At 40.1% G+C, this 144,179-nt stretch overlaps 1 protein-coding gene across 3 annotated transcripts; it reads right to left on the bottom strand.

Moving 5' to 3' along the window:
- Nucleotides 1-48,310: 48,310 nt before the first annotated feature.
- Nucleotides 48,311-135,066, bottom strand: GALNT1 (polypeptide N-acetylgalactosaminyltransferase 1). Of its 3 annotated transcripts, none has more exons than XM_063399016.1 (13): nt 134,742-135,066; nt 109,691-109,865; nt 93,073-93,303; nt 85,485-85,659; nt 71,970-72,136; nt 65,575-65,782; nt 63,914-64,084; nt 62,361-62,478; nt 61,229-61,409; nt 54,000-54,139; nt 52,934-53,032; nt 52,015-52,149; nt 48,311-49,680 (listed from the first exon to the last, which is right to left on the bottom strand). In XM_063399016.1, exons 3-13 carry the CDS (start codon nt 93,209-93,211, stop codon nt 49,534-49,536), a joined length of 1,680 nt encoding a protein of 559 aa, XP_063255086.1. In that variant the 5' UTR covers nt 93,212-93,303; nt 109,691-109,865; nt 134,742-135,066; the 3' UTR covers nt 48,311-49,533. The 3 variants fall into 3 exon arrangements, with proteins under 3 accessions (XP_063255086.1, XP_063255104.1, XP_063255095.1); XM_063399034.1 differs by having other exon boundaries at nt 109,691-109,860; XM_063399025.1 differs by lacking the exon at nt 134,742-135,066 and adding an exon at nt 133,360-133,504.
- Between the last annotated feature and the right edge of the window lie 9,113 nt (nt 135,067-144,179).

The raw sequence follows: 144,179 nt of genomic DNA, 5'->3' as shown, positions 1-144,179 counted from the left end.
GCTCTGATTTCAGCACAGCTGAGACCTGCACATACCATTCACCTCTCCCTGAGGTGTCACGCTGTCTGTGGGGATGATCCAGAGGTACAGAGGCAGGTAAGGCTCTTGCTTGATGTATCCAGAGAAGCTGTGGGCAAGACTCTCTAATGAAGAGAATCCCCTTCAGAGCTGCACAGGCGGGTGTAGGCAATCTCCAAATGGAAGCCTCTCAGCTTGTCCTCATCCTTAAATAGATGGTTCCTCTCTAAATTATTCTGTCAGTCTCCATTACTTGTTTTAGTGTCATCCCTATTTCATGTGGGGTGGTTTCTGTTTCTAAAGGAAGCCCAGTGGCTCACCCAGAAGTGACCCCAAATCAGAGCTATGATTCCCAGTGTACTGGGATTGCTTTAGCTTTAAGAAAAGAATATGGTCTTTCCAAAGACGTCTGGGAAGCAATTGAGCTTTTCCAATGAAGGTTTCTTTCAATAATCAAGAGAGAGAGAGAGGAAAGAAACTTTAAGCACTCCCAGTTCAGCTATCATCTGCTACCCACTTACATTGCCAGGACAAGCTGTAGATCAAAACCTGCTGAAGGGTTTCTGACAAACTGACAGGAATTTCATAAACCTCCTGATTACCCTGAGAAGCAGGGGCACTGATCCACATCTTGTAGCTGGGGCTGGTTGTCCTGTGCTCCCCCTCCTCCTTGCCCTACCCCCATTCCACCCAGCCGTGTCTCCGCTGCAGACCCCTGTGAAGGTCACGCGTGTAACAGCAACTCGCCTGAGGATGAAACGCTGTACCAGGAAAGGGCAGGTACCAGCAGACCACAGCAATCCAGAAACATCATCAAAGCTCAGTTCATCTGAAATGGCAGCTTCTCTGATGATAATTTGCTTTACCTCTGTTTACTCTGGCATGACACAAAAGTAATTTTAGATAGATGGCAGCAACAAGCAGTTTTTCTATAAAGAACGAGATATGCACCATTCTAAAGTAAAGATGGATGAGAGAGGACAGAGGCCTTGAGAGAGGTACACACTGGAGGGGCTACAGAGGAGTGCTGGCAGGGGGTGATGACACAAGGGACACAGACTGGGCCTGGAGAACCCACACCTATAAACATCTCACCAACAGCCAGTTAAAGAAGTAAAGACCGGGGGCTGGAGAAGACTCATTCTAGGGGTAAGGAAGGGAACAATACAAAGGATCTAACGCACTGTCTTGGTTTGGAAAGACAGGTATCTGTCAGGGAAAACTGGAGTTTCCCTTGGAATGGAGAATGTAAAACCCCCTCCCTCCGAATTATTACAATTTTGCAATTAGAATCTTTCAGGCAAAAATATGGGAATAGGAGTAACAGTTCTTTACTAGGAATATTAAAATGCAAATACAGTAATAAAAAAAAAAAACCAAGCAAGCAAACAAACGAAAGTCCTAGAAAACCCTGACAGAGTCAGGAATACGACCTGACACCCTGTTGGTCAGCGTGTTGGAAGCAGTCCAGATAAGTCCTCCTGGAGTAACATATGTGGTTCTGTTGGAGTAGAGATGATCCTCTAGACAGGTTCAGTGGCTGTGATATGAGTCTGGTCTTCCTCTGAGAATCCAGTGGAAAAGAGGATCCCTGGGGTTCCTCTGTCCCCATTTTTATCTGGGTAGGGGATGTTTGGCTCCTCCCACTGGGTGGTCCATCTCACAGTGGGATGGTGTAATGTGTCATGTCCCTGGTTGTGGAGTTGCTGGTCTGCAGGATGGAACGGGACTCCTTCGGGCTGCGGAGTCCCCAGCTGATACCGCAGAGACAGCTGCTGCAGTTACTTGCAGAGATATTTCTCTTGGCTCAGTGGCTGAGGGCAGCAACACCTGGACCATGTGTTGTTCAAGTCCTGGCTTGTCCAGACCCAGAACGGCGGCTGTAGAAGCAGACTCTCAGGGAGCCGGGAAAAGGAGAACGCCTTCCCTGATGTTTACCTGCCCAAGAAACTGGACGAGACAAAGGAGAAGCCAGACTGTGGGGTTTTTTAGTCCAGAGTTTATTTGAACCCCAGCATGGGCTCTGAAGCAGTGAAATAGCCCCCACAGACCCAGACCATGAGGTGTGCAGTCTCTTTTATTTGGGGAGGAGTGGGAGCAAGGGATAAGAAACCCACCAATGAGGGGACAGGGGAGGAGACAATTTAGGTAGAGGGACATTCAGGTGGGCCAGTGTTCTTCTAGGGAGGGGAACTTCCTTTGTTTTTTCTCCTATCATTTGATGCCCCTCTCTGGAACTTCCCTGAGGGGGTAAAACCCCTTTTGTTGATGGACATGTCTCTGGAGAGGGAATGTAGAAAGTTCTGGGGGTCTAGGGAGAGGGAAAAGGGAGGACTGACCCAAACCTGGGAGGAGGGATGCCCGGGGTAAAAACATTAACAGGAATGAACTCTCACATCATAAAACACATTGCAACAACTGGAGAGCCTTAATGGCTCATTAACAGAAGGTATCCCCCAGAGGGGTGGAGGAAGTTGGTAAAAGATAAGAAACACTGCCCCACCTGGTTTGAACAGCTGGCCCATTAACAAAGGCATCCACCCTCCTCCCCCCTGGAGTTACAAGAGATAAAGAAAGAAAGAAAAAAAATCTCCTAACTGCTTTCTACAGATGAAATAGAATACACTTTTTGTTACATAACCCAAGACACATACATAAAAAGCAACATCTATAGTAAGTTTTAGCATAACATGGAGCTACAGACAATGAGAAATGAGCAAGGTCTAAAAGAGAGTTAGAGTCAAAATGGCAAACCAAAGGTGGCAGAGGGAGAAAAAGGGAAGGAAAAAGCAGTGAGGAAGAAACCGTTGGCACCACTTTCCTCCCTGCAAAGGGCACTGGGCAAACAAAGGTTTTCTTTCTTTCATGATTTACAGCATCAAAACTTGGCGTCCAAATATTATGTAAGCTAAAAACATTGAAATTTTCTTGGAAAAAATACAAATGTAAAAATCCTTAGACTCCTGAGTATTCTCAAATTTTGCCAAATTTGACCTGAAATCACAAAACAGATTTGACTGAACTGAGACAGAAAGTTGAAAATAAATACCCAGTGACAAACACTTCAAATTTTAGTCAAAGCCAGGGATAAGACAACAGGAGGGATAGGAGGCAAGAGTTAAAATATCTGCAGCACTTTGGAGGTTTGGGATTGGGAGTGGAATTGATGAAGATTTTTTCTTTGTTTTGAGAAAGTAGAGCCTTTTTTTACTAGCTGAGGAATCTTATGGGTTTATCTAGAGCATTTACTATCCGACAGCCTTACACAGACTGCTCTGAACACTGTCTACAGGACATTTTTAAGGGAATAATGAATGAAAAAAAATCACTGATAAATACACAGATTAATTACCGGTCAAATGAATACACTATTAAACACAGAAAACATACCTGGCTCTGCAAAATAAATATTTGGAGAGTATTTGGGGGAACTAACACACACACAGACTTGTCCTTCATCCTTTCGTAGTCAAACCCAAGAGGCTGGGGCCATCACAAGCCCCCTGAAGGGGCTCTGTGCACCTTTAGCCTGGCTGAGGATATCCATGCCTACATTGGATGTGATATCTTGGGCAGACTGAAATGTTTCCCAACCTCATTGGGAGGGTGTGCAGGAAATAAAGCCACACAGCAGGTTTGTAGTAACATGGGAATTCAAATGTCCTATCAAAAGTCCATCCACGGACCTAGAATCTTATCTTTCCTCTCTCAGTGGTGCACATAAAATGGATTTCAGGCAAGGAGAGTCTCTAGAAACACACAGCCTTGGGAGGCACTGAAATCCTTAATGAGAGTGAGCCCAGCATCACTCTTGGAGCGATCCCACTGCAGTTTGTTTACTCAGAGGTATTTACCGCCAGCCCCAGGTCTTTGCACACCAGTTGCTGCTGCTCCTTCAGGCGGTTAGTCACTTGCCTGCTCTCCAAATACTATTTATTACCAACTTGTTCCCAAGGTGATTCAATTAAGAAGTCAGAGAAACAGCCACATTGCTCACAAAGCAGTAAAGAATTTCTTTTACGGTATAGTTTGTCATGTGTTCTTTCTCCTGTATGTAAAGGGAATAATAGGATGCAATAAACTGCACTAGGCAATAAACATCTGTTACAGTTATTTAAATGCCTCATACTGGCTTCATTGTTTAATTGCCTGCAAAGAAAGCAATTTAATGCCCTTATATATTTTTTCCCCTGCCAGAAACACTGTCCTTTAAACATAAGATAAAACATTTTAAAATGCAAACATTTCTTATGAGCCTGCATTTTAAGTGCCATGCTGTAAAGCATATCCTGGCTCCAGGTTTCCTGCATTTAGCACCACTCCCCTCTGCAGGTGCACACAATTCCATGGCCTTGAAAAGAACAGTAGTGAGGTGGTGGTGAATGGCCAGCATCATTTCCTTATCACCCCTCATTCCCTGCGCGGGAAATAAAGAGAAATTATGTATCATTGCAACAAACCACAGCTGGACAAGGGTAATGCATGCCAAGAAAACTACACAAAATAAACACAAACTCCAACCAAATCTCCCAGGACTGAATGGGAGAACTGCTTGATGCAAAGCAAAAATAAAATAATAAAATAATCAATGCCAGTACTCAGTACTGACTTGACAGACATAGAGTTCAGCAAAGACATGCCAGTGCAACCCTTGGATGCCACGGAGGCTTCAAAACCTGGGGGAGAGCAGGGCTGGCAACTGAAGCTTCATCTCTGAAACTGTCAGCTGATATTTGTTGTGAGGGGCTCTGCAGGTCCAAAGGCAGTGAGGGGAGGCTCAAGTGCCAGTTGGATAAACTGGTGTTGGATAAACCTGCAGGAAACTCATGACACTGGCCCACATGTCCTGTCCCAGAGAGCACAGGGGTGACAGAGAGATGGATGTAGGAAGGAGATGAGTGTCAGTAAGAGAAGTGGATTATTTTGTTTACTGAGCTGCATAAAATAAGATGTGTGCTTTTAATGTGATGTAAAGCTTATGTTATGGAAGTTATTACCATGCCATTACAAACACAACTACATCTGAAAAGCTACCTATTAAAGCAGAAACTCAGTGACTAAGAAATGTAAGAGGTAAAACCACCCACACAGCTTCCTTACTTCGGCTTCAAGTTAAAATACAGTCTTTAATTATGTGATTGTAGATGAGGTTTTTATACAAAGCCCGTCTTCCTCAGTGAGCTGCTAAATATTTTTATTTATTTCTGCTCTGCTACTATAATACACATCCCTTATCCTTATTTACTTTACATCATCTAAATCCTGCCTCAGGAAAAAAATTGTGCTTTCCTTTCAATTATTCCCACTGCAGCATCTTGTACTCCACAATCCTAAGAAGTCCTTGTAGCTGGTTTAGGATATCTAAGAATTACTTCCCTCAGTTTACCAACAGAGGACTAAGATATTGGAAAATTTAAGTATAGGCCTATCAATATCACCAGCAAATTTTCAATAATGAAACTGAGACCCCCATTTTCAAGAGTATTGAGCTTTCTTATAGCTCAGCAACCAGACAAAGGTCCCAGCAAATGCCTCTGCAGTTACCTCTTCTTAGAAAAAACCCTTCTAAACTGCTGTATGTCTTACCTTAGTCATAGAGAAAATGAGAACAATGCACTTTGTGTTTCTGTTTATGGGAGAGAGACAAAGTTTGTGGCTGAGCAAGCTGTAGAATCTAGCTCTCCACAAAGGCGTCAAGCATCCCCTCTGAGACCATTTTATGTCTTTCTACAGCATCCTGCCTCATTCATTATGCATTTGCAGCCTTCTCCAGCAAGCAAAGCCAGAGCTATCCGGACAGAAAGTGCTTTCACTACACAGTCCTGATTCTTTTCATTAGTTTCTTCTGTGCTTCTTCTGGGCACCTGTGTGCAGAAAAAAATAACAGAACATGATATTTTAATTAAAGTCTAATTACTGTGCATACAAAGGGCCAAGTTACAGTTATATTATATTTCTCTGACCTGACTCCCAGGAGCCCAAAACATTCTTCCCATCCTCATTTGTGCACAGGTAGGAGGAGATCCTTGGGCTTTTAAAAAGAGTCACCCAGAGTGTAGATATGCAGAAAAGAATTGGAACATGCAGGACCCCTCTGCCTGCACGAAGCTGCTGTAAACAGAAAGCATTTTGTGCTGGAGCTAAGGGGGCACTTCCCACACTTTGACAATGAATACCTGGTGTTTCTGGTACCAGCCAGATGTTGGCAGTGGATTTCGGATACTTTTGCCATCAAGCACATGAGTCCAGGCAATAGATACCCCCATGTTAAGAAAAGAAGGCATATGCTCGCATACATGTGTAAATATATGCAAATATATGCAATGGTAGTTTTCAAGTGCATTAAAAAACTGCAGTGTAGGCAGGATGGCTGTGTCTGAAGCTACTAAATGAGCAATCCATGGTTGTGGGGCTGCTGTGAGCTTCTCCCCAGGTTCAGCACTGTTGTAGCTCTCACTGTTCACACACACGGCTCCAGTCCCTGCAGAAAACCTGCTCTTCAGCCAGCAACATGTTGCCTTGGTTTCTATATTGGGAACACTTCAGAAGAGAAGGGGGCTATCTGGAATATGCCAAGGGAAAAAACGCTGGACAAATATTCTGCTTTGCTTGACTTTTTAAACAACTTTTAACCTTAAATATATTAACTGGAAAACTAAAAAACAAACAAACAAACAAACAAAAAATTCAGAATTTTCGCAAAATAAAAAAGCAACCAAATATCCTAGCTGATCTGTGAACAGCACACATCATCAAACTTTCTTTCCCATGGATTTGTGACATATCTCATAAAGTTTCTTCTCCTTCTAGGAGCTGTTACTGCTCCTACCTGTTCTCATTTGCCTTTGATAGCACTAAGAAAATGAAACATCTGTGACAGCCAATGTGAAAACACCTGTTGGCCAGCAATCACACACTGAGCGCTGCTGGAAGCTTCTTGATTTTTTTTCATTTGTTGGTCCCAGACTGTCAACAGAGACTTTGCTATCCGGGGAATTTGATGGCCATTTCAAATGAGACTGAAACCAGAAAGGACAGACACTCAGGGACATGTATCACACAAGGCCTGGGAGAACTGGCCAGACAGGTTCCCCAAACCATTCCTTTGGTTCAATACCACATGTGGGTATCTACTCCTCATATGTGGGGAGATGCTGATATTGCAACTTGATATTGCATAATTAATGTAATATAAAATTAGTAAGCCCAGGTTATTTTCCCTGCCTTCTTCTCCATAAGCTTAGCTCAGAACAACATGCCTGAGAAAGAAGACCCATAATGCTGGATTTGTGCTGTATTTGGAACTCCTATTTAAGGCAACAGACCATTTTCAGTAAGGCCATCCTCAAACATTTCAGACAGACTTGGCACAAGCCCATTTATGGAGCCACACTTAAATATGCACAAAGGACATAGCATTGTTGCCTGGCCTGGCTGCCTTTGCATCTCTCCTAGGCATCACAATCAGCTTCTCTGCTTAATGGACCTAGAGCTTTTTATTCCATCCTTAGGAACTCTTGAGCTTTCAAGGGGAACAGACTAGATCAGCTCCCTGCTCATTGCAGGACCTTGGCAGCCATGCAAGAGCTGTAATCAGAGCTTGTCTGTTTGTGTAGTCAATACCCCAAGAGAAGACATTAAGGACAGATTCAAATCAGAGGGAAAATAACTTGTCAACTGAAGCAAACTCTCTGAAAGATACTGCTTTCAAAAACACAAAGGAATTACTGCTGTGCTCCCCATCTGGTAGAAACTATGAATCAATAGATATTCAATTTTCCCTAAAAAGGGGAAGAGAGAGGTTTCCAGTATGGACATGTCTATTATTTCATCAGCCATTCTGTTTGCACATTCCAGACAGAAACTTGGCCAGAGAAGTCTGGGAGCTCTGGGTGCTGTCAGTTTTGTGAAAGTGCATTTAGGCAAGAAAATAAAAATCAACAAGAAAAATCAACAAAGCAACAATAACAAAAAACCACTGACAAAGCAGGATCCTAGTCAGCTAATTAAAGCAACTTGCCATGTTTAGAATAGCTGCAGCCCCCAAAATGAGCAAAACCTCACTCAGACAGAGAGAGGCTCTAGACCAAATGTTGTTTTTCTCTCCCATCTGTTAAAAATAAAACCTGCAGAATGGCATGCCAGTTTATCAAAGCCCATCCCACTGGAATATTAATCAGTGCATTGTATTTGATATTTATCTGCCTATAAACATTCCTTAATATTTTTTCCTGCCTTTATGCATTTTCTGCTGTTGGAAGTACTCTTTTTCTGCAGTCTCACCACCTACTTGCAAAAATTATCTGTGCTATGGTGAGTAAACACAGAGCTTTATAGCTTTGAGCAATATGGTCTCTGCTCCTAGATGGAATAGAGTTGAAGTTTCATTGATGTGGTTTAACTGACCATGAAGAGAGGCGAGGAATGGTAAAAAAAAACCAAAAAAACCAACAAAACAACAGAGCAGACCACATCATACTGTGTAGACAGCAAAACAGCTTCGTCTAGATATTCATTGGAAGGATAGGGGAATGAAAACAGAGCGGGATGTATCCTGCTGGAAGACAGATGAAATGGGAATGTGGAGAAGGGAAAAGAAAGATGAGGAGAAAAATTTAGGGTCAGTGCAGTGGCAGCACCCAGAGGTAGAAGTGAGCTTGAGGTTTTGGTAGCAGAAGGGGTCTTTGAGGGTGCCAGAGGGGAACAAAGTGCTCAGGAAAAACAGCTGCCAGCTAAGCAAAAAATAGAGGTTGGTTCAATTCAAGCTGGAACATAAGTAACATTGGTAACATAACAGCACAAGGGACAGAAAGTGAGCAACAGATTGTAGAAACTCAGTAGGAAAAGCAAAACCTCCCAGTGCAGTTCAGCAATGGGTGCAAAAAGAGGAGCCATTTATTTTTGGTGTGACGAAGTTCAGCACCAAGGAGACCAGCACAGTTATCTGCAGCCACAAGAGGGAATGGCAGAGAAATGTGGAGACACCAGGTTACTCTATGTTCAGCCTGCTCCATGAAGCCCTGATGAGGAAGAAAACAAGCAGTGAGAGAGAACAGAGTAGAGAGGAATCCAAGCTGGAAGGATGTCAGTACTCGGGCAGCACAGCCAAGATGGGATTTGTGATTCCCACCAGGATCCCCACCAGGTCAGCACTAACCCACACAAAGGTGCTTTGCTTCAAAACACAGCACCCTCCACCTGCGGAGTCTTTTATTGCCAGTTTCCCCACCACATGATCACCCCCTCTAATGTTCTTTTAATTCACATGCTAACCATTGTATCAAGAACAAGCCACAGTTACAGCAAGGATCTAACTGCACACAAATAACACTCTACTGGGACCATGCACCTCGTGCCCTGGATGCTCACTTCCCTCCCACAGGGGTGCTACCAACAGAAAACCCTGACACACTGACCCGAAGAGGGTGACCCATCTTTGGTCATCAGCTACTCCCTGGAACAGTTCCGGGGTTTTTATTTATATAAATCTCACACTGAATGAACAAACAGACAGACAGAGCAGCTTCCTCTGGGCCCAGCAGCTCATTCAGCCCAGGTCTCTCCCACTGCCTGTAGTGATGCAGGCACCTGGGATATCTGTCACCTCCCTCACCTGCTGGCCACGCTGCTTTGGATGCAGCCCAGGACATGTCTGGCTTCCTGGGCTGAGGGCACATTGCTGGCCTCCTATCCACCAGCACCCCCAAGTCCTTCTGGGCAGGCTGCTCTTCCCCTGTTAAATCCCCAGCCTGTGCTGATACTGGGAATTTCACTGACCCAGGTGCAGCACCTTGAACTTGATCTTGTTAAACCTCCTGAGATTCCCGTGCACCCAGTTCTTATGCCTATCTAGGTCCCTCTGGATGCCATCCCATCCTTCAGATGTGACAACTGCACCACTCAGCTTAGTGTGACCTGCAAGTTTGTTGAGGGTGCCCTTGATCCCTCTATGCCATTAATGAAGATATTAAATGACACTGGTCCCAATACAGACCACTGAAGTACACCACTCATAGTGCATATAGCAGCCTTCCCATCCCATCAATATCAACAAGAATGTATTCAAGAGACCTGCTTCAAACAAACGTGTCAAGATTCCTCTGCCAAGCAAACATTAATGAAAAAAGTGTCTTGTACATGAAAGACACGAAAGACTTTTACAGAAGCAAAAGTCTTCAGGGATCTCCCTCCTTCCTGTACCTCCACTACACCAAGGAGGATCAAAGAGCTGTGGATTTTCATAGCCAGATGGAAAGAAATTTGGTTAACACCTAGGTTAGAAATAAGGTGATGTTTGATCAGCTCAGACTAGTCTCATGTCAGAAACACAGCAGCAGCAATTTTAATAGAAAGCACTAGATGGGAGTAAAACATCAAGCAAAGTCTGATTGAGGAGCAGCAGGAAGGTTTTTACAGACAGGGCGAGTAAGCAGGAGGTGCTGCTGTGAAGATGTGTCTTATTCTGATGCAGCACCAGAGTGGTCCAAGTTAAAATAAATGCGTCTGGAAGTGCTGTAATAAAGTTTGGTGCACAGACAAATAAGCAGAACTTCCCTGACATGATGCAGAGACCTGGCCATCTGTCCAACACAGAGTTGCTGCAATTAGAGGGAAATAGAGGAGCTACTTCACAGACTAAACTATTTCCTTCCTTAGGTAAGGGTCTAGCTGCTGGTGGGTGGTGCGTGTTCTCAAATGCAGGGGGTATCTGTCATTCAGCTGGCAGTGGAAATTTATGAGCAGAAGTCACACACCTTGGTCAGGGGGCTAGAAACTCAGAAATATGGGAATTTTGCAGGTTTTGCTTTAAAGAAAGAAACCACATTTGCAAGCCAGAGAGATGTCCACACACTTGCAGCACATTAGCAATGCAGCTTCCTCCTCCTCTAAGCCCATTACCAGAGGCAAGCAATGCTTTCTTTACCTTTCAGAAAAGACTAATTGAATTTTTTTTTTCACGGATCCTCTTGATTCCCATTTGCACAGAAAAGGATGAGCTCATCTCCCAGATATGTAAATGGTGTTTGCAACTCTCTCCCTCTCTTTCCCCTTCCCTTGCTGATGGCCTTCAGGAGGAAGCTGTGTTTCCCCAGAGCATGCAGCCATTCTGAGGATACGAGGAGTTGTCACATACCATAGCCATCAGTACATTCAAAATCATGCACCTGGGCTGACCACAGCATGTGTTGGCAGGGAGACATTATTTCTGCTTTGATTTTTATTTTACCCCTACCTGGGAAAAAACCCAAAACCCACAAAAAACTTCAGGGCTGTTGATGTGACTTTAGAGTTGATGAGAAATACCCAGGACACCTTTGTCAAATAAATCTCCCATGTCACAGTACTGTAGCACTTCTCTGCATGCAGAGACTCTTGTCTGAGCACTGAAGTCAACCACAAATGAAGCCCCCCACTGTCTGAGCCCCGTGCAGTTCGGGGCAATAAGGCAAGAGGTCCTGTGGGTATTTCAGATTCCTCACCATGTTCCTCACCAGTTCAGTGCAGAAGGTCTCTTCTCTGGGTTGTAGGTTAAGCAGGACCTCCCATCCACTCTCCAGATGGACCCGACCTGATGAAAGGCTCCCAGGTCCCACCACTACAATGTGCAGCACTCTTCCACCACTTCAGAAACAGCCAGCCCTCGTCATTTCCAGAGAGGAGACACAACTGCATTTCAGATCCCTGTGGGAAAAAAAGGGGACTGATGAGAGGCACCTACAATAAGGAGAGAGAAAAACAAGTTGGGGGACACTGTTATGACTCCACTATGCACTAACTCCTCCTCTCTTTCCCCCTGATTCAGACTAGGACCCCTGAGGCTTTAGGAAAAGCCCAGCATCAGGGAAGGATAGGAACAGGGCCTATTCATGGCCAAGTCAGGAAAAGGCTTTTGCAGGAATAAGCTGAGGCACAACATCAGTGCCCTCATGGACAGTTTGTAGCTGTTCCATGGTGCAGGCAGGGTGGAAGGGGGGAAGCTCTCCAGCCACACCACAATGCCTCCCACAGTGAAATGAATGCCAGATCATCCTCCAAGGAAGGACAGAACACCACACTGCCTCCACACCTTCATCTCCAGGTACCTGGAGCCATGTGGGTGCCAAGGCTGGGGCCCTGGGGTATTCCATGCTGTTGGGAGTATTGAGGTCATGGAAGGTTACTCCTTCCTTCTTGCTGCCTTTGCTGCTTCTCTTTCCTCTCTCCATCTGCACATTCCCATCACTTCATCTCCTTCTCTATGCTCACATTTCTCTTTCCTTCTTGCAACTTGTCTCTTTCCCTGTAACTTATCCTCTGCAGTGACAGCCTTTGGCTGGCCTGTCCATGCCGTGGCTCCTGGGGAGGGCATCGTGCCACACTCCAGCACAGAAGCCCAGCAAGTTGTTAGATCCTCCCTTGCCTGCAGCTCTGCACCTGCAGCACTGACAGTGTGGTCTCCTCTCCCACTGCTGAAACAAAACCAGAACCCACTTTGCCTGAGAGCCAGCAGCTGCTTTGCCCACAGGTCCTGCAGGATTGATGACAAGGACCACGTCCAACACCCACTGAAGGGCAGTTTTGCTACTCTTTTCCTACTCTCATGAGTAAGCAACGGGCACATCAAGCAGAGAACAATCTGTCATTGAGAGGTAACATTGGACTAAGCAGTTTGGGGAGAGGAATACAGCATTAACTCACAGGAGACAGAATTAAACCAACTGCAATTAAATAAGCTTTCCACATCAAAATGACATAGTCAAAATGACATACATCAAACAGGACTAATTTGTTTTTATTTAATTGGGACCAGCCTTTCCCAAAGACAAGGGCTGATAGGTAATTCTGTTTGTTTAGTCAAAGGCTAGTTGTATTCCATTGGTATTACCTATTTATTTAATTTCTCTGTGCACAAATGATGGGACACACTAGCACAAAACAGTGACACTAAAAGCTGCATCCATTAACCGATGTTTGGCGTGGAAAGCAAAAGCTCTACCACGGATCTTGCATCATCATATAACATAGGAAATAGAGAGGAAATGGCCTTTTCAATTCTCCAAAGCAGGCAATTTGACAATTCTTAGCAGTCTTATCTTGTGCAGAGATTAGAACTAGGCAAATAAATTAAAGCAGTGTAATCAATGAATGCATTCCTTTTTCCTGTCTGTGAAGAGGGGAGGGAGGGTGGAGTAACATCAGGCAGTCAGGTTAATGAATGTGTTCACAGGCCAGAATTACTAAATGAGTATTTGTGCACACACACATACACTGAGCTATTGATTACTCATAACCCTATTTGCAAAGAAAACTCCTCTGAATAGTTTGCAGTTCTGATTAGACATTGGAACTGTGAGTTTGTCTGTAGGGAGTGCAATTAAAAATATCTGTACCAGCCTAACTTACCAAGTTTATTGATTTAACTGCACCAGGATAAAAACTTCTCAGCTGCAGGATATTGCTTTGCATTACAGGTTGGAGCTTGTACCATTACACCACGTTAGCTGAACACAGGCAACATTGTTCTACCTGTGATCTGCCTGAATGACCCAGCTCCAGGGGTGACTTGAGAGCCTAGCAAAAAACACCGGAAGATTGATCTCAGCTACCAGATCAAACATTGCAGTCAAAAATGTTTATAAGTATAAATATTATTCCAAATATAAGGTGCTAGGAGCATTTCTAGATCAGAGACTCAGGGCTTAATGTTTTCTGCACTTCTCCAGGCTGCCTCAGAGTCAGAGTCTACAGTATTTTCTCATCAGGAAGCTGAGAGAAACACACAGAGCTGCCCCACCTCCAAGCACATTGTAAAGCAGGGGAGTTTGAGGGTCAGACTGCTCCAGAAGCAAAGGCAGTACCCACCCCAAAAATGCACACAGTAATCCAGATGGACAGCAAACAGATTTATTGTGATAGCTGAGCTATCTGATCTGGCTAGCCTGTGTGCTATCCCTTAGGGAGGGTAGATTATCTCCTCTCTAATCTCCTCTTCCCTTTCCCTAACCTGCAGACTGCTACCTGCAAACACACACTGTTTGGTCTAGCCTTAAACTGTTAGCTGTTCGCCTCAGGGCCCTACCTTCTATTTGCTCACAAAGCCCCTGGCACATTTTGTCATGGCATAAAGAAGAGGAGAACCCATTTGATTTGCTCCTCGGCAGCTGCAGCTTCCTCAGGTTCCCTCTTTGTTTGGGAATAATAGCGCTTTTCATACCTTGGATAAATACGGCCAATCCTCTTACAATATTACCCCCATGTCTGCACATTCACTTCAGCTGTTTGTGCTGGGATGCTTCCAGCTATTTTCAGTGCCTTTCTGTGGGCATTCAAAGGCAGGGCTTTGTCTCCTACAGCAAGATGCCCGGTGTAATGCCAAGTGGTGACCAACTGCACCACTCTGGGAAGTGGCAGCTTTTTGGAGTGCCAGACAGAGCAGGGGGCAGGAAGAGGCACCATAAGACAAATGCAGGCCCATTTCTCTTCCTCCAAGTGCCCCACTGCAGAAGATGGGGAAAAAGCTGCTGAAAGATCCATCCTTTCACTCCCTATTTTCAGGTCTCCTTCTCCAAGGTACCAGCTAAGTGAAGGCACCCAGATGACAAAAGGCAGCCTGCTGCATCCACCATCAGTCCCGTGCTGCTCTCCACCATCCCCAGGGCCCAGCCTCTGCAGGTGAAATCTGCTGGCCTGGGCACTCCCACCACCACATCAGGCTTTTCAACAAGAATATGAAGTAGCTGGATTTGCTACCAGGGCTGTGGGAAGCTTCAATTCACAAGTGCAAGTGCTGCCATTCAATTTGTAATAATTTCCAATGCATTACTAGAGGGAGCCATTACAGTAGCACTGAAAACCGAACAGTTTCTGTCCCCAGCACATATCATGCACAAGAACAAAACCATCAGGAACTGTTTGGTCATGCTCCAATTTTTCTTTCTTCACTTTGCATTGCAGTTAAACATAGCTGAAAACCACTTTATCCTGATACAAGCTTTTCAGAACATTGTGGTAACATCAAGAGCTACTTGCTGGTATTTGCCAAGCCCTCAATTGCATTGCCATGCAGCCAGCTAGAAAAGAGTCCCACAGAAGGGTAATATTTGATGGTATAACTTTGTATAGCATAACAGAGAAAAAATAAAAACCAACAGTGCTTTTCAAGTGAGTTAATAGCATTTTATAATGTTGGTTGGGTTTTTTTTTAATGGGAAGAAAAAAAGCAGGAATAAAGTAAAAAGAGAAATCAAAAGCACACCACAGTGTGCAAACCTCCTCATTCAGTCACTCCAAAGCAGCAAGAACAGCTCATATTTGTGTGAGTTGGAAAGTAAAGTCTGCCAAACCCTTTCCCAGGAAATTATTTCAGGGAACACTACCGAATTCAGAATAGCAGCAGCACTGTTATTTAACTTAAACCTGGAGCTCATATTTTAGTTTGATTTTGCCCTTTGTGTCTCAGATCCACCAAAAAGCAGCCATCCCTGGAAGGGGAAGGGGCAGTGCTTGATAACACACTAGAGAGCCCTGGGGAAACCTTTGGTCAAAGATTCACAGGCAAAGCTCTGCCTCTGGAAGAAGAGCTTTAAAATACCATTAGAGCTTTTCTAGAGCAGACAGTCTGATTAATAAGGTCTTATCCAAAAGAATGTTAGCTATTAGACCTGTTAATAACAGAGACCAAAGATAAAAGCACAAATACACCTGAAATGTGCCTCTGTGAGATCCTTAAGTGAGGGGAAAAAAACAATTGAGAGCTGTATGGCTGAGGGAGATACAAGACCTGCTCCTGCTCAGACTGGAAAACAACACTTACTCTCTGTAGCAGGAATAAGAATAGGCCACAAATCTTCCTCATTGCTTCATGCATCCTCCTGAATGGGAAAGAAAGCAGGGAGAAACATGCAAATACCAAACACTTCTGCTGAGAGGTTGCATGAAGCTGGCTCTTGGTGCTGAGCTGCCCTATTGCTTTCTTTTTGCAGTAGCAGCTTCCCCAAATAAATTATGGCTCGGGGCCTTTTAAACCTAATTGGTTCTTCAGCACCATTTGACTGGGCTTCACTCTTTGGGAGTAAAGTGCCCACAGTAATGAGAGCCCCAAAACACCTCCTGTCACCACTCCACCCTCCTTCTGTGCTAGAGGGGCACATGGGGCCCAGGGACCCCTGCCCAGCCACCCTCTGGCACAGCAGCTGGTAACTACTGCTTGGGCTGACCAAGGGCTCTCTACCAGCCTTGCCCCAAGGCTGCACAGACACTCACTTGCCTGTGGACCTGTGCTTGCACTTGTGTTTTACTCTAACTCTTCCAACACAGCCTGAGGGGGGGCAGAGTTGCCTTTAGAGATGATGGTTCACTGACTAGAAATAGCACCAGACAAAAAATCATCCAAAAAACCTAACCAAACTTCAAAAAACCCAAATATGCATTCAAAGACAAAACAAGAAGATATTGACCAGAAATCTAAAATCTTACTATCAGACCTCATTTTCTGATATTCAGAAAGCAAAAGAGTGAATTGACTTTTTTTTCCTCCTTTTGAAGCTGGCAAGTGTCTCCCAGCTCTGCAGAGAAGACATGAAGGTGAGGAAAAAATGCAACAGGGATTAACATTTTGTTGTTTTCTTGTGATGCTCCAAGGCAGGATTTTTCTTATGCTTACTGTACATGAAGCATTATTAAAAAAAAAGTCAGGAAATTTCCATCAAAATCACCACAATTTACAGATAAAAATCAGCACATCTGTTTCATCAGGCCCTTAAGAATATTTGCCTGAAGGGTTTCCTATCAAATCATGACAGATGCATAACAACATTACTAAAAATGTAGTATCTATTACTAATGCATTTAATGTATGTAATATTATGTGAATAACATTATACTGCATCTATTATCAGACAGCTGTCTTACTGCAGTGTCTTGTATCACCCCTTTTTCTCCATATAGCCCCAGCAAGGAAAGCATGCAAAACCTACAAACTCTTTTTAAAGCTCCTGGCTGCAGAAGATCTGAGATGAGAAGAAGAACCCTGAGGCCACTGAGAATTTCTGTCTAATCAAAATCAGAGTGCTCTTCTTGTCTTTTTAGATGGGTAACTTCTCCACCGTGCTGTCATCTTCTCCTTTCAGGAGAAAAGAGGATTTTTTTCACTTGGGTAAACCTCAAAGCAAATCTTGTCCTAGTCCTCCTCCCCTCTCCAGGCCTGCAGTGGGTGCAAAGGCCCACAGGGTCCTTATGTTTCTACAAGCAGCAGGTGGTTTCCTGGTGTTTCCAGAGAAAAACTTCCACTAAATTAAAGAGAGAGGAACTGCAGGTCATCCAAAGGCCAGTTCTTCTGCGAGTGCTGAGGAGAACATCAAGAGGCCCAGAGAACCCAACCCAGTGGTGCTCTTTGCCTGTGATGGATAATGATGAGGAAGAAGAAAGGGCTGAAGTGCTTTCAAGATGTCTTATTCTCAGAAAAAAATGGCAGACAGGGAATTTAGAAGGAAAAAGTGAATACTAGTTAACAAGAGCAGAAGTTGTGGTCAACAATCCCGATATTTTTACATACATTTCAAATTTTAGGAAAAAACCTCTAACATTAGAACTTGAAAATCATCATGGGCAGCCAGGAGAGCTCAGAGATGTGGGCAATCTGGTCTGCAGATCACCATCTTCAAAAAAGAAGAAATTCAAGCCTAATTCTGAACCCTGCCAGGATACAGAGCATGTTTCCCTGCTCTGGCATGGCTGCTATTTTCCAGGGACAGGATCCGAGCTGGTTGCTGCACTCATTTCCTCAGTAGTTATTTTCTTGGAACTCAGCATAGTACTTCTTCCTTTTTTTTCCCTGCCAATAGAAAAACATGTGATGTTATTTAACGTGACATGCCAGCTTTCCCATCATTTTAATTTCTTTCAAGAAGAACCCCACATGGAAATACACAATGCTACACAATAGCGTGCCAAAAGGTCTGAGTGGAGAGCAGAGAACTCTTTCAGAGTGTGTCTAAGAGGGTGACATGCAATGCAGCTTTTTTTCTTCATTTCCTTTTCTTTCCCCCTCTTTTCAGAGCTTCCAGTCAAGTGACATTTTGTTTGATATTCACATCATTTCCCAATTACAGTTCTTCTCAAATTCTTGTGAACAGCTGAATAACTCCTGGTGTGGCTTTGTTACAGCTCATTTCACTGCATTAGCTTCCACTACCTCTCCTCTTCAGAGGCTGAACCTGGAGATGCAGTTCAAATCTCCCCCTCGCATCACTCCCTCTCCACTTTCACTTTTACTGAAGCACGTCTCTCTTATCTCGACTTCCATTTCACAACATTTCTATTATGACCTGGTTTAGTGTAATTCTCCCAGTGTATGATAGCTAAAAGAAAGGTTAAAAGGTATCCCAGTGATATAATTGCCCCAGCAGCTCAGCACTACTTACCTGAGGCATTCCTGAGCAGGCAGGGAACTCACGGATGAGGAGGATCAAGAGCTGTAACATGACTCTTATGTTCAAGACTCTCCAGCACACTTTCACAGTTGAAGGAGAGCAGTACATTCAGGGTAGGATATTCAGAAGCAATAAAATAAAGGAGCAATCCAGTTTTTATGCCTTTGAAAAGATAGATGCTTGTTGAACCTCTCTCTTGCAAATATTTGTATTCACCGACAACTTCACAGATATAACACAGCCCGTTGAAAGCCACTGACAGGGCTCTCTCAGGTTAGATTGTTCACATGGGGAAGAATTTTTTCTCCAGGCACAGCAGTATAAAGTCTGGCCCAGAGGCCACCCTGAATGGATGGAGCAGTCCTGGCCCTGCAGACCAAGTGCTTAGCAGTCTGGTTTCTCTGATTTCCCTCTCCCCATATTAAAACAGCTGTGCAAAAGCAGGGTGGAAAATGACACTCTCAGGGAGACCATGATCATTAGTGAGTTCACCTGCACTTATAAAATGGATTCTGGTGGTAGCCAGCCACAAGTCTGAGGGGTTTCTTTTGCTGCACATATGTTACTTGATCACACAAACCTAGGGCTAAACTAAGGTTCTTTTGCTCTGCGTAGATACAAAGGAGAAAATTCCAACCAAATATTCTCAAGAGGTAAAAACACAAAAAAGGTTTTTTTATGGCAAACGATAGAAAATTAATGAACATTGGCAAAAGAGTAAATACAACATAACATCATTTATCACAGCATAGACTTAGCCCATTGAACACAGAAAACCTTTGAAGCTGTTTGATGCTACGTTTCATGAGAAGAGAATTAGAAGAAGAAAGGGAGAAAAACAAAAAGACAGAAAAGATATAAAAAAACAGACACATAGCTACCAAGTCCTGTGTTGCAGCAATCTAAAACTCCAAGATGAAGGTAAGGTTAAAGGACAATGTGCTTGCCTCATGGTCAGGCCTCTCAAAGCCTTGGCCCATCCTGGGCCTTCTTCCCAGGAGGGATTTCTCATCTCTCAGCTTCTTGGGGACTGGGGTAGGTGACACTGGGGCTGCTACCAGTGTCCCATGATTGACAGACACTGTGGGGCTGGGGGGTCTGGGGCAGGGCACCACCTCACCAGAGCAAGGCCTGACTCACCTCCTGCCACTCATTCCAAGCCCCCAAGGTGTCTCAAAACAGATCACCTTTTCCAGTCTCTGACAATATGCAGATCACTTTTGCATGCTGTGACATAATGGATGCTCAGTGGGGCTGGAGGGGAGCTTCCCACAACACATCAGATTTATTTAAAATGGCTTAATGCCTAGAAAGAGACTAAAGAAGCACTTCAGTGCACCTACCAGTGTGTGCACTTTGGGGATTTGTTTTTTTTTTTTCATGAACAGATTGCAGGTAGAGCTTAGGCTGCTGCTGAGGCTCAGTAGAAAAAGAACCAGGATGGGGAATCAGGAGCCTTCCACTGGTATCTCAGCCACGCTGTTGATGTTATGCATTGAAGCGTATTGCAGTGACCCCATGCAAAGAGAATCCTGCATCCACAGGCTGGTCTCAGCACTGAAGTTAACATCATTTTTTTTCACCCTTCCCTTCCTCCCTTCTTATGCTCAGGGAAGAAATTCCTCCTCCACCCAGAACCCATTTGCAGCTCACACCTGCGTTGAGAGGTTGAGATGTCCTTCCTTCCCCAGCCCAGAAGCCATGCAAAGATTACCTTGAGGTCACCTTTTCAGCAAGAGGCATATTTCTGAGAACATTCCTGACCGCAGAGTACCCACCATGCTCTGCTTCTGCTGCACTGAGCCAAGAGTCTATAGATTTCCTGCTCTTAAAATACATTAACGTAATAAAAGTCAGAGTTACACAGCCTGGTGTTTGTGATTTACAGTTCTGGGCCAAACACAACAATGTAAGAAATAAGAACGTCCTGTGGCAACTCAAACAATCCAAGACTGTCAGTGCAGGGAGGTGAACTTGTTACCTGCACTGAGCTATCGTGTCCGTTACTGGCAAAACAAAAGTGACAGAGAAACATCTGCAGTACCTTTTCTCTGCTTTTCCAGTGAGTACATCAGCATTGCTAATGACTGGCCTTGGCAGCTGTCCTGTCTAATTAGCAGCTGTGCTCTGACATGATCATCTAATATTAATACCACTGGAAACCCTTGTTACATTCAGTTTATCATGATGTCATAGCTGGCTTCTTGTCTGTCTTCTCCATGTCTGCATGGTTAACCCAGACCTATATCCCTCCCTGCTTCCAGACCGAGTGGGCATTCTCAGACCCTCCTTGCTGAAGATGGTTTTAAAGAAAAACATCACAGGACAAGGAAATCACTGTATTAGACATTTGGTTTTTGCACTACAACCAGCTTTAATCTGTCCAGAGGCTCTTTCTTTCCATATCCACATCAGTAATTACCCTTTGTGCACAAGCATAACCCCGGTGACCAACTAATGAGGCTGAATTTTAATTTTAAGATGTGTTCTGACAAGAAGAAAAGTGGTGTTCCTGGCACTGACTGAAAAACTTCTGTGAAGGGAAGCACTTCAGCACTGTACTTGTAGCATCCATGAGGAGTAACCCTGAGACAAGACCTTTGCCTTTCAAGCCTATGTATCAACAGCAGAGACATGCTTTTCTGATGGCTTCAACAAGCAAAAAGGGAGAACGGTAATTTAAAATGCATTTAAATGAATTACCCTAATGACATTTCTGAAGCGAGACCAAAGACCAGTCCAATTCAGGAGAAAACTGTACTATGTGTTAGGGGCTCTCAAAAACACGAGGAGAAGATGCATGGGAGCTCCAGCTCAGGGTCTGCAGGCCCTTCTGAGGGCAATGTAGGTTCTGAATGTCACATTGAGAGCACAAAAAATCAAGGTATTGTGTTGATCTCCAGGTCAAATTTGTGGCAAACAATGGGAGTTGTTTTTTTCTTGCTAGCACACTTCATCAGCCAGACACCCAAAGGATCACATCTGCAGGGATGGTGGAGGGGGGAGCTGGATCTTGCCTTTGAAAAAGAGATGTTTCGGCTTCCACTTGGTACCACCTTCTAGAAAATGGGCCCTGTTTCCACAAAGATGGAGAGAAACTGGACATTTTCCCTAAGATAGTCAGCTTGCTGTTGTTACCTACGAGCTGCTTTTTTTCGCCCCCTCTTGCCAGACCCCTGGGGAGATGAGCCCCAATTCCTTCAGCCTCGCCACCTCAGCCCCTCTTCATCTTGCTGGCAACAGCTGCTGTGGCACTGCTTCAGAAACCAGGTGCTTCCAGGGGGTGCAAACTGCATGACCCCACTCTGTATAAAAGGGTCACATTAGTCATGGAGAGTGCTTCCAGGAAGGCTAATGAAAGGAAATGGACCCAGGCACTGATGCTCTGCATACTAAGTATCTCTTACTGCAAGGATCTTCTCTGCTCTTCAATTAAATAATGTTCAAAGGAAGTATTGGTCACGAACCTTTTCCACTATCATCCTTAATAGCTGGTAAAACAGTTACTTTGACCCCTTGATGATGTTGCATGACCACAAAAGCAGTGGGAGAGGGAATGCTGTCATGAGGCTCAGTAAGTGGTGCACACAAGGTGGAAGTTTTCTCACAGACATCTGCTTTGAGACCCTTAGCTCCCACCCACCCCCAGCTGCCCTCTGGTACCTCCATGATATTCACCTGCCAGAAAATCAGCAATGGTTCTAGTAAAGAGAACCTAACTTGGGAGCCAAATTTTTGATCATGCCACTAATGTATACAGGTGTCATCTTCACAGGAGGGCAAACCCAAGTCCTGAGCTATCACACACAAATTATGGCACAAGTCTAATATAAATTTTAAAATTGCCCTTTCAGCATATCATTAAACACAGCAACAAATCTGAATCTGGATTTAATTACCCCCATCTTAAAAGAGAATAAGTGAACACTGAATGATTCTATACTGAGGGTCCTTCAAAAATCACAAATAGAGCTACTGTATCTGGAGTTTACATATGCATGCATACAATGTCGAGCTCATCATCAACAGGAAGACTTTTCCAACTCTTCTGCAAGTTTTCCTTTTTCTTTTCACTAGCATTTTGTTTTCCTTTTTCTCTTCAGTCCAAATAGCAAGAGATAGGGTAATTACATTTTTGAGTATTTACACTATTTTGGAGTTTTTAAATGGATTAAGGAATGTCAGAATATACGTGCCACAAGCAAGGAACAGCTGAGCACTAGGGCTAAATATGATCAAAGGGCATATATGCATCTGGATGTTCTTCCTCTGTTTTTTTTTGCTTGTCCAGTAAGTACTAGGATCTGTGTCCATAATATAAACAATATAGAGCACAAGAATGATGGAGAGCAAAGTGGGAAAGACAAACAGACGTTGTTTTATATAAAACCTCACATTTGATCTTGTCTCAGAAAACATAATAATGGTTCAGAAAACAAAAGGTAGAGGATTTCCATAGCATTAAACACTACTTGCTGAAGTGTGGTACTTATACAAAAAAGTCTCTGCCTCATAGCAAAAGAGAACTAAAATATGAAACTGGTAGAATCTGGGAAATTCAAGCAGCCAAGCAAGGGTGTCTGTTGTGTAAAACTCAAATAGACTTAAATAAACACAAGTCTGCTGGGTCTCCAGCCAGTACACAGCAGCAGCTTGGAGCTCCAGCACTTCCCCAAGTGTGTAATAGGGCACTCCAGGCTCCTACCATCATTCTCTCTCTCTTTCTCACGACGGCTGGTGATCTTCCATGCATCTATGAGAGGATATCAAAATGCTTTTAACCTTATCACCTGCTGAAGTAGCTTCAGAAGTTAAAAAAAAAAGGTGGGGGTTTTTTTTTTGGTTTTGTTTTTTTTTTACTCCCAGTGAGGTATGATTTTCTTTAAGATTCTGATTTCAGGAGAGCAGCTGTAGTGCAAGATGAGGATGATTGATTATTTTCTTGCAGAGCAAGCAAGAGCCCTAAACCTCTCTGGAATTACTTTAGACCCCATCACTGGTGTTTCCTGTTAATTTCAGTCAAGCAGATTTTTTCAGGTGAATGATCTTATTGCTTCTGGGTACATTTTCTCAGGACTGGCAAATCCAGACCTTTTTGAGAAAACTTGCCAAACCAAAGCACTCACTCCCAGCTGGTTGCTTGCTCCCTTGGGATGCACATGTATACCTCCTGTCAAGAAAGCCATTCTCAGTCCACCTGCAAAAGAGGAATTGTTATTTTCTCATTTGAATGTTGAAGAGACACCAGGTGAGACAATAAACCGTGCCAGATGGAGAGTTCAAGACAGCCCAGTCCCCTTTACAGGACTCCAAACCCCGTCAGTTTTTTGTCTCTTTCAGCATACAAGTCCCAGCTGTGAATCATTTGCTGCTGACAGAAGATAGACCAGTGACAAGGGGGCCAGACACCAGGTGGGATCAGTCACTTCATCCCTTCCCCAAGCCCAGGGGACTCTGACCAAGACCAAGGTGGTCCCAGCATGTCTGGAGAGGGAGAGTAGATTCCCCTCTGAAATTTGGGGCTCTCACTGATCCCCATCCCCCAAAGCAGCAGGCTGAGGGAAGCATCTCTCCCCCCACCCCAGCACTGCAGGCATCTCTTCTGCTGCTATGCAGACCACCAGTCCCTCGTATTAGCCCAAGACATGAAACATCAAATGAGATCATAAAAAGCAGCGGTGTGTGTGGAGCACAGCTAAAGGTCACTGCTGCATGTGAATTCACTTTTAAAAATAATTAATTGAAAACAGCCTGACATTTACCCTGCAAAGGGATTTTTCAAAGTTTGCTTGCTGAACCCTGATGTTCACAGGCTGCAGTGTTTACTGTTGAGGGAGCAGAGGACCATTGTTATTCTACAGCAAATAAAAGAAAATGGATCAAATTCAAGTCTGAATGAAAGAGGAAAAAAGAAAACCCTACAGGCAAAACTTGCATAGGATTCACTCAGCTTTGCTCTTTCTCCCTGCTTTGTTTCGTGGGACTGGTGAATACCATTAAGGCTGAACAAATATTTCCAACGCAAAAAGTAATTTCCACTTGCACATAGCATCTTTCCTCAGGGCTGAAGTTTCATACACACCTTTTCCTACCTCAGAAATATTTGTATTAATAGTATTTGGAGGAATGAGAGTCTGAATAATGGCTAGGAAGGGACTTCTCTTAGGATATAGTGGAAGGAGAAATAAAAGAAAGGAAACTGTGTTCTCCCTACATCTTTTTAACTGATAGCTCAGTTGCAGTGTCTAATCCCTGTGTTTCACAGATGGGCTGGGTGGCATGATCAGCATTAGCAGTGAGGGGGCCAACAGTTTAAACCCATTCATTTTATGTGCTTGGCTTCTGTGTGTCCATGGGCCATCAGTTTCCTTCTGAATACACATGCCCTTAAAGTCCTGGAAGGAACAAGTCACAGACTCACCATAGATGACATTGCACACCCAAAAGCAATTGGGGATTGTTCACCAAATGCCTGTCCCACACAATGTTCATGAAGCATTTTGTCTCACAGGGAAACTAAAATGTGAATTTTCATTGTGGTCTTGGACTAGACTCTGCTTCATTTTCAAAGCATCCGAAATTTGAATGGAGAGCATCTCATCCTCTAAACAGCTTTCTGTCTATTAAAAAAAATATACTACCAGGTCATTGCTCCAGTCCCACAGCAACTTAGTTTTTTACTAACCTCTGGTGTGAACCCTTGCCTAGTGCTGTTTGAAAATCTACGTACAACCCCCTCCTGGACTCTGCTTATGGACAGGCTTAGTGACACCACCACCAGGAGGTTGCAATAGGGCCCAGGAGGCTGCACTGGTAGAGCTGCCCTTCAAAATAGCCGTGCTGCTTCCCACAGGCTGTGTTTGTGTCTACCTGTCCAGTGCTCCTGTGCTTTACTATAATTTTTATCATCTTGCTGCTGTTTGGAGTCAAACTCACTGCCCTGTGGTTGCCCTTTAAAGCTTCATTTAGAAAGGGAGTTTGCAACTGGGCATTTCGACATGCCTCTAAAGAAATGAGCTCTTTAGGTGCTGTGATACTGACTTTAGGTGTCTGAGTCTGGTGTCTGTATGTTCTTCTATCCACAGCCAAGCCTGTGATTCTCACCATTACAGCAACTGCAAACAAAAGCTTGATTCTTCTTTACATATCACAAGTCTTGCCTAATCACCTGCCATTTATTAAGACAAAATTTAAAGTAAATCACTCATACACTGGCACATTGTAGCACCTGGCATTAGAATGTGTAGCAACAGAATATATCTCCAAAATCTCCAACGTTGGTCCACAATATCAACCAAACATTTTTCTTTAAACAGTAAATGTTTTCTAACATATTTGCAATAGCTAGTTTTTGTTTGATTTATCCCAATCACAACCAGCTTTCTGAGGACTCATTAATACACACAGCATCACGCTGCAGACTGTGTGCAATGCAGAGATACTGAAGCCAGACTTTCAGCTCTGCTGTTGTAGAGACACTAGGGAAAGTAAGAAAGCTGGCTGCTGTGTCAGGGTGGTCCCTGCAGTCACACAAGACCAACTGGGTAATTTACCTCATTAGTTTACTGCTAGGTCTGAAATTAATGGTGCGGCCATAACAGCCCAAGCTTAAGAAGCAGGTACATTTGCAGATTTACTGCAAGTGCATTTAGGTCAATTATTTTAAAAATCATTTTAATTTCCAGAAGGTACATTATGAAGCCAGTTAATCTTAGGGCTGGCAGCTAGGTGTGCCTTGGGACCTCTTGTAGTTCTTGGCTCTGGATCCCAGCTTTCTCTGTCTCCTGGACGGGGTTATTTACGCTTGACCTCTGTGACAAACCCAGGTGTGGTACCCAACCATCAGTGTTCCTCAAGCACAGCTGATGCACAGACTCAACTGGCATGTTTGTCAACACTCAGAACTGACATTTTGCAATTCCTTTATCCACACACTTTCATCAGCAGTTTCTCCTGTTTACAGACTCTGATCCACACGCCATCCTGAACTTTATCAGCTCAGGAGAGCTGAGCAGGCAGAAAGATGGCAGGTCAGATTTGATGTCAAGGAAAGCAAGGAAATACACCTAAAGAAAAATTGCTTACCTGTGCCTACAGGATGTGAAGTTGGAAAAAGGCAGTTACAACTGAGATAAGAAATCTTGGGGTGATCATTGACAGCTGTCAGCTTCCAACTCCCCAACTTCTCATCAGAGAGAAGGAAAACACGTTCAGCATCATCACTCAGGGTAACAAGAACAAGACAGAAAGGAACATTTTCTCACCACATAAGGAGTTATCAGCCTATATCCTGAAAATGATTGGGTCCCTGCACCTCAAGAAGGACATAGTGAAGTTAAAGAAAGTACAAAGAAGGATAGCTAATGTGATTAAGGAGACAGTGCAATTGCCCTAAATATAGATTGTAAGAGACTAGGACTCTTCAACTTGCAAAGGAAAAAGCTGGGGGATATCATACAGTGCAATATCAATATCTTGACATAATTTGAGAGCTGGTGGCCATGCTGACCACCAAACCATTGTTCACCAAATCCCATACTGCAGGACTTAGATGACACTCAAGGAAACTCTCTGGAAACTAGCCTAAAAAGCGAAAAGATTATTCTTTACATAGAACATAGTGAGTTTCTGTGACTTGCTGCCATGGGAAATTACGGATGTTAATAGTATTAGCCAGATAAAAAAAAGTAATTAAACACATTTACAGACAATATGTAAATGATAAATGATCTGAAAGGACTGGGCAAAGATTTGTTTTGCATAATTTTTACAATGGAGATTTGGATAATGGAGAACTACAAAGAGCATGGACCAATACCAGAGGAAGTACTTACACAGTCTTCTTAAACAGCCCCTCCTGTTCCCATTAAAATCTATCAATTTTGCAGTCATCTTTAAATGAGGCTGCTGTGCCACAGAAGCAGCAAAAGCTCCCACATACCATGAAAGCAGTGTGTTGGTAATGCAGTAGCTAAAGGCTGTGATGGATTAAAATCTGCTTGGTAAGGAGGTTCACTCTTTAGGCCTCAAAGACTTCAGAGAACTTCTACAGTTTTGACTGGATAATCTAGTTCCATCATACATGGCACAGAGTGGAACTCATCAGATCTTGAGAAAAATCTGAATGCAAACCTTACCACGTGCTGCCTGCCAAAATACAAAGAATATTCTCTTATTATTCACAGTGCATTTCATCCTAATTGAATAATGTGGAGCCAAAATTATTTCTGTCAACATCCTAGAAAGACAGCATCTTGACCTTCATATTTTAGGATAGAGACAAGGAAAATAACACATCAAAGAGGCATCAACAAACTGAGATTCAATTCAATGGGCCATATCAAGGTTTAACTGAGCTTTTTGTTTTCTTGATTTAGGGAACTGTTTGGGAGACCAGGATAGAGACACTCTCAAGAACAATATTCCCTCTTATAAGTATCTGCAAAATATTTTCTAAGCTCTCTGCCTTTATATCACATATTTTTAGACAGCAGGAAATCCAGTCTACAATAAAAACCCTTGCATATTCAACTCTTCCAGCAAAACCTTGTTCATCTGTTTTACATTGAGTCTGTAACCGAGAATGAACAAAACTGAAGGAAGGAGCTGTTTGCAATGGTTTATTAAATCTCTCCTATGCCAGTTCTCAGTTGGAAGGGTAATTCTAGCCACAGTAAAGAACTTAAACCATGCCCTGTATGTCTGCTGATAACATCAAAGATAACAATGAGAGAAACATTGACTCTTGCAAGTACTGGAAGGCAGAAGCCCCAGGTTACTGATGGGAAAAGGAATGTCTGGCACTAAGAAAACACTAACACTGCTGGTAAAACCTTCAAGAGCTTCTTTAACTCCATACCCAAGGATCATGCTACATTACACTCTGCTCACTGAGGTGTCTCAGACTCCTGGTAGGCAGCTCAGTCTTCTATAATTCAGATAGGTGAATTGGAAACTAGTGGCTTTTGTTTTGCTATCCCAGGGACTGTGAGGGTTGCAGAAATTTTCTAGGTGTGATTTATGTATGCCAACCTACAATTTGCTACCAACATATATCAGTAAGGAATTTTGAGGAGAGGCTGGCAAGAAAGCACACAAGCATTAAATCTCAAGAGTCAGAGCTAGAATTACACACATAATCCATTTACAAAGCCTGTTACTCATTGCAACATAAGTAATCACCCTGTGATTCTGTTAAATTGACTGGTGTGTCCTAGCTAATGTCTTGCACCTTCAGGTCTCTTTAGATTCCTATAGATCAACTTCAGTGTAGAGAGTCAGAGATAACAACAGTTACTCTTCAGCCATCTAAAAGAGTAATCACAGGGACTGCCTACACATAAAATTGTATTGATACTTCATTCCAGAAGCACTAACCTTTCACCAAGATACAGACACCTTTTACTCCATATCAACTTATGACTTTTGGGGGGTGGGGAGGGTGGAGGTGGGAGGGGGAGACACAAAACCAGCAAAAAACCCCACAAACAAACAAACAACCCCCCACCAAGTCTGTTTGTTTCATTCCAACAAACAGTAATTTTTTTCATAAGTAATGATTACCTAAAACCCACTGCACCTCCTTACCACTATGGTGTATTCATGTGGGAACAATATCATCATTCCCCTTTAAAGAATTACACAAATTCTCCTTTACTCAGCAGCCAAGATATTTTCTGAGGAATTTCTTAGGAGATGAATGAGGGAACAGGTCAAAACAGGCTGGTGCCCAGTGCCATCCCAGATAAACCCTGGAAAATACTTACCTAGAAACCTAGATAGAAAGGATCTGTTAATATCATCACAGTTTTTTGATGTGGTTGTGCAGTGCAACATCCTGACAGCTCACTTGCTCTTTCAAAGCCTCAGCAGCAGTCAGGCTGAGCCACAACTTTCTTCTCCTTTGATCCACAGATTTTTTAGGCAGTGAGGGGTGGGGGTGAAAGAGTGTGAATTGCTAAATTAAAATAGAGAGTTACATCTGTGATAACAGACACTTTCCATCCACAAGCCAATGATATTTTCATCATTTTACTTCCTTAAACAGATTAGCTCTGCTTAACAACATTTTTATAAGCCTCTGTTGTAATACCAGCTCCTCCCAGATTTTTTTGGTTATTCCTCTCCACGTAGACTACAAAAATATGAGTCATGTCTGGTGCTTGCTTCTAACCTTTGCACCTTTCTTCATGAGAGAAGAGATTCCTTCATGCCCTTGGAGGTGCCCAGCAGAAACTCTGGAGCGCGTCTCCTTCTACCATGAAACTGAGCAAACTTCAAACTTTATGAAATTTTCTGCCTATCCACCACACCAGAGCAGTTAGGTGTAAGATATGCAATTCTGTCCACATGAGCCCAGGGCACTATCTCTTCCTGATACCTGTGTTTCCACAGATTAGGTGTCCCTATTAGACACCACTTACAAGATAGGGGCATAAATGGAGAAAGGAGGAGGCTCTTCCTCTGATCCAAAAAAAGGGGAGGGCAGGAAGCAAGGGACTTGCACACACACAAGTCAACACTGCTCCTGATCTCTGGAGCTTTTTTTTTGTCTTTGTTTTTAACAACAGGTACTCACTAGAATACAGACATGAAGGATGCACAGTGTCACTGCTTCTCTGTGATCTCCTGTGCTCTGCCACCACCCACAACTTCTGGAGAAATGGGATTGCTCCAAACTAAGTTCTGAACTACTTCAAACAACAAACAAACAACATAGCCTCTATGGACTAATTCCACCTGTATATGACAACTGTCAATTTTATCCATAGACTTGAGTACAATATTGGCTGCTGCAGAAATCTGTGTGATACGCAGATATTATGTTACTTCCAGTGTGCTGCACATTATTGGTTCAGAAGAAACAAACTTAAAATCCATCTGGTTTAAACAAAACTGAACTACAAGCACTATACGTACTCCTGATATGTCTGCTTTTTATTTTTTCCCTATTCCTACAGGAACTTTTTCCCAGTTTGCTAAGCTTCCTGTCCCCTTTTATGCCTCTTGCCCTCTGAAAGACTTGTGCTAATACTTGGCAGGTGATACAAACACGCACTTCCAGCCAAGTGAAAGAGCACTCAGGCAGGGTGAAGAATTTGCAAACTGCAGATTAAGGCCTGAGAGAGCAGAACATATAGTAAAATGGAAAAAGAAACTACTATTTTTGTTTCTCCACCTATAAGTTATTGTTGCCAACATTCAAAGAATAAAAATCAGATTAGTGGAGGTTGCTTGGGGGGGCTGGACTATAGCTAAACAGAAATGTGGGCTGATGAGCACAGCCAGCCATCCATCCATCCATCCATCCATCCATCCATCCATCCATCCATCCATCCATCCATCCATCCATCCCTGCATGAAGCAGACAATGTGCATTTGAGACAGCCACCTGCTTCACCAGCTGACAGGCTTTGACTTCTACATCTGAACTTTGCATTGGTAGAGGCAATGTAATCCAAACTATGCTTTTATAATACATCGGCACTTTCAAAAAACTATGGCTTTTTGTGAATGTTGTTATTATTCAAACCCCATTCCATCTCTGGAGACTTTCATTCAATGTGAAACCAGAGCTGATTTTCAACCAATTTCATTCTCTTCATGTGAGGCCAGTATGCCTTATCTAGTCAAAAGCAGCTCTACCTCCAGGATTAGACACCTGATTTCATTAAGACTTCGGCAAGCTTTTAATTAAGGATCTTTCCTCTTTACACACCTCTGCAATCACACAGTATTGAAGACACCAGGTGATTTTCTCATTTTAATTTTGTCCCCAATGGGTTTCAGTTCAGCTGGAATTCTTTCTGCTGAGCCCTGGCAACAACCCCTGAATCAGAGCGGTGTGGTGCACTCGCCTCTGGCATGAAACCAGAAGGAACTGCAGCTCCAGGGCTTCAGGGCACAGTAAGGAGGACAGAACCATTCAGGTCCAGTGCCTATCTCCAGGATACAGTGTGTTTTCTGAGGTTGTGATGCTGATGTAATCAGTCAAGAAGGGCAGCAAAGGGAAGGTGTGATTTCCATTCAAAGCAGTAAATATCTGAATTTAAGCATGTAGAAAAAGAGAAGAAACACTGGGAAGCTAATAGCAAACCAAACTTGATTTAAGCCAGGATTTTGCTTTTCTGATTTTTTAAAGAATAGTTTATAATCCAGAGAAAGTTATAACACCATTCCTCACTCCCCATCTTTTCTATAGGAACAGAGAAAACAAAAAAGTTTTCTGAGGTCCAAGACAAGCAAAGAGTTAAGCCTGCTGGCCATACCTCTGCCCTCTCTTCATGGTACTCCCACTTCCTGACTATATTCCACCATCATTATATCCACCAACAAATCAGTTGCAACAAATCAGGTGGCAGCTGCAAAAGCCAGAGTGTGGAGAAGCAGAGCAAGGCAGAAAGAAGGGTAATAGAGCACAGAGATGCCTTGAAACCTTTACTGACAGGGACTACCCAGAGAGATTGCCAGGAGACCATATTTATCCCTTGGTAAGGCAATTCCTTTACTGCAAGCTGCACACAACCTGAAGTGCAGCTCAGGGTATACAAACAGGGCTTCAATGCTGCAAATAAGGGTGTTCGTCTAGTGAGTCTTATTGTTGTTAGTCCCTAGAGAACCCAAGAAGTTCCTTCACCTTTTTTTCACCTCAGCGTCCCTATGCAAAATACAGGAGCACCTTCCTCTCCAAAGACTGATGGTCTTTCACAGCTCCCCACTGATATCACACTGTCCTAACCCAAACTTGGAGAAATGAAGTTCCTGCCTTGTATTCCTCAGGTATGATAACCCCAAATTTATGAATCTCTTATTTCTTGAAAAGACATCAGATATGACTGGACAGACAAAAAAACCCTAATCAAGTTTGGTGAATAAAGACACTCCTGGAGAAAAAAGTCTGTGATGGGTGAGTTTCAGCTGCTGAAAGAGAGAGGCTGATGGGCAAAAGATCCCAGCCCCCAAGCAGAGGCTCTTTTCTGCCTGCCCTGGCTGCTGCCCTGGTGCCCAGCTGGAGCCTGCAGCACCCAGTGTGGGTCACAGCTGGGCCAGCGACCCACAGAGGACAGCTGGCTCTTCAAAACAATGCACCTCGCTTTGCCAAACACATAAAATGTCACTGCTAAACTCCACAGATGAACCAAATACACACAGGGCCTTGATTAACAGCCAATTAGCAAAGTAAATGACAAAGAGATTATACTCAATCTGCTTTCTTGCCTGTGTGTGCAACAGCAATTGAACACAAAGGTGCCCATTTAATGACATCAACACACACAAGTGGACTAACAAAGACTGCACTTAAACAGGTCCAGACACAGCAGTTTGCTTGTTGGATATATTTCATTTTGCAGGCCATTTATCAATACCCTAAAAATAACTTCACCTACCAGCACACAATTCTCATCAATAAGTATGGACAGTGACTCAATTGTATTTTTCTACTGTAAAATATTGTCCACAGACCATAACCCCTCTGTAAAATACCCCACCAAAACCACCATGTAGCCATATACTAATTAATATACTATCACTATTTTTACATGTATATAGGCATATATAATATGCATAGAGACTTATACTAACAAAGAGGTCCTACAGATATTTTCTGCTGTAACTACTTGTTACACTTCATTGCATACAAAAATGGTTTTGGTGCTTGCAGAATAAATACTGTTCCCACCATGTTCCTCTCAAAGAGCAGCAGCTGAATCCATGCACGTACAGTGTCCAGAAGGCAGGCGTGGGTCCACAAGCAGGTGGTTTGGCTGCTAGGGGCCTGATGTGAGCAAGGGCTCCATCAGGCAGAAATGGATTTTCAGCCACTCGTATGCCCTGGGACCAAGCTCACCGGACACCGCAGCCGTGTGTCCAAGCACTTTCTGCCCTGTGCAGTTCTTAAACATCAGGCCCTAAGAAAAACTGATGGAAAGAATAGTTTGGCTTTACACACACCTGGAAGACTGGAGGAGTTGAATGTTATGGTATTGAGTACATAGAGACCCACTGGAATGGAAATATTTAGGCAGCAAATGAGGTGAAAACTTGCTAGCAGCAATGAAGAGGAGCTCGGTCATTTGGCAAAGTGATGTGGTACCCTCAGCAACTGCCAGATGAGACAGGCAGAGGAAGGTAATAAGGAGGGTCTGGGATGAAATGAGAAAACAATGCAGTTTGGAGTTTGTGACAGATCCAGGGATGATCTTGACCAGCCTCTCTGACACTGTCAGTGCCTGAAAAGGAATCAGATTGCAGTGGGAGCCCAAAGCAGCAGCCCTAGGGGAGACCTGTACTTACCCCTGGATAAATCAATTTAGTTTCTGGAGATTGCACACAACCTGCAGCGCAGACTCTGACGCTGCAGTCAGGACTGTCTGTCTCCGAAATCCTGGAGCAGGAAGCCATGCAGAGCTGAAAACCAGTCAAGCAAGCTGTGCTAATCTCCACAGGTCAAGACAATATTACTACACGGAGTGGGGGCAGAAAAAAGACATACAATGGATTGCTTCATTTTTGGCAAACACACAGTGGGCAGAAAAGATAACCTCAAGCACTGCTGGCTAAGGGGAACTGACAATCTGTCCACAGCCTGCTGCAAAGCACTCTGAAAAGCAAACGACAGTATTAACTTTCAACTGGACACCATTACACAATTACAAGTCAGTTGCCAGATACAACAGTATTAAATAGAATAAGAAGTGCCAAGCTCTGAAAATTTGTCGGGGAGTCAGGGTTTATTGTGAAGAGTCTGTCCTAGGAAAGGAAACTTGATGCTGATGATTGAACCACCATCAATATTAATGAAGAAGAGAATATTTGTACAGTGCTCAGGAAAATAGTACCTTACCTTTACAAGATAAAAGATGCAAATACCTTCTCATTGCTGCAGCAAGAAAAATTTCCACTGTTTAAATATATAAACCCTGAAGATCCAGTTAGGACAACACAAAATTCCATCTTACAAAGTTTCAGCCTCCAAATACTTTCCTTCTAGAATGAACGCTTCATCTGATTAAAATATAAGGAAGCACAAAAATTAAGAGAAAAGAAAAAGCCAATGCAAACACAAACCAAGGCAAGTTTCGTAACATGGGAGCTGTATTAAATAATGAAGCAGCAACTGATAGTAGATGTGAAGCTAAAGTGTGTTTAGGACAGATCTAAATTTAGAGTGGATCTACAGTATAACAGATTTCTGGTAAAAAGGGTGTTTTAATGTTCGTAAGAGGGTCGCTGTGATTCTGAAAGCTGGTATGAGAGCAGTTGGCTTTTTATGGATATATAAGAGATAGAGAAATCTTCACAGAAAGTTCTACCAAAACCTTTGGTTCTAGGTCCCACCTCCACTTTCTGCAACACAAACCTCCATCCTCTGGGGACACCAGGGACTTCAGACAGCAGGTATCCCACCAGCTGGCCACTGAGAGGAGCGCAGCCACCCTCAGCTTCAGGGCAGGAGGATGCCAAGAGAGGATGAGGACAGAACTCCTGCTCCCCCGAAAGGCCTCCAGCAAAAACCAAAGCAGATTAAAAAAGTGCCTTGAGAGTGCTACAATAAACAGATAAGGCTGTTTCAGTTGCAAGCCCACGCAGACACCTGAAGCAACTCGCAAATTATGTGAACACCAATAGTAAAACCAGGTGCAGTCTTGGGAGCCCGTATTGTGTCCCAGCAGCCTGCAAAATTTGGTTTAGCTGGGGAAGGATGGATGTGTTGTGGGGATAACCTCCCTCAGGAGCCTACCTACCATCCTTCAAAGCCCCAAGATAACAATTTTGTTTACACTTCACCTTCATATTGTGCAATGTTTTCTTCCTTGTAAGAAGAGTCAGGAGATAAGGCAAGGAGGGAGAAAAGAGCCGGCTAAAACATCCTGCCTACTCGGAGGCAGCACTGACACCCTGCCTGCCAAACCCCTCATGCAAAACCATCTGCAGTGTGATGGAAACACTGCCTGACAGAGCTCGGGAGGCTCGCAGGGAGCAAACTGCTGGTATCAGCACAATGCAGATAAATGAAGGAAAAGTGCACTGGAAGTGCTGCTTAAACAGAGGAACAATAATGCAAGTTTATTTGGTAGCTGGGGGTCAGGCTTTCACTGAAGTTTGCTATGCTATGGGTGGCTTCTAAGAATGAAATACCCCAAATACTACTGTAATACCTCTCTTTTTCTTTTGTGACAGAACTAGAAGCATTAAAAAAAAAACAAACAGAAATACATGCAAATAAGAACACAGCTATTGCACTCTGGATTATTTCCATACAAAGCCTGAATTTCAAACAGATGATGACCATTGTGTGATATGAACAAGAGTAAAAAATACTGAGTAATGGTCTCTGAAATGTAATTATTTTAAACAACCTACTTAAAACCATAGCCAGCACACTAAATCCACATGTTCACAGTTAAGAAAGTGGAAGCACAAAGAAGAAACACTTGTGCTACTTGCGTGGCCCTGAATGCACTAGAGGCACTAGAGGCTGATGGCACAGCCACATGCTCAGCGCCTTCCCCCTCACTGCTCTGTTTTGAACTCTGCTTGGGATCCAAACTCAGCTCAGGAACTTCCTGCAAATGCCTGAGCTAAGTTTAAAAAAAAGTCAAACTTGCCATCAGAAACAGTTTCTCCATCTTAAGTCTTCAGCACATGGCACAGTTGCAGAGGATGACATTTATAGCCCAGAGAAGCTTTTCTGGTAGAGTTGTGCATCAGGAAACTAGTCCTGTTGTGTCACAGTAGAAAAGCAAAGTCCTTTTCAGAGGTTTTTCTTTAACATTCACTTACAGGTTCAGAGCAGCACTGTTATTTCGAAGTCAAAAGCAGGCCACGACATTTTATTGAAATCCTCTCCTCTTTCTTCTCAGCATTCTCAGTTTATTGGAAATAATTGAAAACTTACTTGCCTACTTCAGCTGAGTGATATTAAAGTTCAAGTCAATTCTAGGCCTATTCTTGAAGTATAGTAAACTATAAGCACAGAAAGGAAAATTCCCAGGAATAATCAGCAGTTCTGTCAAACTTTGTCATAGCTGGCCTATGACATTATTTTCATTCTTAAAATCAGGGTGAAAATGACATAAGATTCTGCAAATTTCCTATTTGGTTTTAAAACAAACAATATGGAGAGTTAAAGCTCAATACTTGTACTCACCCTGGTCTCCAGGACTGAAGTTCAGCCCTATGTAGCTAAGCTGAAAACCAAAGAAGATTTGGGGTTTTTAAATCACAGGAAATTCTTGCATTCCTAACCCTCAACTGAAAACAAAAACAAAAAACCAACCAACCAAACAAAAATACTCTCCCACCCCCCCAATAACAACAACAAAAAAACCCCAACAAAAATAATAACAAGGAGAAAAATTATCATAGATACTTTCAATTTACTTACCCAGTCAAGCGCAGGAGAGAACATTTATCAGCAGTGCAAATTAAAAACTGAAGCCACCTCTGCTCTTCAAATTAGGGCAAAGCAAAAACTACAAACCTAACAAAAATCATGCATAACTGTAGGGATAATTTTAACCTTTGTGCAAAATGTGGTGCCAATGGCAGGTTGGGTTTACACAGGCAACTGCAAATATTTCAGTGACAGCTAGAAAGCTGCTTGATATAAGCATGCAAGATTTGCTTTCTCATTCTTTGTATTCCTCAGCTTTTGGAAAGGCCCCAAAGTAGACTGCTTTGGACAGGTGTAATTCCATTCTTTCCCCTGCATTTTAGGCCAGCTATGACAAAGTTTGACAGGACTGCTGATTATTACTGCTAACCCTATAAGTTCTTAAAATTTCAGATCACAGAATTTACAGCACTATTAGGCCCAGAAAAGAGGTTTTCATTTCTTTCCTATGATTTAGCAGCTGCCTATGGCCTTGCAGAGTTGTGCTCATAGTAACTGATGCTCCTGGCTTTCAGAAGAAATAAAGAGGATGCCAAAAAATGGTCCAATACAAACATCTAAAATCTGTTTAAAACAATTGTTTAATGGTTTCCTCTAAGACTTAATCCCTTGCTGCTACACAAAAGTTTTGCTTGCAGTGCCCAGTTGTTTTCGGAAAGGTTTTCATTGCACAGAGGGAAAAAAAAAAAAAAAAAAAAAGAAGAGAAAAAAAGAAAAAAAAAAGAAAAAAAAGACTGAACATCTTGGGAGAAACTCAAAATTCAGCTCAAGAGTGAGAAGGTTGCTTTAGAAAGAGATGTGGTTTTGGTTGGTCAGCATTACATGATTTTAAGTCAGCTTTTCATAGGTACTTCTCGCTCGACAAAAGCCTTGCTGATGGTCGACAGCCTCTGTCCAGATCCCTGGCACCCTTCACAGCACAAAAGCAAAGAAGCAGCTGTTGGGTTTCTGGTTTTTACACCTTTAAAACCTTGTCAAAAACCAGAGTGGAATTTTTATGCCATGTGGAACCAATCCTGGTACCAACCAATTTTGCCTTTCCATGGATTTAATCTGCCACTTTGAAAAGGGCTGTGCCTTACAGATAGGTGGAATGAAATCCATTCATGCCAGGAGCATGAAGTCAAGGGATCCGAGGCTCTGAGTGTCACTTGATGAAGGTGGCAAGGACAGCAGGGGCTGAGTGGCCAATGGCAGCCACAGCAGCCCACGCTTTAGCTGTGCCTGCCACAGAGATTCAGTCAGAGAGGAGGTCAAATGAGGCCATGGATATCGATCCTCAGGGCTCAGACTCCAGACACAAAATACTTTTCCAACAGGAAGGGAAAGCAAAGAGGAAATAAAGTTTGTGAGATATACGCTGTGTAGGGAAGGTTGTGAAGTTTGATGCAGTGTTTTGTACCTGGTTTAAGTTCAGAAAGAAAAGGTGGGTTGTTGCTCTGATTTGGTGAGGGAAAAGCCACATGAAGAGACTGAGTGGAAATGGCAGGAGGCACAATTGCAGGAATAATTACCACCCAGGAAAGCACAGAACAACCTAAGAGCAGCAACACACCACACCTGCCTGTCTCCTGCTTTGCTCGAGCATTACCTCAGAAGTAACCACAGAGTTAAATTTTTGGCCTTCAGGAAAATGGGCAAGGGGAAAAACAAAGTGAGCATACATGGTGCAGTGCTAACAAAAGGAGAATAGATCCCCAAAAATGCACAAGTGAGCTCATTTAGCTGTCATCATCAGAATATTTTGCCAATTCTTTGGCAAAATTGTGTGTTATGTATTCTTTCTTAAGGGTAAAGATTTCAAAACACTCAGCTATCTCAACACCAGAAGCATTGTTGAGTTGTTTTTTTTTTAAATTTGCTTTATGTATTATTTTTTTCCTGTGAACTAGATACTCATGCTGAGAGTTGCAGAATCCTGACTAACAGGGTTTTCCACACAATTCACCAGAGACATTTAAGCCTAAACACATTATCTTAAGACTTTCTGCTTCCCCATACCTGCAACCTCCCTTTCCATGAAAAGGGAATCTAACAACATCCTTTGAATGTTAAGCAAGGCTTCCTTTTCTTTAAAAATAACCCTATTCTATACATGTACAGGAAAAGGGACAGGAAGAGGAGCACAATCTTTTCAATGAGATGAGAAGGATGGCATTTGGGGGTTATCCCTTTTGAGAATGAAAACTGGACAGGGTATGGAGCAACTGCACTGTTGTGTTTCACTGTTGTGCCCTGTTACGAAAATTCCAGTGCTGGAGCTGGTGCTGCTTTGACCCTTAGGAATACAGTGCCCCAGCCTCAGCATGCCCACCTCCTTCAGGATATCCAGAAATCCCTCCTGTGAGGCAGACACAAGTGATGCCATGCGAGTGACAAGGAGTCAGGATGAGAAAATCTTCAGAGGGAGCCTCTTCAACTCACAATGTTTCATGTTCGTTTCCAGTTGTCATCACATTTTAATCGACCTCTTATCTTGTCTCTTAATAACCTGTCTCTGTGGCTACCACAAAACTGGGGAGTCCAGGTCTCTGGGCTGTGCTCTGCAGCCCAAAGCAGAAGTTCCCTGTGCATCTGGTATAGAACATGTCACTGAGCTGCTAATTCCTCATAGAGGGGACAGGCATCAATAACCTGTCTGTAAGAAGCACGTGAGCTTGAGCCCAGCCACTTGTGTCAGAGAAAAGATTGTTAAAATAATGGTTTAAGTTTGTCTCAAACTTGTGAAGACATCTTTTTTTCCACTAGGTATCAAATACACTTTTTGGTTCTCCTAACTTTAAGAAAAATAATTTGTTTTTTCCTAGGACTCAGCTATATGTATCTATTGTAAGTTACTTAAACCAACAGAATGATCCCTGGGAAAGCACAGCTTGCCCCTGTGCTGACCCAAAACATTTCTCATTTGCAGTGGTTGCAGAGACAGCAAAAACTGGTTAAGAAGATACAGCAACTTGGACTTTAAAAGAGAAAATTCCTGCTTTCAGTAAGTAGGGAAGCATTAGACATTAATCTTTCAGGAAATCAGATTAGCACTGAAGTTCATTGAGGTTTTTTTTTACTACCCCCATAACTGCCAAAACTTGAAACACAGTATTGCAACTAGCAGGGCTGCCACTTCTTTCTGTTGTTTTTTTCTTCCATTTTGGTGTGCCAGTGAGAAACAAATCTGTTCCTACCCCATTACCTTTTAATCTGAACACTATCAGGTAGAATATGAGGTACTACTTACACTCTCCTTCATTATATACAGCTGTATTAAATCTATTTTAGCTAGTTAACATTCCTAGTCCAGGCACGTCCTAAAAAAATTGAGCTGAACTTTACAGTCATCAAGCTACATCCACAGGATGCAGGAACAATCACTTCATTAGCCTTTTGCAACAGCTTAGCTTTCAATAAGCTTCATGCTCTGAATAATCAAGACAGTCAGAAGTCAAAGCTCACTTCATCAGTTGAAAAAAAAAACATACAGAAGTTTGCATACACTGAGATTACCTCTAACTGAGTTTCTTCAAGCTGCAGTTTGCATCTTGGTTGCACATATACCACAATTCTTTCTTTCTAGTATCCATGGTGGGAAACTTTTCCTCTCCTCCTATTTGAGGTACAATTGTGCCTAGAACAATCGAAGTTCCTTCTTAGCCACAAATTGTAAGGATTCTCACAGAATGGGAGAGAGGAAAATGAGCAAAGACATGTGGATTAATTCCACTTGTGGGTTTTAAACCACTCTATTTTCAAAGTAAGTATGTATAAAACCACCTATGGTGCTAATGTGAAATCCCAGCACATGGACAGGTGCTTGTCAGGGGTCATTTCTCACAAACACCTCACTGACACGTCAGCCCTGTGCCCTCACATCACCTCCTTGAGAAGGGGCAGGAAGAACATGATAAAAACCCAGAGATAACATAACTGCAGTGAAGAACTCCACAAAGGTGGAGGACACTGAGGTGGCTGGTCCCCAGCTTTGACAGCTAATATTACAGACAACATCAGGTGGGCTAATGAAACTAAAGAACTTCACACCATTAACTAAAGCAGAACTGTCTATGGCAATACTTTGAAGTACAGCCTTTGTGGTGTGGGGTTTAATGAAAAAAAACCAGGTACCTTTATGTAACAATTAGAGTGGATGGACCTCAGATGACCACAGGAAAAAAATTACGATAAACTATCTCACTACACATCTCAAAAAAAGCTCGGGTAAAGGTTGGGGCAGAGCAGGGGAGTTGTCATCTCTAAGTGCTATTACCTTCACTGTGTTTCTGGTAGAATTTGTCCTCCTGATGTCTCCAGACAAGTTCCATCAGAGGATGCATAGGACTCATGTAACTTCCATATGGAGATGCAATACCATGGAATGTTAGGACATCAAAATGTGACAATATACAAAAAACCCAAACCCCACAAAATGAAAATTCTTTACATTAATGATGTCTGCAATACAGGACAAACCACAGCCTCCTCCAGTTCCTACTGCTCTAACCAGCAATATTAAGGACTGTTAGTGTAACCCACTAAAAATCATAAATATCTATAAGCAGTACAATTGTTTCTGCTGTTGAGAGAGTATTTTGCAGGGCAGAAGAGATGTTTGATCCCAAGAGTTGGCTCACATCCATGCCTGGGATAAAACACTGGAGAACTCTGGCACAGTGCTCCACAGTTCTCCAAAAAGAGGCCTGGGAGAGGGGACAACAGCAGTAAACAGCTTTGGGAGAGTGATAAAGGCATTCCCACTAACGCCAGACTCCCCACCAAACCACACTGCCATCATTACTATGGCTCTAGTTCTGTCATCTCTTTGAAAAATGAAGGAACCTTGTACATCAGCCTTTCCTGTCCTACAGCCAGAATCACATCTAATGGATGTCTTTTTAAATTTCCCATGCATCACTGACAGGATGAGAACAATTATTGGTCTTGTTGATGTCCAAGTCAAACACACAATCAACGGGCAGACTCAACCCCATGTCTGGAAGAAAGTCCATTTCATATTCCTCTAACATTTCCCACACCAGATGCAGTGACTTGAACCAGAATATTCAGAGTATGCAGCAAATGAGTCAGAAGCAAATCTGAGGCTCAGAGCACCAAGACAGCAGTGTCAACTGCATCTACACCAAAACACAGGGCCTGCTGTGTTGTGGAGGTTACACCAGCTGGTTATGTCACGCTGTCAGCTGCACCATGCCAAAGGCATCGCCTGTTTACTGTCCAGAATAATCTGACCTGTCCATGATGCCCACACTGCACAGTGGTAGCACCGCGCTGGCAGAGGCAGAGTGCTCTCAGGCTGCCAAACCCAACCGCAGAGCAGAGCAGGCGTGCTGAACCCCAGTGACCCGCGAGCCCTAAAATGCCAACTCCTGAGCATTATTGAAGAGTCATCTCCAGTTACTGGCCTGGAAAAGGCAAAAACCCTTTTCTATGCTGACCATGTGCTGAGGGGTGGCGGCGGGAATTTTGGGAACCTGAAGAAAACAATTTAATAATGTCAGTGATCATTTAAGATCACTCCAGATTTGTCACAAATCTGAGCTCAGGAACCAGCGGAGTTAATGGATTATACTTAAATGGCTTCTGAAGCCTGCATAAGGCTGGAAGAGCATTGATTCAATTGGACAGAAGTGTCCAGGAACAAAGCATATCTTAGGAGACTGATCTCTACCTATTCTACCACTCTGCCCAGGAGACACAGCCCTGGCAAGCCCATAGCCTAAAAAAACCCCAGACCTCATGGATCTGGTTTCTGCAAAAGCCATGACTCAGAAGATACAATTTCCTCCATGTTACATTCTAGCACTGTTGCATAGGGCTGATAAGCATTTTTTCAAAGCAAAAGTACAAGGCAGAAATGTGGAAATGGCACATGGTGCCTCGTGGCAGCCCAGAGCAGTGGAAAGAACTGAAAACAAAGAAGTGTTTCCTCACACCAGGGACCTGACTGAGCAGGGTTGAGGTGGCACTGACCAATTTCTGTACCAAACAGGACAGGCTAAGAATGGCTACAACATTTAACAAAGTTGTGCAACAGCCTCTTAATATAGATTGGATGTACATTCTCCTGCTGCCGGGTTCAACTTCAGCTCTAATTGAAGTGGTTTAATGTGCTTTGTCTGAACTACTTTACATAAATATGCTCACATGCACAATCTGTAATTGAATAATTCTCTGTTTTCATTCAGTAATTCACATTCAAGATCACAAAAAAACAAGCCAGATCAATATAATGATTGGCTTTGACTACAAAGGGTAATTCTGAGAGGTACTACATTCAAGCATGCCCCAAGTATGGGTAATACAGTCAGTTCCTGTGGTTTTCAGCATCTGGGAATGTGAGAGAGGATTTTGGGGTTTGAGATTTGTTTCCAGTTCATTCACCATGAAAGTACAGCCACATTTAAATGGAACTATATGTGCAACTTGATCTCATTGCCTCAAGCATACATTTCTTTCATCATTTCACAGAGGGAGAAGTTCTTTACTCTGGGTAATGGAAATGACACTTTCCACTCCCAGCACTTCCCTGACTCAAAAGAGTACAGGAGAAAGCACAAGGAAAGGGTCATTGCCATTCAACAAGCCATCACTTACAGCATTACAGTGATCATCTCTAGTGACAGCTGTTATATCCCAAGATCCTGGAATACTTACAACCAGAACTGGTCATTTCAGCTGTGTCTATCTAACTGGCATGGACTGAAAATGCTGTTTTGCTAATCTGGTTAGCTACCTGAAAACATTTTCTGACCAAAAAAGTCCCCTAGAGACTCTGATACCCTGATTAATCAATTCATGAACATCAAAACCAGGAGAGAAAACAGCAGCTAGAAAATTCTTCCTGTTTTCACTGAACTTGAAACAAGGTTTTTGCTCTGAAACAATCCAAATCTCCTCATCGGGCAGCCAAGACAGCTACAGAACATACTCTCAAGTTCTTTGGTCTGAATACTTCCAATGCTGAAGCTGCCACAGCAATAAAGGCTGGGCTTCTTTCCCACTTCCTGTGGACTGGACAGGGACCCAACAGTTTTTCTTGGACCATTTCACAGGATAGGTGCCTCTCTTTGCCAAAGCTAAGTTTGTAGTAAAGGCATATTTCTAGAATTTAGAGGAAGTAAAGGTGAAGTCTCTTGTAACACTGGTTTAACCTCTGTTCTGTTGCAGTTCACTCTCACTATATGAGCTATACAGAGCCAACTGGTTATAGTCCCAGAAGCAAGAAAATGACAGAGCAGACAGTATCTGCAAAGTAAGGATTTATGTTTAACTTTGAAATGCACAGTGAAAGGCACAGTGAAAGGCACAGAAAAGTTTCAGGAAAGGAAATTTTGACTAGGTACTGGTGGGGAGGTGGGGGATTCTTCACCACAAGAGGTGTCAGAAGGTTGTATCCTTCAAGATATGGAGGAGCTCACTGGGTGAGGTCCTGAGCAATTTGATCTAACTTTGAAGTCAGCCCTGCTTTTGCAAAGGTTTAGACCAGATCACCTGCCAAGGTCTGTTCCAACCTAAGAGAAAAGCAAAAGTGGAAACGTTTGAAATGTGTGACTGAATCAGCATCATTAAGTACTGAGGAAGAAGTCCCAAATTCTTTAAGATAGCAAAACAACCAACTCAAGGTGACTAAACAGCACACATAGAAAAAAAGCAAATATCTTTAAATTCGACTTAATGCAAAATCGAACAAAGAATTACTTCTATACTCCAGTACAATAAGATAAATATTCCAAAAATATTTATCCACTGAAGATCACTTCCTGAAAACATTTACCTAATGCACTATTGGAATGCCTAACGAATAACAGAAATAATGCACATGTCTAAGGCAATATATATGTATTCATCACTATCCTAAAAACCATAACCCAACCTTTGGGGGGAAAAAAGATTCAGAGACAGGTGATGAAAATGAGACAACACTTAACAAGAGGTGACGCCAAAAGGCTTTTCTGAAGAATATAATTATGAAAATTCATTGTTATATAAAAATATAACAATGAAATACATCAGAATTATCAGAAATCCAAATGACAGCCATCCACTGAAAGAAAGAAAGAAGATGCATTTAAAACTGAAGGAAGTTCTGTGTGTCTTACTATTTACTCCAGGGGCAAGGACACCAGTCATGATTGTTTCAGAGGCAGGTTTACTGTCTATGCCCTGAACCAGTGCTATGACAATTACTTGGTTTGTTGTCAGAAGTAGCAGTTTGCTTTCATCTCAGAATTCAATTCTAAAATGGAGCAGCATCACCAAGCTGAATGGCCTGGCAAAGTAAGGATCAGCTGACAATGCACAAAATGCAAGCAAAGTGCAACAAAAACATCCTCCAAGATTCATAAAGAAAATAAGTGAACAATGTAGTGAATTAGCTTTCATCTCAATGTCATAACTCCTAGCCTCTAGATAACGTATTAGTTATGTGCCAGTTTTGTTTTCTGCACTAGAAACTTACTACATAAAAGTATTATTCAAAAGTACCAAACACCATGCTCACCAGCTTCACATATCACAACTATGCTTATCTAAACAATTCTCAGTCATCAGTGATTAGAGTATGATGCAAACCTGAGAACTATTTACTTTAAAGTGACTGTAAGAAACGCTGTAAGAGAACGGAGAGCAAATAGCACTCTGACACTGCAAGTTTTAAACTTTGCACGTTCCTCTCTTACCCTAAATCTCTACTGTATACAATTTAATTCAGATACAAGGCTCCTAGAGCTACCAAAATTTATTCTGTAGCAAGTGTTTTCCTACATTTCTTCATTTGAAAGCATGAAGGAACAGTTAACATAGTGAAGGAAAGCTTCGAGTTACTAATTCTTAGTTAATCTTGTGAAGCACATTTGCATCTCCTTACTTACCTTGACGGGGAAATACAGCAGACTAAATCTGCCAGTGTTTTGCTCATCTCTCTGAATGTGCTATATTACTTGAACAAATATAAGCAAGAATTAAAAAGGATCATCTTAATTTTGTTTCTAACTTGTAACATAGATCCTCTCTTTTGCTTGCAGTCCATATCTCAGATGAGAACCATTGCTGTGATAAAATGAAAAGCAACTGCCAAGCCCCTTTGAATGGAACTACCACGAAAACAACGCTACTAAAACACAACTTAATACTGATAAAACAAACTGATGTTTGAGACAACAGTCAGTCATATGTACACACAGATAACTTTTGCAGCTTTCAGCATCTGAGGAGACTCAAGATGACCTCATCAGACCCGGCACAGGGTAGTTATCTAAAGTTTGTATCGTAATGTGTAATTTACTTCAGCTCAGTTAAAAGGCACTGGTGTTTCTCAACAAATGTCTTCAGAAAGGCAAATGAAAAGAGATGGAGAACAGAACACTGCCTTTAGAACATGCATAGGAAGTTTATGCTAAATACACTGAGCACAGGACAGAAAAAGGACAAGAGAGCTTATCAATTCTCTTCAAAATATAGCTACTGGGTTTTTTCACTACTATGCAACTATTTGCTGTCAAGGTCAAATAAGACAGAAGTGGTCTTTTTTTTCCCCTCCTATATGTGATTTGAACAGCAATAAACGCTGAGGAACTAAAGTGGGATTTCTACTGGAAAAATATTGATACATCTCGTAACACCAGTGTGCTACACCATAAGGAAAAGGCAATGCTTTGGGTTTTTTTTTCAGAACAGGTTAAATAAAAACACATACAGAGATTCTTAAAATTCTCTCTGAAGACTCAAGTACCAGAGAACAGACTAGATGGAAAGGAATTAAGCATGTCTGTAACTGACAGAGCCAGCTAGTATTCCTACTCAAAGCTGGTATACAGAAGCCCTATGCCTGTCAGTGGAGGACCACTGCTGGGTGGCTACAGCTGGAGCAGAGCTCTAAGGAAGATCACTTTCAGCAGGGAGCTCTGGTGACATGAGCTTCTGTGGCAAGAGAAGCTTGAAGATAACTGTGTGGGAAGCTGTTCTGTGGCCGTTTGAAAAGCGCTTGATGTGACAGAATATTTGAAATGCACCCTGGTGCAGGGATTTTTTGTAGAAGTCCTGTGTGGTCCACCAACACAGCAGAGCTGCTGGGCACATGCCGTGGGGACACGGACTGCACAGCCCACTGCCCCTAACCAGCCCCAGTTCCCCACCATGGGCTGAGGGGTTTGCAGCCAAACACCTCGGGGCTGCAGCCTCTCCTGGGTCTGCTGCTTGCCCTCCCCATGCTCAGCAGGTAAGAACTGGCAATGCATAGGCTGGAAATCTGACTGCTCCTTCAGCTTGCTGACAATTTGATACATGCATTTTAAGTTGTGCAATTATTTGTACTGCAGTTTTATGTGACCAACATGTAAAATGATTTGTTGAACTAGGAAGGGTAGGATCCCAGTAACACTGAGGTCTGCATATAAGTTTAGTTACCTCCCAAGCCATGGCACTTCAGTTTAGTAAACAGGATATCACAGCAGAGATCACAAGAGTTGAGAATACAAAGTGAAAATGTGTTTTGTGTGTTCAGTGATGTGCTGTGTGCATATAAAATCTGAAACAAATTAGGAAATTTTTAAAACTTACAGGACTTTCACACTGCATTTCTGATGCGCCTGTTTCTCATTCCATGAAAGCTTACCCAACTCTGATTTAGAGCCTCTTCGCTGGAAATGTTTTTAAAAGGATGTTTTATGTATGGGAGATTGTTGCTGAAGTAAAAGATACCACATTCTTAGGCACCACCATGCACACATGCTCTAAAAATTGCTAGTTTGCTAAGACTGAAAAAAAAAAAAAAAAAGACACCGTCACCCACCTTGTCCTCTTCATGGACCATAACAAAGGAATAAGTCCTCTCACATTTCTCAGGTAACCATGAAGATGGACTTTTTCCTTTTGTTTTCTTTAGTCATCTTGGCACACTTCAATATATTTCTTATAAATTACTTTCATAAATCCACTTCAATCTCATAAGATTTGCACGGCTATCCAAACCAAGGGTTCAATAAAAGATAGTTAGATATTTTGATATTTCATCTAATATTAAACCCACATCATCTCATCCTATGTATTTTTAAACTAGCAGTGTAATGCAATTTGTTAACCTTTCCCCTGCTTTCTCTATGAAAACTCTTGGGTAATGCTGCAGAAATAAGGGAGATAACACTGACAACAGTAACTTGGGATAATAAATCTAAAATGGCCTTAACAGCCAAATATAATTTCACACAACTTTTGCATGAGTCTAGGTTTAATTTGCTTTACAGGACAGTTGGCCAAACAATGACATTTATCATAAAAATATCCTCTCCATTAAACAAATCTCATTTTTCTTTCCAAAAGAAGATTCAGTGTATACTCTGAGCATTCAGTGGCTCGTTTTCAAGATCAGCCCACACAGATTTTTCTTAACAAAACAAAGCAATTCAGTTAAAAAATGTAGACCAATGTAATGACACGGTCATATTGCTTTTGGCTATGTTAACTTTAGAAACCATGCCAATTTTACTATTTTTCTTTAGGTTTTATTAGAAAAAAGCAGCAGATCAACATTACAATTCAGAGTCTAATCTAAATATGCACTTGACAATGAAGCACATCTGAATATGAAGTGAAAAAGGATTCCAGAAAACCTTCAGTTTTGCCAGTCTTCTTCTACCCAAATCATATACCTTTTCTTCTGGCTTCTGATGACTGAAATCAAACAAGGAACCAAAGATTTATTGCTATGAAAACAAAATTGTAGTACAGTAGTACAAGTCTTGGGCGCTAAAGCATACTGAAGTTAACTTAATTTCAAAATGTACTTAAATCTTTTGTTTGGCCATGAAAGTCCATAAGCTGACTGACCCAAGTGTAAATTGAAATGGCAGGTCTGGAAAAAAAAAGTTAGACAGCATGTTAACCTCCAGTTTTCAGACAATAATAAAAAGATACAATTCCAACAGCCAAGAAATTAAAATTAAAAGAAAAGTGGATCTGACATTCAAGAGCTCAGTTTATTCTTATGCTCATTTTGTTTGCACCCAAAATAATTTTAGACTCACCAGGAAAAAAGAAGTATTTATGGACTATCACACAACTGAAAAAGAGAAACAATTGCCTTTTGACTTGGTTATTTTCTCCCACTGAGGTATAAAATCTACATATAAATTTGATACTTCACTATAACAAATTGTACTTTTCATAGTTCTGATTTAGTTTCATTAAACCCTGTTTACTTTTTGCTTTTAAACCACAGACTTCTTATGTCATGATACCGAATCTGGTTTCCAGCTCTCTCTCTCATTTATTTGTGGACCTATATTTAGTAGTCTGGTTACCACTGCTAACCAGGAAAAAAAGAATTCTTGAAACTTTCTTCATTACAACAGCACTTTCAGCAGAGGTTACTGATGTGCAAGCGAACTAAAACGATATGCAGCTCTTCAGAGAGACTATTTCATTGATTATGCTTCCACTGTCCAAAGGTTCTCTAAATTATTTGCTGGAAGAAACTCTTTCGCTCTTGTAAACATCAGTGGGCACAGTTTCACTGCCATGTGTGGTAGTTTCACATCCTCATACAGGAAGGCTGGTTCACAGATACTGAGAAGCTGCAGGAGTTCTAACAGCTGAGGAACTGTGGATTCTGCCGAGCAGAAGTTTCTTCTGTTGCTACTTAACAGCGTAGCCAAAGTATCAGCCGAGGTAGCCCAGTCATTCTTTGCTTTTCTTCAGGACCTCTCAGAATATTTCTGGAAGGGTGACGTTGCGCAGCAGCCACTGCTGGGAGCGGCTGCCGGTGCAGTCTCTGATGCTGGGTACCTGGCTGTCCTCTTCAGTGGCTTTGTCCAGGCACTGGTTACTGTTCACATGCAACAGGGTCAATTTCTTGAAGACAAAATAAAAGAGAAATTAGCTTTATAAAAATCAACATCCATAATGTAAGCAAAAAATTTCTAGTTGGCATCAAAACTTTTCCATAGGTAGGAACTAGAAAAGAGCCCGTGGTTACTGACTGCAGATCCCATCCTAAAAAACTGGTGTATATATATATATGCTATATGGCACTGTAGACACTAAAAGCAGTGTTTTATGAAAAACAAAACCGTCTTAACTTGTGAATCATATTATTTGTCAAGCAACATCCACCATACTTTAAATAGGGCTATACAGCTACAGATCTTTGAAGAGTTAGAAATTACAGGTTGGTAAGATATACAACTTAGTTATTATAATAGCTTTTTATCAGATCAGAACGAACACACTGAATACATTTCCAAAAGTACTTTTTTTTTCCTCAGCTAGGGACACAATACTGACCTTACGCTGTGTTCTTTCAGCATTTTTTGGGCTCTTGTAAAAAAGTATGCTCTTTCATGAAAAGTATGTGCAATTTCACACAAGCACATATCTTTTGCAATACCTACTAATCTCACTTAGGAATCTTTGGTAAACCACTCCATCTACACCTCAGCACTATCCTCATGGAGGAGAGATCCTCAGAAGCTGCATTTCCTGCCACTGTTCTATGGATACTCCTCAGTGCACCACCTCGCCTATGGTACCACAGGCATTTCTCCCTGTATTTCTTCTCTCTTTCAGCAGCTCAGCCAGGACACTGGAATGATTGAACAGTCATGGCCTTATGTGCACAAGTAGAAAAGGGTAATACAAATAAAAAAATCAAATTCAAAAACCTGAGCACGTCAACCTTCTGCACTCATAGAGGTGCTGAAGAATGAAGGGAGTTGAACAGAGGCAGAAAGAAAAAAAAAAAACAGAAAAAAATTTTAAAAAATCTCTCAACTATGTGGGCGGGAGTTCTTTTTAAGTGCCCTATAACTTTTTTCTTTGCTTTATTAGCCAGCTTTCAGTTACGTTCTGAAGATTATGCCTAGATTTTCTACTGACAAAATGAGGAGAGAAAACACATATAACCACATTTATGGCTGAGGATCAACATTGAGAAAGTCTGTGACAATCACTGCAAGACATTATTGCGATTAAGTGTCTAAAGGTTCATTTTTCTTATAACTGATAAGGTAGAAACCAAATGAAAAGTACTTACTCTTTGGTAAATCACTGTAGATGGTGATATTATTCATATTATTTGCTTAAGTCAGGTAAACTAACTACATTAAAACCAAGAATGAATGGTTCCCAAGACTAATTTAATCCTGCAAACCTTCAGCTTTTTTTCAGGGTCCTGTCAACAGTTGCCAGCAATGTGCAGAAATCCTAGCAGAGATCCATTCTCTTCCACATTAACTGCTATCCTAATCACAAGATCATCATTCACACATATTTGCACTTGGTCTAACAGGTTGCAGGCTTTGTTAACACCTCAGCTACTGAAGTCTATAGCAAGTGTATTTAGTCAGAAATAACCCCCACCTTGCTTTTTAATTAGTGAAATGACTTTTCAGTAGCTAAATATCTGAAAGTTTTTTTTTTTAATAGTCATTGCAAATACTGGTAAGATTCTTCATCCACAAATTGTCTCTGTATTTTGTAATAACTGATTTTAAATTAACAAGCTTGAGGACTACTTTTTTCCTAACTATCCATGAATTCAGAGTTCCCAACTGCATTACTCAATCACGAAATCATTTCTAGAGCTTGCAAATCAAATTAATGATGAATTGATCAATGGGCAATGATTTCTAGATCTGGCAGTTCAACATACAAACTTCAAAGTAAATTTGAACATTATGTAGGAGAAAGAGCGTGATTTAAATAAAAGTGTTTTAGGCATCTATACCTTAGACATAACATGACTAGAAATGTAAAATCATCTTTATAAGTTTGCAATGCGCATTTTTTAATTAGACAAGTATTTTCTTTTAACTTTGTGCAAGACAAGACATCAAGTGCTAAATCAGTCACCACATCATTACTCTTAACGTTTACTCATCCAGTAGGTACCTGGAATACTTCTCCATTTTTGATCTAACACAACACTACACTGTCAGACAATATTTCTCCAGAGGGTCCCAAAGCACATGCAAAACATTCTTCCAAAAGCTCCCCCAAAACTCACCAGGTAATTAAATCAACACAGATGTTCCCTGTGTGAATTAGTCACAGAGGGAACATAATCCTGACTTTGTTTCCTGTTTTGTCTGTCCAGTAGTGGTCCCACACTGGAATATGTTGCTCTGCAGGCTCAGGTAAAAGCCAAAGTTGTCTCATTTTAGAGTCAAAAGTAATTAGGAGACTTACCACTGGATCATACTCCCAAAGCTGATTTCCTTTTAGATGGTGGCACTTGAGCATTGTTACTGGGCCATTGAGTTTGGATACATCTAAACATAAATCATCTGTTCGGATTTCTTTGTTGGCAGTATATGAGAAAACCTAGGCAGAAAAAGAATGAGAGGAACTGAAAAAGAGCTGCTTCAACCAGGAGATTCCTGGAGTGAGGAGAAAGGGGAACACTTGTGCATTACTTCATTTATTCCCAAGAATTTTTCTTTTGCTTTCTGTTCCCTTCATAATAGTGATGCATGGAAAGATTTTTTTAAATTTGTTTTTTTGGGGAACAAGTATAAACACAATCACAAGATGTTCAGTCAAAACAGACTTTGTTTGAATTGAAGATTGCTTGCTGTGAAGGAACAGGAGAATCCCCAAACACAGGTAATCTCTGTTTATGTGAAAACAATTCATCAAGAATCATTAAGAAAGTAGAACAAAAAAAAAGATGAAAAATAAATCCCACAACTGATGCCCAGAAAAAGACACATTAAAATATATATCTCAGGCACAGGCATGTTTGTTTTTGGTTTGTTTTTTTTTTTTTTTTAAGTAACAATGTCAATCAGGAGTTCTAACAAGAATACATTTCCAAAGACCCTACAGGAGGTGAAGTCTAGCTCACAGCACCATTTTCCTCCCATGATTTTGGTTTTGACTTTAAAGTTGATCTAAAACATATTGCAGTCTGGCCTGAAAAACATACCAGCAGAAACCACCACCAAATCTTCTCATGCAGTTCCTCTTACAGGCACTTTCTATAATGAGGATTTCCTAAGTATATTTTGAACATAACTACTGAAAACATCCAAGAATTGTCCCAATGAGCAGTAGTGTCTCAAATAATTCAACACATTAAGAAAACTCCTTCCAAAAAAATGGTTACCTGATTGCCACCCATTCCATGGCAGTTAAAGATTCCAACTTTCTCATTTTCTTTTCTTGCCATGTTATCGAGACATTGATTTGTCTCCACATTTCTTATCTAGGAGGGAAAAAGAGCATATCACCAAAGGCTGCTATTTTGAGAAGAGAATTAGGTCCATATCAAACCACAGTGGAATCAGTTCTCTCCATACACCAGAGGTTATGTTAAATAAATGACTGATATTAGCAAGGAGGCATTACTGTCCAAGACTCAAACTCTCAAGCAAATGTTCAAGCTACCAGGTTACAGAACCATGAGTGTTTGTTTGCTTTCTTTGGGGGATCCTTCCATCTTGGGGGTACTTTTTGCTCAGACTCAACTACAACAGAATGGACACAATTGAGTCTGCAGCCCAAAACCTTCAAAAGTATGAATCCCTGTATCACTATATACTAAGCAGACATGAATATCAAGTCTCTTGATAGTCATGAAGAAGCACATTCTGCTAAAAGTGCTTCTTTCAAAATCAACAGTACAAAATCACTGTACAGAAAACTTGATATTTAGTTAAACATGACTTATAGAGGAGAGGTTCTTTAACCTTAAAAGTTAAAGAAAAAAGAGAAGTGCTCAGCAAGGCTTAGGGGTCACTAGAATTTGCTGGTCACTGGTGAGGGTTCTGGGGGTAAAGTTCAGAACAGCTTTTAGGCAAAGACCTTGCTTGCCCTAGTACAGCTTTCAAGCAAAACTTCACTCGTACTCCATGCAGAGAACATTATACAGAAAGTTATGCACAACTACATTTCTAAAGGAATATTTAAACACTATTTCTAAAGCCATTGATATGACATTCTGTACTGTAGTAGAAAAAAGGAGAACATTCAAATTACAGTACTGTATCCCAAGGTTCAGTTGCCTGCCTCACTGAGAAGCCAGATTTGTCATTCTCCATGTGACAGAAACACAGGTGCAAGATACTTGAACTTTGCTGGAGACAACTTGCTTGCACTACTCAGTTCAAAACACAATTTACTGCACAATGTACTTTACATAGGGAAGATGAGTATGAAAGATAAAATCTTACCTCTCCTAGAGAAAAGTAATGGCGTGGAATTTGGGAATCAGGATAAACATTCTCCAAGTACCAGGAGAAAGGCTTGCACTGGAGCTTGCGCCTTAGCCCGAGTCGTGATGATATGTCCCCATAATCAACTTTAGTAACTCCTGAAAAAAAAATGAAGTTGCATTCAATTGCTGTAAATAAAAATAATTTAATTCCACTTCATAAGGAAACCCATCAGTATAATTTACTACTTCCATGAAAGGCTTTCTCTTTAAAAAGTCACCTCTACACAAAGGGGTTTTTGCTTAATACAGCATTATGTTGTTTATACTCAGAGAGAACGAGATCTGTGACTTCTTCTTCCACAACAGATAGAATTGCTACATCTGGGCTGGGCACAGCAATTTCTTACCTGTGGTTTGTGGAACAATTCGAATGTAGTTGCTTACTAAGTTCATACAGGAGAAAGGCTGAAACCCTTCTAGCCATTAATGCCATTCTATCCCCAGTGGTAACTGGAGTGTGTATCTGTGCAGCATAACACACCAGTCTCCTTCCATGGAGCAAGCAGAATTCCAATTTAATTTATTTCTGTAAGCCAGGTACCACCTGCTGGACTCTTCATCATCTATCTAACTGCACAAAAAAGCAGGCAGAAAGCAGCCTACAGAGCACTAAACCTTAAATAATTCAGCATTTGTTCAATATAACCACAGCGTTTGCAGGAAGTATGTTCACCATTATGACTGTTATCGTTTTTTTGTGGTAGTTTGCTTGCCTTTTTATTCCTTTGCTCCTCATTTATCAAAGTGCTTCTTCTTCCTGTATCTTCCCATTCCTTACGGTTGCTTTAATTCCTTCTGAAAATTAATTTTTGCAAGTCCCATCTGCACATGGGTTGATGATGGTGTGCATGAACAGCAGATATTTTTGCTTCACCTGAATTCAGCACTATTGTAACTAATATTTCAACAGTAATAACTAATAATTGCAAGATAATTTCTACTTTTCAAGCATCATGTGTTTTTTTCTATTTCCCATACCACACTCCATATCACACAGATCAAATGCAGTACTCTACCAAAAACCCCAAACCAAACAAAAAGAACAAAGACTGACCCCAGCAATTTAAATTCCTCAACAGACTACAAATATGGCTCAGCTGTCCATCACATCACAGACATATTTCAGAAATATGTTTGTGCACACATATTTCTGAAATCTCTCCACTTGGAGGACTGCGGTGCACCTCTAAAATTCTTCACCTTGGAAAGAGTTTGCGACATTTCTAAGCTGGCATATTGTGCGTTAAATAGACTTGCCAGCAGATGGTGTCTTTCTACTCAGTTGAGACAGATAATTGGATCAAACTTTAGCTGTCTGTAAATGGCAATGAAAATCACAATTTCAATATTCCAGAAAGAAAAAAATGTTAGCCAGGTTTAAGGCTTTTTTTTTTTTTTTTTTTTTTTAATTAAGGACTTTATTTTAACAAACATATTGGAAAGCTATCCTGGTAAGCGAATGAAAGCAAAAGAAATCTTGTTTGTATAGAATCCCAGAAAACTTCTGTCTGGGCTTTCAAGTCACAAAAGAAATTCCAGAACCAAGAAATATGAGACAAATTAAAAAAAAAATCAAAAACAAAAACAAAAAGCCATAAACAAACAAACCAACCCATCACCAAAAAATCCCCAAACCCAGTCACAGAACGCTGCTCTACCTTCATGAAAGCAAATATTTGCTCTACAAGAAAAGCAACACTCTCTCAAAAGCTAATGTAAGAACAGAAAAGTTCTGACCACAGCTAAGCACTGGATTCTTCATTTTTCAGTGATGTAAAGCAGCTGATGGATGACACAGTTATCATGTCACTCTTGCAACAACCTTACAACACTCAAAACATACTCAGACCTCCTGAAAACAGCACTGTTAAGGCTTTGTCACGTCACTGAATGGCAATAAGAATTAAAGTCACATCCATAAATAATTAAACGTAAAGTGAGACTTCATAGCATACAAGAACGCTGCTTCTTAAAGTGGTTTTAAATGTCACCACACACACAAAAAAAAGTGCCAGCTGATTTTTCTCTGTTACACTGTATTCCACTAAATCATTTTTATTCAGAAAGGTTTTTAAAAAATCCTCTCTGAAGTCAGGCCTGTACCAAACCATACACAAAGACTACAGTTAGCAGCAGGTTAGCAGATGGACTGGAGAGCAGAACAGGTAGAGTTGCTTCAGGGGTGTCCTCTAGTAAGGCTGAATTGTTCTGTTTCCAAGATTTCTGGTACCTTATCCATATCACTCTAAACCAGCTTGAGTGTCTCTATCCAGTACAGTGCCAGTTACTTATGGGGAATTTCTTTTGGAGGAAAAAAGAATGGAAGAAAACAAGGAAACTTGTAGCAAAGTATAAGGCATACTAAAAATTAGGTACAGGTTTAAGTCATTATTTCCTCCACAAACCAGTAAAATTTATATATATACCTACAACAGTGACATACATATAAGCATCTATGGGTTTTGGACATTTTTTTCAAAGGCTCAGCTAAAAAACAAAACAAAAACCAAACTGCAAAACATAAATTAGATCAGATTTCCAAGGAGGAGACAAGCCAGATTCCAAAGATATATGCATTGTGAGGATTGACAGTCATGTCCACTTGTTTTTTCAAAACTTTGGTCAATTAGAAAAAAAAATAGGAAATAATCATATAACCACAGAATGGTTTGGGTTGTAAGGGACTTCAGGATCATCTCATTCCAACCCCTCTGCCATGGGCAGCAACACCTTCCTCTGTACCAGGCTGCTCAAAGATGCATCTAACCTAACCTTGAACATTTTTAGGGATCGGGCATCTGCATCACACAAATCAGAAATAGTACTTAAGATACCTTGCTACTGCTGTCTTTATTTGAGTATAACTGTATTTTTATTCAACCTCCCTGCCCCCAACCTTAATTATATTTAAAAGTTTGGGCCTCCCTGATGATTCTATTTGTCACACAGCTTGCTGTTAATTATAGGACAATCACATCCTTTTTTCTTCCACACACATGCTTAAAGACATACTCAAAATATAAATATTTATAATGCAAAAAACATGTACTTCAAATCACTCAGCCACACCAGCACCAGCCGTGTTGCAACAGTTGTGCCGTCCTCAAAATTTTAGGAGCTGAAGAATTCCTTGCTCAGGTTTGTGTGTGGCAATGTATTTAAGCTAAATTTCTTTGAAAAAAATAGCATGTTGTTATCATCATGATTATAAATTGCTCAGTCATTTTCAAAAGCAGGGTGTGCAAACTATTTAATCTAAATCTAGTCTTCTGATAAAAATAATATAACTTGTTTTTATTTAGTATTATGAGACTCTGTAAGCAATAATAATTTAAAACCAATTTGAATAGTTACATTCTTTGCATTCCAAATTAATGCTAATAGGGACTAGTTAGTAGCTGAACACAAAACCACATGGAAACGTTTAGTATGTACTTTGAACACAGGCTTAGCTACACTGCAAGATGTGGACTCAGTCCCCCCTCTGTCCTCCCTATCAACCATAAATAATGTTTTCCATTTCCAGGCTCTACATACTGAGCCTTGACTTACTATGCCTGGCTAGAGACCAGGGCATGCAGTGAGTAGATACAAGGCCTATGGATCCAGTTTATAGGATAACACACCTCTGTCTCTGTCTAGATGATTCCTGCTTAGGTAATTCCACAGTGCTGTCTTTTCAGGCTTTCTGCCTGCCCGCTTAGTCCCAGGGCAAAACACCTTCTGGGCATATCCCAAAGCAGCTCTCAGAATACACCCTTTGGGGCAAAGCTGACCAGCCCAATGCCTTGCAGCTGCTGCTGCAAAGGGGCAGCTTCCCTTGCTCACCTTCAGATTCCTGCTGTACCTCCTGTGCTGGTTTCTAACTCGGCCCTGGGGAGCCAGCCCACAGGAGAAGTAACCCTGACAGATCCAGCCACAGCAGCAGCTGATGCAGATGAAGGATCAGCAGGCGAGGGGAGGGGCAGCCGTGCCACACCAGCACACCTGCCATGAAAAGCAGGGCACTCCCCTGGCAGCAGGCTGTGATGGTGAGACAGGCATCACCACCTCGTGAGCCCTCCTCATCTTGGACAATACAGTCCCAATCTTTTAGCCTGGGGGAAGTGATGAACTGACCAGCACTAGAAATAAAAAAGTGGCAGAGTCCACAGAAAGAATGACTGGAGCCAGGAAACAGATTATTCACATGCTGGATTTGTTTTCTGAAAGCTGAAGAGAAAATGGTCTGGGAAACAGGGCCCTGGTGGAACACAGGACTGTGAAAAGCTAGCAGCTAATGAGAAAGGCCAGCAGCCAGGGCCTGGACTGCTGGGGAGAAGAGCTGCTGCCTGCACAGACAGGCTTCATTCTGGCTGAGCAGCAGCTGCAACAAGTTCCTGCCCAACCTCCTCTGTACCTAACCACTCCTAAGCAGAGGGATGGCTTCTAAAAAATGCACACAAGCTTAAAACAAACAAGTAGCAGTTTCTACTGGGCTATACTTAAAAAAGAAGGTAAGGATTACAGGCTTACTTTTCAAGTGGGCAGCTTTCCATTTAACTACACTACATCAATAGTAAAAAGTCTCCTGAGTTCCTATCATCCAAGCAGCAAGACTTTTTTTCCCAGACAACACAGATTACATGAAGTGGTAAAGCGACCTGAGAATCTTACATTTGCTTTCCTGGATAAACCCCTCTGTAAGTCACTATCTTAGGGGAATAGAAAAGAAAATATAAAGAAGGACACAAGTGTCTTGTTAGCTAGGCTCAGTGATGCTTGTCAGTAAATTATCTCCTTCAAAATCCATTTTTTTGCATCTATATCAACCAGTGAGAAAAATCCTGGGTGCACAGAGGATTGCTTGTTTTCCTCATTCATCTGCACCCAAGGCTTGCAAAGCAGCATCAGCCTAAGAATCCTCACCTGGCTCCTTGCAAGGACTGGTGACACTGTCACAGTAATACTGAAAGTACACATTTGTACAACAAACAGTTTCACAGGCTGCACACTGTGTTCTGCCTGAGGATTACTACACCAGCCTTCTGTAAGAACCATACACTCAAATTTTTATTTTGGAAGGATATCTGAAAAAGCTAAGTGAGCCAGGCTAGCAGAGATTCACAGAGTTCCTAAACAACTAATGCCCACAAGAGACTTACTGAAACCTGTACTGATGCTATTTGTTGTCAATGGGTAAAATGACAGTCTGCAACACTCAGCTAAGATTGGAGATACCAGAATAACAAGAATAATAAGGTGTTTGTGAACTTCCCAAAACAGTCATCCTTGTTAGTTAATATCTGCTGGCTCTCACAGCTTATGTAGATTTGGGGGTGGTGAGAATCATGAGTGGCTCTGAGTACATTTGTGTGCTCATTCTCTGAAGGACAGATTTTCATCAGAGTTAAAGAATGACCCGCAGTACTGGGCATTCTCCTCACAGCCCCAGGCAACAAATCAATTTCAGAACAACCCAACTTATTCAGATACAATATTATCCTATTCTCGAGACACTTGAAAACGCTGGCATGGATCTTCAGTGCACGGTCAATACGGTCACGGGGACACTAACCAGAGCGTGTGACAGGCGGCAGGTGCAGATGCTCCAAGAGCAGCTTGGCTACAGCACATCCCTATCCAACAATCACTCAGCACATTAGCATACAAATTATGCAGACACACATCTTTTGAAAGGAAAGAAAAATATACAGTGCAGTTACAGATAATTGCTAAACTTACTCTCACCATTTCAGAATTTTTACTGTCTTTGGAGAATGCACGCATATTCTACAATACTGCAATGCCACGAAAGTCCTACCAAAAAACCCCAGTCCTACAAAATTCAAGCTTTTTAGCTTATGTTTGTAAGCTTTTGTGCTTATGTTTACTGCATAAAATGGAAAGAATATAGAGGTGATATATAAAGTAAGAGAGCCTTATCATGGCTTATCAGTAATTTACATTTTTAAAAGCATTTGGTTGTTTTTTATAATTAGGTCTTCCTGCAGCTTTGTACCTTTTAAAATCTAGCTTGACATGGGTGCATAAGAGCAATCTTTATCAAAAAAGACTGTACATATTTATATACAACTTTTCTGGATATTTATACATGTTCATGTTTGAATTCATAATGCTGTACTAATTACACAACAGGGCAATAACAATACGCTGTTAGCTTCTTTCACCTAAAAAAGCTTTGAATAGTAGCAAGATTTTTTAATTAAAAGTCTTACACACTCTCATTTGAGTAAAACATTCTTTTCAGACAAGCACCTCCAGTTGTTCTCACAAGCATCTGTGAAACCCATAATCTAAACTTTGACACTGTTCAGACTCGTATTACACTGCATTACAGCTTTTAAATGTCAATAATAATGTAGGTTTAATAAGCAGGCCATAAGGGAATAATAGTTTTAAAGAAACTTCTTCGGAAAAGCAGATGTGGCATATAAAACTACCACTTAGTGCATAACGTCTAATATCTCAAGTATTTAGAAAGGTTGGCTGTTGCTACCTGAAGTTTCTCTTTTTATATAACAATAAAAATAATCTGCAGTTGAAAGTAGTAATTCACTATTTCCCAGGCTTCCTTTCTTCTCCTGATTTTTTTTGCAGAAAATCTGAGTTCATAGGAATTTTTCTCTCATATTTTACATCCTCTTGTTTTGCTAACATTCACATTAAAAAACCGTAATAAATATCATCACAGTCAATTATATTGGCAACTTGCCCCTATACTCTTGATAGTGAAGTACAAATTCTATCAAGACAGATGATATTCCCTTTTGCCCCTACTACTTCTGGGTTTCACTTAAATCACTTCTGACGTATTCAACGTGGAATGCCTACAACATGGAAGCCAGAGCCCAAAATTCAGCACATTGATATGACTTTGGATGGGTAATTTTCAGCACTACAGCTGAGCTCTTTGATGTTCCACTGAGCTTCAATTCTATTGCACAGGAAGCTCATTCATAAATCATATTCATGTTAAAAAGCAAACAAAAAAAAACCCTTCAGGGCATATCTCTGGCTAACAAAATTATTTTTCAATTAAGACCTTACTTTTTGTACACCTTAAGTGAGTTCTGTCTTAACAAACTTCAAAGTAATAACATACTTATATAAATATGCTATTTCCCAGTAGTAGCAACATTTTAATTCTTAATAAGTATTTCTCATAACCAAAGACGTGCTCACCTGGGGAAATAATGTAGAAGAAGTTTTTGAATTCATCCATCCAGACTTCTGCGAGCCGCCTGTTATTTTTGTTGATTATCTGCCCTGTACCTCCCGGGAAAGTGTACGGTGTTGCTTTTCTGAACACGTGCCCAACATGTGAACAAGTTACAATTTCCAAAGTGCCACCACACTGCCAGATCTGGAAGGCATAGAACAATTATTGCATAGTTATAAGTTGTTAAAAAATGTTCCAAAACATGAATCACTTGCTTCTGTTCAAGGTGGGGAAACAACATTAGCTGATGCATACTGCATGGAAGAGTACTGCAGGTTTTTTCCTGCTCAACAGCTAAAGATGCTCACAAGCCCAAGCAAGGCAGCATATGAAAATACTTCAGCCCCCAGAGCAAAACCTCATAAGCCAGAGATTACTTTAAAGGATGGGGCAAGCTGACCACAAAGGAAGGAAAAGGCTCTCATGAATCACAGGAACTAACAGGTGTCTAAAACAGTCCATTATAAAACAGAATCTCCATGTAAAAGAATCCATACACTTCCCAAGTCTCTGAAAATACTTTCAGTTTTTTCTTGGACTTTGAAAAATGGCAGACTCAGAAAGCTGAAGTATTTCAGAAGAATCCCCACCTATGTACTTTTTGCTGACAAGTCAAGTGAAAGGAAATGGTGCTATTTGGTAGGAACAAAAATGAGAATAACACTGGTTAGGTCCACAACCAAATGAACACAGGAAATCATGAAGTTAGTAAAGAGCAAGCAGAGAGGGTTTGTAGCAGAGGTGCTCACATTTCACTGACACGTTGAACAATGCACTGATGACATCACCCTTAACTGATGCTTTCCCAGCAGCTTTTCTACCTGAATTCCTTTTAACACACAAACACTCATTCTTCAGAATAACCATCCTAATCTTTTAATCACAAAGCTCCACCAACAATTCATCGTGTACTTTTTACTGACAGATAGAGTCTTGGTGTGTCTCTGCTGAAGGAACTTAACAGGGAAGGGAAGGGCCAGCTGCAACAGAAGAGGACACTGCTGCAGGTGGAAGATCTGTGTTTTACAGAAATACAGATGCACTGTCCTGATTAATAAATTAATGATTAATAAAGCACTGCAGAGTTTTACCTACCCTGAAGGAAATTTCTAAGTTTTCTCCACCCCAAATATCCATTCCAGCATCATATGTTCCAATTTCTTGAAAGTAATCCCTGTCTATTGAAAAAAGTCCTCCTGCCATTGTAGGTGTCCTGGGTGGAAAAAAAAAAAAGCAACACATAGGTCACTATAAAAACATACTTATAGATACATTTCACACTTACACTGACAAAATAGCTGTTTATTTCCCAAGTTCCTAACATATTCCTTCCCACTAAGCTTCCCTTCAAACTCCTATTACTGTTGGTGTACTTGCTAGCTCAAATTTTTCCAGAGATGGAATTAGGCAGTTCTCCTTATTTTCTCACTTCAAACTGGTGTCTAGATAGAGAAACAGTCCCTAGAAAGCTGCTGTCATTCCTGAGAAGCACTTCTGCTTCCAGTGTTGGTAACTCATAAAAAAGAAACCAGTTTCACACAGGAAAATTATACTTCAGGCTACTGTTCTTGGAACACTTTTGAGAGGCCATTAAGCAGCCTGCTTGCTTTCACTTCTGTTGCTTCATACAAGAAAATTGTACAGTCAGGGTTACCTCCAGATTTTCCTTTAAGATTCCTTATTGGTACAACAACAACAACAAAACCCCACTCTGCTAGCAGTTTCTAAGAGCTTTAGAAACATCTCCCGAATTTCAACTTTTTCAGACAACAAATATGCAATAAGTAGATTACATGTTAGGCCAATGACATAACTTTGTAGTTCACTTTTAGTATAAATGATTTTATATCACTCGATATTTTCCTGAGATGTTTAGGGCTTTTTCTGAAAGACACACAAAATACAAGCTAGGTCACAAGCTAATTAAAAACTTGTGTGTCTTTTCCCTCACTGAAAGGAAACAGGGGGAAGAGAGAATTACAATTAGCCATATCCTGAGAAGAACTCTGAACTTCTTAAACTAAAGACAAATAAAAATCAGCAAAGGCCAGATCCCGAGCTTTACTGTAAGTAAATAATGCACAATTTTCAGAAAAGTTAGGACAGAAAATGTACATTTGCAACTGTTAAAAGGCACACATAACAAAGAAAGTATCTTTCTCATTACCTTTCTCATAACTCTACATGACATCCAAGTATAAATTCACATCCATCCCCTCCTTTTAAGACTTAAAGTTTGCATATAAATGCACATCCACAAATACACATGCATATACCAAAAATCAATGCATATTTACAAAATACAGTTTACTTGGTTATAGTAAAAGATAAAAGGTTCTATTTAAAAAAAAAAAGCTTTGTTAAAAACTTGTGCATCATTGTGTTATCTGAAACTAGTAATTCTGCAGTAATTAACACAGAAATGAAAATTATTTCCAAAGTGATAAAGTGATTGATTCCTTTATTGCTACCAAAAGTTACCAACAACCAATCCATGCAAGAACTTTTATGTTGTCCCTTCAACCAAGCAAAAAAGATGCTAAAATGTTTTGCTAAGTACTTAACAACCTTAAGCACTTACTCTGAAGTTTATCATACAAAGCAAGTATCAGACAAAGACTTTAACTGATTAAATGATCTCCTATTACCTGACAGGGAGGGTTCTGTCTCCTTTCCGTCGATCCATCTCTCTCTGAGGAACAGGGTACCAACGAAAGTTCAGCTTCCAGTTGAATCCACCATAGGTCATGTCAGAACCTGCCATGTATTCAAAGGTGTCATCACTGATTACATCAATGATGGGACACACTACTGTCCTCCTAGGAAAAGGAAAGAAGCAAAATTATTAAATTTTAAATTAATAAAATATATTACTCAAAACGGTAAAAAATATCATTTAAAAAAAATTTTAACACATATAGTTGAAAATTTTATAATACCATCTCTTAACAACATTATTAAATAAATTAGTCACAGGAAACATACTAAAATTCTGTTTTGCTAATTGTAAATCTGACACAATTTTGGCAATGCCAGATCTTTTTTTAAATCATATTTGCATTATTACCAGTAATAAATATTCATCCCTCTGCAGACAGAAATAATAATCCCAGGGACTTTCTCATTGCTACATAGTGATTAGACAGAAAGCAAGAGGCTTTTGTATCGAGTTGAGTGGTCAAAGTAACTTCCATGTTTGGAAATTGAAACCTGGATATTAACCCTGGGTAAGTATTTTTATATACCCTCAGGACTAAGAGATGATAGTAATTGTTAACAATGTATAACTACTGCATCACAGTCGACAGAGAGTGGCCTTGTTGTCCACTGTCCTGACATTATTAATACATATATTCACAGAAACCAATTCTAATCATCTTAAAGACACTTAAGTAACCATGCTCAAAGTGGGCTTCCTCTCATGGGAAGCTCTGTAAAAAGATTCAGAGGTTGCTTGCAACTGAATTCAAAGGACTTAAGTCAAGACATTTGCACAAATTGTAACGATGCATATTGTAGACTCACAAAAACTGATTAATGGTAACAAAGTTTACTTTGTCTTTGCACAGAGCTAAACAAAGATTCTTCATTATTTGTAGCTTATTCATCATGTAACACTATTTTGTAACATCAAATTGTGTCGTTTTTATCTATAACAATAAAAAACTAGGGATCTTTAGCACCATATTTTATTCTATTTAATATGTTGTCTACCAACAGACTAGTACACAACTACAGCTACTGTTCAGATGTATGAATATTTTATAGAGCAGACAATTCTCTCACTTTTGCCCCAATACAATTTCCATTGCGTATATAAGAGTAGATCAGCACGATTCCAGTAATTATTTTAACTTTAGAAAATGCGTCCCAAAGGACCAAGACACAGCCCAGATCTCCACAGTCAAAACCATTATGTAATAAAGAAATCACAACGAGAGCCTGAGAACAGTTCTTGTTTATGATGTTGGTGCTACATGAGATCAGAGCTTGATTTCTTTCTCAAGAATATCTTCCCAAATACATGAAGGAATAGGCCAAGCTGCAGACTGAAGACCTCAATTTCCCCCTAATTCCTCAATTTCATTCACTGTTCCTGCTACTTAACAAATTATTCCATGCATCCTAATATAGACTTCACTTGAAATAGTTTTACTTTTAAAAGTTTAACTAAATTAGCCTTTTATTCTTACACCAATGAGAATTATTATTGAGCTCTTCAGAAAGCAGATATTTGCTTGTAGGCTATTTTGTAATACTTGGAAAATTTCTTAATAACTGAAAAAACCCAACATGGGTGAATAATTACCTGTCAGCTTTGATCCTTGCCAGCAGAGGTTCAAGCCAGCCTACTGTACATTCACAATGAGCATCTAAAAAGGTGATGACCTGGCCTTTAGAAGCAGCAGCCCCCTTTAATCTTGCTCTGATCAATCCAGAACGCTGTTCCATTCGAATCACATGAACAGGTACTTTTAATTTTTTCACATAACTCTCCAGTGGTCTTTTCAAGAAGTCTGTAAAGAATGATCAAAACAATCAAAACTGTTTGTTATGCAGTTCAGCTTCTTTCTTCTAATGAAGAGACTTGAATTAAGACACATTTCCACTGTTCTTGTCTATCCTTTTTCTACTTTCTCAGCTAGTTTCCTCTGCCCTTCACAATACTCCTATCCATATCTCCCAAGTGTTTCACTCGATAGCACAGAAAGTTCTTCCTCCTCTTTATTTCTTCATTATGGAAAACACAGAAAGGAAGAGAGGGTACACAAAACCCAGATGGGATTTGCAATTTTTTACCTCAGGGAAGATGTGATACTTATTTTCAAAAACATGCACAAGCACTTTTGGACATAACACTTCCCTACCAAGGAAATACAGAAATGGTTTGACTAGCTGAATATAACAAATTGCCTCCTACAGTAATGCAACTTACAGATAATTTCTTTGTGAGAAGTTTAAAACACAAACTAATTTTTCAGTTGTGCTTTCTCTAGGGTTTTCTGGCTAATATTTTTTCTATTAGATTATCCCTATAACACCTAAAAAAAAAAAGACAATAAGCTATACGTAAACGAGAATCTGTAACACCAACAAATTTCAACGTAGCATGAATTATGAAGAACAAGTTATTTAAAATACAACAATTACCATACATCTAGAGACTCAAAATTATTTGCACTGCAAAGAGCTGTTGGGTTGTGATGATTGATGCCAAAGGAAGAACAAAGAGGTGAGGGAGAATGCAAGGGATAGTCACAGGAAAAAGACTTCTGCAATAACTTGCAGTTTCTAAATGTGTAAAAAAGGCAAAATAGTCTTATTGCACAGCTACAGAATATTAGATTGTACACTCAAAGCACATGGGAGTTGAAAGCTGTACTACAAGAGCACATGGCCTGTAGTTGGATTTCACATAAGGTAGAAAGTACCTCATACAAAAATAAGTGTGACACTGGAGGGGTCGGTGGGGAAGCTTGGCATGAACTCTTAAGTGACTCTTGTAAACCTCAAGAGGCACAGCTGACTTGAAGATGATTACCATTCCTTATCACTTCTCCTGATGAATGAATTCTAATTGCCTTCTCACTTTTTTCTGTGCATTGTTGGACTGCCACTAAAACCCACATAAATAAGTTCTGGCATGTCTTGAAAGCTAAACTGTGCTAAAAGTACATAGGACTTTGATACATCTAAATATTTGTCTCCAGAGAAACTCAAAGCAAGGTAATTCTTATTTTGCATATGAACAGAGACTCAAATTAATACATGTTTCTTCATACAAACCAAGTGTACATGTCTGAACATTTTGCAGGGCTTCTGGGGTTGAGCACAGAGACCACAACTGACTCTGTAGCAAACATAGTCTCATCTCTTTACAGTGTAGCTTTCCAAAGCCACTAATTTAAAAGAACTAGTATCATGGCAATGTTTATAGCTCTAATGTATACGTGATATACACAGAGAGACTGTGCAGCATTTCTCTGTATGCTCACCGTCTGATGAGCAAGTCACACAAATCAACATGTTCCTCTGCATATTTCAGGTGTAGTACTGATAAACTTTTAAAGTAGTTTCATTCACTTTAGACTTAAATGAATGAATATGGGCTGTGACATTGATTCTTGGATGTAGTTACATAAACACAACAGTAAAATTCTGGCAGGGGGAAGAGAGAAAGAGTGCAAATAATACAACTGCAACCAGTCAAGAACATGCATAAAACACAAACTCACATTACAGAAAGTCAGGCTCAATGTATTGCATATGAAAATCTTGAGTCCTACCTAAATTTTCTTGGTAAAGTATTTAAAATTTCAATTTATCAAGTACTTTTAACTTTTTTTCTCTAAGAAAGAATCAGAGATGTGCACAGTGTTTTCATAACAGGGAAAAAGGTTAAGAACAGTCCTTCTCCCATGTTTAACCATGTCCATAAGAACATTCTTATGAACTATCACCTTATCCAAAACTTCAGAAGGGATTATTCCCAGAAACAAAACATTCTGACAGACCTCCAGTAACTGTGTCCTAAAATACCACTAGAGCTTCAGCAAAATATGCAGAAATGACTAAGCTTGATACCTCATCCCTATAAAAGCATAGTAAATAGATTTCTGAAGTTCCTCTGCTACCAGCAATTAGGGTAAAATGCTCAAATCTAAGCAGCTATTTTCCCTCCAGAACATCCTCTCTAAGAGCAGTCTTACACATCCCTTACAAATTGGTCCCTTTGTTCAAGTAGCAGGAATTTGGCTTTTTGATTAGGCATGCATCCAGAAACTAGTAATAGTTACTTATAAGGTAAGACTTGATTTTGTTTTCCTTAAAGAAAAAACCAAATATTTGAACAACCTTTTAATGAATGTAATGCATTTTGGCCTACAAGAAACATCCGGATAAAGCCATGGAGATGATTTTTTTTTTATACAAATCTATTGGTCATACTAAATTCTATATTGAACACTGAGTTGTGAAGTTTTATGCATTACAGTCAGCTGTTGACTGTGACCCAGGATTAGAGCTGACTAATTTTGCAGCATTGCTTCATACACTTCCAACAGAGTGAGGTTTGATAATATTAAAAAAAAAAACCAAACTCCTCCACAGTACTTCTAATTTGGAACAAGAAGAATTCATGTCCTTTCACGGGTATAACTCTTTGTGGTGGATACTCTTTTCAAGCTTCTTCTCTGTCAAAAGGGTGCATAGTTTTACCTAGGACTGAGCATCTTCTGTGGAAGTAGCAGAACTAAGGAAGCCAAAAGAGCAAATATATTCCGTTGAAATTAACTAAGTGAATTAGATGAAAAATACCTTGCCAATTCTACTACCAAGTCACACTGATATGAATATAAATGAAAAATTAAGTTTCAAACTCTTTTTAAATTAAACTACAATAAAATACAGATTCATAAGCATGCAAACTTTCTTTCAGAAGTATGAATATTTTTGTAAGTATTGTTGGCAGGATTTAGTTGCTGTCACATTACTGTGACCTGTATCTCTGTAGCTAAGTTCTGTGGATAGGGTCTATCCTGATGAAATCTGCCTATCACACTTGGCTGCTGACCTAGTTTGAGGCACCAGCTAATGGTGGTTTCTCCTGTTAACTGTTTGGAACTAGTAACCAAAGATTAATAGTTAAAAACTAAAGTTGCAGTTCTGATCAGTAACTAGAGAGCGATGTTACAGATATGTCTTGTTTCTCCAAACTTTTCTTTTGGGTGTAAATACATGCATGCTATTATGCAAATTCATTCTAAGAGCATGACACTAGCAGGTACAAAGTGTGCTTCAGGCAGACTGAATGCTTACTTTATTCCAATTAAAATGACTCTGATGTTAGAATTCAATATACCACACTCAGGCTGAACATTGTCTTTTTCTGGAAAAGTACGCTGTTTTAATTCAACACAAACAGAATGCTTAAGCAGCAAACACAAACCCTTCACATCTTCAGGCACTGTGCCCTTCTGTTTTGTTTAAAGTAAAAGCATGCTTGATGGAATCATAACAAGTTCTTGGAAAACAGAACAAAAAAAAATCCCTCTAAGTAGTTGTTGAAAATAACAACAAATAAAGATGCCTAAGTGATTTGAAATGAAGATCACAGGCTTCAAAAAGAAATACTGGAACAGGTTCAGTAACACCACCAAAGAAAGTATGAAATGCTCTACCTTTCAACCTGGAATTAAGTTAATTTGTTTTTATTACCAAACCCAGAAACAGAAAATTTATCTAGAGAAAGCCACATGTTTTTTAAAGTAGACTATAATTCTATGATTCATAGTGAGGATGTCTTATTGCTACGTTGAAATTGATTTTTTTCTAAAACAGAAATTGAGGAGGCAAAACATAAGTAATATGATGTCTACATATTCTAATATTAGCTAGCTCTTTATTTCTAGGTCATACTGAAAGCTGACTTGCCTCAAATAATAATTAGCACTGATTTGAATTAGTGCCAAGAACTGTTTTGATAAATAAAATGTAGAATTTTTACATAAAAGTTAAAAAACTACTACAAATCAAGAAATATAATTACAAATTACCCACAAGTGAAAAAAGCAAAAATTTGATGTCACGTCTTTGTAAATGCAAAAGCCAATCATGCCTCTCATTTAATCTGGAGCACGTTTCTGTGGCACTTTGCACAGGCATTTCTCCTCTGCTGCCGGAATGTAATTGTATTTAATGCTTCTATTCTTTCTTCTAAATTGCACTGGAATTAGCTGAAGCACTTAGATTTGATGCTTAAAGTTTTAGCTTTCATACTTTCCAGATTCTGCACTGCATTAGTATATAACTCTGAACTTCACATAAAGTGTTAGCAAGTTGTCTTCCCAATTTAGTGAGACAAAACAATCCTTTTCCAGCCCAAGAACTAAGTACACTGTTGCAGCTTCAGGCCCAACAAGTATAAATAACAACGGACTGAGGAGAGCAGTCTGGGAGGATGGGACTTCATAACCTGAAGCTGTAATTGGACAATTAACCCCAACATGTAAATGGACCAAATCTTATAAAAGGGTGAAAATTCGAGTCCATCTTGGGTGTAGCCATGGCTGGGCTCTTGTACTGCCCAAGGTGTATCCTTTGAAGGCCTTTTAATAAATACCTGCTTTATTCCTTTAACTCTGTCTAGCCTCTGTTCCAGGCAGCCTCTCTAGGCATCAGAGTTAGGTAAAAGAGGAAAAGCAAAAGCAAGGGAGAGTGCCTAAGAGAGGAAGGGAGCAGAGACAAGTGCAAACAGGACCCGAGTGTGTGGGCTGTGCTTCCTCAGGGAAGCAGAGCGCAGCTGGCTGATGGGATCCATCCTTGGTTACTCCACAGGCAGCCGCGCTGCACACCCAGCCAGCATGGGACAGCCAGCTAACATGCCACACACAACCTGAAGGAGCAACTCAGCATACTTGGCACAACCTCAGTGGTACAGCAAAAATCCACTTCTGATGCTCTTAAGCAACAAAAGCTCCTGTTAACCATGGTAGGTTCCTAACTATGCTGAAACCTCCCACTGTAACCCGTGCACCACAGGGCTACTTGGGGCAAATCCAGCACCTCTCTTCATCCACGCAGATCTTGGGCAGATCCTGTCATTTGGACAACAGTCAGACATCTTACCCTGAAGCTGGAATTACCATAGGCAGCAAAACATGAATTTTGCATCACTGGAATGAGAAGTGACAGGCTGAGATGTCAGCATGCAGTAAAACCCTTTGATATCTGACACATGGGAATTCTTTCCAATACAGGCTACAGCCTACACCTGGTGACTGTTAAGACTTTTTCTCTAGTGACCTATTAGCCATTGGTTCTAGTAGAAAACTTTTAAAATAGAAATAGAGGGGGAAAAAAAAGGTGGATCAATATAAAAATATAGACTTTTTTATTTAGTAAACCTGAACTACTCTCTCACCTCCATCTGCCAACACAAGGAAAAAAGTACTTCACAATCCATACCATCAAGAAATATTAAGCAAAAACCAAGCCAAATATCAGCTACTAACCAAAATTAAATGTTAATTACTATACAGAATATTATTTTTATTTCTAATACACTGCAATTTTAAAATACTATGAAGATTAAAATCTAAATAATATATTTTACAAAAAAAATCAGCTTCAAGTTTTGCTTATTACATATGGCAAATTTCATTCTGTAGCATGGAGTTTTCATCTGGAGGACTATTTATTATGAATAAATAAATATAAATTATTTATATTTATTATGAAATGGAACTTATTGCAGCACAGAAACCGAATTTTAACTTCCCATGAAGTGAATAATCAAAACTTATCCCTCTGAACACCAAGCCTAACGGATAGTAAATTTAAATGAATGCAACAGAGTTGCCTTTGCTACCATTCACCATATGATTCAAGCATTAAACGCTCTCCTGTATGGATGTGCTGTATGGATGTGCTAAAATTCTAAAGGCAGAACACTAAAACTGTAATAGAATAAACCCCCTAGCAAACACAAAGTCCATGCTGCCAGCGGAAGAGTACCCAGACAGATGAAGTTACTCCAGCTTTCCGCGCAGAATGATCCATCTGTATTTCCAAATGGGCGCTGCTCCCTCCGCCCTCCCCTGCCCCAGGCGCTGTGTTTTGCCAAGGAGGGCTAAGCCCACATCACATGAGGTTCAGTGTTTGAAACAGAAGGAGCAGCAGGTTCAGCTGTGACGTTCTGCTCACCTCTTTCGCTGGCGTCATCGACGAGGACGATCTCCTCCAGCATGTGCCGCGGGGAGCGGTTGATGACGCTGTGCACGGTGCGCAGCAGCGTGCTCCAGGCCTCGTTGTGGAACACTATGACCACGCTCGTCGTGGGGAGGTTGTCTGCATACACCTTCGTTTTACACCTGTAAGCCAAATTAAAGCAGGGGTTTGTAAGGGTCAGGCCTTCAGGTAGAGCCGCAAGTCTGAGGGTTCTCTTGAGTTGATCGCTACTAACATCCCTGATACATCCATTTTATACAGCTCCCTTTATGACAAAGGAGCATGTAGTGCACATTTTATACATGCTCAAAGTGCTACAAAGTTCATCAAATTAAAAGAGTGAATTATATTCACTTTCCAGAGTTAGGATGGAAAATCACAGGTTTAGCTCTCCTAACACCATATATAGGGCATTTATGTAAACTATGACATACACTTCAAGTAACTCCAAATTGCAGCCAACATTTCTGCATTCCGCAATGCTATTTTAAAACAAATGATGTTTTCATTATCTTCTAGAAAAATCAATACACTGTACACCAAGTACTGATCACAATTCTGAAAAAAATCCAATTCTGCTTTAAAATATAACCACACAGATGTAAATGTTCTCTGCACAGATCTGCTCCTCCTGCACATTTAAAAATGACACAGTTAATTATGTAAGATTTGATGCTATTAATCCTTTAAGAATCAAAATTAAAGATATATATGCAGACCTCAAACAAAAGGAAAACACCGAGGTGGAAAAAGAAATATATTCAACAGAGCTCCACTCCAGCAAAAAAGCTTTTAGTGGATCCCAAATTGTTGAGTCAGTTCACTGCAATGTAACCTGACCTAAATGCTACAAAAATACATTAACAAGCATTCATGAGTGTCATCCTAACAGCAGCACTGTCCAAGGGCTTGAGAAGCACAGAGTGCATATCCTTTACCCTAAATATACAAAGGCAATGCTTAAGGAACAGCCTGCCAATACAACAGGATCGCAGTGTCAGCATCCAGTTCCATGCCAAACAGTGACACCAGGAATGTCAGCCAGAACTAGGCTCCCAACATCAATATTTAATTGCTGGATAACTCATTTAGCCAGAGCTCTTCCCAGAGCAGCAAACCAGCATTTCAGCTCTGAGGTGGTGACAAAAGCCCACATGCACAGACATCTCAGAAAGGATCAGTAGGTCCAGGTGCAAATGAAGAAATATCTGGAAGGGCTTCTGTGAAATCATTTCTGAGAATTGAAGCAGTTGGATCAGGCACCATCTGCCTTCAATATTATACCTACTTATTATACAACTATGCCAAATTTAATTATTCATCACACTGAACTGAACATTATAAAATCTTCATGGAAAGCTTCCATATATCCCTATGTTATCCTGATTTATTTCACTTGTAAAAAAAAAAAAACAAACTTGCAAAGCAGGCCAACTGAAAAGACTACTTCTTTGGTATTTCTTAAAAAATAAAATAGCTTTCCAAAAAAACCACTATGAATTTCAGATGAAAAATTCAATCATAAGCCAAATAATTTTATCTCCATGTTTGCCACTTGCTCAGTGTACTTTGCTACCTTAAACCCAAAATGTTTTATTCCTTCTGCTGCACTGCTCTCTAGACCAGAAAATAAATCTCTGATTGTAGACCTTCAGCTACAATAGTAATACAAATCCACCAATTGCTCCTCTACTTTTTGGAAGAATATTTGTCAAAAGTCAAGAGAAGCCTGTTAGCAATTCTCTATGAAAAGCAGTAACAATGTGTCATTCACCAGGAGTATCATGCTGGGATAGCCACAGGATCTACTATTGTAGTATGAAATCTCTCATCTTCAGCCTTTCCTTTTATCATGGTTTTACAGAAGATTTTATTTTACTGAGCTCAAATCAATTAAGTGGTATAAACGTCAGCCAGGTGATCAGGACTACAATGTTTATACAGCATTACCCTGTCTGAAGTATAAATATATCAAAACATTTGAGATCTGTCATTGAAGGGGAACTTGTTAGCACTAACAGGAAGGCCTGCAGGAATTTTTTGGGGATCCCTCTCCCCACTGCAAAGCATTCCTCCTGCTCTGTCCTGCAGAAGGTGAGTCTCCACCTTGCCATAATGAAATATGTCTATTCTCACCCCCAGAGATCAGCTCTTCCTGGGGTAACAGCTTAGGAGTGACCCTACACTGGCACTTGGTTTCTGGCTGGGTTTAACCCATGACACTTGTTTACCAACATGTAAAAGGTTGGTAAAAAACAACATTAAAAACATGTTACTGCCAGGCATAACACAGGGGTGGTTTCATAACAAAACTGGCTTGGCATTTTTGAATGCTATTCTTAATAACTTGTTTGGTATGAAATTATTCTGGAAAGATTCATTGATGCAGGCAAGACAAATGAAAGCGTTGAAAGTATGAGACCTGTTTTTTAATATTCCTTTTACCTCCCCTTCTATATATACCTTTTGGCTATATCTGTACAAATTGCTATGAATACATACAAATAAAACCTCTTGTTTGTAATTTTGAAAACACTGGTAACTCCATCCCCCCCTGAAATATATTGCTGCAGAACATAAGACAAATAAAATAGAACACCTCATGACCACGGTTAGACATTAGCCTTCTAAGGAATCCTCATGTTTCATTCTATTAACAAACATTTAAATTAACAATTCTTTTTGTCTTTCATTTGAAAACAAACTACCTCAGAAAGGAGTACTATAGAATTTAAAATAAAGCATTAGCTTCAACCAAGTTATGCAACATTAGAAGCAGAATAAAACCATGAGGGGTATGACACACAGGCTATGAATTAAGGACAATTTGAATTTTAATGAGATACTAATACATGATGTTCCTTTTGTTGGATCATGCCTCAAACAGTTTTAAAATTGAGTGCATAACATCAGGAAGGCATATCATCTCCAGTAATTTAATGAAGACTCCAAACAGCAGCTGAGTGTCTGCTCATGGAATGCATCATCCATTCCTCAATCTACAGCATATACTAGGCAAACTCTCAGCTAATGTGACTCCATATATTATTTAGATTGTGGAAACACCCCAAAAACCCACGTTTTTAAAATACAACCAGAGACTTCTGTCCTATTACCTAAAGAAACAGAAAAAGAATAGGTCAGATTGTTAAAACATGATCAGAGTGATGAAAAGAAGGAGGGGATGTTTGGAATGACAGCTTTTGCCTTCCCAAGTCCCTGTTACAGGTGATGGAGCCCTGCTTTCTGGAGATGGCTGAATGCCTGCCTGCCCACAGGCAGTGGTGCATGAATTCCTTGCATGTGTGGATTTTGCTTTCCTGATTAAACTGAATATCTCAACCCGTAAGTTTTTTCACTTCTACCCTTCTGATTTTTCTCTCCCCAGACCACTGTAGGGGCAGTGAGCAAATGGTCGCATGGGGCTTAGTTGCCAGCTGGGGTCAAACCACAACAGAAATAAAGTGGAAAATTATACAGGAAATAGAATTAAAATTATCAAATATTTTTAGTGCCCAACCAAAATCAGACATGAGAAAAATAATGAAGCATCTAGGCTTCTTAAAGCTGTTTTACAAACACACAACTGTAAGGACAAGACTCTGCTCTGACCGTTGTAAGTTGTTCACACTTACTCTTCACAGAACTTCATCTTTTTGCAATCTTGCATCATATATTCAGAATATTGAGTACTGCATTCTGGTCTGGAGCCTTTAACATGGGAAGAACATGCACGTGTTGGAGCAAGTCCAGAGGAAAGCCACAAAGATGATCTGAGGGCACCTCTCCTATGTAGACAGGCTGAGAGAGCTGGGGTTGTTCAGCCTGGAGAAGAGAAGGCTCTGGAGAGACTTTATAGCACCTCCAGGACCTAAAGAGGGTATAAGGGAACTGGAGAGGGACTTTTACAAGGGTCTGTAATGACTTGACAAGGGAAAATGGCCTTAAACTGAAGTAGGGTCAGTTTAGATTACACAACAGGAATAAATCCTTCACTGCTAGGGTGATGAGACACTATAGCAGGTTGCCCAGGTTGTGGATGACCCTGGAAATGTTCACAGCCAGGCTGGATGGGACTTCTAGCAACCTGATTAGGAAAAAGTGTCCCTGGCCATAGCAGTGAGATTGGAACTAGATGATCTTTAAGGTTCCTTCCAACCCAAACCATACCATTTCATGATTCCATGATTCTGTGATTCTATGGGAATAGTTTGGCTCAGTTCATTACAACTTATATAGTTAGTCCACATCTCCCCAAGATCACAGCGCAGTGTAACAAATCAGAATACTTTATAACTTGAAATCAAGTTTAATGGACTAAAAGTAAAGAAAGGTGGACAGATCCTAGCATTTATCTGTAACACTGCTAAAGAAGAACAGTGACAGCAAAATAAATACATGTTGTTGTCCCCTACACCCTGTAGCCAGAATTCAGTTTTAATCCATTACAAAAGCGTTTAAATTAAAGGCTAAAAACTGCTATGAGTTTTGCTTTGCTTGTCCATTATTGTGTAAAGGTGAATCTCTCACAGAAGCTCTGCAGCTTTTACATGGGGAGATGTTCAGAAAAAAACCTGAGAGAATTTTATTCAATGGATTAAGTATAACCACTTGAAAACAACCTGATGCTACTTCAAACACATCTGAAGAACCTCTGAATAAACTGCTTTCCTACATTCTCTTTCAGCCCAAAGTACAAATAGTACACAGGAGACATTACAAAAATAACCAGAAGAGACAACAAGTAAGGCAATTATGTCCAAATAAAATTAAGCCATTAAATCTCAGAGTTTAATTGTTGCTTCAGCACAAACTCGCAGGCAAAGAAGACAACGTTTCATTTTGTACTTTCTACAACACCACAACCATACACACTCAATCCTTCTCCACATCTGACAGAACTGGAAGCCTCTCTTCTCTCACACCAGTCATGGAATAAGGGAACAAAGGTACTTCATCACTGCAAGGAAGAAGAAATCTACCAGATGATCCTACAAGATGGTTCAATTCGATTTATCAGAAGGTGAAATTCTTCTGGTACCTATCTGATCTCCTCAGTGTCCAACTCAGAGATAAAAAAGCTACCCACTCTAGTCACAGCCAGGCATGCAGAGACTCCAGAAACTCGGGACATCACCTGTGCTGTCCTCATGCTGCCTCTCTCAGTTTACTGATGGGTCTTTGACAAACATTCCAAATATTACATTAGAAAAACCCTGCAACTGTGCAGCCATCTTATCACAGAACAGCACTTGGCATTTTATCAATATTATAAAATTGCATTCATGGATCAATTTACTTAGAAATTATTCCTGAAACCCAAGATTTAGTGCTACATGTGTAACATTGGCAAAACTTGAAAGACATATATTTACAATGTTAGTAGTGATCTCTACACACCCCTCAAAGGCATGCTAAATCATTTCTGAAAGTGAAAAACAAGGATTTACTATTTGGACAGCTCTTAAAAACTTTTTCATAGGCCAAAAAATCACACCCCAAACAAAGGTACAAGCAAGGAAGAGGTCTTGTAGGAAATCAGTTATACACTATCACAATACTTACGCAGTGAGACACAATGAGGAAAACCTCTTTCACTGTGGCAGAAGATGAAATAAATTTTAGGTAATTTTCTAGAAAGATGAGGCCATAACTAGAGTCTGCACCAGAAATAAATTTCTGAAATACTAAAGGGCAGATTTCTACCCCTTCTGATGCTGCCAACATGTTATTCTCCACAGAGGAGAAATGAGAGAACAAGGTACACATTGGAACTTTTTTCTTAATATGGATTGTTCAAAACAAGGCCACTGATACTTACCTAATCATGAAAATTAAGTCAGACACTACCTGAGCCATGATTTGCTCTACTTGTTTCCAGTGTTATTCCCATATTCCACCAGCCTTTCAAAGGAACAAGTCATGAGCAATAATTTACAATGGCTCAAAAACATTAACAGCAGTAAAACATGTATGCAACCCTTGTTTTCTAGCCCAGTGCACACAGCCCAGAGCACTCTGATAAAGGACAGAGATGGAACACAAGCAAAAGTGTCTCCTTTGCACTGAGCAGCTCGGCTGGGAAATCCCAGTGGAGCTCAGATTGGTGCTTGTACGTGCAGCACAATAACACAGCGCCAATGCATTTTTGAAAGCTGAACTAGCAACAGACTGGGGCAGGAAGGGAAGCACATTTAGTCATCTTACAAATTTAGTACAATCTTTTATCTTGCATACTACAAACAACAGTTATAAATAAAAGCTGTGGTTATAAATAAACTGCATCTCAGGACTTAAATTTGACAATGACACATAGGAATAATCCAAGTCTTGCTGAAAATCAGGTTAGAGCTGAAGTATTGAGGAAATACTACACAGCACAGCCTCTGTAATAAATTTGTTTAATATTACTGATGCAGTACAAACAACACACATTTCAGTATTAAAATATATTGAGAGTCTCTGGAAAGTAAGCATCAGTATCCTTTGACTTGAAAACACACATTTATTTTCCTTTGAGGTTACAAAAGTTAATTCCAGATCGATAGAAAACAGAATCAGAAAATCTGAACTCTCCTCATGAAACTTCAGGTTTAATTACTGATATCTGATGAATATCACTGCATAGCTATAAAATGTCAGTATTCTATTGCTTACCTGTTCATATGCCTTAAGTTATAGCCTGTAATAAAGTTAATGTAACAGAGCTGAGGCACAGCTATGCCCAACAAAAAAAACACCTTTCTACTTAAATCACAGGTGAAAACAAGTTTCGAATTAAGACTCTGAGAGTCACCCCGAAGCTGCTGAGACTGACCTACATTTCCATCAAGGGAGAACGCCCTGTAGCAGGGTGTCAGAGAAAATGTCAAAACACTGCATCCAGAACCACCAGGACTCAAGTCACGTGGTGCTTTACTGGTAAACACTGACTTGGTCTTTCCTGGATCACAGAATGCGCTGAGTTGGAAGGGACGCACAAAGATCATCGAGTATAAGCAGCAGACTCATAATATAATTTAGGAGGGGGTGCTAAAGAATCTGCTTTTTATATAAACTACAAGAACACTCCGAGCTCCTAAATTGAAGACAATCAAGCTGGATAAAGATCTGATTTTCATATAGAAGCAATACAGTTAAAAGGACTAAAAGCAAGTCTTCGGAGAGATATGGGATCACTAGCTCTTGTAACATGTCCGACCACATTTCACTACTCAGACTTAGCATACAACCACAGCTTTCACTTGCAACTGAACAAAGAGAAAGCACTGCAGATAAGGTTGCAACAAAACTTCACACTACCCTAAATCTGCTTCTTCCAATCAAATCAGAACAACTCATTTTAGGAAGAGGCCTTCTTTTCTATAATTCATATCACAACTTCAATTAATCTTTCTGAACAGGAGCCCTGAATGCAGGCAAATCCCTTATCCTTATTTAAACATTTCAACGCAGCCTGCTTAATACCTGCCTTCAATAGTATCACATAATTTACCTGACATCAAGAGTATGAAATTTTCCTTTCTTCTGATCTCAAAGATTTGGATATAAGAAAGGTCGCATTATCTCATGAGTCAAGTAGAAATCTTCTTAAACCCTGAAAACAAAATCCAAAATGGTTCTTAAAACCATTGTGGTTACAGATTCAAGCAGAACTTCACAAAAATAATAGCAGCTGCAATTGACTATTTTCCTTATCCTGAAAGTGATCACAGAAAACCATCTTGTTTCAGAAGCAAAACCAATTCTGTCCTCAGAGACTGAAATTGAACCTTAAGATCTCTAGACCAATTATTTTTCCATACCTGCCCTAACAATCTGAATAAATTTCAGGATATAGCAGCTCATCCAAAATGGATGAGCATGAATAAGAAGATTGCAACTAAGAATGAGACTGCCAAGTGTTTGTGCACATATACATCTGGGTATATACATATATATCTATATCTATATATCTGTGTCTGTGTATATAGTGTAAATCCCCCCAAGCCTTCATAAAAAAAAAACAGTTTACAGGAAGTAAGCTGATTTTTAATGTTATTTTTTTCCCCTCTTAGCTTTCTCTAGGGAAAAGGTTTATAGGGAATTTCTTTCAGCTAACTCACAAAATCAATGTGAACAAAGAACAATTCCAAACATTGATTCTGCAAGGGGCCAGTAACAAGCTAGAGGCACCACAAAAACCAGATGAAAAAACATTCCTGCTTGAAAGAACGGTAAGGTCTTTAATACCTCACATGCTTTCACACTTCCATGACATTGCTGCAAGTTACATTGCTCGTGGTGAGGTCAGGAGATTTTCTTTACAGATGCCAGGTTAATTAACAGCCTGGATTTCTAGCTTGAGTCAAAAGCTCCTGAGTATTCCACCACTTATGTTGACAACTTTGCTCTCTTTTTATTGTCTTCACATTACTAAGACCTGAGCTAAACAAAAACCCAAAGTTCACAAAGTATATCATAATTTATGGAGCTATTTAAATCCCTATAGACTTATAGGGATTTTAATACTCAGGTTCTGTAAGAAAGCTTTTCTCCCCACCATATTCCACATAATCCAGTATGACTGTGGGCTGCTGCCAAAAGCAATAAACCCACCTTTCAGCACTGCAGTTTTGTCCCATCTCCTTTCCACCACACTGGTAAGTAGTATGGCTGATGTGCGAGTTGCTTCAGTTTGCTGAATCAACAAACTATATTTGGACACTCTTTGGTGTCCATCCAGTCAGTGAACAGCCAGGCCACACAATCATCAGTTTAGTATCAACAGAAGTGATGACAGTACTTCTTTCATCTGCAGTCCACATTTATACTGAATTATATGACGTATAAAACTACCCCTTAGCTATTCTCATGAATTAGCTAAGTAGAGAGCAAACTTTCACAAGCCTCACATAGAAGCAAATACCTTGAGTGCTTTCTTTAAAAAAATCCATGAAATATCACATTAGAGGTCCAAGAGCATGCTCACACACACTGCATGTGTGCCTTCATTTGTTTTACTACAAATAGTTCTACTCAAGGTATTTTCCTCACATTGAGATTGTGTTAATTTTATGGATGTGTTATATTTTGATTCCACTATAGTATCTTAAATTATAGAGCAAATAAATTTAGTTTGAGAAGTTAAAAATCCAAATTCCAGTGTATTCTCACATGCATATTTCATACTTAAAATTGACATTACATTTTTAAAGCACAGATATTAAAACCAGATCATGATAACTGAGAAACATTATATTGTATCATCTAATTAACGGTGCCTAAATCTAAATTCTGTTCTTTCTAACCAAAGATATGACAGAATCAGTCAGAATTGCTATTTTACTAGATTTACTCAGAAAGAAGACCAGCATAATTGCCATAAATTCCATAATATACATGTAACTTAGAAGAATGGCTTTTAACCTGGAAAACTGTCAACTTCCTCCCAATTCTAGAAGTAAGTTTGGCAGCAGGAACTGAGCAGGGTAGTTAGATCCAGAAAAAAATCTTTCAATCTGACAACATTAATGTACCAGTTAAACATGAAGTTCTCAGAGATATGCACCTTTCTTTTTTCCATGAAGTGGCTGAAGTTGTAATTTGCATTGATTTAAATGCAGTTGACTCAAACTATGTATGGTCAGCTGGCTAAGAACTCTGATTATGCCTTAACATGATTTATAGCAGTCAAAATGCCAGCACACCTACCTTCCTGAGTACAGACAGTTTGAGAAAAAGATAGTCAACAGATCCCAGACACTATGCAGAACTAACTGTATAACTAACTGATGTATAATAAGATGCCTGATACTCTTAATTCTGGCAAAATTATACCAACTGGAAGAAAGGAAAAGGAAGATCTTTTAAGCCAAACTGTACAGAACCTGGAGCCTTGGAGAAAGGGTTGCTGAGGGATCAGCAAGGAGTATGGACACTCCTGCTTGCTGCAGGTCTACCTGGGGAAGCCCATCACCTTTCCCAGAAATATCAACCTGCAAAATATGACACCCTGCTAGCACTGCACCACAAACTCCAGTGGGGACCAGAGCCTACATGAACACAAAATCATTCTGTCGCAGCTACGCCTTCATTGTTTGAAGACTTGATTGCTTGTGCCTGAAAAAAAAAGTGTTTTAAGCAGCTCCTTTCAAGTGAAAAAACCTTAGAATTTGGTTTGAAGTCTCACAACAGGGAAAAAAGTCTACTTGAAAGTTTTATATATTCCACAAATTGTTAGCTAATGACTTCAGGCTGGAAAGCTCAGCCTTAGAACACAATACTCATTCTTCATTTTGCAAAGCAGTTTCTGAAGTCACCTCCAACAGCACTGAGAGCCAAACCAAGCCATGCAACATGTGCAAATTTCATGCTTTCAACACCCCTACTTTCCAGCCTGGACACCAATCTAAGGCACACAGGCACAGCTGAACACGTATTTTACTCCCTGGCACCTATTTTATTCATGGCCTCCCTCCTCTTCAGCAAAATCAAGGCAAGACTCAAGTGTTCCTGATCATCCATCTTTTACTCTTTGCTGTCATGTCAAGCCCACAGCTGCATATTTTCCTGGCAACTGTGAATCAACTCCCACTTCGATGATTGATTCACAGGCTAGAATAAGACATGGTAGCAAGAATAATTCTATTAACAACTGAAAACCAATCTGGTATGCACAGCTGCTTCTTCCCCTGCAACAGCTTTCCTCCAGAGGCTGTAGCCTTGTCCATTATATTAGTTTGTTACACTAACATGCCTCAGTTCAGATTCAGAGAAGTTTCCAAGCTAAAAAAAATTTCTTCTGGTTTAGCTTTTTCTGTTGAGCAAATCATATTCAGCTGGGATAAAGAGAAGTACAGCAAAGTTCCCAGTTACAGACACAAAGTGACCAGCAATTCAGGCAAACATCAGTGATTTTATAGGTGTCTGTGTGCATCTCTAATTTAGTGCCAAATAATAAAACCAGATATAAACCTGTAAATACAACTGGGGCACACTCAGCAGAAGACAGATTCCAGCTTCTGTAGATGTTTTGTACTGAGGAGTTCCCTTAGCTGTGAAGTGCCTAGAAATTATTTAAAGAAGCTCACATTTTCATTCTTCTAGTAAAGGAACAAAATCTCTTGGCCAAAACAGAAATAGGATGCCCAGAGTGGATCATCTGCAGAGAATGACCTATGAGCACTCCAGGACCAACACACTTGTCTTTGCACAGGTGATAGGGGTTTGGCAGAACTAGAAATTAATTGAAGGATAAAGCAGTCTACTTCAGAAACTGCTCTCCAGCTGACATGTCATGCCATTCCCATTAAATACATGGGGCAAATTGGTCCTGGCACTCTTAATTCCACCAGCTTTCCGATGTTTAACCGCTAGGCAAAACCTCTGCAGGCTTCTGTACTTCACAAAAACTGACATGCTGGAGAATTAGAGGACTTGAAATAATCACTTCTTCCGGCCACACCACATTAAAGGAAGCAACCCACAAAACTTGTGAAGAAAATAATTACATGGTTGAACAGTTAAGCATGCCTTTGAACATATCCTGCTTTTTCAAAACCTTGATTGAAAGCGCTACTGGCAGCTGTGCTTTAGGCACATAAATGTGGAAAGGAATGATTAAAAATTACCCATTCTCCTTCTCCACAAACTATTTCCATATTACCAGGCACACGGATAGAACAAGTTATAACAGAAATAATTCCACTAACGCAGCACAGAGGGTTTCTGACTTTGGAGTATTTTGACTAATCAGATAAATAGTTTCATCAGACATACACACAACACCAGAGTATATTTATAGTGTTCACAATTCTAAAAATGGTTAGTGTTCTGGAACAGTAATGCTGATCTGCATGTACAGATTATAATACACTTACATTGTAAACAGAGTATTGTTCTCAAATTTGCCAGAGAAATGTTAACATAGTCCATGACTTCTTAATTAGCATGACCTTATAAAGTACACAGTGAAAAGATGACAAATGGAAGAGATTTTGGGAAGTGTTTTTCTCTCAAAAACTACTAAAAATGCAGACACACATAAATGTTACAATTTTGGCAGGAATTTACAGGAACAGAAAAATCCAACTCTGTCCTGAGATGATACCTAAAATTTTATACCAAGATTCCACTTTCACACACAGAGTATAGTGAGAGCATTGTATCCAGAAAAAATGGGAAAGAGAAGCAAATGCAACATTACAAAACCTATAGCACATCTCACTGTGAAACACAATAACCGCAGAGCAAAGTCAAATGTGAAAGACAGAAATTTCTATTTAGCTAAAGTGGATTTTGAAATTGCAATCCCAATTGCCAGCAAACTTGAGTGATGCCTGCGTAATAATTTTTTAATAGTTAATAACAATTTCTTTTTCCATTTTTGTCTAATTCAAAGTCTAGACCTCACAAAAGTTACAATTAAGTCAACTTTTAGATCCTCAAATGTATGTTTTTGTATTTGAAAATCGATTAAAAGCCTACATTATTTCAATCTCATGGAATCACATCTTGAACAATATGCCCCCATTATTAAGAACACCAGCAACGCACCAAGAACACCAGCACTACTAGGAACTCACAGAATCACTTTCATCACAACAGATGAAGGCACCTACAAACCAGTTCTTTATCGCTCATTAAAAATGAAAAGCATCAAGAGCTTCATATCACTCTGCTAATATTATCTTCTGAGGTAGGAGATGAAAACAAATGCATCCAGCAGCATCCTTGTGTGCACAGCAGCAAAGCACAGCTTCTAAAGAAACGGGGTTTCTATAGTGTATAATTCTTGCAAGAGAGTGTAGATAATTGGGAAAAATTTGTTTCATCGGTTTTATTCAATCTGAATGTCCCTTTCATAAAGAAGAGGGGTTGAGGTGGGAAGAGCCATCAGCTATCCTGTCAGAGTAGTCCCAGGAGAGTAAAGCAACCTTATTTTTGGTTAATACAAGGCTACAATTTTCTTTTTAATTACTTATGACTCAAATAGCTCTGAAAGGATCAATATTCTAGAGGCAAGATCAAAAACAAAGCAGATGGATATTAGAAAACATTGTAATGCAATCTAAATGAGGCTTTGCACATTTCATTAGGTAAGAAAATTTTTGAAGTATTTCTCTCATCACCCAATCTCTTTTATTTTATATAATGTAGAATTTTAGTCTGCCTCATTACAAGCAGTGCATGAATTTTTCAAACAAGTGATTTTTCCCCGAAATGCCAATGCTTAAGTTAACTTTCCTTAACTTTCCTTCAACCAAATTAATTTCTATTCCCTGAACAGGCTTCATACTTGTAATCAGATTCAAAGTTAAATAACACTGAAGAAAACTGGTTTCTGCTGGTCCATCTTATTTTACAAGTAAGTATCTTATATACAGGAAATTCTCAAACTGTTTGCATGAACAGTAATATCATAGAAACTTTGTACTGTTGTTTTGGATTAGTCTTTGCACATTCTTCATTTAAAGAGAGTACATTTTTAATCCAATATAAAGTACTTACCCTTCTAACCTGACATCAGGTAAAGATCTGTTGAGTGCAATCATTTCACTTGCCATTAAATTAAATTGATTTATTTTAAACATTTCTTTCATTTTCTCCTGCTCTTCTTTTGGAATGACCACAGGCTTCCCCATCTCTCCAGGTCCTTCATGTGGTTTTTGTATGGGTTCTGGAACTTAGAAAAAACAAAATGTTACTAACTCCTTTTAAGCTTGTTTTTGTTTGTTTATACATTAATTTACACTGCAGGAGTGCCTACATTTAAGAAGAGTCCTAAACGCACAAAGTTTTGAAAGTGGAAACCAATCTTCACATTTGGAAGTTTAACAGAAATAGTTCAGTGCTTTTTTTACACACCACAGTTCATGTAAAAAAACAAGAAGGATTTATTTCTATCCACCATTACATCACAATTGACTTTATAAAGTTCATGTAAAGGAAAATTCATTTTTTCCAAGAAAGCCTGCATGTACAAGAAAAATCTGGATATAAATGAGGGGGGACCTCCTTGCAGTCTCCAGCTTCCTCACGAGGGGAAGAGGGGGGACAGGCACTGATCTCTCCTCTGTGGTGACAGTGACAGGATCTCAGGGCGTGGGCTGAAGTTGTACTTGGGGAGGTTTAGGTTGCATTTCAGTAAAAAGTTCTTCACCCAGAGGGTGGCTGGGCACTGGAACAGCTCCCCAGGGCTGTGGTCACAGCACCAGCCTGGCAGAGCTCAAGGGGTCTTTGGACAACACTGTCAAGCAGACGGTGTGACTCTTGGGGTGTCCTATGCAGGGCCAGGAAGGGAACTCAGTTACTCTAATGGGGCTCTTCCAACTCAGCTTATTCTGTGACTCAGTGATGTCCCAGAACAGTAAAGGTCTGATTAAATTTGAAGTGTAGCTTTACAGTTATTTACACATTTTTATTTTCACAGAATGACCTTGGCAGCAACGGTTTACAAACAATTTCTCTTGCTTGTACTAATTTTATTTTTTATGCAACAAAATTATATTTTGATGTTTTACACTGGTACTCAAAACAGTAACACTACACATCTTTAACTCAATAATCTTAAATATCAAATATCTGATCAAACTGAAGAGGAAGAATGGGAGAAAAGGAATTCAGACTCTTGAATTATTTAGGGTTTTAAACCAAATACGTAAAAAAATCAGAACAGTTTTTAAAAAGTTACACTTCTCTTTAAAAGTACCATTCACTTTTCTCCTGAACAGAAATGCTCAAATACTGAATTTGAGGTATATTACCGCTTTACAAATTCAGCAGAAGTTTTGATTTTAAAAAACAGCAATTAAAGATCTAAACAGAGGATCAGAACATATTTTAAAATAAAGACACAAGATGCCCAAGAAACAAGCCTAGCTTCAAATTATCTTTAATTTGTATCTAGGATGGCACAGTGTAATTAAACCTCAGACAGATTAAACAGCCACGTAAAGAATAAAAAAAATATTAAAAGGCCTGAGCCTTCCATCCTTGCTGAAACACTAAGACATAAACATACATCACTAATGAATGAGTCTCTTTGCTGGTCTGCCTTTAGTGTTAACTGGTAACAAGCACAATGTGCTCCTAGAGAAGCTTTCATTTTCCCGTCACCTGAAGCCCTTGCACGAGCTGCATGCACACAGGAGCATTTAGCAGAGAAAATCCTCCCATCACACGGGTGATTCCTTTTTACCAAGCTCTCCTTGATTGCCAGCTGAGCTATAAAACCCCAGAAGCTGCCAGGCAGCCACCCATCCACTGAAAATGGATGGAGTATGAGTGTAGGAGCAAACCCTGAACAGATGGGCCGAGGCGCTCGCTTCAGCCACGGGCTGAGCTGAGCAAGCAGCTTGCTCTGCATCTTTGCCTCCTCAGAAGTTATGGTTGGAACCTGCATCAAAACCTGCTGACTTGCAAGAGCATAACCTTTTAAACTAAGATTTGTGCCTTCTGGGGGGTAATTAACTTAAAATTATGGTATACAACAAGGTAATTATTTGGGCTTAGTTTTATCCATTCAGCTTAGTATTATTATGTGAGCTATCACAACAATTTTTCTTAAGTGTATAGCAATGAGTACATAGGCTCACTTACACAGAAAATGATTAAACAATGGGTGTTCCACATACCCAAAACTATTTTAAAAACCCTATCAGAATATAGTTATATGCAGCATGTTTTTCAGAGTTCTGAAGAGTGAATGTCTTATCCTGCCAAATTACCTATTTAGAAGAAAAACAATTTCCTGTTTCATTTACACTTCCAGTTCTTTCTTAACTTTTACTAAACCAGTTAAACTGAATAGCTAAATCAGCCAAAAGCTCATCTCTCACATTTGCAGATCTCCCTGTTAAAATGAGAGTTTAGCACATCAGTGAGTTCGATACTGGTGTACAAATTCCATAAATTCATCAGTTGAATTTTTAAATTTCATTAATAAATACTGCTTGATTACACATTTTGTCTCAGTACCCCATTCCCCTTGCAGAAAAATCCAGCAACAACTAACTAGATCCAGATATTATGTGCAACTCACTAAACGTAGACAGTCAAGCTGGGGTGCAGGCAGATCAATGACTTTCCAAGAAAAGTTAACCATCTTCTCTCAAGTTTCTGAGAACCATCTTCTCTTGTTTTTGTTTTATGGTTATCTGTTTTCCCACAAAAGCACAGTTTTCACATAAACACAAACCAACATTGTTCTCCCAAAATGACTAATAAATGCATTGTTAAGAATTCAAACCACACTGTTCTTTTGTCACTTAAATACAAAAAAAAACCCCCCACATTCCTTTGAAGGACTATATGTACTGATGGCAGTCTTCTAACAGAAATTTAATTTATAGCTACAGGTTTCAGAACTAAATGAATGACTGAATCACCACTTGATTAAATAAGAAATCTAGTACTGTATTTCCAGATATTTCTTATTTGTATCGGTAAACCATTAGTTTCCAAGAAGGCTTGATCTCTTCCAGATCTTCATTAAAAAATTAGGAACTCTTTATATCTGTGAACTACAAATTTCTTTTTACCAGGCAATACGCCTGATGAAAATCAGATACTTCAAAATCTAAGACCATCTAAAGCCAGGAATAGGGGTGGATTCTTCTGGTGAGATGTCTTTAGAGCCCCATAAACTGACCAGTGCAAAGTCCAGTCACCTTTGAAGGTATCATCATAATTACAAGAAAGCTGTTTGGACAGGTAAAAGTTCAGAGCAGTTCTGCCTCTTACATACCCCTGAACCTTAATAGAACAAGACTGATTTATGATAAATGATTCACATTTTCAAATAATTAAATCTTTACATTGCTCACTTTTCTTCTTAGGATTTTTTTCATGCTGTAGAGATTATTCAGGACCAAGACACAGTTTAGAGGTTCCAGAGCTCAAAATTCAGAATGCAAGGTCCTGATTGGCAATTGACAAAAATGGCTGGTCCTTGCTCCAGGAAAAGAGTGTAAATCGCAAGGAGCTGAGATTGCAGGACTCTTGCAATTCACCAGTCCTAATTCTGAAAGATTCCCCAGCGTCCAGGGCTTCTAATCATTACATAATGGAAATGTACCTCAAGGTAGGAAAAAATAAAAGGGAAAGGATGAACCTGAAAGTTTATTTAGAAACAAGTGCCAAAGCTGGAATTTTTTTTGCAATCAGACCTTTAAGAAGCCTGTAACTTGGGGTACAGAATGACTCATTTAATCTTCATTTTAGTCAAGACCTCAGAGATGACACATAGGGTTCTTACAGAAAAAAGACAGAGCTACACACACAAAAAATGTCTTTATTACTTTATTAGTAAAAGCACAGTACTACCTAGGCAGATTTTGTTTACAAGAATTGTCCCTAATTGTACTGTCAGAGAACAGCTTGGACCCTCTCTTCAAGTCTGGAACTTGTTTACATTTATTAAGTAAGCTCTATTACAGGCAATGAAATCTAAATTCTGATGCCAATCCCCATATGAAAACAATAATGCTCAAGTAACTATCCTACAAATTTTAGATTTGGAAAAAAATACTACATAACATGGGTGATGCTTACTAATGCTAAGTGATTCCTTCCAATTCATAGCAACAGTTAAACTCACAGCAACAGCCTTCCATAGACAACAATTAATTACTCCTTGGGAATTTTACTGACTAATCATTGGGAATTACAAAACGGGAACCACCACCCAAAATCTGTGGCAATAGGAGGAACACGTGTGGCATTTTGGATCAGGGCTGTGCACCAACCATATCAGAGTAGGTGAGGCAGCCTCAGAGCTGAGCACTGGGAGAGAGCTTCCCCCAGCTTTCTCCCAAGCCCTCTGGGGTGGTCAGGGAAGGGAGAAGAACGAGCAGCACTCTCAGTCAGCACAAGCACAGGCTCCCTCACAGCTCATGGACTGTTGCTGGAAACCACACTGTTGGGTGTTCTGATCCCAGCCCCCAGGTTACCTGGTGAAGCTACTGCAGATGTCTTCTGCCATGGTGGAGGGGCTGGCAAAAGCTTAAGTCCACAGCCAAACCATCCCACACAACCACAGTCACTGGATTCCAACTATCCAGTGGTACAGTCTTAGTTATTCAGTCTTGTACTCACCAAGACCCCATGCTATGCCTCCTTTTCCCAAGCCATCTCCACCTCAGTTGTCTTCCCACCTGGCCAGTGGCCTGTCCCTTTTCTACCTCACTTTTTGTCCCCTCAACTCCACACTTGTGTCACTTCAACTCCCAGCCCTCAATCTCCGTCACAGCAGACACCAAGGCTTTTATCTCACTCATCTTACAGTTCCCCACAACCACATATGCTGAGTTTTCCACAGTTGCACATTCCTTCACTATTCCTTATTTTGAGCAATTTGGAAAATATTACAGCAGTATTACTAAAATCCAATATTAGAGACATAACCTGAAGTTCCTGGTTTAAGATGGTGATATCTTATGCCATCAATACCAAGGAGAAAGATTTTTCCGAAAGGCAATTTTGGCTATGGCTCTTGCCTGATTCCATAAAAAGAAAATCCTTCCATTTTCTGTATTAAAGACCTATGGTAAACATTCTTTTAACTTCATGAAAGCCCAAACTGTCCAAAGTTGTCCTCAAAATCCTTTGCTCCTGCTGAAATAGATAAAGACTGATTTTTCCAACTAGACAAACACAACCTGAAATAAACAAACTCTTCAGAAAAACTTACTCCTATGTTGAGCAAGTTCATTAAATGCCATGGAATTATTCCATGAATTGCAAAAAGAAGGCATATACCAGAATGACATGGACAAGAGGCTATTAAATTCAGAACACCAGCGTAATTTATGCTGAATCAAGAAAACTAATTCAATGATGGAAATTAAAAGCAGAGCAAAAAGTGAAGTGAAAAAGCAGATTTTGAGAAAAGCTTCACAGACAAAATATCCTCAATGTTATCAGAGAAGACTCCAGGCACTCTGAGCAGGAGCAAATCCACTACAGATTCCAAGTCAGTAAACCACTGGAACAAGTAAAAATATCTATGATCAAGCATGCAGCTTGGTTAAAAGGAAATGTCACAGGGTCAGCCAAGGTTTCTAGCAGACCTATTCCTGCATGTACCTTACTACAAATCAGCTGTTTAAAAAGAAACCAAAACAAAACACCAAGAAAATGTACAAAACTATACACAAGGCTTTGTTTGGGTGGTTTTTCATTTGTTTGTCTACCAACCAACTATAAGATATTAAAAATATATCAAGAATTTTAATACACACAGGTTTGGATAAATGTCAAAATGAAGACTGAACTCAACTAAATAAAATTAGTGTTGCATAGGGAAAGTCGTAACGCTAATCTGTCAAACCTGAAGACTTTCATGTGTAAAGTCGTCTGAAATTTCAACTTTATCAATACATCATACTAAGCTGATAGATATTGACTTCACCTCCTGGTTGCTGGCATAAGTTATCTGCTTTATGGGAAGCCAAAGAGTGCATCTATTCCTACATAACAACACAGTCATTGTCTTGTCATACAGGAATTTCCAAATTTCTGGGGAAAAAAAAAACCGAGACCCAAAACGCAACCCCCCCCAAACAAACAAAAAAACCCCCAAACAAAAACCAAAAAAACAAACAAATCAAAACACACACCCCCCCCCAAAAAAAAAAGAAAAAAAAATTAAAAAACTACTGAGTTTCTGTAGAAGACATGCTTTCTATGTGATCCTAATTGATTTTCTTGCCACTTTCCGCTTACTGAAAAAGAAACCCAAAAAAATACAATGCAAGCAATGGAAAATTTAAATTAGTTCTGTAAAATTCAGGTGGATTAGAGCCCCTTTAAAATGTTCACATGCAGTCGTAAAAACAGCAGGCCACAGGTGCTGAGCACAGAAATTCTACATTCTATACAGTGCTTTCTGTACTGTGGGGATTTATTGGCATGTTTTCATCACAGGGAAAAAAAACAAGTAAACCAAATCTGACATTTCCTAAATATCTCCCCAGTGTTATTCTGTAACAGAGCAACATTATTCTTAAAATACTTCTGAAAATTTCCCAGGAAGGTCGAGGTTCATACCACATTCAACACATGAAAATGTTTTTTTGAGATGGAAAGCTATAAACGTGAATGCAATTTACTGATTGGACTTAACAATTAGCATCACTGAATAGGTTTCCAATATCAGCAGTGAAACACAGACACAGCCTTTTCAGTGGGAGAGACACCAAACTACAAAATTAGATGTTTCACAAACAAACTGGAGCCAGCAGCTGCCTGCAGTTCTAAATGCATTGCTGAGACATTGCAGGGATGAGAAATCTCCCTGCACCAATCCTTTCTCCTATGTGATCAGCTATGCTGAGTTCCTAAAAATAAAGTTGGCAACATCAATAGTAGTGCTGTCAAAAAAAAAAAAACAACAAAACAAAACAACCCCACACTCAGCTCATCTAATTGGTACTCAAAAAACTAAGATGGTAATAACAAAACTGAAAGCTATTCTGAAAACCTTTAGTATTGAATAATACAGCTCTCACTTAAAAGTTATGTACCAAGCACATGCTCGTATTTGTCACTTTTACATCCAAGTTCACTCTATTATCATAAACCTTTTCATTACAATATTTACTGTGCCTTGTTGCTATAGTCTGTGTCCAAATTTTGGGTTAGGTGGGTGGTGGGGCAGGGGGTGTTTTCCAGTTTGGTTGGTTGAAGTCTTTTTTTGCAAGGGCACGCAGACAAGTGAGCTTGGCTGTTGGTTTGTTTTACTAGGAGGTCTAATGAAGTTAATAGTGCCTTTGCTTCCTCACTCATGGAAATTTAAAATATGCTTTAGACTGCATTAACACGGCTTGCATTTCTGCACTTCTTGTTGCATAGTTTTTTAGGGTTATTTCGTATACATTAGTGCTTCAAATTCTGTATCTTAAGTGTTTTAAGTCTGCAACACACATCTCAGGCAACATGGTTATTCCCTAATCATTCAAAGAAACATGGAACATTCTGTGACACCTAAATGCTGACAACAATGCTACATTCTCGAGGAAAAAAATTCCCCAAATCTTTAAAAAGAGTGTAATCTTAAAGGAGCATAATTTAAAGAATACTCATGCAGAACACTTACCATCTCCAGCTGGCAGGCCTCGTTCCTTTTTCTCATCACATTTATTGCATTCACTGAAGTAAAGCAATAGAAACATATCCAGAAGGACCCAAACCAAAGAGGTGGCAAGGACCACCTTGCAATATGCAAATTTTTTCATGGCACTTAAGTCAAATACAAAAATAAAAAAGTATAAATAAAAATATCAACAGGTTTTTTCTTTAATCCAGTTTGAGGGACCACGTTCTATATCTGGAAAAAAAAAAAAAAGAAAAAGAAGTCACAAAATTTACCAGAGGACAGATGCAAAAAGCAAAAATTTTAACTCCATTTTAAAGGTAACAATTTAGTTACCTTATGATGTATGCAAAATGAATGCCCTATGCAATTCAGTGAGATAAAGGAATGGGGTCAATTACAGCAGCATTATTCCAGTCCTTTGTTATGTTAATGTTCATCACCTGAAATGTTAACATGGGTGACCAAAACAGAGTCCTCTGCTGAGCCACTGGGAAAGAAGGCAGGCACATCTAATGACATTAGAAGAAACTTGCTGGATCCTGCACAACCCAAATGAATGAAAACCAGGAACAATTTGGGAAGTAGGGTTTCAATCTTTACTGTGTGAATGCCATGGGTAATATTTCTCATGCTTCTCCCATGTAGCTGACATGGGAGACATTCTGAGTCCACCACTAGGAATGCTGGCCTACAAATGCCAGGATTTTACACAGGGTCTAATGGCATATTACACATTCATCAAAAAGACAAATGCTTTGCATTCAGCAAAGCAAAAGTAAACATCCCTTTTGGTAAAATTAAACAGTAGGCAAGGTTAACATAGTACCCATAAGCCACTATGATCACTTACTAGGTATTCAAAGCTGAAGTTAGTAATTCTGACACTTGAACTGCATTTATTAGCTTAATGTTTGATTACAGAGCAAACCCTTATACATTTTTCAATGTGTATACATTACAATTTTAGAATGCCAGCCTTTGAAATTCTCTTTTGCCCTACTCAAATTACAGATTTCATTACAAAGACTGTGTAATTCCACCAGTGGTAGGGCAGAATCAAGAACAGCTTTGAGCTTCCTCACACTAAAATACGGAGGGGTTTAATTTTTTTTTTTTTTTTTAACCACTAATGACATATTTCAACTCAAAGTACTCCTGAAATGTTTACCAGTGAGAACAGCATACTAGTTAAAACCAGAATTGTAGACACTCTTCACATATGAAGGGAAAATGAAGGGAATAAACCAAGGAGACTTCAAAGGCACGCTAGGATTTTACAAATTACATAGACTATATTTTTCTTACATGCTTTCAGTGAAAACTGAAGAATTTCTTGAAAGGAGAACCTTAATCACAAGCCTTTGTGCAGGTTTGGACTGGGGTAGAGTTAATTTCCTTCACTGCAGCCAGCAGAGGACACGTTTTGGATTTGTGCTGGAAATTCAGGGATGTTTTTCGTTGCCACTGACACAGAGCTGAGGCCTTTCCTGCTTCTCACCTCATCCCACCAGTGAGGACACTGGAAGGAGACACAGCAGGGACAGCTGACCTCAACTGACTCAAAAGCTATTCCATACCACATGGAATCATAAAGCTCAGCATATAAAGCTGGGGCAAGGAAAAAGCAGGAGGGGATGTTTGGAGTGATGGCTTTTGTCTTCCCATGGAGCCCTGCTTTCCTGGGGCAGTCTGAACAACTGCTGGTCCAAGGGAAATGGTGAATGAACTCCTTGTTTTGTTTTACTTGTCTGTGCAGTTTTTGGTTTAACTCGCCTCATTTTTCATTGTTATTCCTCCCATTCTCTCCTCCATCCCATCGGGGAGGTGGGAATGAGTGAGTGGCTGCTGCACAGGGCTTGGGTGCCAGCTAAGGTTAAAGCACATCAGCTTTGACTATGCAAAAACCTCATTAAGATGTTTGTTAACTGCATTGTTAAGACTATGCTTCCTTTAGTATTTCATTGCTATAATTTGACCCCTGACTCCCCCCACCCTTCTTAAGGGAAAATACTATGACATCCCTTTTCTAAATGCAGTCTATTTCTTCTTACTGGCAGCAGACACACACACATTCCTATCTCCCTGCAGCCCTTCACACTGAAATCACACAGGTTTGGATGGCACAGCAACACAGGAGCCTGTGGCCATGCCCTTGTACAAGGCCAGAAGGGTGTGCCCTGCTTCATGCATAGGTGCACATCAAACGACAAGAAGGAATTTTGTTTGGGATCCCAGCTTGCATCTATATAGTTTTGGTCTACAGGGATGACTGTATGAAATTAAGAACTGTAAAAGCATCTGTAACTAACAACTTGATGATAAAGTAGCAGATGACATTACCACAATGAAACATTAATGATGTACGTTATCAAAAAATTCCCAGGGGTTGTTTCGTTGCGGGTTTTTGGTTGATTTTTGCTGGTCTTTTTCTTTTAAATAGACAGGAGGATGGACCTGAACTCTGGATCTTGGGAGTTGTACTATGAAGTTCTGTAAAGCCATCAGCAGCAGTGAAAGAAAAATAAATCTATTACTGGACTTCTATGTAGAAAACAGAACCCAAACCATCGCTATTCCATTACACAGTATCTGCTTTCTCATCTTGAGTGCTGTGTGAAAATCAAGTCTTGTCATGTCAAAAAGGATATAGAAGGATTAGAAGGAACAAGTGAGAAGTGCAAAAGGATGAATACAACAAAGAACAGCTTCATTATAAGATGAAAGTAGCATTTTTCTTGGCTGGAAAAGATGTAACCTAAATCAAGTGGCAGATCTAGAAAATCAAAAGCTGTATTTAGATGGTAAATAGAGACTGACTGTTGCCTTTTACTTTTTCTTCTTGTATTGGCCGAAATCAAGTGAATTTAGCAGCAAGAGGTTAAAACCTAGAAAAGGAATGTATTCCTACAGTGTGTAGTCATCCAGGGGACCTGCCTGCCACCATTCCCTGCCAGTGCTGCAGGTTTATCAGCCTGCAGCTGCTATTAAATTCCAAGTCCTCACCCCTACTTCGGGCAGTCCCTGACTGTGAACTTCAAGTCACCGCATTCCAGGAGAGTACAGCGAGGAAGCATCATCCCAGTTTCCCCTATTCTCTGCCCTAGATATGGATATCAGCCACTGGCAGAAACAAATACTGTGTACAGACAAAATTTGTCTAACAAAGTGCACGACTGCCCTTAAACTCTTCAAACAATAGATTTCTTCTGGTCCAAACTGGTACACTATAGCAATGATTTGGCAAAGATACAAGTCACACCACCATCCTGCCTGTACTTAAAGAACAGAAATGCTAATAAAATACAAAGTGTTTTGAAAGAAAACTCTACCAATGCTTTTGATTTCACACTTCTAGAAGTTCAGACTTATGAGACATTAGGCTGTAAACCAGTGTAAAACACACAGGAGCGCAGTGCTTTGGGTTCCTCAAATTAGCAAGACACCAGAACCACCATCTAGACTTGCCGTCCATAAAAATACCAACGATATCAAGTGCTTTAGAATGCACAGCCTGGTGGTATTTCTGCCTCTAAGACAAGAACATTCTTCTGTCAGTTCAATGAAATGTCAAAAAGACACTTTGCAAACCCTTTGAATCCTTTGAGGGTTCTGGGAAGTGATGAAAAGACAGTGATGCTAAAGTTCAACACACTGTTTTCCATCGGTAAGGCCCTTCCCTGTACCTTTAGATGAAGGCTCTCATTCCCTTGGGCAGTCAACCTTCCCATGAATCACACTGCATTTTCACCACTGCTTTTATAACAGCACTCCCCCTGTCTGCCTTCCCAGCACAACAGAGGGGGAGCAGAGAGGCCCATAAACTCTGATGAAGCAACTGCTCTTAGTATATCAGAGCCTTGACCCAGAGCTCTGGGAAGAGGGCTCTGCCACCCAGAGGTGGTGGTGGTGGCCTCAGCCATGGCAGGAACGCTCTACCTGAGTGCTGCTCCTCCAGTGGAAGGGGCTATGGAGCACAGTGAGCAAGGATGAACAGCAGGTGGATGCATCTCCACAGAGACCTTGAAGTGCCACGAGTCTGAGCCCCATGATGCAAAAACAGCAGAGACAGCTAAGCATTGCACTCAAAGGATAAGTGGACGGAGATTCCCAAGATGGGGGCTGAGAAAGACCAATCCAGGAAATTAGCGACTTGTGGCAACAGAAGGGAAGCCTGCAGATGTGCCCTTCCAGAACAGTCATACTGCCTAGGATGCTGCTGGGATGGATACACCTGAGTTACATTTCCTGGGCACATGAGGAGTTCTCAGATAATCCAGGAGTACAAGTTGGAACAAATCAAAAGCTGCAATAAGAACAGCACCTTAAGGATAGGAAAAAAGAAAAAAAAAAAAAAAGAAAAGAGAAAAAAAAAGCTAATAATGCAGGTCCAGTGCTCAGCACGGTGAAGGCTGAGATACTGAGTGCCTTTCTCACCTCCTTTGTTACTGGAGCTTAGTGGCAGAGTCTGCAAGAGTGAAACTTCTCATGAAGGACACACAGACTAGGCCAGGGATCTCTTAAACCACTTGTATATGTGCAACTCTGTGGCACCAGAGAGGCGACATCTGAGGCTGCTGAAGGAGCAGGCTGGTCTTACTGCAGGGACATTCTCTATCATCTGTGAAATGTCTGAAATGGTGATCCAGAGTTTCCCAATCCTCAAGATTAGGAAAAAAGTTATCATCAAGTAGGAAAGGAGAATCTGGAGAACCAGCTGCTAAGTCAGTCTGATTTCAGTCCTTTCAAAGATTATGTAAGAAATCTCACATACAAACACACAAAAGCAAACCCAAACCAATAAACAAACAACAAAACAAAGCAAACTCATCCCTAACCAGATCAGCACAACACAAAAACCAAAAGGGGAACAGGCGGTACAGACACACCAAAGCCATAGCATACTTGAACAATTTGGCATCTCACTTCAAGGAGAGCATTGGTTTGGTGAACAGGGGAAGAGCAGTGAATGGTGTCTGTGTTAACTTCAGCAGCGACTCTGACAGTGTTCCAGAGCACTTTTTCAGAACTTAATGAGATTTAATCTAAATAAGCGGGCAATCGGGGGGTGGACTGCTAGCTGGACCACCAGGCTTTATGGGTTCTGACCAGCCATAAAAAGTCCAGCTGGCAGACAACCACCAGTGGCAGCTGCCTCAGGCCAAAACTGGAGCTGACACTTGTCAGTGTCTTTACTGAGAAGCTGGGGGACAGGACTGAAAGCATGCCCAGCAAGGTTGCTGGTGACACCCAGCTGGGCTGGAGCATGCAGACAATACCCTGAAACAACATGCAGGAATGCATCTGGGTGGCCAGTTCCAGGGACATCCAAAGGCTAGAAGAACAGGCAGGTTAAAAACCCAAAAATTCAGTAACTAAGAAGTACAAACTCCTAAAGGCCAAATTGGATGAGGCCCTGAGCAACTAGATCTAGCTGGTGGCATCCCTGCCTATGGCGGGGGCTTGGAACTAGAATATGACCTTTGAAGTTCCTTCCAACTTAAACCATTTTGTGATTCTACAACTATTACCTACATAGGCTGGCTACTTCCATGCCTGGAACCTGCTCTGCAGGAAGAAATCTTTGGAGCCCGAGAGCAAATTCAAAATGAATCAGTAGTGTGTTCTTATAGCAAAGAAAGTCAACTGCATCTATAAAGCAGCCTAGCAACCACAGAAACAATCCCCAAATGCATAGGCTTAATAATTGCATTTACCTACAGAGTAATGTAATAGAATTGAAAATTTTTGCAAAACCGAATGTTTTTCATCCCTTCAAAACACTGGATTATAGATTACAAAACCCTTATACTATGGAAGAAAAAGGAGTGTTAAAAACACCTTGGAAATGGTAGGGACAAAGGCTGTACTTTATCAAGAATAAAGTGAAAAGAGGAAAAATGGGTACATTCAAGTCTTGTTACTTCTGAAGGTCAAGTGAATTTTTCTTCCCTGTGACAAAGTCCATAATACATTGGAAACTATAGGAAAAGGTCATCTTTAAAATTACTGCTCATATAAAGAGCATTGTTTCACTTAACAACCTCTTTCACAAACACAGTTGGCATGGGAAAGAAAACTTACTCTTTTCCAGTATAGCATACAAATACTCAGTCATTTTTATCTTTGGATCCACTTTATCTCTGTTTATACTAGTGATCAGTCTTCAATATGACTTTGTAGCAGACTTGACAAAGGACTTCATTGCTGTTATTCAGCTAAATCAGGATTCTACACTAGATGCAGCACGTAACCAGACAAAGCTGATGCAAAGTTTGTTTTCCAGAATTTCAGATATGAATAAACAGAAGCTGGCACAGAATAAGGGCTCATCAAAATCCTGACACAACATTTGCTATGTTTAAGCTATTAATATCAGTTTAAACCAAATGGAAAATTATCAACTGAACAGCATCTAAGGAAACATTGACGGCCTATACAAAACTGAATTTTCAGCTTCTCAGTCTACTTAGTAATGAGGGAGAAAAACTGGCATACTGTAAGGTAACATATTAGGCATGTGTATGGATTTTTGAGCAAACTTCTAAAAAATGGAGCCAACGCAAATTGTTGTGAGCATTGTCTACAACTGTGTATTCTCTGAACTATTAATGAGGCCAATCCCATTGGATACATCCACATTTGAAAACAGAAGTGATGCCAACTCTACAAACAGGTTCAGAACTACTCTTACTACTGACCTCATGTGTTTTGTTTTATCATTTTTTTCTTTTTTGCTTGCCTATGCTCTAAATTGGTTCTAGTGCTTGTTTGCAGAGATCTTATTACCATCAGAACATCAGTAAACAGGTCAGTTTGAGGACAAACAAAGCACTACCTTTCAATGCTATGAAAGCAAGTGATGAAAAGCCATTTAAGTTAGGTCAGCCCATCGCCTGTCAAAAACAGGTTATTCCTCATCTTTTTCACAGTAACACAAACACATGCAGTAAATTTCAACAGGAAAAATAATACTAAAGAGTTTGAGGATGCTAGTACTCCTCATCTCAGAAGTCAATATAATAAAAGAATATTTCATGGGTCTATGTTCATTTGATGGATTTTTAAAGGTTTTAGTATTCATCTGTTCAGTACAACTCAGCAAGTAAGTTCTGAGGAGGTGATGAGAGAAAGCAGATCACACTAGTCTGAACAGTATGAAAACAATTCATTAAAAGCAAACCTGCACTTCAGAAAAATCTGAGAAATGTAGGTCAGTAAAATAAATTTCTATTCTTCTTGCTCTGTGTAGGAAGACTACACTTAATTAATCAGAAATGATTTTTTAATTCATAAGTCAATTTTTTAATTGACCATTTGAACAAAAAATCAATTATGTTTCTAAAAATGGTGGGCCTTGGAATGAAGGCAGAATAACAAACATAGAAGTAGCTGACTACAGGTGAAAAACAAGGATGAACTTCATACACAAAGGCAGAAGCTATTGGTTCATACCTCCTTTCCTACAAATTAATAGAATGCATTATTACACTTACAAAAGTAGAAGCTCTTGTGAGGTTAAAATCTCTCATCACATAGAAAAGCAATACCAAAAATGGAAAGACAGTTATGCACTCCAGCTACAATTTTGTCAAACTGTTTACAACTGTGTACTTGAACTCCTGATTATCCCTATTTAGAATCAGAGAATATCTTGGGTTGGAAGAGAGCTTCTTACCCAAGCAGTTTTTACTTCACTTTTAAACTTTTATGATTTAGTCCTAAATACTTCTATGTAGTAAGGAAATAACAATTCTGAATTGAAAAACTGGCTTTTAAAAAGTTTGGCTTTTAAAACAAGTTCTTCAGTGAATGCAAGAAAGTTAATTGAAAATACAATGCTATTTTGGTACCTGTAGTTTTCAGAAACAACTATAGTCACTGAACTTCTGAAAACAGTTCATAATTTTGCAAATTGGTGCTTAATGGTTTCTCAAATGAGTCTGTAAACGTGCCAAATTCCCTCAATACAGCATTTTTGAGAGTGGAACAAAAGATTATTTACACAAATGCTCAAATGAAAACCTTTGAAATCACTTAAATTACACGTTTTCCCAGTCATAGACCTCTTTAGATAGACTTTAAGAAAGCTCTGTCTTGCTTGCAGGGAGAAACTGCATTGGGCAAGGTTTCAAAGAACCAGATGAACAATATTTTAATCAAATAATAAAAGTTCAAACCAATTCAATGTACAGATTTTGGATTTACATTCTTTTTCCACAGCAATTTTTGCTATGCAAGAAAAAGAATAAATTGATCCAGGAGGGAGATGAAATGTTCCCTATCAGAATACCACTGCAAATATTGCAAAAGCTCAAGAGAATAGCTAAAATTTGGAAATTAAGAACATAATAAAAGTACAAAGACTACTGCTGTCATATAACCAGCTGAGATTCACTAGATTTCCTGTTCTATGACTTTGAAGTAGATTTCAAATGTCTGAGGCAATAACTTCATTTCTCTCTTGTTCTACAGGTTGCATAAAAATTATCCAAAACCAGACATCTCATTCAGGGATTCTTCATACATTCCCATTCTCTCAACTGCTCTAAAATTTAAAATAAACTTACTTCTATTCTGTCCAGTGAGAAATAAGATTACATTACTTAATAATGCCAATGTGATAACAAAAAAGCAACTATATATCTTTTTATATAATATGCCTCAGATATTTGGAGTCCATCATTAGCCCAGGTTAACTGCAACACATAAGAAAATGAATACACAGATATAGAACACCCTGAAGCAAAGAGAAGTAGAATTTTGCATGGGCACGAAGTTATTGGCTGTTACAGCCCTGGCAGGTAAGCTCAAAACACTGCTATTCAAATCTTTTCCCTCTTAGACTGAACAGCAGAATTGCTTCTCATGACAGGTGCAGAATAGGCAATCCTTTTTGGAAAACAGATTTATAAGCCCAAAGACAGTTATTTCTTTTCCTGAAACAACTGCAGTCTTAAATTGGGTTTCTGACACTTCAGATGCTGACAGAGAGCAAACATTCCTCTTCCAAGCCATAGCTACTCCACATGCACACTCTGGGAGGGCTACTGAGGGTGCTTGACTAAGAGAAACAGCCAGCTTGAGAATAAAGGCAGTATTTTCATCACTGAGTATCAGGGGCAGCATGAAGACAATGAGCAATTCACGAGTGGAAAGCTTTTGTTTTTCACAGCAGCAAGAGATGATTTAAACACAAAGCTTACAAACCCTTGATGTGCAATAATTAATGGCTGAAGATGCATCAGTGAGACCCACTTGAGCCTTCTGCTGCCCTTCACAGCAGCCTAGAAGGCTGAAGTGGACTAGAACCACTGGAATGGTTTTTCTTTTTGGAAGACTCACAGATGGTGACCCAGCATTTAGCTTTTCCAGCACAGCACCACTCCTGCCGATCAGCATCCCCGAGCTATAAACTGACTGCAGCCTTTAATAACTCCCTGAAGAGCTGTGTTAGCTGGTCTTTCAACCCCAACACTGCAGGACTTCTAAAGAAAAATTGAGGTCACATCAGCACAGGTGTTCTAGGTGAGGACCTCCATTTCCTCAAGAAAAACAATTTGTCATGTGAGGTACACACTGTGCAAGTTTACCATTACTCAGAAGAAACAGCTTAAAACTAAGTAATTTCAGGCTCCCTTGTGGATCTAAATGGCCTTTTAAGAAATTAAAAGCTGAACTACCCAAAATGTATATTGCAGTGGAGCAGTGTCACAGTAGCAGAGCATTAGGCTATTGGTACACTATTAGCTGGCTGCAAGGAAAAGCTGTAAACACCTCCACATGTTTTAGGTACTCAGCCTTGTGACAGGATGTATTACAGTGTGAAGGCTTCCAGCCAAAAGCAGCATCACCTGGCCTTACAAGGCACAGGTTGCCTAAGAAACAAAGCCTGCAAGCAGTCAAGAATTTCTAATAATCAAGAATTCATACATCTCCAGAAGTTATTTTAAATAACTTGGCAGGTGCAAGATGAGCTGTAAGCAAAATAGGCTACCTGATAGGACTCCTTTTAAAGTTAAAATTCTTTCTGCAAAAAAATAAATTTGGCATTGTGAGCAAGCTTCTCTAAGAAATCATATGCACTAGATTTGACTATGTGGAAGTAAAACCACAATGAGCTGTCTCATATTCTCAATGCTCATATTTTCCATCTTCCTTTACAACGTTTCTGCACGGCTCAGAAAATCAAATTGACTTCCAAAATGTTTTAAAAGTTCTACATTAAAATGCCTAACAGCAAACTCAGAATTTACCAGCTGAGATTGAACTAAAATGGACACTATCCTTATCAATAGTTCGCTCTTCAAACAAATGTGTCAAATAATAGAATTTTCTGCCGATTATACTCTCTTCAGTCTGCACATGTCAACACTCAAAAGTCAGGTAGCATTTGCTTTTGCAGTATTTTGAGGAAATAAGCAAATTCTTCTTGAAAACAGTGACAAACAGAGACAAAAGGGTTTCAGATTTACTCTCTATTCTGCTATTATGTTAGAAGAAAACTAGAAACTAAAGTGTCAGTATGAAAGAATTACAAACTTCAAGGAGAAATCTTTCACTACTTGAAGGTCAGGTGAATTCACCATCACAAAACTAGCTACATATTTTTCTTAGACAAAAGCCTATGCAGGCTCTGAACAAACAAGTGAATAAATCTTACACAAGACATCCTTGACACCTTCCTTATATGTTGTAAGAAATTATTAAATCTTTCAAGCTAGGTCTCAAATGTTCAAAAATACCAAATCTCCATAAAGCTTCTGATTATTTTTTAGGTACATATCAAGGCCACAAGCGAGAGTAGAAAAAAAAAAATTTCATTAATTCTTCAAACACTTTTAAAAATGGCAGAAAATTACATAGGCAAATAGCCATCATTAAGGATGAATCACTAATGGGCAAGAATTTGATTTAAAGAAAAGCAGAGTCAGCTAATTAGAGAAAAAAATATTATAGAGGAGACTTTTGGAAACATTGGGTAAATTGCAGTCAATAGATTCAATCATCCTTATGTGACTAAGTGCAGAAACCTCTAATCCTGAAAACTTTCAACTGTAGATTAAAAATCCAGAAGGGAAAATTGAAGAAATACCAAATAACTTTGAAGAACACTTTTTCTCTGCCTTCAGTATATGTGGAAAATGTTCAAAATAGTGTTTTAGAAGTAAAGTTTTGAAAAAAGCACAGGTAAATAAAAATTCATCATACATGGTGGGGCTACAGGGTGTTTATCATAGAGAAGATGGCTGAATTCTGCCTAGAGCAATAGCAGAACTTGCTGAAAAATCAAATGCAGGCAGATATCAAGTTAAAAACTGCTGAAAGGATAACACAAGTGACTAATAGCAAAGACTTGAAGAATTAGGATATACAATTTGCAAACGTACAGGTGACAATCACTTAACACACAGTGGGTTCTACTACTGCAGGTAAAATGAAGGATGATATTGCAAGTAGAACGCAGAATGGCAAAGAATTCAAACAAGCTAGCAAGTTTTACTTCCCATTCCTTTAAAAGTGGCACTGCAGATAGTTTAAAATAAAAATCAAAAAGTACCACACCCCATCATGTCTAGGGAAACACCCAGATTCTAACCAAAATAAGTCAGCAGTTTTGCAGGGCTAAACACTTTTTGAAATACAGAGAAAACATCACATCTCCATCCACAAAAGTCTAGCAAAAACAAAACAACAAAAAACCACAACCCCCAAAACATATGCATGTTTCTCTTACTCTAGAAAGAAAAGACTGATCAGATACAGAGAAAAAAAAGAAAAGCTAGCATTGTCAAATTTTGGAACCCATAGAATTTTTACAATGTTTCTCGCAAAAACTTGTGCTCCTTTGCTTTATATCCATAGGCAAATAAAAAGCCTACCTAGAGAGCAAAAAGGCTGTATTTATAGAGAAAGGCCATACAGCTTTTAAGCACACATTCCCCAATCAGCCTGTTCTCACATCACAATGCTCCGTGCTCAGCAGGTAACTTCTGCTGCTAACAACTGTTCTGTACTTAATTAACACACACAGTATTGCACTAGAGAGAAGATTCTTCACATCCATCCTTCCCTTTCCCCCTTAGACTCACTTGTTTTAGATGCAGTTTTTCTTAATTCTGTCTTTCCAGATATCATTGACAACGCAAATTTGAGAAATTCCACACTTTAAAGTACTTCGCTTCAATTGTTAATCCATGCAAATGTACACATGGTATAAAAAGAACAACCATGAGATTTTCTTCAGTCATGAGACTCATAAATTTTTCCATGTAAAGTTTATTTCTAAAGTAGGCAATATCCATATTTTGGATTCTACACTGAAAAGGTGAACAAGAAGAAAAGAACCCTCAGATAAAAAGCAAAAGGCAGACTAATTAATGCCAGGTTCTGGAAATCCTTTAGAAGTTGAATACATTTTCAAGACTGGACAAGGCAAGAAGAAACTGATAGGGAGAAGTTGCCAGAATAATTTGCAAGCAGACTGACATAGCAATGGCTCTTCTTCAGGACTACAGTCCTGAATCTTTGTCCATGTGGCGTCTTGGTCTGCAGCACTGGCGCTGACATCGCCACAGGAACTGAGCTTAAACTCCCGAATACAGCCTTCAGGTGAGCTACAGCGGTTTCTAGGCTGGCCTGTGACGCCTGACATCACAAGAGAATTGTCAGAATCACAAGGTAGCAGCACTGCCCGTTTTCAACAAAGGCTTGCAAGGGCTGGTTTCACACTGAGACATTCTCATCTCAGAGTTCTACTCTCCCTTTCCTTTTCTGTGCCTTTTTCCCTTTGCTATTCCAGCAAGAAAACGATCCCTAACTCTGACAGGGAGCAGCTATGACCAGTTCACGTCCCTGCAGGCAGATGCCCCCTCCTACTCCAGTGCTCTTACATCTGCATCTCCCAGTTTGCTACCACACCAACAAAAATTGAGATAACAGGTAATGTAGAGGCAGGACGGAAAATGATCTGCTACTGCTGGACTCGAAACTGTAGAAGAGGAGGAGGAGAAAGTGGCAGAAGAACCCACCCAACTAGGAAATATAAAGCAGCCCATATGATTCAAAAAGCCTGGGGCACACAGTCTCCACCCAGCCATTAAATATGTTTGTGTAGCTGTAAAAGTAGACAAATACGGGCCAAATCAAAGAGATTTCAATTGATCATGCACACACTCCTTCCCAGCTTTCAACTTCACTGTAAAACAAGAAAATTTACAATGTTCACATTTGGTCAAAAGCAGTACTACGGAAAAGATGAATTGAGTTCTACAGAAACAAATTTTTTAACAGCTTCAAAAATCTGCACTTTAAAAAAAAAAAAGAAAGAAAAAGATCATGCTTGGAGTTCAGTTACGGAAGAAAATGCTAGTAAACCAAAAATCAATAAAACTTAAAAAATTAGTTTTCACTTAGGCCATGGAAATTATTTAAACAAAGTAATTTTCAAAAGAAAATGTTTATTATTCTGTAATAAATGCTTTTTAAATGTTGCTGGATTGTATTTCTTAAATGTTTCTTTTTGTTTCTTAAATATTTCTTAGACGGAAAAATCGCAGATTTGCTCAGACACTGAATTTCAAAACTATACTCTTAAAACTAATGATTCCAAAATATGTTTTTCATCTGGCCTAACTTGTAAATTTTCATCCTAGTTTGACAAATTTAAATAAAATAGCCATATCAAGATACAGAAAATGCATCAGTAAGGTAAAAGAAAAAAATTAGAATTTTTTATTTGTTGTGCTGTACAGCAGTCCAGAGAAATCTGAAGAGTGTGATATGCAATTTGAGACAGAAAGATTATTTGGTGGAAGAGTTCACTTGTTTCCTCAGTTACCAGTAAATGTGATGGTAACAATTTTCTGCATAGCTGCATAGGGAAAACAATCAGCAGAACATTCAGTATGGTTGGTATGCATCAGACTTCAGTGAATTACTTAAATTTCTTCAAATACTTTGCTACTTACTACTTCGCTGGGTTGTTTTTTTTTTTTCCCCAGAAACTGTGAGGCGTTTCATGAAAAAACAGCTAGCGTATTTAATTTGACATCAAATGATTCTTGAAGATGTAAAGCTTGTAGCAACTTGAGCTTTTTTACAATTCAAAATTAATTCCTGACTAGAAGCCAAGAGACAAACAGGTCACCATAAAAAGGTCAATCTGCCAGAAAATATTAAAGAAAGGAATACGATGGAACTGTTTTGGAAATTCAACTATTTATTAATTGAAAATCAGGGAATTTGAGAAATAAAATCACTGTTAAAATTTAAATTAAATCAGAGATCAGATGTTTTTATAACATCTTCTAAAATTCTGTGTTCCAAGATATTTAAAATTACTCTTCAATACCTTTTCTGAAAGATTTACATCTCCTCGGAAAGCTCTAGAATCTTTAAAAGAAGAGAAAGTAGACATTCCTTAGAAGCCAGACCATGGTTAAAGATTTATCAGCACGCTATTACTGTGTAAGTAGCTGCTTCCCAACATGCCAGCCTTCTGCTCTGCCAGCAAAAATCTACACAGCAATGAAGAAACTTAATCCAAGAACTGACACAACTGAAAAATAACCAGGAACAATTGTGTTTATTCAGCCACATCAGTCTCTCAGTGCAGACTCAGACCTATCAGGTATTCTCCCCAAAAGAAGTTCGTTCTACTCAAATCTGTGATCCCACTAAACCCAACATTAGTCAGCAACCACCAAAGATGTGATTGAGCTACCATGAAAAAACATCAGTGAAGATGCCATTTGAGTGGCCAAAAGAAGTAAACCCAGAAGTAAAAAAAATGCCCTACTTTTTTTTACCCTAGATTTTTTTTTCTCTTAGCAGCCTCTACTACTAAATAGTATTAGGTAGTAATTTTGGATATACTTTTTCCTCTCCTCTAAACTGATACTTGTTCCAATTACACCTTTGAAGAACTGTATTTAAGACTACACGTTAGATCTTTTGAAGGTGACTGGAAAAGGATCCCCTCAAACACGAAACACACTTTTCCCATTTTAGCATGCAGAACCTGAACTTCAGAATTGGACCCAAAGAGTCCTTTAGAACTCAGTCTGTGAAAACTAATCTATGAAAACTGCTAATAGGTCTCAGGAAAGAAAAAAATCAGGGTGAAAAATTCGTGCAAAACATCAATACCAATGATTCCAGGTGCAGGACACCATATAACACACTAAATACAACTGCACTGGTTAAACTTTTCTGCCAGAGGAAACGGACCTGTCATACCACATCTTTGCCTGTCCATCCTATTAAAAAACTTTGGTTTTCCATCTTGCTTCAATCAAGCTTAAAAAAAGCGTAGGAGATGCACACAGAGAGGGCTTCCCAAATACTCAGTTGTTAAACACCTCACTGCACAGCCAATGACTACACAGTGGTAGTTTAATAAATCATCTTTTGTCTGACAAGGATGCTTTAAGGGTACTGTGTTTGTTGTAGAAACAGAGAAAATAAAACTCAGGCTTTCTTAGGTCATCTGGATGCAAAGTTAATCTGAATTCCAGCTTCATTGGACTAAATAGCTTTTCAAGATATAAGATAAAGAGGATAGAGGATAAAGGTCAATTTAGGAAAACTAATAATGAGGTCCTTCATCCGCTTGGATACTATGCTTCCCAATACTCAGAGAAAACCACAGTAACAGTTTAATTAGGTCTGCACTAATATCTAAATGGATTCTTATGGAAACTCCTTTAATAGCTGCAGACAACTGAACTGGTCCAACAGGGTGCTGAAGGAATAGTAAAATATGGAATATGCATGTGGAGTATTGACCCTGGGTGCATTCCAGGTGCCCATCAAAGTCACTGTCCAATCCCTTCTCAGCTGGACAAGGGAAAAAAATTATAACAAAGGGTTTGTGGGTCAAGATAAGGGCAGGGAGAAATCTCTCACCATCACAGGCAAAACAGACCCAAGATGGGGAAACCAGTTCAGTTTATTACCAATCAAATCAGAGTAGGATGAGAAATAAAACCAGATCTTTAAAAATCTTTCCTCCCACCCCTCCAATCTTCCCAGGCTCATCTTCACTTTCAGTTTTCTCAACCTTCTCGACCCCCTAGAAGCACAGGGGAACAGGGAAAGAGGGTTACAGTCAGTTCATCACATCCTGGCTCTGCCTCTCCTTCCTCCACAGAGGGAGGATTACTCACACTTCTCCCCTGCTCCCACAGGAAGCGGCCCTTGACAAACTTCTCCAGTCTGAGTCCTTCCCATGAGCTGCAGCTCGTCATGAGCTGCTCCAGCACGGGTCCCTTCCATCGGGTGCAGTCCTTGGGAACGCACTGGTCTAGCCTGGGTTTCCTATGGGGTACCCCAGTGACTCTACCACTCTACGTGATGGGCTCAGCCTTGGCCAGGGGCAGGTCCCTCTGGGACACGGCTGGCACTGGCTGCATTGCACACAGGGGAAGTTTCTAGCAGCTTCTCAGAGAAGACACCTCCAACTAAGTCACTAGCAAAACCTTGCCACCCAAGCCCAGTGCATCCCAGTCACAAAGCACACATTCACTCATTAAGGGCTCCATTTGCTCTGAAACATCCCCAAAGCAGACAGACCTGACCAAAGCATCAAAAAAATTCCTGGAACAGATCTTGTACTCACCTCCTCTGCAGGTTTACAGCCATCTGGATGGGCCACAAGCACTGGAGGAGAAATCCTGACACATTGCTGTAGAGCACCTGCGGCAGGAACCATGGAGCAACGGAGCGGCCTAGGCCATTCCGACATGAACGGAGAAGGGAAAGAGGGACTCCAACAGCAAGGGCTCAAGGCTGTCCTAGAGGAAAAAGAGAAATTCAGATGAGTTCCTAGCTCGGTTCTGGCAGAGCTTGAGGTGGAAGGGGAGGAAAGTGTCTCACTTAAGATTTCAAAATCTAAAATCCCATGCAAGGGAGAAGGAGTCAAAGACTGTTTCTAAAAAGAGGCAGTGAACTGTGCTTGTGAGGAAAACAACATATGCAGGGAAGAGTGGAGAGGTGGAACAAGTCATCAACATTTTTTAGCCTTCCAGATGATATGATTTAAGTGGGAGGACTGCCTGTCCTCCCAAATAAGCTGTTATCTATTTTTGAGTTCTATATATGTCGTCCTCTATCCAATCATGAATACTTAGCACAACAAACTATGAATTGTTCTCAACGAGGCAAGAAAACAGCCTCCTCAAAAAACAGCACACATTCACATGAGCAGCTCCCCAGATGATCACTCTTTTGGACTAAATCTTCCTATACATATTCTAGTTTATAGATGTAGGGGTTTTTACATTCTTTCATCTCTCGCCCACAAGTTAAACATTAGCATTTATAATGACAGATTTTGTAAAAAAAAGGTGTTACTGTAATAACACAGACTTGACGCTTCAGAAGCAACATTTTTTCACTTACAGAAAAAAAAAGTGACACCTGAAAAATGATGCCTGTGTCTTTCCAAGTCTTACCCGTTAAAAGTTTAGCAATACTGAATGAGTTCCTTCAAATCTCTGCCTTTGCCCAGTTAATACAGCAATGTCTGAGGGAAATTCTAAGCAGCTGAAAAGTAAAGAATGTATCTTAACATTCAAGAGAGATTTGTTCCATTTTTAATGCAATTGAAATTTGTCTGCACTTAGGTAATATTTGCCATATTATATCATATATTATTCAAGCTTGTGTCTTGCACTTGCCATATTACATCTGAACCTACTAAGTTCCTCAAGCTTCTTGCTCTGCCTGTTTAAACTGTTACCTCTAGTACCTGTCCAGATAAAAACTTTGCACAAGGAAAAAAAAAGATGCTGATACTACGATGATATGGCAGTAAGGAGGAAGTATATGGTAAGGAAGGCTAAGACTGGCAGTGATGGAAAAGGTGTTTGTCAACCACCTAATTATTAATTATGAATTATTAATTATTACCCCAATACTGAAGCAGGTAAAATAAATATAATACCTAGCAGTTTCCCTTTTTTTGCATACCAGAGTAGAAGGGGAAAATGTCTTGATTTAAAGTCTGATTATTAATAGTACTGGCTAAAGATCTTCTTGAAATGATACCAATTTTTAACTAATCTGAAAAAAACAGGGAAGTTTCAAAGGGCCAGAAAAATATGATCCAAGACATATCCAGCAGGAAACCTAACATAAATCATACTTGTTTCTTTTCTGCATATGTTAATATAAGAGATCATGACATAATTCTGAAGAGACCCAACCTCCTTTATCAAAGCAAATTAGCTATTGCCTTCAAGAGGTTAAACAGATTTCCATTATATATCTGACTAGGCTCTACACACTGCACTGTAACCTGCAATACACAAAAAAAAATTATGAGTGTTGCTTATGTTAAATTAGCCTTTTGTGTAGCAGTTTTCTTCACTAAAACTCGGGTGCCCACAGAGGTGTGTGGAGAACACGATCCATTTTTACCAATGGGAAAACAGGTGTGTTATTGGCCAAGTGGCTGGCAAGTCTGGGAGCAAATTTCTTCTATCTGCTCTAAAGTTTAAGCTGAAATACCTCTCTCTACATCTGTCTGGTTAGATGAAGATCCTTACTGTAGTGGTTTTGCTAATTTATATATGTATTCAAAGGATCGTAAGATTCAGGCTCTTTGTTCAGTGCTGTCCAGACATGGATTATAAATAGTCCTTATAAAACACAAAACCAAAAGCTAAACAGTGAGAGGACACATAGAGAATGGCTCATGCTGCCATTAATAAGCAAGGCACAGCTACCAAGGGCAGATATTCACTTATTTGTAGTGAGCTTCCACACACTTAAAAGCTTATGATTTCCCTTGATCTTTTCTTTGGGTTACAAAACTGCCAATTCAATCACTCCTTCTGCACATAGCACCTTTTCTAAAGCATCAGTCATTACACTCCTGAGGCAAATTAAGTGTGCCTACATCTTTCTTGAAGTACAATGGCCAAAACAGATATAGTACTTGAATTTCACAATATAGAACAAAGCAAAAGGCTCAACTCCACATCCTCCAGATTATATCATCAATTAGTCATGGCAATACACACACACACCTCTTCTTCGTCAAACATACTGCAATGTCTGGTCTCATTATATAATCCATGGTGAGAAATGGAATGGCAGGAGGACCTTAACAGAGGTTCTCCATATTTTATTTTGACCTAAATATAAAGCATTCCACTCATTCTTCTAAATCAAATCCTGTTCTCCCAGGCCACCACTCCAATATTTAAGATTTTTGTGAATTGCCATCCCACCTTTGTGTAACTGAATTTATTCCCAAACACATCTTGTCCTTAGATTTATAACCATATGCTAATTAGCCAGTATGAACAAGAACAGTTAGCTAAAACAATTATACAAAATCCCATACAATGTACTTTCCTTGCTGAAGGAGAACTACTGAAAAAACCTCTGGCTACTGCTAATCTAATGAGTTTACACACATCCTAAAATAGCTTTTTTTATCTAGGCCGTATTTCCTTCATTTGCTCTGTAACAGTATCACATGTGGCTTTCTTCAGTCCACAAGCTTCCTGTTCTGGAGCATTTTACATTGCCTTGATTATGCATCTCTGATCTTCACAGAATGATAGAATGGTTTGGATTGGAAGGAATCTTGAAGACCATCCAGTTCCAACCCCCCAACACAGGCAGGGACACCTTCCACCAGAACAGGTTGCTGAAATCCCCATCCAACCTGGCCTTGAATACTTGCAGGGACTGGGCATCCATAGCATCTCTGCGTAACCTGTTCTCGTGCCTCACCACGCTCACAATGAAGTTCTTTTATATCTAATCTCTATCTACCCTCTTTCAGTTTAAAGCCATTACCCATTGTCCTGGAATCATCTGTCCTAGTAAGAAGTCCCTCCCCAGCTCTCTTTTAGCTCCCCTTAGACACTGGAATGTTTAAGGTGTCCCTGGAACCCTCTCTTCTCCAGGCAGGACAGCCCCAGCTCTCTCAGCCTGTCTGCACAGGAGACGTGCTCCAGCCCTCTGATCACCTCGGTGTCCCTGCCCTGGACTCCAGCAGGTGCACATGCCTTCAGTGCTGGGACCCCAGAGCTGGACTCTGCACTGCAGAGGGCTCTCGCCAGAGCAGGGCAGAGGGGCAGAGTCCCCCACCCCCTTGCCCTGCTGGCTGTGCTGCTTTGGATGCAGCCCAGGGCACGGCCACCCTTCTGGGCTGCGAGTGCCCATGGCTGGCTCATGTTGAGTTTCTCATCCATCAACAAGGCCACCCCCACACATCCACTCTTTGTATCCCAGGCCAATTCTCCAACCCCATCTCCTGCTTATATGCTGGGCACAATGTTCTGTGGTATGGAATATCCCTTTGGCAGGTTTGGGTCAGCTGAACTGGCCATGCTCCCTCCCAGCTTTTTGCATGCCCCCTCACTGTCAAGAACATAAGACACTAAAAATTCCTTGCCTTGGAGTCAGTACTACTTAGCAACAACTAAAACATCAGTGTGTTATCAACATAGTTCTCATACTGAATCCAAAACAAAACTCTGTACTGGCTACTAAGATGAAAATTAATTCCATCACAGCCAAAACCAGGACATCGCTTAAAAATGAAGAAAGGCTTATTTGAAACTTATTGAAACCTAAACAAATTTTATTCAGTCAATCTAATATGCTGACCAGATTCACAGCCACAATGTTTGTAGAGTGCAAAATTTAACTGTCTCATATTCAAGCAAGTGGCTATACTGAATAGTCTCAATATTTGCATTTCTATTATGCAGAGAACTTCCTTCTGATACATTTAATATTAAAACAGCAACAATCACACAGAGCTATCTATGCCCAATATAACGTCTATCCCTACACCCACTTACCACTGTCACCTCTTCCTAAATATGCGGATTGACTGAATGATTTTTTAGCCATGCATTACCCTTCTAGTCTGTACAGTCAATTTCTTTTGTATTCAGTGAAACACCTCCCCACACACACAAAATCATGCACCTGCCATAAAATATGGAGCCAACTCCGTTGCATCAACCTTTTTTTTCTACCAGCTCAATACAGGGGTATGACCCTGCACAAGGTCAGAAAAATCAGTGCAAGAGACTGGACAGAAAAGCTTTCAATTATTAGGGTGCCACTAAACTCTAGTGAAAACAGATTTGTAACACTGAGAAAACCACATCATCTTCCTGTTATTCCTGAAGTGACCAAAAATACATAAAAAATCTAGAGTGCACAACAAAACAATCACAGTTTTGTTCCATAAGTCTCCATGGCTTTATCTTACACAGAAAGTCAGCAAGGGGGGAAAAAAATCATTCGAGTAAATCTTTCTTAATGGAGACAATCCAAAGAGGGTTTTTTTTCCTGCATGCAGTTTGTCTGGAAAAAAAAAAGCTCATAGGCATCATTTATAATAGAATCAGCAAAACCATAAAGACAGGTATTATGTTTAACAGCTGTTAAGTACACACTGCTATCATATTACCTCCCCAAAACCTAGGAAAAAACTGTCAAGGTAACAGTTGCTTTGATCAGACTGACATCTAAAGTGTATGTCATTACTTTTCCTGGCCTTCACTAACAGGTTGTTCAGCAACCAAGCAATGATTCTGGCACACACAGCCATGCAAACAACGCAGCAGCATCTTCATCTCACAGACCTCCTGCTGCCCCTGGGAACAGGGACCCAAAGCAACATCAGCCAACACAAGCACTGTATGAAAGGGACCAAGAGTGACTGAAGCCACAGAGGTATTTTGAAGTAAATATGATTTTTAGAAACCAACTGTAAAATGCACCCCAACCCGTACCCCCAAATCAAGACTGCTGAAAAGGTTATCTTCATCTTCCTTCAGAGTACTACACTGCTGAAAAGCACCAGAAAAAAAATAAAAATACAAGACAGTCTACTGCTCTCACCAGTGAAGTGTATACTGTCATATTCAGCACCATTACATTACCATTACATTCTTACAGTCCTCTGGACTGTAAGAAATAGTTTTTTCATAATTAAATCTACCTATACAGAATTGTTCAACTCACCACCACCACCAAAAAAAAGCAAGCTATCTTTCATAACCTCATAACTGTTCTCCAGAAAGACAAAAACTCAAATTATTCACAAATCGGGAGAAGCACTGCAGGTTTGTAAATATGACAGAAATCTTTCTTAACTATCATGGGTCAAAAACATTAGTAAGGCAATCAGCAAAACCAGTTTATTTTGATAGCATTAACTTACATCAGCTTTAAGTAGGAGCACAGAGCATCAACCCAGGCAGGCTTGCCTCCAGTGGGACTATCAACAAAGAGCTGTGTGTTGACTGCTGCGAGCTGGCAGACACCCTCTGCACCTTCTCTTCAGCCACCAGGAAACACTACCCTCATTGTTTCACAAGTATGCAAAGCAACCAGCACTGGGGTGTATGGAGGATGTGAGCCACAGTGAAAAACGCATCAGACACCTCTCAGCTCCTTCAACTGACTAAACATTCACTATGAAGGAATCCAGAAGTCAAAAAAAATAATGTTTGTGTCAACTAAAGTGTTTTTTTGTGTTGTTTGTTTATGAAGAGTGGGTAGTGCAGTTTCTCAGTAATGTGTCCATTGTAATAGGCTATGAAAACAGAAAGACTGAGCTGTACTTTGCTCTAAAAACTCCACCTGCCTATCCAATTTCAACTCCAGTCTTGTCCTCTCGGCCCTTGCTGGGAAGAGCTCAGGTGGGGCCAGCAGCAGATGCACACCCCCAACACTACAGACAGCACATTTCCTGTATAAAGAGCACTGACTCTGGACCTCACCAGCAATTCTTCACCACAAGTCACATGCAGCTCAGGAGACAGAGTAAGTGATGGTTATCACTTACTCTGACAGATCAAGTCATCTTCCCCAAAAAACACGAGCATGGCAAGAGCCTTAGAACAGGCAGCAGCGACCAGGCAGAGTCATCAGCCCCTTCAGGGTGCAAACCAGCAGTAACCCCAGCTACCCATGTGTGTGCATGTGTATAGCCATGTACACAGTGTGAATTTCTTCACTTAGTTTTTACAAATGTGTCTCAGTTTCCATTTTCAGAATACTGCTCTTTGCTAGGAAAAGTGTACATAACATCAACACTGGCAAATGTATTAATGAGGGTCCTTTCAGCTGAGAAAGACGGGGCTTTAACATTTTCTACTCTTCCCTAACTCATGAGAAAAGACTAAATGTTTCCAGGTCTACGGAGTAAAAACATCCTATTTAATAATGAATGCAAAATAGCTAAATACATAACTACATTAAAATCAGTGACAGCTGCCCTCATAAATTTTACATTCTGTAAAATTGCATGCCCTATGATCAATGATTTTTTTCAACAGCAAGGAGAGGGCTTCAGAAGAGCTGTCTGCTTTATTCTAGGTTTAATGTTCAAATGAATAATCTGTAACCTCCCTTTCTCTGATCTGATGCAAAACACCCAGACAGTAGTAAAGCTTACAGGTGTGGAGGGCACGGGAGAACAGAGTTTAGGAAAAAAAATGTATATGAGTTATTCCCATACCCATTTTATTCATTTCCACTGATAATTACAGTGGAACTACAGAGTGAAATAACTACAAATATTTCCCATTACCTCAGACATGATCAGAAGGATGAAAAGGTAGACTTTCAAATATACAGTTTTGATGGTGCTTAAAAAACCACAACCTCTGCCTTCCATGGGCCAAGAAATCAGTTTGCAAGTGTTAACAACCATGGGATAATAAAGTTATAGAAACTCCATCTTATATGCAGAGAAAGAGAACTACAAAACTGTTCTACTTCTAATCAAAGGATTAGATTTTTTGAGTTCACACACACAGTATTATAGCAGGAATGACAGCACATTACTTAGAGTGAGAAAAGTAGGAGGGGGAGGTAAGATCCTAAGAATATCCTAAGATCCTAAGAATTGCCATTCACAAGAGGCAGTACTTGAAATAAATCAACCGGCAAATTTGCAAAAGCAAATGTCACATTTACACAATGCTTCTCAACATTTACAAGGGGCATCAGTGATATTAATATTTTCTCACAAAGATAATAAACAAAGTGCTAAGTGGTAGAAAATCCCCAAAGTAAAACCACTGCTCCACACACATAATTATGTTTTTTTGGACACTGAGAAATCATTTCTTGCAGCAACCTGGCATGAGACAGACCACTCTCTACTCAGCTCTACAGCTTCATTGCAAAAGAAATACAAATATTACAAAATTTGTGGCTGTATAAAGAGCTTAAAAAGGCTGTTTATATATTTACCAACTTAGGAACCAAATGAAACTATAAAAAACCCCTCACAAATCTAACAGGAAGTAGTTTCTTGCACTATGTAATTAGCACTTGTTAATCAAAGAGGAAAATGGGAAAATTGTATTCTTGTCCATGAGCTTTTACGAACTCTTACACTATCACACATTACAATATTAGCCCCCAGTAAGTAATGGAAATGTTAGAAACACCTGTCTGGGAGGTGAACAAGCATACCATAACTCCAAAGTCCAAAATAACACACTGCTAATTAGGACTTTAACTCCGGGAACAGTTAAGTTTATAGTACACAAAAGTAAACCTCTAGAAAAAAATAACCCTAGGGCACAGAAGTAATACAGACAACCTCCCTTAGGGGAAAAAAAAAAAAAGTCTGGCCTAGGGACTCAGTCCTTTGAAAATATTAATGTTCTATTTAAAAACAAAATTTTGTGGTGAGGCAAATAAATAGTGAAGAGGGAATGGTTTTCTGCCTTCTGCCAGATTTAAAGCTTTTCAGTAAGACTGTCTGTCAGTGTCAACAGGAGAAAACATACCCAAACCAACAAACTGCTTGGCTGAGCATATGTCTTCATGCACAAATACTAACCCTCCCACAGAAATTCTAGTTTCGGATACATGCATCTGCCTCCAGGCAAAGCTCTGCTGCTTGCAACAGTATCTGAAATTTGGCTGAGCTGACAAATGACTATCATTTCTCACTTGCAGGAGTAGCAAGATCACTTTAAACAACAGCAACAGAATATTCCATTCTTCTATGCAAAATAAAGCAGGCAAAATTCCTCTGGCTTCAGGTGAGATAATGGTCCCTAATTCAGGAAGTTTTGTTTACCACGGAGGAACACGGGAAACATTATGTGATCAAGTTTCCAAAACAATGGATTCAGTTAGTAATACAGATCCCAATTTTTTTCTTGTCCCTTTTTTTGTAAAGTCAGTAGCTACTTTCAGGTAGTCGAAACAGAACCCTGAGAGCCATTAACACTGTCAAAACAAGGATGAGGAAACTGCGACAATAACCCAATGAATTAGCTTTTCTAAAAAAAGCACTGCTGTTTTAATGCAGCCTTTGGCAATGCAGCAATTCAGCCCACACTTTTCCAAATCATGCTGCAAACCTTCAGGTTTCTTCCTAGAAATATCCCATTTCATTTGATTTACTAATTGCTGAGTCAGTCAGCTGTTTGCAGCATCTTTCTTTTTACATGCACAAACCCAAAAGATACTTCAGTATGCAGGAAACAAGGTAAGCATCATGCTTAAAACAAGTGAAAAAAAAAGTCAAGAATGCTGAAAATTAGCACTGCAGCTCAAGGACTGCATAATAACACCCCTGGTCCCTAAGCATTTGCTCTATCCCCACACTCCTTTCTGACAACATCACAGCTGAGTACAGATTAGAGCTAATTCAGCACGGAAATATACTGCAGTCGAGACATTTCTGCAACCTATTTCACAATACTTGCCTGAGGAAGGGAAAGAATGCCCGGGAAAAGACTACTTCAGCAGCAGGGGCAGACACAAAAGCTAACAACCTAACCCTTAAATCCTGAGAGTTGCCTCTGTTTTTAATATCTTCTATTTTCTCCAATTCTGTAGTGTTTTCCAGTTATTCTCTATCCGTTTTCCATCCCAATTTTACCAGTTCTTTAGCAGCTGGGCCACAAACATTGTTAATTACATCATTACATCATGAGGAAAGGATTATTAATCTGATATTTAAGAGAATACCTCAGGGAATGAGAAACACTACTGGAAATCTCCATCAGTTATTCAGATAAGAATTCGACCCTGAACAAAGTGAAAATTTAGCATTTGCAATAGCTGGAAGGACATGAGCTGCTTGCCTAAACACCTGACTGATCCAAGGTTGAGAGGTAATTCTTGAATATTCCAAAAAGAGATGAAACAGGAATCTTCTATATAGCAGCTTATCCTTGTCTACATCAAAAGCTAGGTAGCAATATGAAAACACACAGAATGTTTAAGTTTCTAATCAGCCCCTAAAAACAAAATTACTTAAAAAATAGCGCAACAGGTAGGCTAGGCACCTGCTACACTGAAGGAAAAATCAGGATGTTGAGAACTGACTTACAGAAGAATAAAATCGTAACTTTTTATTTTCTAAGTAGGTCTGCCATGCTATAGAACATTTCAGCAAGCATCAAAATGAAAGGAGAAAATTTAGAAATACAAAAAAAATCATTTTGTTCAGTCAACACTGAATTATTTTTATTCCTTTAGACACACATGGGAAAAACTTTTGGAAGCACTATACTGTTTTAAACAACTTATCCCAAAATGTTTAACTTGTCATTGCAGCAAAGCAGGCAGGGAGCTCTCAACACTTCTGCCAAGCTCATGACAGACCAAAACAAAGCCTCCCAACTCATTCAGCTCTCAGCTCAACTCTTTGACAAAGTTATGTGCTTTGCAAATGACTCCTCAACACTGGCTCAGGTGGAAAGTATCAACTAACTTTTTTGTATATGTTAGGAAATGTACTATGTTATTTAAAGACTCAAATTCAACTCATCACTAGTAACTAAACTAGAGAGAGAAAGCAGTGCCAGCTCAAACAGCATTTGTAAAACCTTCCTCTGCAACTGAAAACCTCCGGCTTGCAAATTCCTCCCTGGGAGGCTCCCACCAAAACAGAAGACAATCTATTTGTCAGAATACCTGAGCTGGGTTTCCATGTGCATAGATGAACATTTAGCTTCAGGATTCTTGCATATGAAATTAAGAAGAATCAACTTAAAGTAGTAGTTCAAGTGCTTCATCAGCTTCAAAAGAACAGCAAATGCTGAGAATGGGTATTTGCTTTGCAAGCTGAAGTGTTCTACACACCAAGAATGCTCAAACCAGTGATTTGTCAGCACTGCTCTTAGATTTGTAGCAAAAAGTGTTCCACACTTCCAGAAAGCAAGTTCTAAATAAACTCTAAATAAAAATATGATTACTTAAATACAATTCTTCCAGCAAAAGCCTTATCAACCTTCCATATTAATGGGAAAATTACATACGGAATGGAAAATTAAATTTGATTTTCCAAACCATAATGACATTCTGCTTATTCATCAAGAATGAGTAAGGCAAAAAAGTTTGTAAAAGACAAACTTTTCAGTGTTATCTTCAGCAGATGAATGTAAAAGAAAATTACAAATACTTAAAGAACACATACACCTAACTTTTTATATATGGTCCACAGTTTGGAATACCATGTAACTTTTTTTTGCTCAGGAGACATCATGTGTCATCCAAATACATATACTATCTTTCCCACCTCCCCAACAATTATTCCAACTCACTCCAGGACTATATCGGTGTGCTCTGTGCTGTAACTGAAAGCAGAGAATGTGCCTATTCTGTATTTTACTGAGGCATATAAATCCACCCCAGATCTTGCAAAGATCCCACTGGTATTTTCCTGGAAACTAAATCCTATGTCAAGAGAAAATTTTGCCTTTTTCAGAGTCAAGAGGGGCAGGAAGGAAGAAGGTTAAAGTGATTTTTCCTATGTGAAATTGGCTGGACAGGCTAACGATGCTAGCCAAAACTTTTACCTGTCAGTAGATAAATTGTCCCCAGTCAACACTTAAACATTCCCTACTCAGCTCTGGATTTGCCATCTCTTTTACTAATTACCTTGCTATACCTCTGTAACATCACTATTTGACAAAAGAAATAGTGAATTATTATTTAGCCACTGAAATACTCTGTTATTTCTAGAGCAACACATTTTATTCTCTCTTGCCAACTTCTGTGTTCCCTTTTCCTACAGGTTTTATGTTGCCCAGTACCTGCCTGCCTTTATTTTGAGCCCATGGTGAACACCTGCCAAAGCATCTAATTCTAACACAATGCAAACTACTTTTATCTGCTAAAAGATGCTTGGTAGCATCACTAATGCCATCCGATCCCAATTCTCCTCAATCTCAAACATTTGCTCTTTGAGGCAATCTACTTCTGCAAGAGTTTTCCACAAAGCAATGTCTCATAATCAGATTTTGTGTTATTTTTTAAAAGCAGAGGCCTAGCCTTTAACTATTTACAAGTTACATACTTACTGAAGTAATTCCAAGATGAGGAGCCAACAGTACAGTTTTTCAATATTGTGACCCAGTGATTTACTTCAAATGCTTTAAAAAGTATATCAGTGACTCATGAACATCACCAGAATGACAGGAAATTTGAGTGTAGCAGGATGTTTTACATTACATGCAATTTGGAATTTTTTTGCTAGCATGCAGTGTAATCCCTTTTAGAAAGGCCAAAATAAACATATAGCTCAGATTCCATTAACAAGAGATTAAAAAACAGTTACAATGCACCTTAAGACAACCTATTCTTTTTCTTAGGATTTAGTAATTTCACGGCTTGAAGTAACCAACTCCTTTCACGATTACACAGGTTAGTGCCAAGAAAGTTGTTATTATAGATTACATGTACATAAGCAGATAATTCAGGTAAAAACTGGAATGAAAGAATAGGCGACAGCCATGTTAAAAATGTGTCCATTCTTACACTAAAATTTCACTTTAATAACAGTCAAGTCTTTAAAATTATATCAGCTACTAGCATTCATTCAGAAAAGACAATAATATTGTTTATATCATTATTAGCAATATAAGAAGTCTTTCTTAACAGATGCTACGACACTACAGTGTAGAAAACATGTCCACCAAAGAAACAAGGTGGTGACTAAATACCCAGCAGCTGAATTTGAAAGTTCCTTTATTAAATTTTTGAACTTCAGAAAGTTGTTTTATTAATGTTCTCATACCACTCTTCTGTGCAAGTAGCTGTCACAGTTAAGAAAGAAATCTCAGTTTTCCCAATAAGAGTTAGGTACCCAGTATAATTTTAGTGCAGGAAATATTAGCACGAAGACAATAAATTAAGATTCTTTTCCTCGTGCAATTCAGAAAGCAAATAATCTAGGGTATCACTCTGCTTAATTACATCAGTTTACATACTTTGTAATGTATGAACAAACATTTATCTTCTCATCTAGTCTATAGTCTGCTCTCCTGTGCTCCTCATTGGTTTGCCAACAGAGGAACAGGAGATGTCAGAAAACTATGGAAACAGCAAACAGTTTCTCAGCAAACTATGGAAACTTTGTTTCAGGGAGATGGAACATGATCAACCATTCCTTAATGTAAGCAGAGTGGTTTAACTTTTACCACTATGCTCTTCTAATAAAGTACCCTGCAGCAGCAGCTGGATACTGTTTTTTTTAATAATTTAAAAGGACCAGCTGCAGTACCAGATGCAGCACACTGGGGAAAAAAAAAACCAAACATACACAAAAAACCAACCAACCAACCAAACCCTGCAAAAACCAACTAAACAACAACAGCAAAAAAACCAACCACAACCAACTGACAGAATGTTGATGCTTGGAAATAAATGATGGTCTATCTGCAAACAGGTCTTGTTAAAACAATTTATCCTTGTGGAAAGCAGAATTTTTGGGTTTATCTCCCACAAACAACAATAACCTCAGCACCTTGCTTGCCCCTTACAAGCTCTGCTTCATTCATCCATCTCCAAAATGTCCACTCCCTTCACAATACTATGACATCTTCCCTGAGTCTCTTAATTACCAAATCATCAAGGGGTATCAGATGCTAGAGTTTGTTCCAAGGTTCAGGTGCTCCATCTGGCCAGTCAAAATAAGGCTCACTGCTGAACTGGCAGGATAGAAAAGAACAGGTAACTGTTAAGTTGCCTTTCTTCAAATTTCTCCAAAATTGTATCAAATTAATATTTTGGGGATTTTTTCCCATTAAGTATTGCTAAAAGTCATCTACAAATTGGAGTAGGAGGGTGGTAGGGCACATGGTAAGAATGAGGGAAGGCTGAGGGTGAACAGAGCAGGAGATCAAACTGACAAGAAAAGGCAAAAATTCCTCTCCAGCCAAAATGATTTTTGTTGCCTGACTGGGGCAATCTTCAAGTAAAAACACTACTAGCTTCTACAAAACGTACTACCACGTGTCAATGTCACCACATTTGACACATGATCAGAAACCAGACAGACAAACCATGAGCAGGGAACAGAATCCCAGCCAGTGGTGGTACACCCAGGGAAATGCCCCTCCCATCATTAAAGTCTGGACATTTGATCCATACATATGCAGGCAAAGCCAAAAGTTCTCAAGTTTTCTCACTTTTTGCATATTAAAGTTTCATCCTTAACTTTCCTCTCTCTTGAAAGAGCAATGTAAAAAAATATTATTTATACATCTTAAGCTTTATTTTTGAAGCTGAACAGAAACATCAAGTATTTCCTCCATAAACCTTCATTTACAGTGGATACCAAGATTTTTCAGACATATACACAGTTTTAACATGGAAGTCTTTTAAAATTTCCCGAGTCCACACACAGTTGACTTCATAAGCTTGGAGGCTTTTCATTTATGTTCCTCCATAAACATTCAAGTTTTTGTAAATATTTTTGGCTTTTTACTCCTCCATCTGAAACAAATCCCTTCTGGAAAAGGAAGATAATTCTTCAACAAGTGTGCGTAGCAACAGTTCCAGCCACCACCAAAAAAGTGAAACTCCTTTCCTCAAAACCCAAGATGTGGATATGGAAATTTTAAACACAGAGTTTTTCATCTGGACCATTGTGATGATTTCCTCTTCAATAAGCCTGACCATAACTAGACTTCAATCTATTTCAAATACACCAGTCTTCACTTTGCTTTTAAAGCCTTGTCTCTCTTCCCTGACATATCCTAGTTTACCTTTTATGTAACAGTTTAATAAATTGTTAACATAAACTCATTAAGTTATTCAAACTACATTGAAGTGTCTTTAGTAAATTAAATTATGTCAATAACTCACATGAAAAGGAAACTACAAGACCTTACATCTTTTCTGGATACTCTCCAAGCACCAGTAGAGTAAAATGAACATTCTCAGTTAGCTGACTTTGAGGTAATTTCCTTTTTTTTTTTATTTCAAATACTTGAGTTACACTAAAAGTGATGATTTTCCAGAAAACACTGAGCTTCACTTTCAGACAGCCAGATCGCTAAGACATATGAAACCATGTATCAAAACCCCCAAATTACTAGCAATTTCTATTATTTTGACTTCCTTTGGATACACTTCTCCACTCTCATTCTTGAATCATATACCACGTTCTTCTGAATAAAATTAAGGGTACGCCCAACCACTCATCACATACCCAGACAAACAGAAGAAACGGAGAAATCACAAGTCATGGAAACTTAAGGTGGTGTGCCACAACAATAATGGATATAAACTGTTTTAAACTAACAATTAGCCAGCATTTTACAAGAGAAAGGTGAAGAAGCAAACAGAATAATGAGAAATTCCTCTTGGGTTTGCTCCATAGAAATATCCCATACAGCTCATCCCTGTTGACGAAGCAGTAGTGAATCACAATTTCATTCACCTCTGTAGTAAAAGATGGTTTGGTTGTTAAGAAAGTTGGTTTCAAATATTTTTTCAGCTGCAGAGTTGAAAATTTATCTATGAAGATTTCAAGGTCAAACATTTGATTTGAAAGTAAGTGCCTGATGTGCACGGTGTTTAACTCTTCTGCACAGAAGTGGTCATAAAAGGAAGTCTGTTCACCTTAAAAATCACTGCATTGTGGATTCTCTGATGAAAAATGCTGTTGATCCAAACTAGCAGATTAGTGCAAACTAGTGACCACAACTCACTGCTATTCAACTCCACTGCAAATAACATGAGGTATGCTATAAAAAAACAAATAGAAGGCATTGTTTTCCTGGCAGAAGGCAAGATGTTTTATAAAGTTTTCCATACAGAGGAAAATGTGGTTAAAAAAGGAGTCCTTAGATGCCTCTCAAATATACATAACACTTGCAAAATATAGAGAAACCATTGTTTCAAGCTCTTAGAAGCTCCTACTGTGTTTGGGAAAGCACAATTTAGGGGAAAGAATGAATAGTCATAATAGTCTAAAACTGCATAAGAAAGCTTTGATATGATCCAAAGCAAGAAAATTACATATTGTTGTACTTTCATGAATCAGATCCCAGCTGAGATTGGGTCAATTGGTTTCTTGCACACAGCAGATTTCAAGCATTAACTGCTTGCAGAAGAGTGATTAGTTTTCCTGGACATGGAAAGACAGAATAAAAGATGTGATTTGACAGCTCTGCAAGATCCAAAAGCAACTAAAAGAAAGAAACATGAGGAAGAAAGGAAAGAAAATAAATAATGTCTAGTAACAAAGGGGTTAGTTTAATGGTTTTTATAGGGTTTCTTTTCTTAAAGATTTAACAAATTCAATACACAAGATTACTTTGTTTCCTGTGGGCACTGGTTACTGTATTTTTTTTAAAATTCACTGCTGCAGGTATAAAGATTTTATGATTTAGAACTGCAGCACAAAATTAGATATAGAATCTGGCAAGTATATTTTGCTAGGGAAAAAAAAAGTTTTGTGCTGAGTCTGCACATACAGCATATTAATTGCTTTAAAATGTTTTAACCAGCTCTGATTGCTCACTAGACTCCTAGAATTCTTCATGGTTTTTAAACACTCTTTTTTCTTTGATGACATGACACCATAGCAGAATAATGTGAATAATATTATGAAATAGCACTTGAATATATAATAGCAAAAAAAAAAAAAAAAAAAAAAAAGGCTGTACCACATGCCTTTCAAATATCCAAGTTAACATTTTCATCAGGTGCTCTGATGTACCACATTTAAGTATCTTCCAGCTGCACTTTTACAAGAGGTGATGGATTGCTTAATATTTTCTGCAGGAGTCTGTTAGTGTTACTGGGCAGTCATGCTACCAATGCTTTTATCTTCTTTAACATTTTGTACAACTGAGTAGTATTTTAACTACCAACACACAACTCTAGACTTGACAAAATATTAATGAAGCTCCCAGCAATTCACTCAATCTATTCACAGCCAAACATCAAATACAAATTTTAGAGCACACAAAAACCTATAATGAACAATATTTTTTTCTAAAGCTATACTAAGAATAATTTTAAAGCGCTCATCATATCAGTTGTTTTAAAGGCCAGATTATCAGTCTTTTACTTTGGGAACTCTGTGTAGCCTAAGCTGTCCTTAAGGATGATGTTGAGCTATACAGTGTTAAATTATTTTATTCCAATGTTCATAAAACCTGTGATACCATACATAAAACCAATTTGATGCTGGAAAAAGAAACAAACCACCAACTAGAACATTTTTGATGAGTATGCCATCTAACACAGCAGCAGCTGCCCTACTCTGTTCTGTTTTAGCAGAGAACTGGACAAAGAACGAAGAATTCCTGAGCATCACTCATGTCACATTGTTCTCCCTGTTCACTTCGGTGCCCAATTAAACCACAGTAGAAGTTGAAGGAAAGGAACCACTGAGCAGCCTGGAGTTTTTTTCTCACAGACCACACTTGCAAAAGGTTACCAGGCTGTTCTTCTGAGAGGACAGATAATTAGATTAAAGCTAAGTCTGAACCAAATGTATGTTTAACTTACTGGACTTTCCTATCTTACCTGTAATCCTGCTTATACACACACAGCACTAGAGCAAGGAACAAGTCCCAAGAAGAATCCAAAGGCCTTTCAAAGACTCTAAGAAAGTACAAAAACTGTATTTTTGATAGGTTGAGTGAGCCTTACTGTGCTTTCCTACTCCCTAAAGTTATTGAACAACTTTGTATTTTTCATGCCATTTCTGAGACTTTGAGTTCACAAAAATAAACCTCAAAATCAAATATTTAGAAACACCAACCGGAAAAAGTTCTTCAGCTTTATAACTGTTCTTTGCAGACAGGGGGCCTTGAGGAATGAATTTCTTTCTTCTTGAAATATGTATTTCAAATATATGTACTTAAATCATAGCACCTCTGCTGCACATTAGGAAGCTTAATAAGTGTTGTATGACATGTACATATCCACACTACCTTCAGAATTTGAAAACAAGTTTACTAGACTATCACTAATTTAAGTACCTAGCTTTCTGAAACTTCTGATCAGCAAATCCTGAAGAAAAAATTGCAAGAGTATATTGGAAAAGGGTGAACAAAGTTACCCACTGCTAGCAGGGGTGGAGATTTTCTTGGCTATTCTAAGTAGAGCTGTTATTCAAGTGTCTCTTTGGGACAGGCCTGTTCTGGTGTGCTGTCTTCAATTGTTTTTCAAAGATAAAGACAGCAGATATTTGATTCTTTCACATGACACTACAGACAGTAGCCTTTAAAACCACGAAGTCATCTAAAACAAAAACAAGTTATGTGAAAATGCATACTTAATTTCTTTATGGCAAAGAAGCATTGTCTGGAAACAATAGTTAAAGCTAGGTTTTGTACCTAAAATTAAGTTTCAGCTTCTGTGTTTGAAAAGTGTATCAATCCCAATTACCCTGAGTACATAACAAACTGAAAATTAAATAAATCCATTAGTTTAATTTTAACCTAAATGAGTCCTTAAAGATACTTTAAAAGTGCTCCATCAGTGAATATTCTCAATTGAATGTATTTAACGCTGAAGCATAATGAACAGGATATGCACATAAGAGCCTGGCCTGTTCTTAATGCTAAATTATTCATAGTGGTAATCAAACTGATTAATGTCACTGAGTGAAAAGACAACTCGGATCAATCTTATTTTTTTGCCCACAACTAATATGCATTTGGGCCATCAGAAGATTTGGAAGCCTATTGCATATCTGGTTTGTTTTCTCTGTTTTTTTAAAGAGTAACACCTGGCAAAGTTAAGAACTGACCTCATGAAATGACATCTACTTGTTACCCGCTTTGGGCTGGGGTGGGAGGCAGCTTTATGCTCGACCTTAGACCTTGCTCACCCTGGCCGTGGTAGTTAAACTCATTTTTGAACACTGCTGTGGGGACTTCTGGTCAAGGGAGGGATTGTCCTGCTCTTGGGCAGCCTCACCTTGAACACTGTGTACACTTTCAGGCACCACAGTATAAAGAAGACAATAAACTATTAGAGAATGTCCAAAGGAGGGCAACAATGATGGTGAAGGGCCCTGAGGGGAAGTTGAATGAGGAGCAGCTTGGTCTGTTCAGCCTGGAGGGGACTGAAGGAGACCTCACTGCAGTCACAACTTCCTTGTGAGGGGAAGAAGAGGGACAGGCACTGATCTCTGCTCTGTGGTGACAGTGACAGGACCTGAGGGAGTGGCCTGAAGCTGTGTCAGGGGTGGTCTGGGTAGGACATGAGGAGAAGGTTCTTCACAGAGAGAGTGGTCAGGCACTGGAAGCGCCTGGGCTCCCCAGGGGAGTGGTCACCCAGCCTGGCAAGGTTCTGGAAGTGTTTGGACAATGCTCTCAGGCACACGGTGTGGCTCTGGGGGATGGTCCTGTGCAGAGGCAGTAGCTGGACTTGAAGATCATTGTGGGTTCTTTCCAACTCAGCATATCCTATAATTCAGACCAATACCACATACCTCTTCATCTTCATAGACATCCATGGTCATTTGATCAATTTTTCATTCTATTTCTCAGCCAGCTTCACCATTCAGGTATGTAATAAGAACTTTCAAATATATATATAAATATATACACTGACAATAGATTCCAACCTGCCACAAATATTCCCATCCTCTGGTTTGTTCCTCACAGACATTTGAAAAACAAATAAAAAAAACCCAAACCAAACATAACAAACAAACAAACTCACTCTTAAAACAAACAGACAAACAAAAAACCCCCCACCAAACCAACCCCAAGATTTGTTTCCTCTTCCTGGAAGAATCCTGGCATTATCACCTTCTCTCTAATTGTCAGCATAATTCTGGTTATCATTCACAATTTGCATTAAAGCACTGCCAGCATACCGAGTGCAGGTTTAAAAGGCATGAAAAAGAGATAACAATGACCTGTGGCTATGGAAAAGTAAACAGATTGGGATTCAAGTTCTTCAGGTTCTGTCGGCCTTTGTGATGCCGTGCCTGTAAAATCAGACCAGTATTTCTGCCTCCTGTCAAACTACTTATTGCACTCTGTTATTTTCATCATTCCTGTGGATGACAGGAAGCACCAGCTGAAACTCTGGAGTCTGTTCTAATACACTGTAAAAATAAAAAGCCAAAGAACATGACATACCCTCTTGCTTGTAACAAGTTTTCACAAGCAACTTAGATGCTGAATAGCATTCTGACTCAATTGTTCCACATAACCAGGATGACAAATTTTGTAGTATGACTTCATTTACACATCAGGAACTCTGTTACAGGAAGATATATTGGAACTCAACATGAAAATAGTACTTCATTATAAAGAAATATTTGTACAAAAAACAATAAGAGTTCATCCATAAACATATATATATACACATATATAATTCCTAGAGATTCTACCACTTGCACAGTTTAACCAATATTAGTACTAGTGAAAACAAAGTAAAATTTTCCAAAAAATTTACAATATTACACTGTCTTGCAATTTACATGACAAAGTCTTAGAAAGCAAGATGAGAATTAAGGAACAAAAGAGTAGTTCACATATTCTGCCTGCGAAGGATGCTAATTTTCTTTCAGCTAGACAGCAAAACACTAAACTGGCTTATCTTTTGGACAAGTTTTTCTAAAAGAGTAACGTTTCTGAAAGTTGATACCGGCATGGCACAAGAAAAAAAAAAAAAGTACAAAAACACTTCCCTTCGTAACTAAGAATGGATTTCACAGCAGCTTCACACAGAGTCTGTGTAAAGAGTCTGAATGTCCACAGCAGCAAACTGCTGCTGCTTTATACTGTTCTTCTCTAGCAGCACCTTCTCACAGGAGAATAAACACAAATGCCTTGAGGACCATCAGATTACACAGGACAGCAACACAAGCAGCACTCAAATTCCTACCTGTATATTTCTCTTAAATGGCAGTAGAGAAGAAACTCATGAGCTGAAACTATCAATGAGAGTTGCTGTGGTCATTGAACACTGATTGCAATGAAAAGGCACCACTACAAAGCTCCTACTCTGGAGAATAACTTTTTAATTCCAAAGAAATTAAACTGACCGTTCCAATACCAAAATGAAATACTTTGGGAAAAAGAAAAAAAAAACTGTTTGAAGTTAATTCGTTGTCAAGTTCTGTATCACCTTTACCCACCACTTAAAGAGAGGAGAAAGGAAAAAAATAAAACCCAAAAAATGTTGTGGCAGGGTTTTTTAATAATTGAAAATAAAGCTCTGGATCACTAAAACAAGGTTGGTAAATGGTATCAAAAGACAGTTTAGGAAGACTAACTTGCCAAGGGTACCTTTTCTTAACTAACCAAGTCTCCAAGCACATTTGCTTTCAGTGACAACTGAGGTTAAGAGCTAAACACCCTTTTCCATGCTGACTGCTCAGTTCCATTGGTCAAAGAGAGGAAGAATCAAAATCGCTTTTCCTGCAAGGAACTACGAACCATCACTCAGTAGCATGCACAGCACAGGGCTTTAGAATTCAAGCTAGTTCTCTGTTGTGAGTTATAAAAAGACCTTTATGTGAATCCAAAGGTAAGAATGCCTCCATGAGTTGGGAGTTACTACAACAGCATGTGCATGAGATAATTTATGCAGTGCTCAAAGTCACAAGCTTCCAATTTAGCTGAAAGTAAATGCCCCTAAAGAACCTTCATATTTCATACTGCAAAACCGTATTTAAGTAATCAAAAAGTGAATAATAGAGCAGTTAGCCAGCTCTTTAATACATTAGCTAAAAGTATATCAATTCCATTGATTTTTACGATGGGCTGATTTCACATAATGGATTAAGCTCTCCAGAAAGACTGTAAAGGGAAAAAATGCTTTGCCAGAATTAGTGGAAGATGGTGTCAAAGTGCTTTTATGACAAGCATGCAGTTAAAACATTTTATTTGGGGATGCTAAATTTAGAGTACTTCTGTCAGGAATAGACCTGGCACTAACAGTTGAGTAAAAGCTATGATTTCAACACTGCAGATATATTTTCAAGATTTCAGTTATATTTTCCTTTTATTATTTTATTCCTAGCTAAGAAAAAGAAAGTTGGAACAAGGAATATGTAATCATACTTCAACATGGCAGAAGTTTAACAGCAGGATGCTTCAAGGATCCATAAAGCTAGCAACATTTAAAGGCACTAATTAATAAGCTGAAAAAGAAAGTAGAAAAGTTCATAGTTATATAGGTTTTTGAAGTACATAAGTCCAAAAATGTAACCAACTGGAAGCTAATCAACCATGATGTACAGGTAATACACTGGCAGATAAAAGTCAATGTTAATAAATGCAGAAGTGTCACTGAAAGTTAAATAATTACTAGTATGGTCAGCAACCTTCTAAATTAAGTAGGCCTAGTACAAACAAGAGGATTACAAGCATCCCTGTGGAACTCAGGGAAGATCTCTGCTCAATATGAGAACATTGCTGCTGATAATTAAAAGTATCAAGATTCAAAAGCAAGCACTAGCAAAACTGCCTTCATGTAAAACTAGTGCTTCGTTCTCAATGATGACCTGAAAAAGGCTGCTGCAGCTTTAGATTAGGTAAAGATTAGAAATCCAAGAGAAAGGTTCAGAAGACAAAACATGAAAAAACACAGTTATAAGAAGACTAAATGTAAACAGAAGGGAAATAATTTGCACCTCAAAAATTAAGATGCTGCTGAGTGAAAGCGGGAAGTATACAGTCCAGAGATCCTCTTTTTTGATACAATGCATAACTGAATATTCACTTACGTCTAGTGCATCTTTATAATAAAGAATATGTCAATATTCAAAGGAGGACAGAAAAATTTGACTGGGATGAAGAACATCCCATGTAAGGATCCAAGCCTGCTTCTATTAAGTACCATAACAGAAGTATCCAACACTGGCCTTCTTTAACACTTCTTATATCTGTCATGAGTTATTCATCCAGACGAACTCCAGATAAACTCCAGTGTCACAATTTCAATACTAAAAATTGACATGTTGATCCTTCAAAGGAGGACGGGGCCACCAAAATCACCTTCTTCCAAACAAACTTTAAAAATCAAAGAGCAACACTGTAATGCAAATGATACACTATAAGTTGGCCTGAAGGACAGCACCATATACTTCCTGATTTTGGTTATAATTTATGACAGATAAAAGAACTCCAAAATCCTTAATGAAGAGACTGGTTAAGTACAAAACAGCACCATTCTAAACAGCACCACTGCAACTATTAAAAGGTATTCTAATGCATCTTACACACAAAATTATTTTTATTTGAATTTGTAGGCTATTTCTTTTCTTTATAAGCAGTGACAACTCCTGATCCAGCTCAGCTTGAATCTAGAGATGGTCCCTGCATTTCCATGAGAAGACATCTAAAGACACAGGCTGGGGAAGACTGCAGAGCCAAAGACCATACCATTTTGGTCCTGTGAATCAAACTTTTGTGCAATGTGGATAGTCTGACACTATATGCCCCTAAAAGAAAAAAAAAACCCAAATCACTAGAAATACAAAATGTAAAATCTGTCAAGAATCTCTTGTCTCTTGAACAACACATGATGCAAATTGCATTCAAAGGATTTAAATATTTGAAATTACTTTAGTTTTAGATTAATGTCCCTGGAGCTACTTTTTCTTCTCAGACCAAAGACAAAGATTACAGTCCTTCTGTGATAAAGAAAAATACTTACCAAGTTTACAGCTAACCTATAGGTTATTGACACATATGCAACAATGAAAGGACAGCAGGATACTATTTCTCTAAAGCCACAATTTAGTATTGAAATTTGTTCTAAATTACCTCCATTCTTTTTCTGTATAGCTTATTCCTGGACTCATTTGAACAAATTCACTTTGAGATGATGAGGAGGGAGGAATAAATAAAAGGAAATAAAAGAAAGGAATAAAATTGAAAGGAATTTTAAAAAGGAAAAAGTGAAACAGTACCACCTCACCACTAGGCTAAGAAATGACTGTCACATGGTTTTCAAAGCACTTTTATGACTTCCATTAGTGTCTTTGAACTGCCCTATTCATATAAGAACAAGGTAGGTGAGGAATAAGGTATACTCATTTATGCAACTTACAATTCTGAACAGACAGACATCATCCAGTAATAGTCCATGTGCTGTCCTTATCACCTTGATCTCAAGGGTGACTTGTGTGTGGTGTCCTTGCCAGGTAACATTTGTATCGTTTTCTGAGGATGAGCATGCTGCCACAATTTCCCTGCTGACAATAATTGCCTCAGGTTTACATTCCTGTTTCACAAGTAAGCCTGACAAAATGCAGCAAACTAACTCAAAGTGCTAGCAACACCACTTATAGAAAGGCCAGCATCACAAGAGGCCACAGACACACAGAAAGTGAAGTACTTTCTTCAAGATAAGTAATGCTTTGTATTTGCAAGAAAAACGAGTTCTGTGATGTTCCAAGTGCTCAGGGTAGCATGATCGTCAATGTCTTTGCAAAGGAACGAAGCTGAGAGCAGCAATGTATAATAATACATGGTTAGTTACATAGTTTTGGTTTGCACAGCTGTCGGCTATGTTCATTTACAGTGCATGTAGTGCCAACATCATTTATATAAACCAAAGTGGCTGTTTCACTCCTGTTCATTGCCATAGAAGTTATTTCTCTCAGCAGCTGCTGCACAGAATTCAGTTTCTATTTCAGTATCTCACGCTGTAAGTTCACAAAGTGGCAGGTTCCAGAATCTACTAAAACCAAGTGGGACCTAAAGGAACTTGCCCATGCTTAATAATAACATAAGGAAGGGCAGAGGTAGAGGGTGCAGAAGACACGCACTTCTGCTTTCCTAGAGTGGAAGGAGGTAGTGATCCTCTGCTAACGCAGCCAAAGTCACATGAAAACCAAGTTCCATTAGGCAACCAATTAGAATGAGAGCTTCCCCGACTCTCTTCAGCTTTCTGAATTAAAATGCAATGAAATAAGGCTGATCCAGAGCCCAGCAGATAAGATAAACTCTCAAATATTAGTCACATGTTACGTAATAAACATCAACTGAACGAACTTGATGTGACAGCGGTGAAGAGGTAGAGCCGACAATGCCGCCCTGGCAGTCCCCCCCGCACACACACACGCACACACAGCCACGCTGCCGGAGGCTGCCGACACGCAGCACCTCCCGGCCCCTGGAAGCAGCAACAGGACGTCCCCAGCCCCACGACCCTCTCCCGGGCAGAGCACCCCGGGGAGCCGCCGGAAGGCAGCGCGGGCTGCGTGTGCGCGTCCCCCGCGCCGGCTGCCCCCGAGCGGGCACCGCGGCGGGGTCACCCCGCTCGGAGGAAGCGGCGGCCGGCCGAGGAGGCGGCTCTCCCGCAGTCGGCCGGAGAGGGAAGAAGCCCGGCGCTGCCTGAACTTGGCGCTTCCCTTCCCCCGAGCCCCAGCGCGGCCGGCAGCGGGGCGGGGGGAAGCGGAACCCGAGGCGCCCGGAGCCCACACTCACCTCGGCCCTCCTCTCCGTCGCTGCCGGGCGGACGTCGGGGCGAGGCGAGGGGCGCCGCCAGCCCCGCCGCTGCCGCGCCTGTCACCGGGCGCCCGAGCAGAAGAGTCCCGCAGGGTAAATCCTCCGGGCGGCGGCGGGGACGGGGACGAGCCGCGCTCCGCCCGCTCGTCGCGGCGGCCGCTGCCTCGCACCAAGTTGAGGCGCGGCCGCCGCTGCCGCGGCGCTGCCGGCGGCGGCCGCTACGGCCACGGGGAGCCGGCGCCTCCGCTCGCCGCCCCGCTCCGCGGCCGGGGAAGCGGCGCTGCACCGCCGCCGCCTCGGGCCCCCTCTTCCTGCGGCTGCCGGGAGCCGCGCTCCGGGCGCAGCGGCGCGGTCACACGGAGCCCCGCGGAGGAGCCGCCGCCGCCTCCCTCGGCGCCTCGGAGCCCGCAGCTGCAGCCCCCCAGCGGCGACCGCCCCGCATGCCCCGCGCTCCGCCGCTCCCGCTGCTGCCGCCGGCGGCGGCGCCCCCGCCCGCTCTCCCGCGCACCACCGCTGCCGCCCGAGCCCTGCTCAGCGCCGCGTCTCCATCGCCGGCGGCAGCGGCGGCGGCGGCGCGGAGAGGCGGGATCAGGAAAGGGGCGGTGACCGCCCCGCGCGGCCCCGCTCCGCCCCGCCGCTGCCCCGGATGTGCGGGGGTCGCCGCGGCGGGGCTGTCGGCACCCGCGGCGGGGGTCGCTGTCGCGGGCGTGCGGGTGCCCGGCGCGGGCGGGAACCGCCGCCCACCCCGGTGCAGCAAAGCCGGCGGGCGCCGGTGCCCTCGGTGCCGCCGGCTTTGGCGGGTTCTAGTGCAACACGTATCGGCTCGGGGTCCGTGGCTGCGGGGGCCGTTCGGCACTTCGAGCGCGGCCCAGCGGGCTGCGGGTGCGTGGCTGCCGGCCGGGTGGCGGCTCTCCGCGGCGTGCAGGCTTTGGAGCCGGTGAGCGGGTGGGGTGTTTTCCTGTGTCATCCCTGCTGCGCTGGCACCTGCTACACCCGCGCTGAACGTGTCCCTTAAGAGCACGTCTGGTCGGTGAGGACGAGCGGGAGCCGCGTGGCACCGGCTCGTCCTTCCTACGCCTTGTGATGGGAGCCAGCAACAGCTCCCAGCTCCCTGCCGGGCCACGGGTGGCTTTGGCATAGCTTGTGTGCCGTCAACGTGGTGCCCCAGCAGCGATTTTGGGGCTCATAGCTGAAACAAATGTTGCGTTGGATCGTGAGGCTGCAACAAAGCCTCTTCTTAGCAGTGGCCCCTGGGCAAGGAAGCATCAAATGTTACATACGTGCCCTAGGACCACGTTTGTGATCTAAGATTATTCAACACAACTAGAAAATTACTTTGCACACACACCCCCCAAGATATATTCTGACACTTCAGTTCTCTGAACTGTTTTATCTTCTCCCTAATCTTAAATTCAGCTTTTTAAAGTTTATAGATCAAAGTTTGTATGTCCCCTTCAGAAAGTGTAACTCACAAAGTTTCAGTGAAGAAAACGCTGGGTTTCCTTGACAAGTCAATCTTCAGTCTCTGAAATTATGTATAACTTTAAAGAGGTATTTGTTTATAGAATCCAAAAACCATGCTGTGCTCATTATAAACATTTTTAACAAGTTTCTTGGCAGAAACTTTCTGCCAAGTTTCTTGGCAGAAACCTGTCCTAGGGTGACTTTATGATGCTTGTATCCCCAATTGTCTGTTCTGTTTATGCTGGATATTAAATTCTGCATCTTTAAGACTGGTTCTGAGAGCAAAGGGAGTTCTATTCAAATTAGATCTTAAACAGGGAAAGGAAAAACAAAAAAAGTATGCAGACAAAGTTAGGTGAATGCTGATCTCATGTCACACTGATGCATTATAATATTTGGGGGATTTTTGCCGGTGCTTCCATTTATTTCTCTCTTTAAAGACCTTTCAGTTTAGTCACTGACTGGTTCTAGCCCTTTATCCACAATACGCTTGAAATTGCCCAATGGTGTTTTCATTTATTTAACCTTAAGTGTTATTTTTTCATTTTCTTTGCAACACCTGGAGGTGCTACTTGCTCTTTCTGCCCTCCAAAGTAACTTAGACCTTTTTAAAGTCACTTAGGTTTTCCAGCAATTCGAGATGCTTTTTCTTCAGACAAAACCAGTGAGTTCAGAGTCCTCATGTACCCACACGGGTCTATTGAGGATGAGTAGTTTGTGAGGTATCACACAGGACTGTTTCTCCGTACATTTTGATGTATTTTTTGAAGCTATTTCTGGCCCAGCCTCTTTAAGCAGTAGAGTGCAGGCAGCAGCACGGTGGTTGTGCTTCAAATCCATCTGCCTTTTCTCCCCTCCCTGGGGAAGAGTCAAAAGTGCAGGATAGATTCCTGAGAAGACCAGGGTGCACTGAGGATTAGACTAAAAGGGGATTTTACTAATATTGACTGAAATAGTTTGAATTAAAAAAAAAATTGGAAAATGCCTAAAGGTGTAGTGAGGTGACAGGACAAACATTCCTATGAAAATACCAAGGCAGCCAATGCATAAACAGTAGGACAAGGAGGCATTCTTTGCCCCGTGGAGGGCTCCCACATATGTTCACCTTCCGTGAGCTGAATGGGATTCCTTGTGTGCTTAAACAACTTGAATGTTTGAGCTTTGCTGTATTGCTCAGCTGATACATCCACCAGGGAGTCTGTGCACTGTGACAGGTAGCTTCCTTGTGAGAGGTAATGTACACAGGAGCTGTCAAGCTGCCTTCATTTAGCATTTATAGGCTGGGCACTAAATGTGTGTGTGCTTATACACAGACACTTAGTACAAGAACTATCAGGCTTTCCCATGGGGGAAAAAAAGTATGTTTAAAATTAACACTATTTTTTAAAATGATCTGTTGTATGCAAGCAGATTAACACTTGTTCTGTTATGGTTGATGATGCCATAGGATGTATCTGAAGTTCCTCTGGTGGAATGTCTTTATGACACACCAATTATCTATTCTATTGCATTGCAGCGAAGTCCAGGAAACTCACTCAGCAAAAATGCTATTAATTTCATGAAAAGAAAAAGTCAATGTGAGATGTCTAGATATAGTCAGAGACACTTAAAGAAGTGACATGAATTCACTAAACTCGGTAAATAAAAAGATGTAATTTTGAAGTAAGTGAACATTCAAAAATGTAATCTATAACTTAAGGGCTAAGTTTATGGCATTTGTATTTAGAGAAATATACTGAGATTCAGGTTTATGAATTGTGGAGCACTGCTAAGTCAACTTTGTAAAATTACTATTAGAAGGATCTTTTACAATATTTACATCTTTAAGTCTGGAGAATAAATACTTTTTAAAAAATCTTTGTGATGGTTTGTAATCATAGTCCATGCTAGCCTTTTGATTTCATGAGACTCTCAAATTCCTCTGACATACATACTGAAGAATTGCCTGGAGGGAAGCAAGACAAAACTTTGAGTATTGTTCTTACTTTGGTTACATGTTTGGCCCAAGCTGTGCCACTCCTCTAATGTGCCCAGAACCCCATAAAATACCAGGTCTAAGGAAAACAGTAGAGGAGCAGCCTCCCCGTGTAATTTGTACTACACCAGGCACTAACAGGCACAGTTCCCTGCACAGGTCTCCACCCTGTATCTGCTGCCCACCCAAAGCTGCAGGGGGGTGAATTGACTATGACAAATGCCAAAGCTGCCAGATGAGGAACTGAAGTTCAGGCTATCTACAACGTAAATGGAAGCATCAGTGACCAGACCCCACAAGCAAGGCACATGTAACTATAATTCACATCAGCACCATGACTTAGTGTCCTAAGGACAACAGCCAGGAGTAGCCTTGCCAAAGAATCCTCACAGAACTGGGATTAAAATACTCCCCAGCTGAAGGAGGTTACAGTGCCAGGGTTTGGCAGTTTGCTGCATCTGAGGCAGCATCCCATTTGAACTGAATGCAAACAGGCAGTACCTTAGTGGAGGTCATTTTGCACTCATTCAGTATTTAGATGGTACTTAGAAACCTTAGAAATAAAAGTATACTTAAGTGCCAGATACAGTCTGCTTTGTCAAAGGAAGAAATATGTAAATACTGTCTTCACATCAAATTTGGGGAAGTGTTTGTCTCACCAGAGCTAATTACCAATGAGGAAATTGGCATTTATTGTTAAGTTGTTACAAAGAGTGTCATAAACTAACTTTATTACAGCAAAAGTTGAACCGTATTTGCATTATTTCCATCACATCGTCTTTGCTTCACAATCTGTCTGAAATAGCTGTTCTTGGAAGGTCTCCAACAAAGCATTCTCTTTGGGGCTACTAGCTGCAAATAAGATTAAAGTTTAATATGTCTGGTAATCAGTTTTCCTTTAGAGAGTGCAATCTGATTTCTTATGGTCAGTTGGGATCCCACATATCCTTATCTCCTCTGTTTTTCAACTTGCTCCTTTCAATAACCCAAAAAAGGCAGTTTGCCAACAGATGTCCTTTCACCACTTTTCCTGAAATGGAGCATCATCTGAGAGGCAGTCATACATGGCTTCAACTCCAGAATCCCAGGCTTCTGTCTTCTAAATGTAACTTTTTTTTTTTTCCTTGAGCCTGAGCAGGAACAAAGTGCTTTATGCCCTCCATTTCTTCCCATGACATGCAGTGAATAAAGATGGGTAAATCTCCTTTGCTCAAAACCAAACAACAGGAGGAGGTAATCTCTGTACTCCTCACTCAGATCATTAATTTACTCCAAAAGAACTGTGGCTGTACTGAGTGGATTTTTCTTGATATCAATTAAAACATCCTTTGGGGCAAATAGCAAAAAGAGAGAGCACCACAAGAACTCTTCTGTCTTTCATGAACCCAATCCTATCTCCCAGCTGGATCTGATCTCACCTGATTTTTAAGGATGGAAGGAGGAAGCAGCTGGGATCTGTGCTGACACCCAGAGGGAGAGTAAAGAGCTCTGTCTCACCTTCCATCGTGAGGAGTACAAAGGTCCCAGCAGTCTCACTTCCCATGAATGCTCCCTGAGCCCATGAACACACAGCCCTTGTCTGCTCTGCTCCTTTGCTGGGAAGGACTAGACAGAGAACGAATCTCCTTCACGGAATTCCTTCCCCTGTATTGGACTGGAACTAGGATACTGTCTTGTACTAAGAACAGAAAAACAGCGAGACTGGACCTGCACAACTGGACTGAGTAAGCCTAGCCCTAAAGACATCATGTGGGTTTGACAGCCTAATAATTATTAAATCATTTGGCATCGTGTGCAAGCTGCATAGCAGCCACAAGGCACTCCTGACATCTCTGCGGCAATATTGTGCCTCAGAAGGGTCAGGAGTTGCAGGAGACCATGAATCATTAAGGAAAGCTTTTGATAAAAGAGCATGCTGATGGTGACCTTTGCAATTTTTTTTCCAATATTCCTAAAACTTGTCTTGACTGATACTATACCTTTCCTATTGGGCCTTCATCTTCAGAGTGTTAGTTCCTCACTGGGGGATAGTTTCTCACATCCCAGTCCTTAAATTATAATTTTTTTAAACTCTCCTATTGAACAAGCTGCACATAGAGGTTGTGGAGTCTTCCTTACTGGAGGAACTCAAGAACTATCTGGACTCTATGATGTGTGCTCTAGAATAACCCTGCTTGAGCAGGGAGGTTGAACCAGACGATTCACTGTGATCCCTTCCAAGCAAACCCATTCCGTGGTGAAAACAAGCTTTCAGATAACATCAGAGCATATCAGTATATTCGTCAGTTTGGTTGTCAGAGGTCCAAGAGGATTTAAACCAAGTTTGCCAAAGTAGGAGGTTGCTCCTAGACATAAACATTTAAAGAATGTAAACACCAGTTTTCAAAACATTGGTAACAGCTTTTGGCAGGTATGAAAGTGCTTCCATTTCCATCTACATTAAACCTGGAACATATTCATCACTCTTACACAGTCTGCTGTTATTCCATATGTGATAATTTGATATTTATTTTTAAGTTCTGTAACAGGAAAAAAAGATGAGTCCTGTTTTTCTAGGACATTTCTGTCACAGCAATATTTCAATATAATGTTTCAATGTTTCAATAGAAAACAATCCACAGCAAAAAAATGTAGATGTTTAAAAGACCTCACAGCAGTGTTTCAATATATTACAAAACAATCCACAGCTACAAAATGTAGATGTTCAAAGACAACAAACAAACAAACAAACAAACCCTATTAGATTTCATTCAAATACACATGCAACAAAAAGGACTGAAGATTTATCACAAACAGCTTCAGCCTTTACAAAGTGGTCCCAATCTGGAAGAAATATGAATGTGCTTTTCCCCAAGAAAAATAGAGGCAGCCTGAGGGCAACATAAAGGTATAGTAAACTTCTAAAAGATGAGGTCTCTATTTTATTTTTTACCACAATAACTTTATGTTATCGATAAACAAAGACAAGATATAATTTTATGCAGCCATTTGAAAATTCATACGGCTGGCTAAAGAAACTTTTCAGGAGCAGCCTTAAAAAACAACAGTAAAACTAGCAACTAATCGTTTGCCTGATACACTGTCTCATCTAGAGGATAGTAAGGTCTGTCTAACCCCACCAGCTCTCCCTGCAGATGGGATCACAATGTTCCTATTTCGGCAGGATGTTTTTGTCGCTGACTTAAAAATAATAAGTGATTAAAGTAGGAGCAGACACTAAATGTTTTCACATAAAAGCCTGTCACAGATTCCTCACCCAAATGCTTCTATCCATCCTTCACTATTTACCATCACTGTTCACACAGCAGGTCAGCAGTGTAATTTTTTGCCAAAAGTGGAACGAGGCAATTTTGTAGGGAATGCTGGAGGCCACTTGGAAACCAATTGCTTGAAGGAGAAGCTACCTTCTGAAAAGGGACTGTAAAAGTGGCACCCGAGGCTTCAACTTTGTACCTCGATGGCTCCTTTAGTAAATAGGCTCTGTTTATCACATAGAGAAGAGCAAAGGAGAGGAAATGGGCTTCCCACAGACAGGTCTGCAAGGCGAAGTTACCATCTGCTTCACACACCATAGATTAAGCAGAATAAAAAGGCTGAATTCATCAGTGTAGATATACACTGCATCATTAAATTATGCCTTCAGTGACAACTGAATAGTCCATTTGCCTTCAGCAGCTTTCTAGTGAAGGCAATGATTGGAACTTAATAAACAGTTGTGTTAGGAAAACACTATTTGTTATATATTTGGCTTGTTAAACACGAGCAGCAGAAGAAAGCAAGAACATTTTTTTGTTACAAGCATCAGAAAAAATTACTGGCAGATAAAGGAACTGGACTGATGTGATAAAAATACATTACTTACCACTGACTTTTCAGGTAGAATAAGCTCTTAAGATGTATTTGGTAAGTTTTCCATTAGTCTGGTACTCCTAAAGCGTGCATTGAGTGGCATTCCAACATGTTATTTTCAGTAAAGTACTCCACCCCTAATCTAGATTCCAGTTTGATTTCCCAACTGGGTTTTTAAAATGGTTAATACCCACAGCAATTCAAGTATTTCATTACATTTACCATTTACCTATGTCACGTTGCAAGTGAGCTACACCTGCACCCATGGATGATTTGGGACAAACCAAAGGTGTGTCTAACTTCATACCCTCTCTCTGATATCACTCAAAATAAGTACCCTGGAAAAGATTAAATGGGCCACTACAAACACGTGGTGTTACCTCTCCAGCTTCCAGCTGAACTTTGGCTTCCTTTCTCTTTCTATTACAAAGGTGATTTGCAATTCACTCATTTTCTACAATTTGCAGGAGTCTGCAGAGGCACTAACCCTGAAGATGATCCTTAGCAAGGTCTCTCCTGAAGTACATGCCTAACTGAAATGTACTGACAATACGCAATTGCTGCAGGTGAGCTTTGTAGACAAGCAAGCTGCTGGCAAAAGCAAAAGTCAAGTATCACCTCTATGTCTTGAGTTTCTCCATTATGTTCCTAGATGATGGGAATTCATGGTCTAAGAATTCAATTCAAACACTCCTTCACTAGGGGTTTGATTTCTGGAAAGAGGGGATGATATCTATGTGGGTCAAATAATTTATCCAAAGTATATTTTTCTGTATGACCAAGAAACAACTCATCATTCAGATTTCTTTGTTAACAATTTTCAAGAATTAGGAAGATGTCTACATTTTTACTGCTCTGTTCTTGTTAATTTCTTCTACCCCACAATATCAAAGTATATACAAATACAAAGTATTTGGCTCAGGATATGTTTATGTGATGAGGGCATTCTAACATGTTTCCTTCTGTCTGCTGTGTGTAGCAATGATCTTTGATCTTGGTACATTCACTGCCTCCCTTCCAGGCTTGCACTGATTTTAGACAAGATGGATGAAAATCCCTCCACCTGGAGTTATTTTAATGCTTACTGCCCAATTCTTAAATCCTGTACAGGAACAGAGTGCACTGTGGCTGAGCACAAGCCCAGGATGGAGGGATTAGAGAAAAAAAAAATTCCAGCACCTCAAGGCAGTACTTGGCAGCTGCTGTCTCAGCCCTAGAGCTACAGCAGCTGCCACAGCCAAAGCAGCAGTGCTTGGCACAGACAAAATAAGGAAGGTTTGCCTGATGTGCTTCTTCCCACCTTGTGGCTTGCCTGCATTTTTTAAACTCATCCTTTACATGATGCAAATAGTCCTACTGGGGAGTAAACTTGTGGATCCAAGAGAAAGGATGTGTTTTCATCCCTATTACACAATACAGCCACGGAAACCTGTCTTATATTCCCATCAGATAAATATTACGCCAAATTACAAATAAACCCCATTATTTTCAGAAATTATATAATAATTATATATATTTTACATTAAAATTATATATCAGAAATCCTACATGTGGACAGTAAGAAAGATCCTTTTCTCAAATGTAACAAGCATGGAGACTGCACAAGCAATGAGCTATACTTTTAAGAAATGGTGAGAAGATTGAGCATAGAGTCCAGAACCAACAGAGCAACATAATTGTATTTAATTCTGTATGAATCTATTTTCATACCTTTCTTTTCCTCCAGTCTTTTCCAGAAAAAGGTTTAACTCTCCAGAGTGCCATTTCTGTGACAGCTTCCCATAATGCAGGAGGGGAAAGTCTATGAGCTTTCCAGTATAATAAGTGAGTAGCAGATGTGTGTGAGTACAGCTCAGTAAGTAGGTATTTCCAGAGAGCTTAGATAAAGTGCTTAATACGATGCCCAAATACCACAAGTCCCAGTGGGATAGTGAAGCCTGCTATGGAAAAGAGACAATGGAAGAAAGTCAAAGACAGTGCAGGAATATGATCTGTCCTTTTTGAACCGTTTCAAAATCCAACAACCTTTGTGAGAACTCGTCAGTCTGATGCAGTCAACAGAATGATGCAGCACGGGCTGTGGCCATGGAAGGTAAAATAGCACCTGCTCAGAATTATTAACTGCATTC

This window comes from Prinia subflava, chromosome 1 (assembly GCF_021018805.1).
Source record: "Prinia subflava isolate CZ2003 ecotype Zambia chromosome 1, Cam_Psub_1.2, whole genome shotgun sequence".
In the NCBI taxonomy this organism is placed as follows: Eukaryota; Metazoa; Chordata; class Aves; order Passeriformes; family Cisticolidae; genus Prinia; species Prinia subflava.
Note: the sequence above shows the minus strand (reverse complement) of the source record. Positions and strands in the feature narration are given on the sequence as shown.

Excerpts from the sequence above, each read along its gene's own strand:
- GALNT1 (XM_063399016.1), bottom strand. The coding sequence starts at position 93,211 with ATGAAAAAATTTGCATATTGCAAGGTGGTCCTTGCCACCTCTTTGGTT. Across the intron at positions 65,783-71,969 it reads CGATGACGCCAGCGAAAGAG|ACTTCTTGAAAAGACCACTG; the intron begins GTGAGCAGAACG and ends CATTCTTTACAG. Across the intron at positions 62,479-63,913 it reads GACAGAACCCTCCCTGTCAG|GACACCTACAATGGCAGGAG; the intron begins GTAATAGGAGAT and ends TTTTCCACCCAG.